The 104,243-nt window shown below is 43.9% G+C and overlaps 1 protein-coding gene across 1 annotated transcript; it reads right to left on the reverse strand.

Moving 5' to 3' along the window:
* Positions 1-4,421: 4,421 nt before the first annotated feature.
* LOC120042430 (multiple C2 and transmembrane domain-containing protein 2-like) lies at positions 4,422-65,709 on the reverse strand (the record flags this gene model as incomplete). The annotated part of the gene is made up of 10 exons (XM_038987268.1): positions 65,025-65,709; positions 42,284-42,343; positions 34,465-34,588; positions 23,397-23,539; positions 23,206-23,282; positions 20,890-21,004; positions 20,553-20,582; positions 10,981-11,145; positions 10,741-10,871; positions 4,422-4,608 (listed from the first exon to the last, which is right to left on the reverse strand). Coding segments are annotated over exons 1-10 (1,605 nt in total), but the record flags the coding sequence as incomplete, so codon positions are not given.
* Between the last annotated feature and the right edge of the window lie 38,534 nt (positions 65,710-104,243).

Raw genomic sequence — 104,243 nt, forward strand, 5'->3', positions numbered from 1 at the left:
ATTACAGACAGGACTGACCCTGTTAATACAACACATTACAGACAGGACTGACCCTGTTAATACAACACATTACAGACAGGACTGACCCTGTAAAACAACACATTACAGACAGGACTGACCCTGTAAAACAACACATTACAGACAGGACTGGCCCTGTAAAACAACACATTACCGACAGGACTGACCCTGTAAAACAACACATTACCGACAGGACTGACCCTGTAAAACAACACATTACAGACAGGACTGACCCTGTAAAACAACACATTACAGACAGGACTGACCCTGTAAAACAACACATTACAGACAGGACTGACCCTGTAAAACAACACATTACAGACAGGACTGACCCTGTAAAGCAACATATTACAGACAGGACTGACCCTGTAAAACAACACATGACAGACAGGACTGACCCTGTAAAACAACACATTACCGACAGGACTGACCCTGTAAAACAACACATGACAGACAGGACTGACCCTGTAAAACAACACATGACAGACAGGACTGACCCTGTAAAACAACACATTACAGACAGGACTGACCCTGTAAAACAACACATTACAGACAGGACTGATCCTGTAAAAAAACACATTACAGACAGGACTGGCCCTGTAAAACAACACATTACAGACTGGAGTGACCCTGTAAAACAACACATTACAGACAGGACTGACCCTGTAAAACAACACATTACAGACAGGACTGACCCTGTAAAACAACACATGACAGACAGGACTGACCCTGTAAAACAACACATTACGGACAGGACTGACCCTGTAAAACAACACATTACGGACTGGACTGACCCTGTAAAACAGCACATTACAGACAGGACTGACCCTGTAAAACAACACATGACAGACAGGACTGACCCTGTAAAACAACACATTACAGACAGGACTGATCCTGTAAAACAACACATTACCGACAGGACTGACCCTGTAAAACAACACATTACAGACAGGACTGACCCTGTAAAACAACACATTACCGACAGGACTGACCCTGTAAAACAACACATTACAGACAGGACTGACCCTGTAAAACAACACATGACAGACAGGACTGACCCTGTAAAACAACACATGACAGACAGGACTGACACTGTAAAACAACACATTACAGACAGGACTGATCCTGTAAAACAACACATTACAGCCAGGACTGACCCTGTAAAACAACACATTACAGACAGGACTGATCCTGTAAAACATCACATTACAGACTGGACTGACCCTGTAAAACAACACATTACAGACAGGACTGACCCTGTAAAACAACACATTACCGACAGGACTGACCCTGTAAAACAACACATTACAGACAGGACTGACCCTGTAAAACAACACATTACAGACAGGACTGACCCTGTAAAACAACACATTACCGACAGGACTGACCCTGTAAAACAACACATTACAGACAGGACTGATCCTGTAAAACAACACATTACAGACAGGACTGACCCTGTAAAACAACACATTACAAACAGGACAGACCCTGTAAAACAACACATTACAGACAGGACTGATCCTGTAAAACTTCACATTACAGACAGGACTGATCCTGTAAAACAACACATTACAGACAGGACTGACCCTGTAAAACAACACATTACAGACAGGACTGACCCTGTAAAACAACACATTACAGACAGGACTGACCCTGTAAAACAACACATGACAGACAGGGCTGATCCTGTAAAACAACACATTACAGCCAGGACTGACCCTGTAAAACAACACATTACAGACAGGACTGACCCTGTAAAACAACACATTACAGACAGGACTGACCCTGTAAAACAACACATTACCGACAGGACTGACCCTGTAAAACAACACATTACCGACAGGACTGACCCTGTAAAACAACACATTACAGACAGGACTGACCCTGTAAAACAACACATTACCGACAGGACTGACCCTGTAAAACAACACATTACAGACAGGACTGACCCTGTAAAACAACACATTACAGACTGGACTGACTCTGTAAAACAACACATTACAGACAGGACTGACCCTGTAAAACAACACATTACAGACAGGACTGATCCTGTAAAACATCACATTACAGACTGGACTGACCCTGTAAAACAACACATTACAGACAGGACTGACCCTGTAAAACAACACATTACCGACAGGACTGACCCTGTAAAACAACACATTACAGACAGGACTGACCCTGTAAAACAACACATTACAGACAGGACTGACCCTGTAAAACAACACATTACCGACAGGACTGACCCTGTAAAACAACACATTACAGACAGGACTGATCCTGTAAAACAACACATTACAGACAGGACTGACCCTGTAAAACAACACATTACAGACAGGACTGACCCTGTAAAACAACACATTACAGACAGGACTGACCCTGTAAAACATCACATTACAGACAGGACTGATCCTGTAAAACAACACATTACAGACAGGACTGACCCTGTAAAACAACAGTACTGATGTATCTATAACTGAGAGGAGTGAGGTACAGTTGAAGTCGGAAGTTTACATACACTTAGGTTGGAGTCATTAAAACTTGTTTTTCAACCACTCCACAAATGAAATGTTAACAAATTATAGTTTCGGCAAGTCGGTTAGGACATCTACTTTGTGCATGACACAAGTATTTTTTCCAACAATTGTTTACAGACAGATTATTTCACTTATAATTCACTGTATCACAATTCCAGTGGGTGAGAAGTCTACATACACTAAGTTGACTGTACCTTTAAACAGCTTGGAAAATTCCAGAAAATGATGTCATGGCTTTAGAAGCTTCTGATAGGCTAATTGACATCATTTGAGTCAATTGGAGGTGTACCTGTGGATGTATTTCAAGGTCTACCTTCAAAATCAGGGCCTCTTTGCTTGACATCATGGGAAAATCAAAAGAAATCAGCCAAGACCTCAGAAAAAAATTGTAGACCTCCAATTTCCAAACACCTGAAGGTACCACGTTCATCTGTACAAACAATAGTACGCAAGTATAAACACCATGGGACCAAGCAGCCATCATACCACTCAGGAAGGAGATGCGTTCTGTCTCCTAGAGTTGAACGTACTTTGGTGCGAAAGGTGCAAATCAATCCCAGAACCGCAGCAAAGGACCTTGTGAAGATGCTGGAGGAAACAGGTACCAAAGTATCTATATCCACAGTAAAACAAGTCCTATATCGACATAACCTGAAAGGCCACTCAGCAAGGAAGAAGCCACTGCTCCAAAACCGCCATAAAAAAGCCAGACTACGGTTTGCAACTCCACATGGGGACAAAGATCGTACTTTTTGGAGAAATGTCTGGTGCACTTCACAAAATAGATGGCATCATGAGGGAGGAAAATTATGTGGATATATTGAATCAGTCAGGAAGTTAAAGCTTGGTCGCAAATGGGTCTTCCAAATGGACAATGACCCCAAGCATACTTCCAAAGTTGTGGCAAAATGGCTTCAGGACAACAAAGTCAAGGTATTGGAGTGGCCATCACAAAGCCCTGACCTCAACCCTATAGAACATTTGTGGGTAGAACTGAAAAAGCGTGTGCGAGCAAGGAGGCCTACAAACCTGACTCAGTTACACCAGCTCTGTCAGGAGGAATGGGCCAAAATTCACCCAACTTATTGTGGGAAGCTTGTGGAAGGCTACCCAAAACGTTTGACCCAAGTTAAACAATTTAAAAGCAATGCTACCAAATACTAATTGAGTGTATGTAAACTTCTGACCCACTGGGAATGTGATGAAAGAAATAAAAGCTCTCTACTATTATTCTTAAAATGAAGTTGTGATCCTAACTGACCTAAGACAGGGAATTCTTACTAGGATTAAATGTCAGGAATTGTGAAATTTTTTGTTTAAATGTATATTAATATTATATTATTATATGACAGTACTGACGTATTTCTCCAATGAGAACAGAGAGATAACAGTACTGACGTATTTCTCCAATGAGAACAGAGAGCAAACAGTACTGACATATTTCTCCAATGAGAACAGAGAGGTAACGGTACTGACGTATTTCTCCAATGAGAACAGAGAGATAACAGTACTGACATATTTCTCCAATGAGAACAGAGAGCAAACAGTACTGACATATTTCTCCAATGAGAACAGAGAGGTAACAGTACTGACGTATTTCTCCAATGAGAACAGAGAGATGACAGTACTGACATATTTCTCCAATGAGAACAGAGAGGTAACAGTACTGACATATTTCTCCAATAAGAACAGAGAGGTAACAGTACTGACATATTTCTCCAATGAGAACAGTGAGGTAACAGTACTGACATATTTCTCCAATGAGAACAGAGAGCTAACAGTACTGACATATTTCTCCAATAAGAACAGAGAGCTAACAGTACTGACATATTTCTCCAATGAGAACAGAGAGGTAACAGTACTGACGTATTTCTCCAGAGTGTTCTCTCTCTCCTGAGGCTCCTCGAGGGGCGGGGCACACATGTCGGAGATGGAGACGCCACTACACATGCTCAGAGTGATCAGGAAGACCACCCGACCTTTTCCCTCTTTGAGAACCCGCGTGAACAGCTGAGACTGGTTGGGTAGAACACTGGACAGGTCCACCTCACACCTGATACACACAGAGACAGAACACACAGAGACAGGACACACAGAGACAGAACACACAGAGACAGGACACACAGAGACAGGACACACAGAGACAGGACACACAGAGACAGGACACACAGAGACAGAACACACAGAGACAGGACACACAGAGACAGGACACACAGAGACAGGACACACAGAGACAGAACACACAGAGACAGGACACACAGAGACAGGACACACAGAGACAGAACACACAGAGACAGGACACACAGAGACAGGACACACAGAGACAGGACACACAGAGACAGAACACACAGAGACAGGACACACAGAGACAGGACACACAGAGACAGAACATACAGAGATCCAGAATGACCATGTTGTAATTACAGGGATCCAGAATGACCATGTTGTAACTACAGAGATCCAGAATGACCATGTTGTAACTAAAGGGATCCAGAATGACCATGTTGTAACTACAGAGATCCAGAATGACCATGTTGTAACTAAAGGGATCCAGAATGACCATGTTGTAACTAAAGGGATCCAGAATGACCATGTTGTAACTACAGAGATCCAGAATGACCATGTTGTAACTAAAGGGATCCAGAATGACCATGTTGTAACTAAAGGGATCCAGAATGACCATGTTGTAATTACAGGGATCCAGAATGACCATGTTGTAACTACAGAGATCCAGAATGACCATGTTGTAACTACAGAGATCCAGAATGACCATGTTGTAACTAAAGGGATCCAGAATGACCATGTTGTAACTAAAGGGATCCAGAATGACCATGTTGTAACTAAAGGGATCCAGAATGACCATGTTGTAACTACAGAGATCCAGAATGACCATGTTGTAACTAAAGGGATCCAGAATGACCATGTTGTAACTACAGAGATCCAGAATGACCATGTTGTAACTAAAGGGATCCAGAATGACCATGTTGTAACTAAAGGGATCCAGAATGACCATGTTGTAACTACAGGGATCCAGAATGACCATGTTGTAACTAAAGGGATCCAGAATGACCATGTTGTAACTAAAGGGATCCAGAATGACCATGTTGTAACTAAAGGGATCCAGAATGACCATGTTGTAACTAAAGGGATCCAGAATGACCATGTTGTAACTAAAGGGATCCAGAATGACCATGTTGTAACTACAGAGATCCAGAATGACCATGTTGTAACTAAAGGGATCCAGAATGACCATGTTGTAACTAAAGGGATCCAGAATGACCATGTTGTAACTAAAGGGATCCAGAATGACCATGTTGTAACTAAAGGGATCCAGAATGACCATGTTGTAACTACAGAGATCCAGAATGACCATGTTGTAACTAAAGGGATCCAGAATGACCATGTTGTAACTAAAGGGATCCAGAATGACCATGTTGTAACTACAGGGATCCAGAATGACCATGTTGTAACTAAAGGGATCCAGAATGACCATGTTGTAACTACAGGGATCCAGAATGACCATGTTGTAACTAAAGGGATCCAGAATGACCATGTTGTAACTACAGAGATCCAGAATGACCATGTTGTAACTAAAGGGATCCAGAATGACCATGTTGTAACTAAAGGGATCCAGAATGACCATGTTGTAACTAAAGGGATCCAGAATGACCATGTTGTAACTAAAGAGATCCAGAATGACCATGTTGTAACTACAGGGATCCAGAATGACCATGTTGTAACTACAGGGATCCAGAATGACCATGTTGTAACTAAAGAGATCCAGAATGACCATGTTGTAACTAAAGGGATCCAGAATGACCATGTTGTAACTACAGAGATCCAGAATGACCATGTTGTAACTACAGGGATCCAGAATGACCATGTTGTAACTACAGAGATCCAGAATGACCATGTTGTAACTACAGGGATCCAGAATGACCATGTTGTAACTACAGGGATCCAGAATGACCATGTTGTAACTAAAGGGATCCAGAATGACCATGTTGTAACTACAGGGATCCAGAATGACCATGTTGTAACTACAGAGATCCAGAATGACCATGTTGTAACTACAGGGATCCAGAATGACCATGTTGTAACTACAGGGATCCAGAATGACCATGTTGTAACTAAAGGGATCCAGAATGACCATGTTGTAACTACAGAGATCCAGAATGACCATGTTGTAACTACAGGGATCCAGAATGACCATGTTGTAACTACAGGGATCCAGAATGACCATGTTGTAACTACAGGGATCCAGAATGACCATGTTGTAACTACAGGGATCCAGAATGACCATGTTGTAACTACAGAGATCCAGAATGACCATGTTGTAACTACAGGGATCCAGAATGACCATGTTGTAACTACAGGGATCCAGAATGACCATGTTGTAACTACAGGGATCCAGAATGACCATGTTGTAACTACAGGGATCCAGAATGACCATGTTGTAACTACAGAGATCCAGAATGACCATGTTGTAACTACAGAGATCCAGAATGACCATGTTGTAACTAAAGGGATCCAGAATGACCATGTTGTAACTACAGGGATCCAGAATGACCATGTTGTAACTACAGAGATCCAGAATGACCATGTTGTAACTAAAGGGATCCAGAATGACCATGTTGTAACTACAGAGATCCAGAATGACCATGTTGTAACTAAAGGGATCCAGAATGACCATGTTGTAACTAAAGGGATCCAGAATGACCATGTTGTAACTAAAGGGATCCAGAATGACCATGTTGTAACTACAGAGATCCAGAATGACCATGTTGTAACTAAAGGGATCCAGAATGACCATGTTGTAACTAAAGGGATCCAGAATGACCATGTTGTAACTACAGAGATCCAGAATGACCATGTTGTAACTACAGAGATCCAGAATGACCATGTTGTAACTAAAGGGATCCAGAATGACCATGTTGTAACTACAGAGATCCAGAATGACCATGTTGTAACTAAAGGGATCCAGAATGACCATGTTGTAACTACAGAGATCCAGAATGACCATGTTGTAACTAAAGGGATCCAGAATGACCATGTTGTAACTACAGAGATCCAGAATGACCATGTTGTAACTACAGAGATCCAGAATGACCATGTTGTAACTACAGGGATCCAGAATGACCATGTTGTAACTACAGAGATCCAGAATGACCATGTTGTAACTACAGAGATCCAGAATGACCATGTTGTAACTAAAGGGATCCAGAATGACCATGTTGTAACTAAAGGGATCCAGAATGACCATGTTGTAACTACAGAGATCCAGAATGACCATGTTGTAACTACAGGGATCCAGAATGACCATGTTGTAACTACAGGGATCCAGAATGACCATGTTGTAACTACAGAGATCCAGAATGACCATGTTGTAACTACAGGGATCCAGAATGACCATGTTGTAACTACAGAGATCCAGAATGACCATGTTGTAACTACAGGGATCCAGAATGACCATGTTGTAACTAAAGGGATCCAGAATGACCATGTTGTAACTACAGAGATCCAGAATGACCATGTTGTAACTACAGGGATCCAGAATGACCATGTTGTAACTAAAGGGATCCAGAATGACCATGTTGTAACTACAGAGATCCAGAATGACCATGTTGTAACTAAAGGGATCCAGAATGACCATGTTGTAACTACAGGGATCCAGAATGACCATGTTGTAACTAAAGGGATCCAGAATGACCATGTTGTAACTACAGAGATCCAGAATAACCATGTTGTAACTAAAGGGATCCAGAATGACCATGTTGTAACTAAAGGGATCCAGAATGACCATGTTGTAACTAAAGGGATCCAGAATGACCATGTTGTAACTAAAGAGATCCAGAATGACCATGTTGTAACTACAGGGATCCAGAATGACCATGTTGTAACTACAGGGATCCAGAATGACCATGTTGTAACTAAAGAGATCCAGAATGACCATGTTGTAACTAAAGGGATCCAGAATGACCATGTTGTAACTACAGAGATCCAGAATGACCATGTTGTAACTACAGGGATCCAGAATGACCATGTTGTAACTAAAGGGATCCAGAATGACCATGTTGTAACTACAGGGATCCAGAATGACCATGTTGTAACTAAAGGGATCCAGAATGACCATGTTGTAACTACAGAGATCCAGAATGACCATGTTGTAACTAAAGGGATCCAGAATGACCATGTTGTAACTACAGGGATCCAGAATGACCATGTTGTAACTAAAGGGATCCAGAATGACCATGTTGTAACTAAAGGGATCCAGAATGACCATGTTGTAACTAAAGGGATCCAGAATGACCATGTTGTAACTACAGAGATCCAGAATGACCATGTTGTAACTAAAGGGATCCAGAATGACCATGTTGTAACTACAGGGATCCAGAATGACCATGTTGTAACTAAAGGGATCCAGAATGACCATGTTGTAACTACAGAGATCCAGAATGACCATGTTGTAATTACAGGGATCCAGAATGACCATGTTGTAATTACAGGGATCCAGAATGACCATGTTGTAACTAAAGGGATCCAGAATGACCATGTTGTAACTACAGAGATCCAGAATGACCATGTTGTAACTACAGAGATCCAGAATGACCATGTTGTAATTACAGGGATCCAGAATGACCATGTTGTAACTAAAGGGATCCAGAATGACCATGTTGTAACTACAGAGATCTAGAATGACCATGTTGTAACTACAGGGATCCAGAATGACCATGTTGTAACTACAGGGATCCAGAATGACCATGTTGTAACTAAAGAGATCCAGAATGACCATGTTGTAACTAAAGGGATCCAGAATGACCATGTTGTAACTACAGAGATCCAGAATGACCATGTTGTAACTACAGAGATCCAGAATGACCATGTTGTAACTACAGGGATCCAGAATGACCATGTTGTAATTACAGGGATCCAGAATGACCATGTTGTAATTACAGGGATCCAGAATGACCATGTTGTAACTACAGAGATCCAGAATGACCATGTTGTAATTACAGGGATCCAGAATGACCATGTTGTAACTAAAGGGATCCAGAATGACCATGTTGTAACTACAGAGATCTAGAATGACCATGTTGTAACTACAGGGATCCAGAATGACCATGTTGTAACTAAAGGGATCCATAATGACCATGTTGTAACTAAAGGGATCCAGAATGACCATGTTGTAACTACAGAGATCCAGAATGACCATGTTGTAACTACAGAGATCCAGAATGACCATGTTGTAACTAAAGAGATCCAGAATGACCATGTTGTAACTAAAGGGATCCAGAATGACCATGTTGTAACTACAGAGATCCAGAATGACCATGTTGTAACTAAAGGGATCCAGAATGACCACGTTGTAACTAAAGGGATCCAGAATGACCATGTTGTAACTACAGGGATCCAGAATGACCATGTTGTAACTACAGAGATCCAGAATGACCATGTTGTAACTAAAGGGATCCAGAATGACCATGTTGTAACTAAAGGGATCCAGAATGACCATGTTGTAACTACAGAGATCCAGAATGACCATGTTGTAACTAAAGGGATCCAGAATGACCATGTTGTAACTAAAGGGATCCAGAATGACCATGTTGTAACTACAGAGATCCAGAATGACCATGTTGTAACTAAAGGGATCCAGAATGACCATGTTGTAACTAAAGGGATCCAGAATGACCATGTTGTAACTAAAGGGATCCAGAATGACCATGTTGTAACTACAGGGATCCAGAATGACCATGTTGTAACTAAAGGGATCCAGAATGACCATGTTGTAACTACAGAGATCCAGAATGACCATGTTGTAACTACAGAGATCCAGAATGACCATGTTGTAACTAAAGGGATCCAGAATGACCATGTTGTAACTACAGGGATCCAGAATGACCATGTTGTAACTACAGGGATCCAGAATGACCATGTTGTAACTACAGGGATCCAGAATGACCATGTTGTAACTACAGGGATCCAGAATGACCATGTTGTAACTACAGAGATCCAGAATGACCATGTTGTAACTACAGGGATCCAGAATGACCATGTTGTAACTAAAGGGATCCAGAATGACCATGTTGTAACTACAGAGATCCAGAATGACCATGTTGTAACTACAGAGATCCAGAATGACCATGTTGTAACTAAAGGGATCCAGAATGACCATGTTGTAACTCACATGCCGTAACACTCCTCATATTTGCGTCCCTCTTTGTTCCAGACCTCTATCTCCAGGACCCCAGGACCCTCCGGGAACCGGTTGAAGTCAAACCTCTCCCTCCACTGTGGGTTGGCCTTCTTGGGCTGGTTCTGAAGACAGGAGGGGAGAGAGGACTTAGAGGTGGGGAGAGTGTGAGTGTGAGTGTGTGTGTGTGTGTGTGTGTGTGTGTGTGTGTGTGTGTGTGGGGCATTCTCCTACCCTGCTCTTGTATCTCTGCTCCCCCAGTCTGAATCGTACAAACAGCTCTCCAGGTCCGTCCTCTGGCAGGTCCTGTCCCTCCACCAGGGTCACCCCCACTACACCTGACCACAGCTGACACTTCCTCAGAGACTCTGATAGACGACCACTCTGGGCCAGCGGAGACTGGAGGGAGGAGGACGAGAGGACAGTTCTATTGATAACCTGTTCAAACAACATGCTCTGTCACCACTACTGTTATCATGCTACACGATCACTATACACTGTGTTATAACACAGATAAACACCAGGTCAATGGATTTCAAATGAGCCATGCTATATCACCGTTATAACACAGATAAACACCAGGTCAATGGATTTCAAATGAGCCATGCTATATCACCATTATAACACAGATAAACACGAGGTATATGGATTTCAAATGAGCCATGCTATATCACCGTTATAACACAGATAAACACCAGGTCAATGGATTTCAAATGAGCCATGCTATATCACCGTTATAACACAGATAAACACCAGGTCAATGGATTTCAAATGAGTCATGCTATATCACCGTTATAACACAGATAAACACGAGGTAAATGGATTTCAAATGAGCCATGCTATATCACCATTATAACACAGATAAACACCAGGTATATGGATTTCAAATGAGCCATGCTATATCACCATTATAACACAGATAAACACCAGGTATATGGATTTCAAATGAGCCATGCTATATCACCATTATAACACAGATAAACACCAGGTAAATGGATTTCAAATGAGCCATGCTATATCACCGTTATAACACAGATAAACACCAGGTCAATGGATTTCAAATGAGCCATGCTATATCACCATTATAACACAGATAAACACCAGGTCAATGGATTTCAAATGAGCCATGCTATATCACCATTATAACACAGATAAATGAGCCAAACACTGGAAAATAATATTTCTGAATACTATTTTTATTGACATTTATTACTAAACCACTATTTCCAGGCATATAATAATGGTTCTTTAATAAGAGTGTAATAAAAGCAGCAGGTGAATGACTTCCATCAATCAGACAGAAGAAGTAGAGTGTTCTGACAGCAACCAAAAGAGCACCCTATTCCCTACGCAGGGTACAGTACCCTTAGTGCCCTGGTCTAAAGTAGTGCACTATATAGGGAATAGGGTGCCATAGGGCTCTGGTCTAAAGTAGTGCACTATATAGGGAATAGGGTGCCATAGGGCTCTGGTCTAAAGTAGTGCACTATATAGGGAATAGGGTACCATTTGGGACGAGGACCCTGTCTCAGAGCAATCATCTTCCAGCTGTACCGGAGCTGAATAAAAACGGATGTTTAAATCTGTTTCATACTGTATGCATACAGCGGAGGACGACACACTGCAAATAACAGATGTTTCAATCTGTTTCATACTGTATGCATACAGCGGAGGACGACACACTGCTAATAACTGATGTTTAAATCTGTTTCATACTGTATGCATACAGCGGAGGACGACACACTGCTAATAACAGATGTTTCAATCTGTTTCATACTGTATGCATACAGCGGAGGACGACACACTGCTAATAACTGATGTTTCAATCTGTTTCATACTGTATGCATACAGCGGAGGACGACACACTGCTAATAACAGATGTTTCAATCTGTTTCATACTGTATGCATACAGCGGAGGACGACACACTGCTAATAACAGATGTTTCAATCTGTTTCATACTGTATGCATACAGCGGAGGACGACACACTGCTAATAACAGATGTTTCAATCTGTTTCATACTGTATGCATACAGCGGAGGACGACACACTGCTAATAACTGATGTTTCAATCTGTTTCATACTGTATGCATACAGCGGAGGACGACACACTGCTAATAACTGATGTTTAAATCTGTTTCATACTGTATGCATACAGCGGAGGACGACACACTGCTAATAACTGATGTTTCAATCTGTTTCATACTGTATGCATACAGCGGAGGACGACACACTGCTAATAACTGATGTTTCAATCTGTTTCATACTGTATGCATACAGCGGAGGACGACACACTGCTAATAACTGATGTTTCAATCTGTTTCATACTGTATGCATACAGCGGAGGACGACACACTGCTAATAACTGATGTTTCAATCTGTTTCATACTGTATGCATACAGCGGAGGACGATACACTGCTAATAAATAGAACCAACCTGCTTTAACATCCTCAAATCAACCAATACATCATTTAAGTTATTAGTAGGGTTGGGGAAGTAACTCACTGTAAAACACTGAACGGGTTCTTGGTGGTACACTGCCCTCTAGTGTAGAAATAAAATACCAATGTCCAGTTTCATGGGACTGATTCACTTCAAACAAATGAATTGTTCCAATGAAAAACTGTCCGTTTTGGATCCTGATTAAATAGTGGTGTCAGTACACTAGAGTGGATCCTGATTAAATAGTGGTGCCAGTTCACTAGAGTGGATCCTGATTAAATAGTGGTGTCAGTACACTAGAGTGGATCCTGAGTGATTAAATAGTGGTGTCAGTTCACTAGAGTGGATCCTTAGTGATTAAATAGTGGTGTCAGTACACTAGAGTGGATCCTGATTAAATAGTGGTGTCAGTACACTAGAGTGGATCCTTAGTGATTAAATAGTGGTGTCAGTACACTAGAGTGGATCCTGATTAAATAGTGGTGTCAGTACACTAGAGTGGATCCTAAGTGATTAAATAGTGGTGTCAGTACACTAGAGTGGATCCTGATTAAATAGTGGTGTCAGAACACCTATTTAATCACTAAGGATCCACTCTAGTGTACTGACACGACTTAGGATCCACTCTGGGGTGTCAGCTCCCTAGAGTGGATCCTGAGTGATTAAATAGTGGTGTCAGTTCACTAGAGTGGATCCTTAGTGATTAAATAGTGGTGTCAGTTCACTAGAGTGGATCCTTAGTGATTAAATAGTGGTGTCAGTTCACTAGAGTGGATCCTTAGTGATTAAAAAGTGGTGTCAGAACACTAGAGTGGATCCTAAGTGATTAAATAGTGGTGTCAGTACACTAGAGTGGATCCTTAGTGAGTAAATACTGGTGTCAGTTCCCTAGAGTGGATCCTTAGTGGTGTCAGTTCCCTAGAGTGGATCCTTAGTGATTAAACAGTGGTGTCAGTACACTAGAGTGGATCCTGATTAAATAGTGGTGTCAGTACACTAGAGTGGATCCTTAGTGATTAAATAGTGGTGTCAGTACACTAGAGTAGATCCTAAGTGATTAAAAAGTGGTGTCAGAACACTAGAGTGGATCCTAAGTGATTAAATAGTGGTGTCAGTACACTAGAGTGGATCCTGATTAAATAGTGGTGTCAGTTCACTAGAGTGGATCCTGATTAAATAGTGGTGTCAGTACACTAGAGTAGATCCTAAGTGATTAAATAGTGGTGTCAGTACACTAGAGTGGATCCTGATTAAATAGTGGTGTCAGAACACTAGAGTGGATCCTAAGTGATTAAATAGTGGTGTCAGTACACTAGAGTGGATCCTGATTAAATAGTGGTGTCAGTTCACTAGAGTGGATCCTGATTAAATAGTGGTGTCAGTTCACTAGAGTAGATCCTAAGTGATTAAATAGTGGTGTCAGTTCACTAGAGTGGATCCTTAGTGATTAAATAGTGGTGTCAGTACACTAGAGTGGATCCTTAGTGATTAAACAGTGGTGTCAGTACACTAGAGTTGATCCTTAGTGATTAAATAGTGGTGTCAGTACACTAGAGTGGATCCTGATTAAATAGTGATGTCAGTACACTAGAGTGGATCCTTGGTGATTAAATAGTGGTGTCAGTACACTAGAGTGGATCCTTAGTGATTAAATAGTGGTGTCAGTACACTAGAGTGGATCCTGATTAAATAGTGGTGTCAGAACACTAGAGTGGATCCTAAGTGATTAAATAGTGGTGTCAGTACACTAGAGTGGATCCTGATTAAATAGTGGTGTCAGTACACTAGAGTGGATCTTGATTAAATAGTGGTGTCAGTACACTAGATTGGATCCTAAGTGGTGTCAGAACACTAGAGTGGATCCTTAGTGATTAAATAGTGGTGTCAGTTCACTAGAGTGGATCCTTAGTGATTAAACAGTGGTGTCAGTACACTAGAGTAGATCCTGATTAAATAGTGGTGTCAGTTCACTAGAGTGGATCCTTAGTGATTAAATAGTGGTGTCAGTTCACTAGAGTGGATCCTTAGTGATTAAATAGCGGTGTCAGTACACTAGAGTGGATCCTGATTAAATAGTGGTGTCAGTACACTAGAGTGGATCCTAAGTGGTGCCAGTACACTAGAGTGAATCCTTAGTGATTAAATAGTGGTGTCAGTACACTAGAGTGGATCCTCAGTGATTAAATAGTGGTGTCAGTTCACTAGAGTGGATCCTCAGTGATTAAATAGTGGTGTCAGTACACTAGAGTGGATCCTGATTAAATACTGGTGTCAGTTCACTAGAGTGGATCCTAAGTTGTTTCATAACACTAGAGTGGATCCTAAGTGATTAAATAGTGGTGTCAGTATCACTAGAGTGGATCCTTAGTGAGTAAATACTGGTGTCAGTTCCCTAGAGTGGATCCTTAGTGGTGTCAGTTCCCTAGAGTGGATCCTTAGTGATTAAACAGTGGTGTCAGTACACTAGAGTGGATCCTGATTAAATAGTGGTGTCAGTACACTAGAGTGGATCCTAAGTGATTAAATAGTGGTGTCAGTTCACTAGAGTGGATCCTTAGTGGTGTCAGTTCACTAGAGTGGATCCTTAGTGATTAAATAGTGGTGTCAGTACACTAGAGTGGATCCTTAGTGATTAAATAGTGGTGTCAGTACACTAGAGTATATCCTAAGTGATTAAAAAGTGGTGTCAGATCACTAGAGTGGATCCTTAGTGATTAAATAGTGGTGTCAGTACACTAGAGTGGATCCTTAGTGATTAAACAGTGGTGTCAGTACACTAGAGTTGATCCTTAGTGATTAAATAGTGGTGTCAGTACACTAGAGTGGATCCTGATTAAATAGTGGTGTCAGTACACTAGAGTGGATCCTTGGTGATTAAATAGTGGTGTCAGTACACTAGAGTGGATCCTTAGTGATTAAATAGTGGTGTCAGTACACTAGAGTGGATCCTGATTAAATAGTGGTGTCAGTACACTAGAGTGGATCCTTGGTGATTACATAGTGGTGTCAGTACACTAGAGTGGATCCTTAGTGATTAAATAGTGGTGTCAGTACACTAGAGTGGATCCTGATTAAATAGTGGTGTCAGAACACTAGAGTGGATCCTAAGTGATTAAATAGTGGTGTCAGTACACTAGAGTGGATCCTGATTAAATAGTGGTGTCACAACACTAGAGTGGATCCTGATTAAATAGTGGTGTCAGTACACTAGATTGGATCCTAAGTGGTGTCAGAACACTAGAGTGGATCCTTAGTGATTAAATAGTGGTGTCAGTTCACTAGAGTGGATCCTTAGTGAGTAAATAGTGGTGTCAGTACACTAGAGTGGACCCTGATTAAATAGTGGTGTCAGTTCCCTAGAGTGGATCCTTAGTGATTAAATAGTGGTGTCAGTACACTAGAGTGGATCCTTAGTGATTAAATAGTGGTGTCAGTACACTAGAGTGGATCCTTAGTGATTAAATAGTGGTTTCAGTACACTAGAGTGGATCCTTAGTGAGTAAATAGTGGTGTCAGTACACTAGAGTGGATCCTGATTAAATACTGGTGTCAGTTCCCTAGAGTGGATCCTAAGTGGTGTCAGTACACTAGAGTGGATCCTTAGTGATTAAATAGTGGTGTCAGTACACTAGAGTGGATCCTCAGTGATTAAATAGTGGTGTCAGTTCACTAGAGTGGATCCTTAGTGATTAAATAGTGGTGTCAGTACACTAGAGTGGATCCTTAGTGATTAAATAGTGGTGTCAGTACACTAGAGTGGATCCTTAGTGATTAAATAGTGGTGTCAGTTCACTAGAGTGGATCCTTAATGAGTAAATAGTGGTGTCAGTACACTAGAGTGGATCCTGATTAAATAGTGGTGTCAGTACACTAGAGTAGATCCTGATTAAATACTGGTGTCAGTTCCCTAGAGTGGATCCTTAGTGGTGTCAGTTCCCTAGAGTGGATCCTTAGTGATTAAATAGTGGTGTCAGTACACTAGAGTGGATCCTGATTAAATAGTGGTGTCAGTACACTAGAGTGGATCCTAAGTGGTGTCAGTACACTAGAGTGGATCCTTAGTGATTAAAAATTGGTGTCAGTACACTAGAGTGGATCCTCAGTGATTAAATAGTGGTGTCAGTTCACTAGAGTGGATCCTTAGTGAGTAAATACTGGTGTCAGTTCACTAGAGTGGATCCTAAGTGGTGTCAGTACACTAGAGTGGATCCTTAGTGATTAAATAGTGGTGTCAGTACACTAGAGTGGATCCTTAGTGATTAAATAGTGGTGTCAGTACACTAGAGTGGATCCTCAGTGATTAAATAGTGGTATCAGTTTACTAGAGTGGATCCTTAGTGATTAAATAGTGGTGTCAGTTCACTAGAGTGGATCCTTAGTGATTAAATAGTGGTGTCAGTTCACTAGAGTCGATCCTTAGTGATTAAATAGTGGTGTCAGTAGACTAGAGTGGATCCTGATTAAAACTGGTGTCAGTTCACTAGAGTGGATCCTTAGTGATTAAATAGTGGTGTCAGTTCACTAGAGTGGATCCTTAGTGATTAAATAGTGGTGTCAGTACACTAGAGTAGATCCTAAGTGATTAAATAGTGGTGTCAGTTCACTAGAGTGGATCCTAAGTGATTAAATAGTGGTGTCAGTTCACTAGAGTGGATCCTTAGTGATTAAATAGTGGTGTCAGTACACTAGAGTGGATCCTGATTAAATACTGGTGTCAGTTCACTAGAGTGGATCCTGATTAAATAGTGGTGTCAGTACACTAACGTGGATCCTAAGTGATTAAATAGTGGTGTCAGTACACTAGAGTGGATCCTTAGTGATTAAATAGTGGTGTCAGTACACTAGAGTGGATCCTCAGTGGTGTCAGTACACTAGAGTGGATCCTTAGTGATTAAATAGTGGTGTCAGTACACTAGAGTGGATCCTGATTAAATAGTGGTGTCAGTACACTAGAGTGGATCCTCAGTGGTGTCAGTACACTAGAGTGGATCCTGATTAAATAGTGGTGTCAGTTCACTAGAGTGGATCCTTAGTGATTAAATAGTGGTGTCAGTACACTAGAGTGGATCCTTAGTGATTAAATAGTGGTGTCAGTACACTAGAGTGGATCCTTAGTGATTAAATAGTGGTGTCAGTACACTAGAGTGGATCCTTAGTGATTAAATAGTGGTGTCAGTACACTAGAGTGGATCCTAAGTGATTAAATAGTGGTGTCAGTTCACTAGAGTGGATCCTTAGTGATTAAATAGTGGTGTCAGTACACTAGAGTGGATCCTTAGTGATTAAATAGTGGTGTCAGTACACTAGAGTGGATCCTTAGTGATTAAATAGTGGTGTCAGTACACTAGAGTGGATCCTTAGTGATTAAATAGTGGTGTCAGTACACTAGAGTGGATCCTAAGTGATTAAATAGTGGTGTCAGTACACTAGAGTGGATCCTAAGTGATTAAATAGTGGTGTCAGTACACTAGAGTGGATCCTAAGTGATTAAATAGTGGTGTCAGTACACTAGAGTGGATCCTAAGTGATTAAATAGTGGTGTCAGTACACTAGAGTGGATCCTAAGTGATTAAATAGTGGTGTCAGTACACTAGAGTGGATCCTTAGTGATTAAATAGTGGTGTCAGTACACTAGAGTGGATCCTTAGTGATTAAATAGTGGTGTCAGTTCACTAGAGTGGATCCTAAGTGATTAAATAGTGGTGTCAGTACACTAGAGTGGATCCTAAGTGATTAAATAGTGGTGTCAGTACACTAGAGTGGATCCTTAGTGATTAAATAGTGGTGTCAGTTCACTAGAGTGGATCCTTAGTGATTAAATAGTGGTGTCAGTTCACTAGAGTGGATCCTTAGTGATTAAATAGTGGTGTCAGTACACTAGAGTGGATCCTTAGTGATTAAATAGTGGTGTCAGTTCACTAGAGTGGATCCTTAGTGATTAAATAGTGGTGTCAGTACACTAGAGTGGATCCTAAGTGATTAAATAGTGGTGTCAGTTCACTAGAGTGGATCCTTAGTGATTAAATAGTGGTGTCAGTACCCTAGAGTGGATCCTAAGTGATTAAATAGTGGTGTCAGTTCACTAGAGTGGATCCTTAGTGATTAAATAGTGGTGTCAGTACCCTAGAGTGGATCCTAAGTGATTAAATAGTGGTGTCAGTACACTAGAGTGGATCCTTAGTGATTAAATAGTGGTGTCAGTACACTAGAGTGGATCCTGATTAAATAGTGGTGTCAGTTCACTAGAGTGGATCCTTAGTGATTAAATAGTGGTGTCAGTACCCTAGAGTGGATCCTTAGTGATTAAATAGTGGTGTCAGTACCCTAGAGTGGATCCTTAGTGATTAAATAGTGGTGTCAGTTCACTAGAGTGGATCCTTAGTGATTAAATAGTGGTGTCAGTACCCTAGAGTGGATCCTTAGTGATTAAATAGTGGTGTCAGTACCCTAGAGTGGATCCTTAGTGATTAAATAGTGGTGTCAGTACCCTAGAGTGGATCCTTAGTGATTAAATAGTGGTGTCAGTTCACTAGAGTGGATCCTTAGTGATTAAATAGTGGTGTCAGTACCCTAGAGTGGATCCTAAGTGATTAAATAGTGGTGTCAGTTCACTAGAGTGGATCCTTAGTGATTAAATAGTGGTGTCAGTTCACTAGAGTGGATCCTTAGTGATTAAATAGTGGTGTCAGTACACTAGAGTGGATCCTAAGTGATTAAATAGTGGTGTCAGTTCACTAGAGTGGATCCTGATTAAATAGTGGTGTCAGTACACTAGAGTGGATCCTTAGTGATTAAATAGTGGTGTCAGTTCACTAGAGTGGATCCTTAGTGATTAAATAGTGGTGTCAGTTCACTAGAGTGGATCCTTAGTGATTAAATAGTGGTGTCAGTTCACTAGAGTGGATCCTTAGTGATTAAATAGTGGTGTCAGTTCACTAGAGTGGATCCTTAGTGATTAAATAGTGGTGTCAGTTCACTAGAGTGGATCCTTAGTGATTAAATAGTGGTGTCAGTACACTAGAGTGGATCCTTAGTGATTAAATAGTGGTGTCAGTACACTAGAGTGGATCCTTAGTGATTAAATAGTGGTGTCAGTTCACTAGAGTGGATCCTGATTAAATAGTGGTGTCAGTTCACTAGAGTGGATCCTGATTAAATAGTGGTGTCAGTTCACTAGAGTGGATCCTTAGTGATTAAATAGTGGTGTCAGTTCACTAGAGTGGATCCTAAGTGATTAAATAGTGGTGTCAGTTCACTAGAGTGGATCCTTAGTGATTAAATAGTGGTGTCAGTACACTAGAGTGGATCCTTAGTGATTAAATAGTGGTGTCAGTACACTAGAGTGGATATCGTTGGATGACTTACCCTGATACTCCTCTTCCTCTTAGGCCACCTCTGCAACAAGTACATGCAGGTTACAAGCACAACAGAACAACACACTGTCACAGTTAGTAGAGGAACAAAAACATGCAAATATATCTGCAGAATATGTCAGAACATGAGGTAGACATCATAGTTGGGGTCAATTCCATCCAACTCAGTCAAATCAGGAAGTAAAAAACTCATTCTCATTTTCTTCAAAGCTTATCCATGAGAAACAAATGGAATTGGAAATTCAGTTTACTTCCTGAATTGACTGAACTGAAAAGGAATTGACCCCAAGCCTGTTAGATATGGTATATTGTATTGTCTAGTTCCTTACAGAGTTCCTCTCGTTGTCTCTATCCCTGAGAGAGAGAGACATGTCCAGCATGATGACTCCCATGTCCTCCTCCAGACTGTTGGGGTCGTCCAGACGCACGGACAGCTCACACACCCTGGGGATACAACAGGGTTAGCTTAGCATAAAACATGGTTCAGTTAGCCTGGGTTAGCTTAGCATAGTCACTATTCAGTTAGCCTGGGTTAGTTCAGCTAGGGCTGTGACGGACGGATGAACGATAATGGGGGTTTGTACATTTTATCACATGGATATGCTTCTTAATAAAAACCTTCTTGAAACAAGCCATTACGCTTTGTTATGCCAGGTTGGAGAGAATCTGTCTCATTATGAAGAAATGCCAGGTTGGAGAGAATCTGTCTCATTATGAAGAAATGCCAGGTTGGAGAGAATCTGTCTCATTATGAAGAAATGCCAGGTTGGAGAGAATCTGTCTCATTATGAAGAAATGCCAGGTTGGAGAGAATCTGTCTCATTATGAAGAAATGCCAGGTTGGAGAGAATCTGTCTCATTATGAAGAAATGCCAGGTTGGAGAGAATCTGTCTCATTATGAAGAAATGCCAGGTTGGAGAGAATCTGCCTCATGAAGAAATGCCGGTTGGAGAGAATCTGCCTCATTATGAAGAAATGCCAGGTTGGAGAGAATCTGCCTCATTATGAAGAAATGCCAGGTTGGAGAGAATCTGTCTCATTATGAAGAAATGCCAGGTTGGAGAGAATCTGTCTCATTATGAAGAAATGCCAGGTTGGAGAGAATCTGCCTCATTATGAAGAAATGCCAGGTTGGAGAGAATCTGTCTCATTATGAAGAAATGCCAGGTTGGAGAGAATCTGTCTCATTATGAAGAAATGCCAGGTTGGAGAGAATCTGTCTCATTATGAAGAAATGCCAGGTTGGAGAGAATCTGTCTCATTATGAAGAAATGCCAGGTTGGAGAGAATCTGTCTCATTGTGAAGAAATGCCAGGTTGGAGAGAATCTGTCTCATTATGAAGAAATGCCAGGTTGGAGAGAATCTGTCTTATTATGAAGAAATGCCAGGTTGGAGAGAATCTGTCTCATTGTGAAGAAATGCCAGGTTGATGAGAATCTGTCTCATTATGAAGAAATGCCAGGTTGGAGAGAATCTGTCTCATTATGAAGAAATGCCAGGTTGGAGAGAATCTGTCTCATTGTGAAGAAATGCCAGGTTGATGAGAATCTGTCTCATTATGAAGAAATGCCAGGTTGGAGAGAATCTGTCTCATTATGAAGAAATGCCAGGTTGGAGAGAATCTGTCTCATTATGAAGAAATGCCAGGTTGGAGAGAATCTGTCTTATTATGAAGAAATGCCAGGTTGGAGAGAATCTGTCTCATTGTGAAGAAATGCCAGGTTGGAGAGAATCTGTGTTATTTTCGTATTGACAACATTAACGGCATCAGAATACTTGTATGTACTGACGTGTGTAACTGATAGATGCACAAACACCACGTGTTAATGTTTTTACATGTATAAGATTACTTTACTGATCATTTTCCACTAGAAACTGAGATTAGCTCCGGTTGTTGGCTCTCCAACCTCTCTGACCTCTCTGACCTCTCTAACCTCTCTAACCTCCCTGACCTCCCTAACCTCCCTAACCTCCCTGACCTCCCTGACCTCCCTAACCTCTCTAACCTCTCTAACCTCTCTAACCTCTCTGACCTCCCTAACCTCTCTAACCTCCCTAACCTCTCTAACCTCTCTAACCTCCCTAACCTCCCTAACCTCTCTAACCTCTCTAACCTCTCTAACCTCTCTGACCTCTCTGACCTCTCTGACCTCCCTGACCTCCCTAACCTCTCTGACCTCTCTGACCTCTCTAACCTCCCTAACCTCTCTAACCTCTCTAACCTCTCTAACCTCCCTAACCTCCCTAACCTCTCTAACCTCTCTAACCTCTCTAACCTCTCTAACCTCTCTAACCTCTCTAACCTCCCTAACCTCTCTAACCTCTCTAACCTCTCTAACCTCTCTAACCTCCCTGACCTCCCTAACCTCTCTAACCTCTCTAACCTCTCTAACCTCCCTAACCTCCCTAACCTCCCTAACCTCTCTAACCTCTCTAACCTCTCTAACCTCCCTAACCTCCCTAACCTCTCTAACCTCTCTAACCTCTCTAACCTCTCTGACCTCTCTAACCTCTCTAACCTCTCTAACCTCTCTAACCTCCCTAACCTCCATAACCTCTCTGACCTCTCTAACCTCTAGGTTACCTGCTGCCAGAGTTACAACAAACAATCATCATCTCCACTTTTTAAAATGTGTCACTCACTTTTCCATCTCCAGATCACTGAGGAGAACGTAGCTGGATCCCATGAAGTCATCCATGGTCAGATCCCGGTCATACACCTGCAAGGTGGACCAGATGAAGACACTTAATAAAGAGTGAAACAGAACAAAGAGCAGAAACACTAACCAGAATGGCCCCTACTGGGCCAGAGTGGGGTATGTCCCAATCCCTACCTTAATATACAGTCTCTGGTCCAGGTCTCTGACAGGGAAAGCAAAGGACTCGTTCCATGTTGGGTTGAGGTTCTTATAAACCACTCGGCTCTTGTATAGTGTCTTCCCATCCAGTTTAAACTTCACGTAAGGATCACTCGTACCTGAGAACGGACAAAACATGGAGATGGAGTATTTCTATGAGTGGACTGAGGACTTCGTCATACACTATGGACCTGACTTAATGACATTATTATGGGATGGCCTCAGTGGTCTTGAGGTTAGTGTGTCTGCACTGAGATTGGAAGGTTGGTGAGAGTGAACGTGTAGTCACCATTTCCTTGTACTGTGTAACATGTGTATCCTGTGCATATGACTAATAAACTGGACTTGGTTAATGATTAATGGAATGCAAACAATAAGCAGGAAGAGATTTCACTGAGAGTCAGGAAGTGAAAAACATGATTCCTCTCAATCTCAACACAATGTTGGTATACTCAATACTCTACATTCAGTCATGTTGCAGCTCACATCTCTAGTCCTGTCTTAGTACTGAGAGGGTTTCATGTTCCAGCTCACATCTCTAGTCCTGTCTTAGTACTGAGAGGGTTTCATGTTCCAGCTCACATCTCTAGTCTTGTCTTAGTACTGAGAGAGTTTCATGTTCCAGCTCACATCTCTAGTCTTGTCTTAGTACTGAGAGAGTTTCATGTTCCAGCTCACATCTCTAGTCATGTCTTAGTACTGAGAGAGTTTCATGTTCCAGCTCACATCTCTAGTCTTGTCTTAGTACTGAGAGAGTTTCATGTTCCAGCTCACATCTCTAGTCATGTCTTAGTACTGAGAGGGTTTCATGTTCCAGCTCACATCTCTAGTCATGTCTTAGTACTGAGAGAGTTTCATGTTCCAGCTCACATCTCTAGTCTTGTCTTAGTACTGAGAGGGTTTCATGTTGCAGCTCACATCTATAGTCATGTCTTAGTACTGAGAGGGTTTCATGTTGCAGCTCACATCTATAGTCATGTCTTAGTACTGAGAGGGTTTCTTCTACATTCAGTCATGTTCCAGCTCACATCTCTAGTCATGTCTTAGTACTGAGAGGGTTTCATGTTGCAGCTCACATCTCTAGTCTTGTCTTAGTACTGAGAGGGTTTCATGTTGCAGCTCACATCTATAGTCATGTCTTAGTACTGAGAGGGTTTCTTCTACATTCAGTCATGTTCCAGCTCACATCTCTAGTCGTGTCTTAGTACTGAGAGGGTTTCTTCTACATTCAGTCATGTTCCAGCTCACATCTCTAGTCTTGTCTTAGTACTGAGAGGGTTTCTTCTACATTCAGTCATGTTCCAGCTCACATCTCTAGTCATGTCTTAGTACTGAGAGGGTTTCTTCTACATTCAGTCATGTTGCAGCTCACATCTCTAGTCATGTCTTAGTACTGAGAGGGTTTCTTCTACATTCAGTCATGTTCCAGCTCACATCTCTAGTCATGTCTTAGTACTGAGAGGGTTTCATGTTCCAGCTCACATCTCTAGTCTTGTCTTAGTACTGAGAGGGTTTCATGTTGCAGCTCACATCTCTAGTCATGTCTTAGTACTGAGAGGGTTTCTTCTACATTCAGTCATGTTCCAGCTCACATCTCTAGTCCTGTCTTAGTACTGAGAGGGTTTCTTCTACATTCAGTCATGTTCCAGCTCACATCTCTAGTCCTGTCTTAGTACTGAGAGGGTTTCTTCTACATTCAGTCATGTTCCAGCTCACATCTCTAGTCCTGTCTTAGTACTGAGAGGGTTTCTTCTACATTCAGTCATGTCTTAGTATCGAGAGGGTTTCTTCTACATTCAGTCATGTCTTAGTACTGAGAGTTTCTTCCAGAGGAAGTGGTTTTGATGATGGGCTCAATGTGAGACAGCAGTTTCCTAAGAGAACCAGTCATGACAACGCAGTATCCATGGTGCAACATTTAGAAGAGCAATGGTGAAAACCATCTGTTAAGAGAAGAGAATATCTTCACTACTCTAGACATGAACAGTATCTTCACTACTCTAGACATGAACAGGAGACAATATCTTCACTACTCTAGACATGAACAGGAGACAATATCTTCACTACTCTAGACATGAACAGTATCTTCACTACTCTAGACATGAACAGGAGTCAATATCTTCACTACTCTAGACATGAACAGGAGTCAATATCTTCACTACTCTAGACATGAACAGGAGACAATATCTTCACTACTCTAGACATGAACAGGAGACAATATCTTCACTACTCTAGACATGAACAGGAGACAATATCTTCACTACTCTAGACATGAACAGGAGACAATATCTTCACTACTCTAGACATGAACAGGAGACAATATCTTCACTACTCTAGACATGAACAGGAGACAATATCTTCACTACTCTAGACATGAACAGGAGTCAATATCTTCACTACTCTAGACATGAACAGGAGACAATATCTTCACTACTCTAGACATGAACAGGAGACAATATCTTCACTACTCTAGACATGAACAGTATCTTCACTACTCTAGACATGAACAGGAGACAATATCTTCACTACTCTAGACATGAACAGGAGACAATATCTTCACTACTCTAGACATGAACAGTATCTTCACTACTCTAGACATGAACAGGAGACAATATCTTCACTACTCTAGACATGAACAGGAGTCAATATCTTCACTACTCTAGACATGAACAGTATCTTCACTACTCTAGACATGAACAGGAGACAATATCTTCACTACTCTAGACATGAACAGGAGACAATATCTTCACTACTCTAGACATGAACAGGAGTCAATATCTTCACTACTCTAGACATGAACAGGAGACAATATCTTCACTACTCTAGACATGAACAGGAGACAATATCTTCACTACTCTAGACATGAACAGGAGTCAATATCTTCACTACTCTAGACATGAACAGGAGACAATATCTTCACTACTCTAGACATGAACAGTATCTTCACTACTCTAGACATGAACAGGAGACAATATCTTCACTACTCTAGACATGAACAATATCTTCACTACTCTAGACATGAACAGGAGACAATATCTTCACTACTCTAGACATGAACAATATCTTCACTACTCTAGACATGAACAGGAGACAATATCTTCACTACTCTAGACATGAACAGTATCTTCACTACTCTAGACATGAACAGGAGTCAATATCTTCACTACTCTAGACATGAACAGGAGACAATATCTTCACTACTCTAGACATGAACAGGAGACAATATCTTCACTACTCTAGACATGAACAGGAGACAATATCTTCACTACTCTAGACATGAACAGGAGACAATATCTTCACTACTCTAGACATGAACAGGAGACAATATCTTCACTACTCTAGACATGAACAGGAGACAATATCTTCACTACTCTAGACATGAACAGGAGTCAATATCTTCACTACTCTAGACATGAACAGGAGACAATATCTTCACTACTCTAGACATGAACAGGAGACAATATCTTCACTACTCTAGACATGAACAGTATCTTCACTACTCTAGACATGAACAGGAGACAATATCTTCACTACTCTAGACATGAACAGGAGACAATATCTTCACTACTCTAGACATGAACAGTATCTTCACTACTCTAGACATGAACAGGAGACAATATCTTCACTACTCTAGACATGAACAGGAGTCAATATCTTCACTACTCTAGACATGAACAGGAGACAATATCTTCACTACTCTAGACATGAACAGGAGACAATATCTTCACTACTCTAGACATGAACAGGAGTCAATATCTTCACTACTCTAGACATGAACAGGAGACAATATCTTCACTACTCTAGACATGAACAGGAGACAATATCTTCACTACTCTAGACATGAACAGGAGTCAATATCTTCACTACTCTAGACATGAACAGGAGACAATATCTTCACTACTCTAGACATGAACAGTATCTTCACTACTCTAGACATGAACAGGAGACAATATCTTCACTACTCTAGACATGAACAATATCTTCACTACTCTAGACATGAACAGGAGACAATATCTTCACTACTCTAGACATGAACAATATCTTCACTACTCTAGACATGAACAGGAGACAATATCTTCACTACTCTAGACATGAACAGTATCTTCACTACTCTAGACATGAACAGGAGACAATATCTTCACTACTCTAGACATGAACAGGAGACAATATCTTCACTACTCTAGACATGAACAGTATCTTCACTACTCTAGACATGAACAGGAGACAATATCTTCACTACTCTAGACATGAACAGGAGTCAATATCTTCACTACTCTAGACATGAACAGGAGACAATATCTTCACTACTCTAGACATGAACAGGAGTCAATATCTTCACTACTCTAGACATGAACAGGAGTCAATATCTTCACTACTCTAGACATGAACAGGAGACAATATCTTCACTACTCTAGACATGAACAGGAGTCAATATCTTCACTACTCTAGACATGAACAGGAGACAATATCTTCACTACTCTAGACATGAACAGGAGACAATATCTTCACTACTCTAGACATGAACAGGAGACAATATCTTCACTACTCTAGACATGAACAGGAGACAATATCTTCACTACTCTAGACATGAACAGGAGACAATATCTTCACTACTCTAGACATGAACAGTATCTTCACTACTCTAGACATGAACAGGAGACAATATCTTCACTACTCTAGACATGAACAGGAGTCAATATCTTCACTACTCTAGACATGAACAATATCTTCACTACTCTAGACATGAACAGGAGACAATATCTTCACTACTCTAGACATGAACAGGAGACAATATCTTCACTACTCTAGACATGAACAGGAGACAATATCTTCACTACTCTAGACATGAACAGGAGACAATATCTTCACTACTCTAGACATGAACAGGAGACAATATCTTCACTACTCTAGACATGAACAGGAGACAATATCTTCACTACTCTAGACATGAACAATATCTTCACTACTCTAGACATGAACAGGAGACAATATCTTCACTACTCTAGACATGAACAGGAGACAATATCTTCACTACTCTAGACATGAACACTATCTTCACTACTCTAGACATGAACAGGAGACAATATCTTCACTACTCTAGACATGAACAGGAGACAATATCTTCACTACTCTAGACATGACCAGGAGTCAATATCTTCACTACTCTAGACATGAACAGGAGACAATATCTTCACTACTCTAGACATGAACAGGAGACAATATCTTCACTACTCTAGACATGAACAGGAGACAATATCTTCACTACTCTAGACATGAACAATATCTTCACTACTCTAGATATGAACAGGAGTCAATATCTTCACTACTCTAGACATGAACAGGAGACAATATTTTCACTACTCTAGACATGAACAGGAGACAATATTTTCACTACTCTAGACATGAACAATATCTTCACTACTCTAGACATGAACAGGAGACAATATCTTCACTACTCTAGACATGAACAGGAGACAATATCTTCACTACTCTAGACATGAACAATATCTTCACTACTCTAGACATGAACAGGAGACAATATCTTCACTACTCTAGACATGAACAGGAGACAATATCTTCACTACTCTAGACATGAACAATATCTTCACTACTCTAGACATGAACAGGAGACAATATCTTCACTACTCTAGACATGAACAATGTCTTCACTACTCTAGACATGAACAGGAGACAATATCTTCACTACTCTAGACATGAACAATATCTTCACTACTCTAGACATGAACAGGAGTCAATATCTTCACTACTCTAGACATGAACAATATCTTCACTTCTCTAGACATGAACAGGAGACAATATCTTCACTACTCTAGACATGAACAGGAGACAATATCTTCACTACTCTAGACATGACCAGGAGACAATATCTTCACTACTCTAGACATGAACAGGAGACAATATCTTCACTACTCTAGACATGAACAATATCTTCACTACTCTAGACATGAACAGGAGACAATATCTTCACTACTCTAGACATGAACAGGAGACAATATCTTCACTACTCTAGACATGACCAGGAGACAATATCTTCACTACTCTAGACATGAACAGGAGACAATATCTTCACTACTCTAGACATGAACAGGAGACAATATCTTCACTACTCTAGACATGAACAGGAGACAATATCTTCACTACTCTAGACATGACCAGGAGACAATATCTTCACTACTCTAGACATGAACAGGAGACAATATCTTCACTACTCTAGACATGACCAGGAGACAATATCTTCACTACTCTAGACATGAACAGGAGACAATATCTTCACTACTCTAGACATGAACAGGAGTCAATATCTTCACTACTCTAGACATGAACAGGAGACAATATCTTCACTAGTCTAGACATGAACAGGAGACAATATCTTCACTACTCTAGACATGAACAATATCTTCACTACTCTAGACATGAACAGGAGACAATATCTTCACTACTCTAGACATGAACAGGAGACAATATCTTCACTACTCTAGACATGAACAGGAGACAATATCTTCACTACTCTAGACATGAACAATATCTTCACTACTCTAGACAAGAACAGGAGACAATATCTTCACTACTCTAGACATGAACAGGAGACAATATCTTCACTACTCTAGACATGAACAATATCTTCACTACTCTAGATATGAACAGGAGTCAATATCTTCACTACTCTAGACATGAACAGGAGACAATATTTTCACTACTCTAGACATGAACAGGAGACAATATTTTCACTACTCTAGACATGAACAATATCTTCACTACTCTAGACATGAACAGGAGACAATATCTTCACTACTCTAGACATGAACAGGAGACAATATCTTCACTACTCTAGACATGAACAATATCTTCACTACTCTAGACATGAACAGGAGACAATATCTTCACTACTCTAGACATGAACAGGAGACAATATCTTCACTACTCTAGACATGAACAATATCTTCACTACTCTAGACATGAACAGGAGACAATATCTTCACTACTCTAGACATGAACAATATCTTCACTACTCTAGACATGAACAGGAGACAATATCTTCACTACTCTAGACATGAACAATATCTTCACTACTCTAGACATGAACAGGAGTCAATATCTTCACTACTCTAGACATGAACAATATCTTCACTTCTCTAGACATGAACAGGAGACAATATCTTCACTACTCTAGACATGAACAGGAGACAATATCTTCACTACTCTAGACATGACCAGGAGACAATATCTTCACTACTCTAGACATGAACAGGAGACAATATCTTCACTACTCTAGACATGAACAATATCTTCACTACTCTAGACATGAACAGGAGACAATATCTTCACTACTCTAGACATGAACAGGAGACAATATCTTCACTACTCTAGACATGACCAGGAGACAATATCTTCACTACTCTAGACATGAACAGGAGACAATATCTTCACTACTCTAGACATGAACAGGAGACAATATCTTCACTACTCTAGACATGAACAGGAGACAATATCTTCACTACTCTAGACATGACCAGGAGACAATATCTTCACTACTCTAGACATGAACAGGAGACAATATCTTCACTACTCTAGACATGACCAGGAGACAATATCTTCACTACTCTAGACATGAACAGGAGACAATATCTTCACTACTCTAGACATGAACAGGAGTCAATATCTTCACTACTCTAGACATGAACAGGAGACAATATCTTCACTAGTCTAGACATGAACAGGAGACAATATCTTCACTACTCTAGACATGAACAATATCTTCACTACTCTAGACATGAACAGGAGACAATATCTTCACTACTCTAGACATGAACAGGAGACAATATCTTCACTACTCTAGACATGAACAGGAGACAATATCTTCACTACTCTAGACATGAACAATATCTTCACTACTCTAGACAAGAACAGGAGACAATATCTTCACTACTCTAGACATGAACAGGAGACAATATCTTCACTACTCTAGACATGAACAGGAGACAATATCTTCACTACTCTAGACATGACCAGGAGACAATATCTTCACTACTCTAGACATGAACAGGAGACAATATCTTCACTACTCTAGACATGAACAGGAGACAATATCTTCACTACTCCAGACATGAACAGGAGACAATATCTTCACTACTCTAGACATGAACAGGAGACAATATCTTCACTACTCCAGACATGAACAGGAGACAATATCTTCACTACTCTAGACATGAACAGGAGACAATATCTTCACTACTCTAGACATGAACAGGAGACAATATCTTCACTACTCTAGACATGAACAATATCTTCACTACTCTAGACATGAACAGGAGACAATATCTTCACTACTCTAGACATGAACAATATCTTCACTACTCTAGACATGAACAGGAGACAATATCTTCACTACTCTAGACATGAACAGGAGACAATATCTTCACTAGTCTAGAACTTTATATTTTTGTTCCGTGTACAATGCAAGACTACCACAAGCTGAAGAAGCTATGTAGTAACATTAACACTATGCCTTCTCAATGCAGTCGCTCGTATTATAAAGGAGAACTATCGCCTTATGATGTGGATAGTCATGTTGCAAGCCCAGCTTCAGACGCAATCGTTAGGCAAGGGTAACTTCAGTGTAGGAAAGGATGAAACAGCGTCTGTGCCACCAGTACAGACAGTAGTACAAATCCCCTCGCACGGTCCCCGCAGCCGGACAACTTTCTCATGGCTTCTGGAGGGAAATGCTGTCGGAATGCTCAACTGGTGTCGCTCATTCAGCCGACAGAAACTTTCAACCGGTTCTCCCCATTAAGCAACAAGTCGGAGTCAGAGTCCGAGCCTTCTCAGGTCGCTCCTTCACCTGTTACGGGATCTGAGCCGCCGAAGCCTCCCACCATTAGCTCTGACTAATGTAAAACCCTAGTCATTGGCGACTCCATTACCTGCAGTATTAGACTTAAAACGAATCACCCAGCGATCATACACTGTTTACCAGGGGGCAGGGCTACCGACGTTAAGGCTAATCTGAAGATGGTGCTGGCTAAAGATAAAACTGGCGAGTGTAGAGAGTATAGAGATATTGTTATCCACGTCGGCACCAACGATGTTAGGATGAAACAGTCAGAGGTCACCAAGTGCAACATAGCTTCAGCGTGTAAATCAGCTAGAAAGATGTGTCGGCATCGAGTAATAATCTCTGGCCTCCACAAACAGGACCAAGCCTGGCCTCCTGAGAAGTGACGGACTCCATCCTAGCTGGAGGGGTGCTCTCATCTTATCTACCAACATAGACAGGGCTCTAACTCCTCTAGCTCCACAATGAAATAGGGTGCAGGCCAGGCAGCAGGCTGTTAGCCAACCTGCCAGCTTAGTGGAGTCTGCCAATAGCACAGTCAGTGTAGTCAGCTCAGCCATACCCATTGAGACTGTGTCTGTGCCTCGACCTAGGTTGGGCAAAACTAAACATGGCGGTGTTCGCCTTAGCAATCTCACTAGAATAAAGACCTCCTCCATTCCTGCCATTATTGAAAGAGATCGTGATACCTCACATCTCAAAAAAGGGTTACTTAATGTTAGATCCCTCACTTCCAAGGCAGTTATAGTCAATGAACTAATCACTGATCATAATCTTGATGTGATTGGCCTGACAAACATGGCTTAATTAAGCCTGATGAATTTACTGTGTTAAATGAGGCCTCTCCTCCTGGTTACACTAGTGACTATATCCCCTATATTCTTTAACATTCTTATGACTGCATTATCAATTTGTTGAACTTCTAGTCATGAAGCTGACTCAATCCCTTTTTATAGCTAGTGTTTACAGGCCTCCTGGGCCGAATACAGCGTTCCTCACGGAGTTCCCTGACTTCCTATCGGACCTTGTAGTCATGGCAGATAATATTCACATTTTTGGTGACTTCAATATTTACATGGAAAAGTCCACAGACCCACTCCAAAAGGCTTACCAGAGAGGTCTCTAACGACCAGGTTTTATGTGTTATGAAGTGTTATGAAGTGTAATAACAGCCTTACCACAGCGGTCTCTGATGACCAGGTTTTATGTGTTATGAAGTGTAATAACAGTCTTACCACAGCGGTCTCTGATGACCAGGTTTTATGTGTTATGAAGTGTTATGAAGTGTAATAACAGCCTTACCACAGCGATCTCTGATGACCAGGTTTTATGTGTTATGAAGTGTAATAACAGTCTTACCACAGCGGTCTCTGATGACCAGGTTTTATGTGTTATGAAGTGTAATAACAGTCTTACCACAGCGGTCTCTAATGACTAGGTTTTATGTGTTATGAAGTGTAATAACAGTCTTACCACAGTGGTCTCTAATGACTAGGTTTTATGTGTTATGAAGTGTAATAACAGTCTTACCACAGCGGTCTCTGATGACCAGGTTTTATGTGTTATGAAGTGTAATAACAGCCTTACCACAGCGGTCTCTGATGACCAGGTTTTATGTGTTATGAAGTGTAATAACAGTCTTACCACAGCGGTCTCTGATGACCAGGTTTTATGTGTTATGAAGTGTAATAACAGCCTTACCACAGCGGTCTCTGATGACCAGGTTTTATGTGTTATGAAGTGTAATAACAGTCTTACCACAGCGGTCTCTGATGACCAGGTTTTATGTGTTATGAAGTGTAATAACAGTCTTACCACAGCGGTCTCTAATGACTAGGTTTTATGTGTTATGAAGTGTAATAACAGTCTTACCACAGCGGTCTCTAATGACCAGGTTTTATGTGTTATGAAGTGTAATAACAGTCTTACCACAGCGGTCTCTGATGACCAGGTTTTATGTGTTATGAAGTGTTATGAAGTGTAATAACAGTCTTACCACAGCGGTCTCTGATGACCAGGTTTTATGTGTTATGAAGTGTAATAACAGCGTTACCACAGCAGTCTCTGATGACCAGGTTTTATGTGTTATGAAGTGTTATGAAGTGTAATAACAGCCTTACCACAGCGATCTCTGATGACCAGGTTTTATGTGTTATGAAGTGTTATGAAGTGTAATAACAGGCTTACCACAGCGGTCTCTGATGACCAGGTTGCGTCCTTCCTTCAGGTTGATAGAGAGGAGGTAGGACCTCTGGGACTCTCTGGTGCTGTCGGATACACTCAGCATCTCAGTAGGACTCCCCATCTCAAACTGTTGGAGTACATGATGGAAACACTTGAGCAAATGAGGGATACAGAATATATTGAAAGCAGTAACCACAGGTGTGGTTCCTGAGTTCATAAGCAATTAACACATCAGATCATGCTTAGGGTCATGTAGAAAATGTCCAGACCAATATTTTGGCTTCCATGGCTACAAGAAAAGATCTCAGTGACTTTGAAAGAGGAGTCTCAAAGAAAGATAGGGGGTTTAAAGAGTGTTTGTGTCTCAGTCACTAGATCGCAACCCAGTTGAAAAATTATGGGAGATTAAGGAGCGGCGCCTGAGACAGCGCTTTCTACCACCATCAACAAAACAAGAAAATATGGAATTGATTAATGGAAGAATGGTGTCTCATCCCTCCAATAGAGTTCCAGACACTGTAGAATCTACACTCGTAGAAAAAAGGGTTCCAAAAGGGTTTTTCAGCTGTCCCCACAGGAGAACCCGTTTAGGTTCCAGGAAGAACCCTTTTTGGTTTCAGGTAGAACCCTATTGGGTTCCATGTCGAACCTTTTCTACAGAGGGTTCTACATGGAACCCAAAAGTGTTCTAACTGGAACAAAAAGGGTTCTACCTGCAACCTTCAAGGGTTCTTCAAAGAGTTCTCCAATGGGGACAGCCAAAGAATCCTTGACGGTTCTACATAGCACCTTTAACTAAGAGTGTATGACAAGGCGTATTGAAGCTGTTCTGGTTCGTGGCCCTACTGAGACACTTTATGTTGCTACACTATACGTACCAAAGTATGTGGGCACCCCTTCAAATTAGTGGGTTAGAGCCAGTTACTGACCCAATCCAGACAAGACCAGTCCAGCTCAGGGCTCAAAACCCTCTATCCCAATAACCCTGTCCAGACCAGACCAGACCAGCTCAGAGCTCTAACTCTATAACCCAGACCAGACCAGACCAGAGCTCTAACTCTATAACCCAGACCAGACCAGACCAGAGCTCTAACTCTATAACCCTGACCAGCTCAGCTCAGAGCTCTAACTCTATAACCCTGACCAGACCAGCTCAGAGCTCTAACTCTATAACCCAGACCAGACCAGACCAGAGCTCTAACTCTATAACCCAGACCAGACCAGACCAGAGCTCTAACTCTATAACCCTGACCAGCTCAGCTCAGAGCTCTAACTCTATAACCCTGACCAGACCAGCTCAGAGCTCTAACTCTATAACTCTGACCAGACCAGACCAGCTCAGAGCTCTAACTCTATAACCCTGACCAGACCAGACCAGCTCAGAGCTCTAACTCTATAACCCAGACCAGACCAGCTCAGAGCTCTAACTCTATAACCCTGACCAGTCCAGACCAGCTCAGAACTCTAACTCTATAACCCTGACCAGACCAGCTCAGAGCTCTAACTCTATAACCCTGACCAGTCCAGAGCTCTAACTCTATAACCCTGACCAGACCAGCTCAGAGCTCTAACTCTATAACCCTGACCAGACCAGCCCAGAGCTGTAACTCTATAACCCTGACCAGACCAGCTCAGAGCTCTAACTCTATAACCCTGACCAGCTCAGAGCTCTAACTCTATAACCCTGACCAGACCAGCTCAGAGCTCTAACTCTATAACCCTGACCAGACCAGACCAGCTCAGAGCTCTAACTCTATAACCCTGACCAGTCCAGAGCTCTAACTCTATAACCCTGACCAGACCAGACCAGCTCAGAGCTCTAACTCTATAACCCTGACCAGACCAGACCAGAGCTCTAACTCTATAACCCTGACCAGCTCAGAGCTCTAACTCTATAACCCTGACCAGTCCAGCTCAGAGCTCTAACTCTATAACCCTGACCAGAACCAGACCAGCTCAAAGCTCTAACTCTATAACCCTGACCAGACCAGACCAGCTCAGAGCTCTAACTCTATAACCCTGACCAGTCCAGCTCAGAGCTCTAACTCTATAACCCTGACCAGACCAGACAGCTCAGAGCTCTAACTCTATAACCCTGACCAGACCAGCTCAGAGCTCTAACTCTATAACCCTGACCAGACCAGACCAGAGCTCTAACTCTATAACCCTGACCAGACCAGCTCAGAGCTCTAACTCTATAACCCTGACCAGACCAGCTCAGAGCTCTAACTCTATAACCCTGACCAGACCAGCTCAGAGCTCTAACTCTATAACCCTGACCAGCTCAGAGCTCTAACTCTATAACCCAGACCAGACCAGACCAGAGCTCTAACTCTATAACCCTGACCAGCTCAGAGCTCTAACTCTATAACCCAGACCAGACCAGCTCAGAGCTCTAACTCTATAACCCAGATCAGACCAGCTCAGAGCTCTAACTCTATAACCCTGACCAGACCAGACCAGCTCAGAACTCTAACTCTATAACCCTGACCAGACCAGACCAGCTCAGAGCTCTAACTCTATAACCCTGACCAGACCAGACCAGCTCAGAGCTCTAACTCTATAACCCTGACCAGACCAGACCAGCTCAGAGCTCTAACTCTATAACCCTGATCAGACCAGCTCAGAGCTCTAACTCTATAACCCTGACCAGACCAGCTCAGAGCTCTAACTCTATAACCCTGACCAGACCAGCTCAGAGCTCTAACTCTATAACCCTGACCAGACCAGCTCAGAGCTCTAACTCTATAACCCAGACCAGACCAGCTCAGAGCTCTAACTCTATAACCCTGACATGACCAGCTCAGAGCTCTAACTCTATAACCCTGACCAGACCAGCTCAGAGCTCTAACTCTATAACCCTGACCAGACCAGCTCAGAGCTCTAACTCTATAACCCTGACCAGACCAGACCAGCTCAGAGCTCTAACTCTATAACCCTGACCAGACCAGCTCAGAGCTCTAACTCTATAACCCTGACCAGACCAGCTCAGAGCTCTAACTCTATAACCCTGACCAGACCAGCTCAGAGCTCTAACTATATAACCCTGACCAGACCAGACCAGCTCAGAGCTCTAACTCTATAACCCTGACCAGACCAGCTCAGAGCTCTAACTCTATAACCCAGACCAGACCAGACCAGCTCAGAGCTCTAACTCTATAACCCTGACCAGACCAGACCAGCTCAGAGCTCTAACTCTATAACCCTGACCAGACCAGCTCAGAGCTCTAACTCTATAACCCAAACCAGACCAGCCCAGAGCTGTAACTCTATAACCCTGACCAGACCAGCTCAGAGCTCTAACTCTATAACCCTGACCAGACCAGCTCAGAGCTCTAACTCTATAACCCAGACCAGACCAGAGCTCTAACTCTATAACCCAGACCAGCTCAGAGCTCTAACTCTATAACCCTAACCAGACCAGCTCAGAGCTCTAACTCTATAACCCTGACCAGTCCAGCTCAGAGCTCTAACTCTATAACCCTGACCAGACCAGCTCAGAGCTCTAACTCTATAACCCTGACCAGACCAGACCAGCTCAGAGCTCTAACTCTATAACCCTGACCAGACCAGCCCAGAGCTGTAACTCTATAACCCTGACCAGACCAGCTCAGAGCTCTAACTCTATAACCCTGACCAGCTCAGAGCTCTAACTCTATAACCCTGACCAGACCAGCTCAGAGCTCTAACTCTATAACCCTGACCAGACCAGACCAGCTCAGAGCTCTAACTCTATAACCCTGACCAGTCCAGAGCTCTAACTCTATAACCCTGACCAGACCAGACCAGCTCAGAGCTCTAACTCTATAACCCTGACCAGACCAGACCAGAGCTCTAACTCTATAACCCTGACCAGTCCAGAGCTCTAACTCTATAACCCTGACCAGACCAGACCAGCTCAGAGCTCTAACTCTATAACCCTGACCAGACCAGACCAGCTCAGAGCTCTAACTCTATAACCCTGACCAGTCCAGCTCAGAGCTCTAACTCTATAACCCTGACCAGACCAGACAGCTCAGAGCTCTAACTCTATAACCCTGATCAGACCAGCTCAGAGCTCTAACTCTATAACCCTGACCAGACCAGCTCAGAGCTCTAACTCTATAACCCTGACCAGACCAGCTCAGAGCTCTAACTCTATAACCCTGACCAGACCAGCTCAGAGCTCTAACTCTATAACCCAGACCAGACCAGCTCAGAGCTCTAACTCTATAACCCTGACCAGACCAGCTCAGAGCTCTAACTCTATAACCCTGACCAGACCAGACCAGCTCAGAGCTCTAACTCTATAACCCTGACCAGACCAGCTCAGAGCTCTAACTCTATAACCCTGACCAGACCAGCTCAGAGCTCTAACTCTATAACCCTGACCAGACCAGCTCAGAGCTCTAACTATATAACCCTGACCAGACCAGACCAGCTCAGAGCTCTAACTCTATAACCCTGACCAGACCAGCTCAGAGCTCTAACTCTATAACCCAGACCAGACCAGACCAGCTCAGAGCTCTAACTCTATAACCCTGACCAGACCAGACCAGCTCAGAGCTCTAACTCTATAACCCTGACCAGACCAGCTCAGAGCTCTAACTCTATAACCCAAACCAGACCAGCCCAGAGCTGTAACTCTATAACCCTGACCAGACCAGCTCAGAGCTCTAACTCTATAACCCTGACCAGACCAGCTCAGAGCTCTAACTCTATAACCCAGACCAGACCAGAGCTCTAACTCTATAACCCAGACCAGCTCAGAGCTCTAACTCTATAACCCTAACCAGACCAGCTCAGAGCTCTAACTCTATAACCCTGACCAGTCCAGCTCAGAGCTCTAACTCTATAACCCTGACCAGACCAGCTCAGAGCTCTAACTCTATAACCCTGACCAGACCAGACCAGCTCAGAGCTCTAACTCTATAACCCTGACCAGACCAGCCCAGAGCTGTAACTCTATAACCCTGACCAGACCAGCTCAGAGCTCTAACTCTATAACCCTGACCAGCTCAGAGCTCTAACTCTATAACCCTGACCAGACCAGCTCAGAGCTCTAACTCTATAACCCTGACCAGACCAGACCAGCTCAGAGCTCTAACTCTATAACCCTGACCAGTCCAGAGCTCTAACTCTATAACCCTGACCAGACCAGACCAGCTCAGAGCTCTAACTCTATAACCCTGACCAGACCAGACCAGAGCTCTAACTCTATAACCCTGACCAGTCCAGAGCTCTAACTCTATAACCCTGACCAGACCAGACCAGCTCAGAGCTCTAACTCTATAACCCTGACCAGACCAGACCAGCTCAGAGCTCTAACTCTATAACCCTGACCAGTCCAGCTCAGAGCTCTAACTCTATAACCCTGACCAGACCAGACAGCTCAGAGCTCTAACTCTATAACCCTGACCAGACCAGCTCAGAGCTCTAACTCTATAACCCTGACCAGACCAGACCAGAGCTCTAACTCTATAACCCTGACCAGACCAGCTCAGAGCTCTAACTCTATAACCCTGACCAGACCAGCTCAGAGCTCTAACTCTATAACCCTGACCAGACCAGCTCAGAGCTCTAACTCTATAACCCTGACCAGACCAGCTCAGAGCTCTAACTATATAACCCTGACCAGACCAGACCAGCTCAGAGCTCTAACTCTATAACCCTGACCAGACCAGCTCAGAGCTCTAACTCTATAACCCAGACCAGACCAGACCAGCTCAGAGCTCTAACTCTATAACCCTGACCAGACCAGACCAGCTCAGAGCTCTAACTCTATAACCCTGACCAGACCAGCTCAGAGCTCTAACTCTATAACCCAAACCAGACCAGCCCAGAGCTGTAACTCTATAACCCTGACCAGACCAGCTCAGAGCTCTAACTCTATAACCCTGACCAGACCAGCTCAGAGCTCTAACTCTATAACCCAGACCAGACCAGAGCTCTAACTCTATAACCCAGACCAGCTCAGAGCTCTAACTCTATAACCCTAACCAGACCAGCTCAGAGCTCTAACTCTATAACCCTGACCAGTCCAGCTCAGAGCTCTAACTCTATAACCCTGACCAGACCAGCTCAGAGCTCTAACTCTATAACCCTGACCAGACCAGACCAGCTCAGAGCTCTAACTCTATAACCCTGACCAGACCAGCCCAGAGCTGTAACTCTATAACCCTGACCAGACCAGCTCAGAGCTCTAACTCTATAACCCTGACCAGCTCAGAGCTCTAACTCTATAACCCTGACCAGACCAGCTCAGAGCTCTAACTCTATAACCCTGACCAGACCAGACCAGCTCAGAGCTCTAACTCTATAACCCTGACCAGTCCAGAGCTCTAACTCTATAACCCTGACCAGACCAGACCAGCTCAGAGCTCTAACTCTATAACCCTGACCAGACCAGACCAGAGCTCTAACTCTATAACCCTGACCAGTCCAGAGCTCTAACTCTATAACCCTGACCAGACCAGACCAGCTCAGAGCTCTAACTCTATAACCCTGACCAGACCAGACCAGCTCAGAGCTCTAACTCTATAACCCTGACCAGTCCAGCTCAGAGCTCTAACTCTATAACCCTGACCAGACCAGACAGCTCAGAGCTCTAACTCTATAACCCTGACCAGACCAGCTCAGAGCTCTAACTCTATAACCCTGACCAGACCAGACCAGAGCTCTAACTCTATAACCCTGACCAGACCAGCTCAGAGCTCTAACTCTATAACCCTGTCCAGACCAGACCAGACCAGCTAAGAGCTGTAACTCTATAACCCTGACCAGACCAGACCAGCTCAGAGCTCTAACTCTATAACCCTGACCAGACCAGACCAGCTCAGAGCTATAACTCTATAACCCTGACCAGACCAGACCAGCTCAGAGCTATAACTCTGTAACCCTGACCAGCCCAGCTCAGAGCTCAAACCCTTTCAGTCAGTCAGTCAGTAAACCTGCCAGTCAGCAAGCAAATCAGCCAGTCAGCCAGTCAATCAGTAGTACAGTGTCCATCTGGGACACAGTGTTAGACCTCTGTGGTACAGTGTCCATCTGGGACGCAGCATTAGACCTCTGTGGTACAGTGTCCATTAGGGACGCAGAATTAGACTCCTGTGGTACAGTGTCCATTAGGGACGCAGCATTAGACTCCTGTGGTACAGTGTCCATTAGGGACGCAGCATTAGACTCCTGTGGTACAGTGTCCATTAGGGACGCAGAATTAGACAGCTGTGGTACAGTGTCCATCAGGGACGCAGAATTAGACTCCTGTGGTACAGTGTCCATTAGGGACGCAGAATTAGACGGCTGTGGTACAGTGTCCATTAGGGACACAGTGTTAGACCTCTGTGGTACAGTGTCCATCTGGGACGCAGCATTAGACCTCTGTGGTACAGTGTCCATCAGGGACGCAGAATTAGACTCCTGTGGTACAGTGTCCATTAGGGACGCAGCATTAGACTCCTGTGGTACAGTGTCCATTAGGGACGCAGAATTAGACTCCTGTGGTACAGTGTCCATTAGGGACGCAGAATTAGACGGCTGTGGTACAGTGTCCATTAGGGACGCAGAATTAGACAGCTGTGGTACAGTGTCCATCAGGGACGCAGAATTAGACTCCTGTGGTACAGTGTCCATTAGGGACGCAGAATTAGACAGCTGTGGTACAGTGTCCATCAGGGACGCAGCATTAGACTCCTGTGGTACAGTGTCCATTAGGGACGCAGAATTAGACAGCTGTGGTACAGTGTCCATTAGGGACGCAGAATTAGACAGCTGTGGTACAGTGTCCATTAGGGACGCAGAATTAGACTCCTGTGGTACAGTGTGCCCTTGATTTAGAACTTACACTGTTGTTCTCCATGTCTTGTGATGTTTGGGTCTCAAGGTCATGGCTGTCACCGTTCTGCTGTTGAGACAGACAAACACATTCATTCCATTAACAAACAGTCATAACCCACAAGATACAGTATTATCCTTTTATACCATGATGTCACCAGAAACAAAGCCTGAAAGAAACAATGACAGTAAGATTTTCAGATCAAGTCCATGTAACATGTTGGAAGTACATCTATACAGATGTAGGAACTTCATTTGACCTATATTGTAACAGAAAAATAATCCTGCAGGATTTGAAAGTTTAGTGGATAATGTTGCTTGATCGGTGGTTATTAGCTGTCCGGAAGTAGGCTAGATGAAAAGGGCAATGCTGTTAATATAACTGTGTGTTAGTGTGGGGTTTCAGTTCATTTCTGTAGATCATCAAGCTCATCTGCATCTCCTGCCACGCAGGAAAATGTTCAGCGACAAAAGAGTGATCAAATGACGATCCTAAACCTGTAAAGTATAGCCGGTGCCTGTCAGCCAGTCTCTTGTATTTCCTGATTAAACTCTCCGTGTCCATGTAGTTATGAAACAGTCCTCTGCTGCAGGATACAATGATAAGCCACACAACTGAGATTAATGACTTGAACAATTTGACTTCTCTCTACGTAGCTGATGTCATGACCCTTTCTGGGTATCGTGGCTTCCCCTTTTCTCTCATTCTCTCCTACACCCAGGTTCTGTTATCTCAGGCCATACATTCCTGGCGGAGACTCTCCCCCCCTGGTCATGCAGAGAGAGAGACCACAGAGAGAACGAGGGATTTCACTGGGCCAAACAGAGAGAACGAGGGATTTCACTGGGCCAAACAGAGAGAACGAGGGATTTCACTGGGCCATACAGAGAGAACGAGGGATTTCACTGGGCCAAACAGAGAGAACGAGGGATTTCACTGGGTCAAACAGAGAGAACGAGGGATTTCACTGGGCCAAACAGAGAGAACGAGGGATTTCACTGGGCCAACCAGAGAGAACAAGGGATTTCACTGGGCCAAACAGAGAGAACGAGGGATTTCACTGGGTCAAACAGAGAGAACGAGGGATTTCACTGGGCCAAACAGAGAGAACGAGGGATTTCACTGGGTCAAACAGAGAGAACGAGGGATTTCACTGGGCCAAACAGAGAGAACGAGGGATTTCACTGGGCCAAACAGAGAGAACGAGGGATTTCACTGGGCCAACCAGAGAGAACAAGGGATTTCACTGGGCCAAACAGAGAGAACGAGGGACTGGGCCAAACAGAGAGAACGAGGGATTTCACTGGGCCAAACAGAGAGAACGAGGGATTTCACTGGGCCAAACAGAGAGAACAAGGGATTTCACTGGGCCAAACAGAGAGAACGAGGGATTTCACTGGGCCAAACAGAGAGAACGAGGGATTTCACTGGGCCAAACAGAGAGAACGAGGGATTTCACTGGGCCAAACAGAGAGAACGAGGGATTTCACTGGGCCAAACAGAGAGAACAAGGGATTTCACTGGGCCAAACAGAGAGAACAAGGGATTTCACTGGGCCAAACAGAGAGAACGAGGGATTTCACTGGGCCAAACAGAGAGAACGAGGGATTTCACTGGGCCAAACTCCCAAATGCACCAAAATGGGAGTGTTAAACAATATGTCCACCTTTGAGAGTGTGGGATTGGTCCGTGACCTTTGAGATGTGGGATTGGTCCGTGACCTTTGAGATGTGGGATTGGTCCGTGACCTTTGAGATGTGGGATTGGTCCGTGACCTTTGAGAGTGTGGGATTGGTCCGTGGACTCTTAAGGGACAGTTATGACGAGTGTGTTTCATTTGGTGACCTCATGGAGGACAGGAAACACACAGCTATATCTCTGAATGTGTACATTTCTCCATTATGGGGTTTGCATCTAATTCTTGTATAAAATGAATGAGTAAAGATGAAACTATTTGTGAAATGATGTAATGTGATGTTAACCTTTAATTTTGAGAGAATTTCATTCCCTGTAAAGTTTAACTAGTCAGCGGCCATGCCCCCGTGAGCACAGACATGATCTGGCATCCTGGAACCTCCTTTTCTATTGTTACGAATAAACCCCCCTCCCGAAGAAATCCTCTTCAGACTAAGCAAACCCACAGCGGGAGCTGTGATGGGGAATAGTTGAGTACCAAAACTAGAACACACAAACCCACAGCGGGAGCTGTGATGGGGAATAGTTGAGTACCAAAACTAGAACACACAAACCCACAGCGGGAGCTGTGATGGGGAATAGTTGAGTACCAAAACTAGAACACACAAACCCACAGCGGGAGCTGTGATGGGGAATAGTTGAGTACCAAAACTAGAACACACAAACCCACAGCGGGAGCTGTGATGGGGAATAGTTGAGTACCAAAACTAGAACACACAAACCCACAGCGGGAGCTGTGATGGGGAATAGTTGAGTACCAAAACTAGAACACACAAACCCACAGCGGGAGCTGTGATGGGGAATAGTTGAGTACCAAAACTAGAACACACAAACCCACAGCGGGAGCTGTGATGGGGAATAGTTGAGTACCAAAACTAGAACACACAAACCCACAGCGGGAGCTGTGATGGGGAATAGTTGAGTACCAAAACTAGAACACACAAACCCACAGCGGGAGCTGTGATGGGGAATAGTTGAGTACCAAAACTAGAACACACAAACCCACAGCGGGAGCTGTGATGGGGAATAGTTGAGTACCAAAACTAGAACACACAAACCCACAGCGGGAGCTGTGATGGGGAATAGTTGAGTACCAAAACTAGAACACACAAACCCACAGCGGGAGCTGTGATGGGGAATAGTTGAGTACCAAAACTAGAACACACAAACCCACAGCGGGAGCTGTGATGGGGAATAGTTGAGTACCAAAACTAGAACACACAAACCCACAGCGGGAGCTGTGATGGGGAATAGTTGAGTACCAAAACTAGAACACACCAACCCACAGCGGGAGCTGTGATGGGGAATAGTTGAGTACCAAAACTAGAACACACAAACCCACAGCGGGAGCTGTGATGGGGAATAGTTGAGTACCAAAACTAGAACACACAAACCCACAGCGGGAGCTGTGATGGGGAATAGTTGAGTACCAAAACTAGAACACACAAACCCACAGCGGGAGCTGTGATGGGGAATAGTTGAGTACCAAAACTAGAACACACAAACCCACAGCGGGAGCTGTGATGGGGAATAGTTGAGTACCAAAACTAGAACACACAAACCCACAGCGGGAGCTGTGATGGGGAATAGTTGAGTACCAAAACTAGAACACACAAACCCACAGCGGGAGCTGTGATGGGGAATAGTTGAGTACCAAAACTAGAACACACAAACCCACAGCGGGAGCTGTGATGGGGAATAGTTGAGTACCAAAACTAGAACACACAAACCTCGGTGTCCGCTAAGGTTGTAATGGTCGTTGAATTCCTAACCACGTTGAGCATTGGCTACATGGATGGAAATGGTTCAACTCTAAAACTATCGATCCCTACAAAATAAGAGCAAATCTTAGATACTAATTACTAGACTGCAGCAAGAAATTATGTAACTCTAGGATGCGAATAGCGACAACCGCCGAAACATCTATTCTAAGAACAATGGACGCCTGACGTATCCATTACAACAGACACCATCAGGAGCCGCTGATAGACCTACAACCACCGAAACATCTATTCTAAGAACAATGGACGCCTGACGTATCCATTACAACAGACACTATCAGGAGCCGCTGATAGACCTACAACCACCGAAACATCTATTCTAAGAACAATGGACACCTGACGTATTCATTACAACAGACACCATCAGGAGCCGCTGATAGACCTACAACCACCGAAACATCTATTCTAAGAACAATGGACGCCTGACGTATCCATTACAACAGACACCATCAGGAGCCGCTGATAGACCTACAACCACCGAAACATCTATTCTAAGAACAATGGACGCCTGACGTATCCATTACAACAGACACCATCAGGAGCCGCTGATAGACCTACAACCACCGAAACATCTATTCTAAGAACAATGGACGCCTGACGTATCCATTACAACAGACACCATCAGGAGCCGCTGATAGACCTACAACCACCGAAACATCTATTCTAAGAACAATGGACGCCTGACGTATCCATTACAACAGACACCATCAGGAGCCGCTGATAGACCTACAACCACCGAAACATCTATTCTAAGAACAATGGACGCCTGACGTATCCATTACAACAGACACCATCAGGAGCCGCTGATAGACCTACAACCACCGAAACATCTATTCTAAGAACAATGGACGCCTGACGTATCCATAACAACAGACACTAAGACGGACCGACGATTCCAACAGAGAAGACAACAACAACATGTGGGCGTAAATATATTGATTGCAATTGTTCCCGAATGAGTGAGCTTTCATGTGCAAAGGATTAGCATTTCAATGAATATAATTATCACCTGTGTGTAGTGATCCCTTTTGTCTTTCCCGCCCTTCCCAGTCCACACCCCCTTCCCAGTCCACACCCCCTTCCCAGTCCACACCCCCTTCCCAGTCCACACCCCCTTCCCAGTCCACACCCCCTTCCCTTTGTCCACCAAGCCGTCATATCGGTTTAGCCCACTAGGGACCTTCCCTATCATTGCTAGTAACCATATCTACAGTTTGTGTGTTTATGTATTTCTGTGAATATTTAGTTAGTTAGTAAATAAATGATTAAGCCAATTGGTGTATGGGTGATTCATGGTAAAGGCTGGGTTCGTGCAGATAACAAAGAATTCTACAATGTTTGAAATGAGACTAACTTGAGATAAAGAATAATTCATTAATAGAAGACTAATTTATCAGAATAAATGTATTTATTATGATGTGAATACACATCAGATTACTACTATAGTGTTCCATACACATCAGACTACTACTACTACTATAGTGTTCCATACACATCAGACTACTACTACTACTACTACTACTATAGTGTTCCATACACATCAGACTACTACTACTACTACTACTATAGTGTTCCATACACATCAGATTACTACTACTACTACTATAGTGTTCCATACACATCAGATTACTACTACTACTACTACTATAGTGTTCCATACACATCAGATTACTACTACTACTATAGTGTTCCATACACATCACATTACTACTACTACTACTACTACTACTACTACTACTACTATAGTGTTCCATACACATCAGACTACTACTACTACTACTACTATAGTGTTCCATACACATCAGATTACTACTACTACTATAGTGTTCCATACACATCAGAGTACTACTACTACTACTATAGTGTTCCATACACATCAGATTACTACTACTACTATAGTGTTCCATACACATCAGATTACTACTACTACTATTATAGTGTTCCATACACATCAGATTACTACTACTACTATAGTGTTCCATACACATCAGATTACTACTACTACTACTACTACTACTACTACTACTATAGTGTTCCATACACATCAGAGTACTACTACTACTACTATAGTGTTCCATACACATCAGATTACTACTACTACTACTACTACTATAGTGTTCCATACACATCAGCTTACTACTACTACTATAGTGTTCCATTCACATCAGATTACTACTACTATAGTGTTCCATACACATCAGATTACTACTACTACTACTACTACTACTACTACTACTACTACTACTATAGTGTTCCATACACATCAGATTACTACTACTACTATAGTGTTCCATACACATCAGAGTACTACTACTACTACTATAGTGTTCCATACACATCAGATTACTACTACTACTATAGTGTTCCATACACATCAGATTACTACTACTACTACTATAGTGTTCCATACACATCAGATTACTACAACTACTATAGTGTTCCATACACATCAGATTACTACTACTACTATAGTGTTCCATACACATCAGATTACTACTACTACTATAGTGTTCCATACACATCAGATTACTACTACTACTATAGTGTTCCATACACATCAGATTACTACTACTATAGTGTTCCATACACATCAGAGTACTACTACTACTACTACTACTACTATAGTGTCCCATACACATCAGATTACTACTACTATAGTGTTCCATACACATCAGATTACTAGTACTATAGTGTTCCATACACATCAGATTACTACTACTATAGTGTTCCATACACATCAGATTACTACTACTATAGTGTTCCATACACATCAGATTACTACTACTATAGTGTTCCATACACATCAGATTACTACTACTACTACTATAGTGTTCCATACACATCAGATTACTACTACTACTACTACTACTACTACTACTACTACTACTACTACTACTACTACTATAGTGTTCCATACACATCAGATTACTACTACTACTATAGTGTTCCATACACATCAGATTACTACTACTACTATAGTGTTCCATACACATCAGATTACTACTATAGTGTTCCATACACATCAGGTGTAGTTTCTCACCATACTGTAACACACCCAGTACAGAACTAACTAATGATTAACTGCTTTACATATTGGGTTAGTGCTGTTGAACACTGGTTTAACCAAACAAACATCAGGGTGTGTGAGATAACCTTGCAGATCTTTACTGGGCTGGGATAGATTTGGACTGTTTGTTTATAGCTCGGTCCCACCCAGAGGTCATCAGTGGTTTAGCTTTTAAAAACGCAAGGCTCCTAAATGGACGTCATCACCTTGAGTCTAACAGTCATTTTGACCATGTCTTTTTTCCTCATGACTTTACTCAGACCTGTCTGTGTCCGTGTGTCTTTTCACAACACCAGTACTCAGACCTGTATGTGTCCGTGTGTCTTTTCACAACACCAGAACTCAGACCTGTCTGTGTCCGTGTGTCTTTTCACAACACCAGAACTCAGACCTGTCTGTGTCCGTGTGTCTTTTCACAACACCAGAACCATGTAACCTGGGTACCAGTCTGTTTGTGCGATCACTCCATTCTCCCGAACATGACAAGGAGTTGGAATGATCGCACAAACTGATCTGGGATCAGGCGAAGAAGCAGGCTAAGAAGCATGTGGTTATTTAAACAGATCTGGGACCAGGCTAAGAAACATGTGGTTAATTCTACAGATCTGGAATCAGGCTAAGAAGCATGTGATTATTTAAACTGATCTGGGATCAGGCGAAGAAGCATGTGATTAATTCAACAGATCTGGGACCAGGCTAAGAAGCATGTGGTTAATTCAACAGATCTGGGACCAGGCTAAGAAGCATGTGGTTAATTCAACAGATCTGGGACCAGGCTAAGAAGCATGTGGTTTTTTAAACAGATCTGGGACCAGGCAAAGAAGCATGTGGTTATTTAAACAGATCTGGGACCAGGCTAAGAAGCATGTGGTTTTATAAACAGATCTGGGACCAGGCTAAGAAGCATGTGGTTATTTAAACAGATCTGGGACCAGGCTAAGAAGCATGTGGTTAATTCAACAGATCTGGGACCAGGCTAAGAAGCATGTGATTATTTAAACAGATCTGGGACCAGGCTAAGAAGCATGTGGATATTTAAACAGATCTGGGACCAGGCTAAGAAGCATGTGATTATTTAAACAGATCTGGGACCAGGCTAAGAAGCATGTGGTTATTTAAACAGATCTGGGACCAGGCTAAGAAGCATGTGGTTAATTCAACAGATCTGGGACCAGGCTATGAGGCATGTGGTTAATTCAACAGATCTGGGACCAGGCTAAGAAGCATGTGGTTAATTCAACAGATCTGGGACTAGGCTAAGAAGCATGTGGTTAATTAAACAGATCTGGGACCAGGCTAAGAAGCATGTGGTTATTTAAACAGATCTGGGACCAGGCTAAGAAGCATGTGGTTAATTCAACAGATCTGGGACCTGGCTAAGAAGCATGTGATTAATTCTACAGATCTGGGACCAGGATAAGAGGCATGTGGTTATTTAAACAGATCTGGGACCAGGCTAAGAAGCATGTGGTTAATTCAACAGATCTGGGACCAGGCTAAGAAGCATGTGGTTAATTCAACAGATCTGGGACCAGGCTATGAGGCATGTGGTTATTTAAACAGATCTGGGACCTGGCTAAGAAGCATGTGATTATTTAAACAGATCTGGGACCAGGCTATGAAGCATGTGGTTATTTCCTGATAATGCATCTGCTGCTGTGCATTAATGCTTCCATACCACATGTATAATAGATATATAATGGATGGATTGAATAGGGACAGCACCATAGTGATGTGTTAATACTCTCACACCACATGTATAATAGATATATAATGGATGGATTGAATAGGGACAGCACCATAGTGATATGTTAATACTCTCACACCACATGTATAATTGATATATAATGGATGGATTGAATAGGGACAGCACCATAGTGATATGTTAATACTCTCACACCACATGTATAATTGATATATAATGGATGGATTGAATAGGGACAGCACCATAGTGATATGTTAATACTCTCATACCACATGTATACTATAAAACACTATGCTTTAATTGAGAAGTGGCCACTGGTCTGAAGCTAAAAAAGAAAAGCAAATTCACATGAGCACCACAATGCCTACTCCACCCATGCTCTACCAAGGTTTTCCAGCACCACAATGCCTACTCCACCCATGCTCTACCAAGGTTTTACAGCACCACAATGCCTACTCCACCCATGCTCTACCAAGGTTTTCCACCACCACAATGCCTACTCCACCCATGCTCTACCAAGGTTTTACAGCACCACAATGCCTACACCACCCATGCTCTACCAAGGTTTTCCAGCACCACAATGCCTACTCCACCCATGCTCTACCAAGGTTTTCCAGCACCACAATGCCTACTCCACCCATGCTCTACCAAGGTTTTACAGCACCACAATGCCTACTCCACCCATGCTCTACCAAGGTTTTACAGCACCACAATGCCTACTCCACCCATGCTCTACCAAGGTTTTACAGCACCACAATGCCTACTCCACCCATGCTCTACCAAGGTTTTACAGCACCACAATGCCTACTCCACCCATGCTCTACCAAGGTTTTACAGCACCACAATGCCTACTCCACCCATGCTCTACCAAGGTTTTACACCACCACAATGCCTACTCCACCCATGCTCTACCAAGGTTTTCCAGCACCACAATGCCTCCTCCACCCATGCTCTACCAAGGTTTTACAGCACCACAATGTCTACTCCACCCATGCTCTACCAAGGTTTTACAGCACCACAATGCCTACTCCACCCATGCTCCACCAAGGTTTTACAGCACCACAATGCCTACTCCACCCATGCTCCACCAAGGTTTTCCAGCACACAGCTTTGACGACAGTAGCAATGTTGGTCTATTGTACTTCCAACAATGTGTATGTTTCTTAGCATTCAAACCTTCTCAAACAGCCTAATTCATACTGTTAGAGGAGGCGCTCCACAATAATAGGATTTGTGCAGCAATACAAGTTAAAGTATTTGATTCTTCACCCACCACACTAATCCCATTCCATTACCTTTACAATCATTATTATTAATGAGAAGAAAACAAGCTTTGCTTTATTACTAAGTAATGGTAATATGTATATATAATGGCTTTTATGCCATTACTATTACTAAGCATTATTACGCCTTCTGTAACGGAATTCTTCATACGAAGAGGAGGAGTAGTGATTCGACCAAAATGCAGCGTGGTTATGTGACATAATGATTTATTAAACAAGACGAAGACGAAACGAAATACACTTGATAAACTACAAAACAAATAAACGATGTAGACAGACCTGGACACGAACTTACATATAACGTGAAGAACGCATGAACAAGAAACAGACTACATACAAAACGAACGAACGAACGATACCGAAACAGTCCCGTGTGGCGCGACAAACACAGACACAGGAGACAACCACCCACAAACAAACAATGTGACACCACCTACCTTAATATGATTCTCAATCAGAGGAGATGAAAACCACCTGCCTCTAATTGAGAACCATATCAGGTACCCATTAAACCAACATAGAAACACAAAACATAGACTGCCCACCCAAACTCACGTCCTGACCAACTAACACATACAAAACTAACAGAAAACAGGTCAGGAACGTGACATAACCCCCCCCTTAAGGTGCGAACTCCGGGCGCACCAGCACAAAGTCTAGGGGAGGGTCTGGGTGGGCATCTGACCACGGTGGTGGCTCAGGCTCTGGGCGAGGTCCCCACCCCACCATAGTCAATCCCAGCTTACGTCTCCCCCTCCGACTGACCACCCTCCTATTACACCCCCTTAATTTACAGGATAACATCAAAATAAGGGGCAGCACCGGGACAAGGGGCAGCACCGGGATAAGGTAGCTCAGGACAGAGAGGTAGGTCAGGATAGAGAGGTAGCTCAGGATAGAGGGGCAACTCCAGGCTGAAGGGCAGTTCAGGATTAATGGCAGCTCTGGGCTGAGGGGCAGCTCATGGCTGGCTGACGGCTCTGGACGCTCATGGCTGGCTGACGGCTCTGGACGCTCATGGCTGGCTGACGGCTCTGGACGCTCATGGCTGGCTGACGGCTCTGGACGCTCATGGCTGGCTGACGGCTCTGGACGCTCATGGCTGGCTGACGGCTCTGGACGCTCATGGCTCGCTGACGGCTCTGGACGCTCATGGCTAGCTGACGGCTCTGGCAGATCCTGTCTGGTTGGCGGCTCTGGCAGATCCTGTCTGGTTGGCGGCTCTGGCAGATCCTGTCTGGTTGGCGGCTCTGGCAGATCCTGACTGACGAATGGCTCTAGCGGCTCCTGACTGACTAACGGCTCTGACGGCTCGGGACAGACGGGCGGCTCTAATGGCTCGGGACAGACGGATGGCTCAGACGGCACTGGGCAGACGGATGGCTCAGATGGCGCTGGGGAGACGGATGGCTCAGATGGCGCTGGGGAGACGGATGGCTCAGGCCGGATGAGGCGCACTGTAGGCCTGGTGCGTGGTGCCGGAACTGGAGGCACCGGGCTAAGGACACGCACCTTCAGGCTAGTGCGGGGAGCAGGGACAGGGCACACTGGATTCTCAAAACGCACTATGGACCTGGTGCGTGGTACCGGCACTGGTGGCACCGGGCTGAGGGCACGCACATCAGGACGAGTACGGGGAGAAGGAACAGTGTGTACAGGGCTCTGGAGACGCACAGGTGGCTTAGTGCGTGGTGCCGGAACTGGAGGCACTGGGCTGGAGACACGCACCATAGGGAGAGTGCGTGGAGGAGGAACAGGGCTCTGGAAACGCACTGGAAGCCTGGTGCGTGGAGTAGGCACTGGTGGTACTGGGCTGGGGCGGGGAGGTGGCGCCGGAAATACCGGACCGTGCAGGCGTACTGGTTCCCTTGAACACCGAGCCTGCCCAACCTTACCTGGTTGAATGCTCCCCGTCGCCCGACCAGTGCGGGGAGGTGGAATAACCCGCACCGGGCTATGTAGGCGAACCGGGGACACCATGCGTAAGGCTGGTGCCATGTATGCCGGCCCGAGGAGACGCACTGGAGACCAGACGCGTTGAGCCGGCATCATGGCACCTGGCTCAATGCCCAATCTAGCCCTACCAGTGCGGGGAGGTGGAATAACCCGCACCGGGCTATGAACACGTACAGGAGACACCGTGCGCTCTATTGCGTAACACGGTGTCTGCCCGTACTCCCGCTCTCCACGGTTAGCCTGGGAAGTGGGCGCAGGTCTCCTACCTGCCCTCGGCCCACTACCTCTTAGCCCCCCCCCAAGAAATTTTTGGGTAGTACTCGCGGGTTTCCAGCCTTGCCTCCGTGCTGCCTCCTCATATCGCCTCCTCTCGGCTTTCGCTGCCTCCAGCTCTTCACGAGGGAGGCGATATTCTCCCGGTTGTGCCCAAGGTCCCTTTCCATCTAATATCTCCTCCCATGTCCATGAATCCTTGATGCCTTGATCCTGTTGCCGCTTGTCACGCTGCTTGATCCGGGTTTGGTGGGTAATTCTGTCACGATCGTCAAAGGGAGAGAGAGAGGACCAAGGCGCAGCGCGTGAAAAATACATCTTCTCTTTATTATAAGAAGGAAAACGAAACGAAATACACTTGATAAACTACAAAACAAATAAACGATGTAGACAGACCTGGACACGAACTTACATATAACGTGAAGAACGCATGAACAGGAAACAGACTACATACAAAACGAACGAACGAACGATACCGAAACAGTCCCGTGTGGCGCGACAAACACAGACACAGGAGACAACCACCCACAAACAAACAATGTGACACCACCTACCTTAATATGATTCTCAATCAGAGGAGATGAAAACCACCTGCCTCTAATTGAGAACCATATCAGGTACCCATTAAACCAACATAGAAACACAAAACATAGACTGCCCACCCAAACTCACGTCCTGACCAACTAACACATACAAAACTAACAGAAAACAGGTCAGGAACGTGACACCTTCCCGAGATACATCACTGCTGCCTTGTCAGGAACTAATGAGGATCCATAATAAACCCCAGGAAGAGTAGCTGCTGCCTTGGCAGGAACTAATGGGGATCCATAATAAACCCCAGGAAGAGTAGCTGCTGCCTTGGCTACAGCTAATGGGGATCCATAATAAACCCCAGGAAGAGTAGCTGCTGCCTTGGCAGGAACTAATGGGGATCCATAATAAACCCCAGGAAGAGTAGCTGCTGCCTTGGCAGGAACTAATGGGGATCCATAATAAACCCCAGGAAGAGTAGCTGCTGCCTTGGCAGGAACTAATGGGGTTCCATAATAAACCCCAGGAAGAGTATCTGCTACCTTGGCAGGAACTAATGGGGATCCATAATAAACCCCAGGAAGATTAGCTGCTGCCTTGGCAGGAACTAATGGGGATCCATAATAAACCCCAGGAAGAGTAGCTGCTGCCTTGGCAGGAACTAATGGGGATCCATAATAAACCCCAGGAAGAGTAGCTGCTGCCTTGGCAGGAACTAATGGGGATCCATAATAAACCCCAGGAAGATTAGCTGCTGCCTTGGCAGGAACTAATGGGGATCCATAATAAACCCCAGGAAGAGTAGCTGCTGCCTTGGCAGGAACTAATGGGGATCCATAATAAACCCCAGGAAGAGTAGCTGCTGCCTTGGCAGGAACTAATGGGGATCCATAATAAACCCCAGGAAGAGTAGCTGCTGCCTTGGCTACAGCTAATGGGGATCCATAATAAACCCCAGGAAGAGTAGCTGCTGCCTTGGCAGGAACTAATGGGGATCCATAATAAACCCCAGGAAGAGTAGCTGCTGCCTTGGCAGGAACTAATGGGGTTCCATAATAAACCCCAGGAAGAGTATCTGCTACCTTGGCAGGAACTAATGGGGATCCATAATAAACACCAGGAAGAGTAGCTGCTACCTTGGCAGGAACTAATGGGGATCCATAATAAACCCCAGGAAGAGTAGCTGCTGCCTTGGCAGGAATTAATGGGGATCCATAATAAACCCCAGGAAGAGTAGCTGCTGCCTTGGCAGGAACTAATGGGGATCCATAATAAACCCCAGGAAGAGTAGCTGCTGCCTTGACAGGAACTAATGGGGATCCATAATAAACCCCAGGAAGAGAAGCTGCTGCCTTGGCAGGAACTATTGGAGATCCATAATAAACCCCAGGAAGAGCAGCTGCTGCCTTGACAGGAACTAATGGGGATCCATAATAAACACCAGGAAGAGTAGCTGCTGCCTTGGCAGGAACTAATGGGGATCCATAATAAACCCCAGGAAGAGTAGCTGCTGCCTTGGCAGGAACTAATGGGGTTCCATAATAAACCCCAGGAAGAGTATCTGCTACCTTGGCAGGAACTAATGGGGATCCATAATAAACCCCAGGAAGATTAGCTGCTGCCTTGGCAGGAACTAATGGGGATCCATAATAAACCCCAGGAAGAGTAGCTGCTGCCTTGGCAGGAACTAATGGGGATCCATAATAAACCCCAGGAAGAGTAGCTGCTGCCTTGGCAGGAACTAATGGGGATCCATAATAAACCCCAGGAAGAGTAGCTGCTGCCTTGGCTACAGCTAATGGGGATCCATAATAAACCCCAGGAAGAGTAGCTGCTGCCTTGGCAGGAACTAATGGGGATCCATAATAAACCCCAGGAAGAGTAGCTGCTGCCTTGGCAGGAACTAATGGGGTTCCATAATAAACCCCAGGAAGAGTATCTGCTACCTTGGCAGGAACTAATGGGGATCCATAATAAACACCAGGAAGAGTAGCTGCTGCCTTGGCAGGAACTAATGGGGATCCATAATAAACCCCAGGAAGAGTAGCTGCTGCCTTGGCAGGAATTAATGGGGATCCATAATAAACCCCAGGAAGAGTAGCTGCTGCCTTGGCAGGAACTAATGGGGATCCATAATAAACCCCAGGAAGAGTAGCTGCTGCCTTGACAGGAACTAATGGGGATCCATAATAAACCCCAGGAAGAGTAGCTGCTGCCTTGACAGGAACTAATGAGGATCCATAATAAACCCCAGGAAGAGAAGCTGCTGCCTTGGCAGGAACTAATGGGGATCCATAATAAACCCCAGGAAGAGTAGCTGCTGCCTTGACAGGAACTAATGGGGATCCATAATAAACCCCAGGAAGAGAAGCTGCTGCCTTGGCAGGAACTATTGGAGATCCATAATAAACCCCAGGAAGAGCAGCTGCTGCCTTGACAGGAACTAATGGGGATCCATAATAAACCCCAGGAAGAGTAGCTGCTGCCTTGGCAGGAACTAATGGGGATCCATAATAAACCCCAGGAAGATTAGCTGCTGCCTTGGCAGGAACTAATGGGGATCCATAATAAATCCCAGGAAGAGTAGCTGCTGCCTTGGCAGGAACTAATGGGGATCCATAATAAACCCCAGGAAGAGTAGCTGCTGCCTTGGCAGGAACTAATGGGGATCCATAATAAACCCCAGGAAGAGTAGCTGCTGCCTTGGCTACAGCTAATGGGGATCCATAATAAACCCCAGGAAGAGTAGCTGCTGCCTTGGCAGGAACTAATGGGGATCCATAATAAACCCCAGGAAGAGTAGCTGCTGCCTTGGCAGGAACTAATGGGGTTCCATAATAAACCCCAGGATGAGTAGCTGCTGCCTTGGCAGGAACTAATGGGGATCCATAATAAACACCAGGAAGAGTAGCTGCTGCCTTGGCAGGAACTAATGGGGATCCATAATAAACCCCAGGAAGAGTAGCTGCTGCCTTGGCAGGAATTAATGGGGATCCATAATAAACCCCAGGAAGAGTAGCTGCTGCCTTGGCAGGAACTAATGGGGATCCATAATAAACCCCAGGAAGAGTAGCTGCTGCCTTGACAGGAACTAATGGGGATCCATAATAAACCCCAGGAAGAGTAGCTGCTGCCTTGACAGGAACTAATGGGGATCCATAATAAACCCCAGGAAGAGAAGCTGCTGCCTTGGCAGGAACTAATGGGGATCCATAATAAACCCCAGGAAGAGTAGCTGCTGCCTTGACAGGAACTAATGGGGATCCATAATAAACCCCAGGAAGAGAAGCTGCTGCCTTGGCAGGAACTATTGGAGATCCATAATAAACCCCAGGAAGAGCAGCTGCTGCCTTGACAGGAACTAATGGGGATCCATAATAAACACCAGGAAGAGTAGCTGCTGCCTTGGCAAGAACTAATGGGGATCCATAATAAACCCCAGGAAGAGTAGCTGCTGCCTTGGCAGGAACTAATGGGGTTCCATAATAAACCCCAGGAAGAGTATCTGCTACCTTGGCAGGAACTAATGGGGATCCATAATAAACCCCAGGAAGATTAGCTGCTGCCTTGGCAGGAACTAATGGGGATCCATAATAAACCCCAGGAAGAGTAGCTGCTGCCTTGGCAGGAACTAATGGGGATCCATAATAAACCCCAGGAAGAGTAGCTGCTGCCTTGGCAGGAACTAATGGGGTTCAATAATAAACCCCAGGAAGAGTAGCTGCTGCCTTGGCAGGAACTAATGGGGATCCATAATAAACCCCAGGAAGAGTAGCTGCTGCCTTGGCAGGAACTAATGGGGATCCATAATAAACCCCAGGAAGAGTAGCTGCTGCCTTGGCAGGAACTAATGGGGATCCATAATAAATCCCAGGAAGAGAAGCTGCTGCTTTGGCAGGAACTAATGGGGATCCATAATAAACACCAGGAAGAGTAGCTGCTGCCTTGGCAGGAACTAATGGGGATCCATAATAAACACCAGGAAGAGTAGCTGCTGCCTTGGCAGGAACTAATGGGGATCCATAATAAACACCAGGAAGAGTAGCTGCTGCCTTGGCAGGAACTAATGGGGATCCATAATAAACCCCAGGAAGAGTAGCTGCTGCCTTGACAGGAAGTAATGGGGATCCATAATAAACCCCAGGAAGAGTAGCTTCTGCCTTGGCAGGAACTAATGGGGATCCATAATAAACCCCAGGAAGAGTAGCTGCTGCCTTGGCAGGAACTAATGGGGATCCATAATAAACCCCAGGAAGAGTAGCTGCTGCCTTGGCAGGAACTAATGGGGATCCATAATAAACCCCAGGAAGAGTAGCTGCTGCCTTGACAGGAACTAATGGGGATCCATAATAAACCCCAGGAAGAGCAGCTGCTGCCTTGGCAGGAACTAATGGGGATCCATAATAAACCCCAGGAAGAGTAGCTGCTGCCTTGACAGGAACTAATGGGGATCCATAATGAATACAAATAAAAAATGCTTAGCAGGACAGGAAAATGGTCCAATTCACACACTTATCAAGAGAACATCCCTGGTCATCTCTCCAGGTGAGTCTCATAAGGCGCAGGTGTGCATAACGAGCACCAGGAGGGGGGGGGGGGGGCGGGGGGAGACGTGACAGTAGGGGAATATGCTTCCTTCCAGGCCTGAGGGCACATACTTTCTAGTAGGCTTAAATTGAATATATGGCAAATAGGAGTGGTAATATCGTCTGCTAGTATCCTCAGTCATTTTCCATCCAGGTTGTCAGACCCCTGGTGGCTTGTCATTGTTCATAGACGACAATCATGTTTTTCACCTCTTCCACACTCACTTTATGAAATTCTTGTCTTTCATAATTTGGTCAGATATACTTGGATGTGTAGTTTCAGCATTTGTTGCTGGCATGTTATGCCTAAATTTGCTCATCTTGCCAATGAAAAAATCATTAAAGTAGTTGGCAATATCAGTGGGTTTTGTGATGAATGAGCGATCTGATTCAATGAATGATGGAGCGGAGTTGTGTTTGACCAGATTCAATGCTATTTCACAGGAAAACAAATCGACAACAGACTTTCAGCTTATAGGGAAGGACATTCAACAAGCACAGCACTTACACAAATGACTGATGATTGGCTGAGAGAAATTGATCAATACATATTGATGATTTCATTCCTGTACTGTTTGTAACTACCCTGGTAGGTTGATTGATCATCTGAAACAGGTTGCAGGTACTAGTTACAGTTTGAAGCTCTCTCTTGAGTGGGCAGCCTGATGAGAACCAGTCAATATTTAACATCAACCAGAAAATATACCTCTCTGTTGATATCACATATTATCAAGCATTTCACACATATTATCCAGATACTGACTGTTAGCACTGCGTGGTCTATAGCAGCTTCCCACCAGAATGGGCTTTAGGTGAGGCAGATGAACCTGTAGCCATATTACTTCAACAATATTTAACATGAGATCCTCTCTAAGCTTTACAGGAATGTGGTTCTGAATATAAATGGCCACACCTCCACCTTCGGCATTTCTGTCTTATCTGTAGATGTTATAACCATGTATTGCTACCACTGTATCAAGGTGTTATCTCAGTGAGTTTCAGAGACAGTCAGAATATGAATGTCATCTGTTACTAGCAAGTTATTGACTTCATGGACCTTGTTTCATAAGCTACACATGTTAACGTGGGCTATTTATAACACTTCTGGGATGCTTGATTGTTTTTCTTGCTTTACTGGGAAGCTTAGCAGAGGTAGACATGCTCAGGTTATTTATGTTAGTGCAGGGTGAGCTGCACACAGTGGACTTCCTGCTAGGGCACACCCCCTCAGTGCTAGCAGCCTAACTCTGGTTTAAAGGCATATGATTACTGTATACAACAGCTGTAGGATCAGCAGAGACATTGATGGCAGTAAGAGGGACAGACATTAGGTTACATTGTGTCTTCCAACGCCTCTGGAATAATGTACATTTGCTGCAGCATTATGATGACTCAGCGACACGATGGGAGGGATTAACTGAGCTGGGCTTGGGTCATTGATGACTCAGCGACACGATGGGAGGGATTAACTGAGCTGGGCTTGGGTCACTGATAAGTCTTGTCTCAATGCATCCTTATAATGCTGTGAAATGATCCAGGAACCCAAATGATTTGGGTGGATCCCTTCCTCCTGATAATGCTGTGAAAGGATCCAGAAACCCAAATGATTTGGGTGGATCCCTTCCTCCTTATAATGCTGTGAAATGATCCAGAAACCCAAATGATTTGGGTGGATCCCTTCCTCCTTATAATGCTGTGAAATGATCCAGGAACCAAAATGATTTGGGTGGATCCCATCCTCCTTATAATGCTGTGAAAGGATCCAGGAACCCAAATGATTTGGGTGGATCCCTTCCTCCTTATAATGCTGTGAAATGATCCAGGAACCCAAATGATTTGGGTGGATCCCTTCCTCCTTATATAATACGAGCTGTTACCAGAAGGTATAAGAATTGTCAATACATGTTACACTGAAATAGTCTCGTAGCCAGTTATGGAGGGATAAAAGTCTGCTGAAACGTTCAATGCCACAATTTAGGGAGGGCAGAGGGACAGATATTATGGGGTGTTTGTTGGTGTCAAGTAGTGACCCAATCAGTTCTTTAAAATCCATCTTCAGCTGTTCTGAGCTGCCCTTCATAATGCCATTCGACCCCAATTGAACCAGGACAGTATCAGACCCGGTGACTGACTCACAGCCCTCGGGAAACAACCTGGTGATATCCTGAACTTTGACCCCACATGAACCATGACAGTATCAGTCCCCGGTGACTGACTCACAGCCTCGGGAATCAACCTGGTGATATCCTGAACTTTGACCCCACATGAACCATGACAGTATCAGCCTCCGGTGACTGACTCACAGCCTCGGGAAGCAACCTGGTGATATCCTGAACTTTGACCCCACATGAACCATGACAGTATCAGCCCCCCAGGTGACTGACTCACAGCCTCAGGAAGCAACCTGGTGATATCCTGAACTTTGACCCCACATGAACCATGACAGTATCAGCCCCCAGGTGACTGACTCACAGCCTCGGGAAGCAGCCTGGTGATATCCTGAACTTTGACCCCACATGAACCATGACAGTATCAGTCCCCGGTGACTGACTCACAGCCTCGGGAAGCAGCCTGGTGATATCCTGAACTTTGACCCCACATGAACCATGACAGTATCAGTCCCCGGTGACTGACTCACAGCCTCAGGAATCAACCTGGTGATATCCTGAACTTTGACCCCACATGAACCATGACAGTATCAGTCCCCGGTGACTGACTCACAGCCTCAGGAAGCAACCTGGTGATATCCTGAACTTTGACCCCACATGAACCATGACAGTATCAGTCCCCGGTGACTGACTCACAGCCTCGGGAATCAACCTGGTGATATCCTGAACTTTGACCCCACATGAACCATGACAGTATCAGTCCCCGGTGACTGACTCACAGCCTCGGGAAGCAACCTGGTGATATCCTGAACTTTGACCCCACATGAACCATGACAGTATCAGTCCCCGGTGACTGACTCACAGCCTCGGGAATCAACCTGGTGATATCAAAGAAAGAAATATTTATAATTATAATAATTATCATAAGAAACCTTCCCGAGACGGATTGTATACAGACAAGCAGATTGTATACAGACAAGCAGATTGTATACAGACACCAGTGATGTAGGAGCAGATTGTATACAGACACCAGTGATGTAGGAGCAGATTGTATATAGACACCAGTGATGTAGGAGCAGATTGTATACAGACACCAGTGATGTAGGAGCAGATTGTATACAGACACCAGTGATGTAGGAGCAGATTGTATACAGACACCAGTGATGTAGGAGCAGATTGTATATAGACACCAGTGATGTAGGAGCAGATTGTATACAGACACCAGTGATGTAGGAGCAGATTGTATACAGACAAGCAGATTGTATACAGACACCAGTGATGTAGGAGCAGATTGTATACAGACACCAGTGATGTAGGAGCAGATTGTATATAGACACCAGTGATGTAGGAGCAGATTGTATACAGACACCAGTGATGTAGGAGCAGATTGTATACAGACACCAGTGATGTAGGAGCAGATTGTATACAGACACCAGTGATGTAGGAGCAGATTGTATACAGACACCAGTGATGTAGGAGCAGATTGTATACAGACACCAGTGATGTAGGAGCAGATTGTATACAGACACCAGTGATGTAGGAGCAGATTGTATACAGACACCAGTGATGTAGGAGCAGATTGTATACAGACACCAGTGATGTAGGAGCAGATTGTATACAGACACCAGTGATGTAGGAGCAGATTGTATACAGACACCAGTGATGTAGGAGCAGATTGTATACAGACACCAGTGATGTAGGAGCAGATTGTATATAGACACCAGTGATGTAGGGGCGGATTGTATACAGACACCAGTGATGTAGGAGCAGATTGTATACAGACACCAGTGATGTAGGAGCAGATTGTATACAGACACCAGTGATGTAGGAGCAGATTGTATACAGACGCCAGTGATGTAGGAGCAGATTGTATACAGACGCCAGTGATGTAGGAGCAGATTGTATACAGACACCAGTGATGTAGGGGCGGATTGTATACAGACACCAGTGATGTAGGAGCAGATTGTATACAGACACCAGTGATGTAGGAGCAGATTGTATACAGACACCAGTGATGTAGGAGCAGATTGTATACAGACACCAGTGATGTAGGAGCAGATTGTATACAGACACCAGTGATGTAGGAGCAGATTGTATACAGACACCAGTGATGTAGGAGCGGATTGTATACAGACACCAGTGATGTAGGAGCAGATTGTATACAGACACCAGTGATGTAGGAGCAGATTGTATACAGACACCAGTGATGTAGGAGCAGATTGTATACAGACACCAGTGATGTAGGAGCAGATTGTATACAGACACCAGTGATGTAGGAGCAGATTAAATCAGACCACAGTCATAATACACCATAGTAACACCAGCCATAATACCCCATAGTAACACCAGCCATAATACACCACAGTAACACCAGCCATAATACACCACAGTAACACCAGCCATAATACACCATAGTAACACCAGCCATAATACACCATAGTAACACCAGTCATAATACACCACAGTAACACCAGCCATAATACACCATAGTAACACCAGCCATAATACACCACAGTAACACCAGCCATAATACACCACAGTAACACCAGCCATAATACACCACAGTAACACCAGCCATAATACACCACAGTAACACCAGCCATAATACACCACAGTAAAACCAGCCATAATACACCACAGTAAAACCAGCCATAATACACCACAGTGACACCAGCCATAATACACCACAGTAAAACCAGCCATAATACACCACAGTAACACCAGCCATAATACCCCATAGTAACACCAGCCATAATACACCATAGTAACACCAGCCATAACACACCACAGTAACACCAGCCATAACACACCACAGTAACACCAGCCATAATACACCACAGTAACACCAGCCATAATACACCACAGTAAAACCAGCCATAATACACCACAGTAACACCAGCCATAATACACCACAGTAACACCAGCCATAATACACCATAGTAACACCAGCCATAATACACCATAGTAACACCAGCCATAATACACCACAGTAACACCAGCCATAATACACCATAGTAACACCAGCCATAATACACCACAGTAACACCAGCCATAATACACCACAGTAACACCAGCCTTAATACACCATAGTAACACCAGCCATAATACACCACAGTAACACCAGCCATTATACACCACAGTAACACCAGCCATAATACACCACAGTAACACCAGCCATAATACACCACAGTAACACCAGCCATAATACACCACAGTAACACCAGCCATAATACACCACAGTAACACCAGCCATAATACACCATAGTAACACCAGCCATAATACACCACAGTAACACCAGCCATAATACACCACAGTAACACCAGCCATAATACACCACAGTAACACCAGCCATAATACACCACAGTAACACCAGCCATAATACACCACAGTAACACCAGCCATAATACACCACAGTAACACCAGCCATAATACACCATAGTAACACCAGCCATAATACACCACAGTAACACCAGCCATAATACACCATAGTAACACCAGCCATAATACACCACAGTAACACCAGCCATAATACACCATAGTAACACCAGCCATAATACACCATAGTAACACCAGCCATAATACACCATAGTAACACCAGCCATAATACACCACAGTAACACCAGCCATAATACACCACAGTAACACCAGCCATAATACACCACAGTAACACCAGCCATAATACACCATAGTAACACCAGCCATAATACACCATAGTAACACCAGCCATAATACACCATAGTAAGCCATAAAACTCTCTTTACCTGCGTCATGTCCTCTGATATCTCCACTGAGGGGATCTCTCTGCTGTGCAGGCCAGTGGGAGTGTGTTCACTACAGTGTCCCGTGTGGTCCTGCAGCTCCAAGGCCCCTGTCCCTGACCCCCCTCCAGCAGAGGCAGCTCTCTGCGCATGGCTCTCCTCTGGTAGGTCCTCCTCCTCATAAGAAGTAGCACTGGGTCCACTACACACTGACTCCTGGGACGTCCAGTCAGCCTGGTCCACCGGAACACTCAGTCTGTTCGGAGCAGCGTCGCTCCCAGCACTCCCAGCCGTGTTAACAGTGTGGGAGTTAGCACCTCCTCCCTGTCTTCTGTCTCCAACAGTCTTCATGACGGGAGTGTTGGGGCTGCTGTAAGTCTGGTAGTCCTGCTGGGCCAGGGAGGAGGTGGGGGTGATGTCTGGGACAGAGGAACTCATCCTGTGGTTTAAGACATGTTCTGGAAACACCTCAGTCTTACTGGGGCTCTTCCTGCCCCGTCGGATGGTAGAGAGGAGGGGCCCGGCGCGCTGCCGCAGGTGGGACAACACACGGGACTTCTTAGAAGGGGAGTCCATGGTGATGAGCAGGAAGAGGAGGATGAGCAGGAAGAGGAGGATGAGCAGGAAGAGGAGGAAGAGGGTATAGATAGTGCTCTGAGGACTATCTAGGGTTTAACATCCATCATTGAAAGCTGTGAAATAGAGAGACAGAAAGACACAATTAGACTGAAACTGTGAACTGTATGTTGGTCATCATTACCACAACCACATTTTCACTGGTTAGTAGCAAACTACGAAAACGATCTACCGACTTAGACTGAGGAGCATAGAAGAACTTGATTATTAGATTAGAATACATCAAGGTAATGTTTTACATTAGATCTAGTTCTATGACTGCATTCACCATGAGATGAGGGTGTTCAGCAGAATAAACCTGATGGATTGTATTGGCTGTCGTTCATGTGACATCACAGCAGTCTAGCCCCTGGATATTCTTCCTTCCTTTCACATGTAAATTATATGTGTATCATCTATTGTCCCAATAGTTCCCTGTTACAGTAGTCAAACTACAAAGACACAGTACAATACATGAATCAGTTGATAAGAGCTCAACTTAGTATGCTGCTAACCTGCTAACCTCTAGCCTGATATCACTGCTGTATGCTGCTAACCTCTAGTCTGATATCACTGCTGTATGCTGCTAACCTCTAGTCTGATATCACTGCTGTATGCTGCTAACCTCTAGTCTGATATCACTGCTGTATGCTGCTAACCTCTAGTCTGATATCACTGCTGTATGCTGCTAACCTCTAGTCTGATATCACTGCTGTATGCTGCTAACCTCTAGCCTGATATCACTGCTGTATGCTGCTAACCTCTAGTCTGATATCACTGCTGTATGCTGCTAACCTGCTAACCTCTAGCCTGATATCACTGCTGTATGCTGCTAACCTCTAGTCTGATATCACTGCTGTATGCTGCTAACCTCTAGCCTGATATCACTGCTGTATGCTGCTAACCTCTAGTCTGATATCACTGCTGTATGCTGCTAACCTCTAGCCTGATATCACTGCTGTATGCTGCTAACCTCTAGTCTGATATCACTGCTGTATGCTGCTAACCTGCTAACCTCTAGTCTGATATCACTGCTGTATGCTGCTAACCTCTAGTCTGATATCACTGCTGTATGCTGCTAACCTCTAGCCTGATATCACTGCTGTATGCTGCTAACCTGCTAACCTCTAGTCTGATATCACTGCTGTATGCTGCTAACCTGCTAACCTCTAGCCTGATATCACTGCTGTATGCTGCTACCCTCTAGTCTGATATCACTGCTGTATGCTGCTAACCTGCTAACCTCTAGCCTGATATCACTGCTGTGTGCTGCTAACCTGCTAACCTCTAGTCTGATATCACTGCTGTATCCTGCTAACCTCTAACCTGATATCACTGCTGTATGCTGCTAACCTCTAGCCTGATATTACTGCTGTATGCTGCTAACCTCTAGCCTGATATCACTGCTGTACGCTGCTAACCTCTAGTCTGATATCACTGCTGTATGCTGCTAACCTGCTAACCTCTAGTCTGATATCACTGCTGTATGCTGCTAACCTGCTAACCTCTAGTCTGATATCACTGCTGTATGCTGCTAACCTGCTAACCTCTAGCCTGATATCACTGCTGTATGCTGCTACCCTCTAGCCTGATATCACTGCTGTATGCTGCTAACCTCTAGTCTGATATCACTGCTGTATGCTGCTAACCTGCTAACCTCTAGCCTGATATCACTGCTGTGTGCTGCTAACCTGCTAACCTCTAGTCTGATATCACTGCTGTATCCTGCTAACCTCTAACCTGATATCACTGCTGTATGCTGCTAACCTCTAGCCTGATATTACTGCTGTATGCTGCTAACCTCTAGCCTGATATCACTGCTGTATGCTGCTAACCTCTAGTCTGATATCACTGCTGTATGCTGCTAACCTGCTAACCTCTAGTCTGATATCACTGCTGTATGCTGCTAACCTGCTAACCTCTAGTCTGATATCACTGCTGTATGCTGCTAACCTGCTAACCTCTAGCCTGATATCACTGCTGTATGCTGCTACCCTCTAGCCTGATATCACTGCTGTATGCTGCTAACCTCTAGTCTGATATCACTGCCGTATGCTGCTAACCTGCTAACCTCTAGCCTGATATCACTGCTGTATCCTGCTAACCTCTAACCTGATATCACTGCTGTATGCTGCTAACCTGCTAACCTCTAGTCTGATATCACTGCTGTATGCTGCTAACCTGCTAACCTCTAGTCTGATATCACTGCTGTATGCTGCTAACCTCTACCTCTAGCCTGATATCACTGCAGTATCCTGCTAACCTCTACCTCTAGCCTGATATCACTGCAGTATCCTGCTAACCTCTGCCTCTAGCCTGATATCACTGCAGTATCCTGCTAACCTCTACCTCTAGCCTGATATCACTGCTGTATGCTGCTAACCTCTAGTCTGATATCACTGCTGTATGCTGCTAACCTCTACCTCTAGCCTGATATCACTGCCAAATCCTGCTAACCTCAACCTCTAGCCTGATATCACTGCAGTATCCTGCTAACCTCTACCTCTAGCCTGATATCACTGCTGTATGCTGCTAACCTCTACCTCTAGCCTGATATCACTGCTGTATCCTGCTATCCTGCTAACCTCTAGTCTGATATCACTGCTGTATGCTGCTAACCTGCTAACATCTAGCCTGATATCAATGCTGTATGCTGCTAACCTGCTAACATCTAGTCTGATATCACTGCTGTATGCTGCTAACCTGCTAACATCTAGCCTGATATCACTGCTGTATGCTGCTAACCTCTAGCCTGATATCACTGCTGTATGCTGCTAACCTGCTAACATCTAGCCTGATATCACTGCTGTATGCTGCTAACCTCTACCTCTAGTCTGATATCAATGCTGTATCCTGCTAACCTCTAGCCTGATATCACTGCTGTATGCTGCTAACCTGCTAACATCTAGCCTGATATCACTGCTGTATGCTGCTAACCTCTACCTCTAGTCTGATATTACTGCAGTATCCTGCTAACCTCTACCTCTAGTCTGATATCACTGCTGTATGCTGCTAACCTCTACCTCTAGCCTGATATCACTGCTGTATGCTGCTAACCTCTACCTCTAGTCTGATATCACTGTTGTATGCTGTTAACCTGCCAACATCTAGTCTGATATCACTGCTGTATGCTGCTAACCTCTACCTCTAGCCCGATATCACTGCAGTATCCTGCTAACCTCTACCTCTAGCCTGATATCACTGCTGTATGCTGCTAACCTCTACCTCTAGCCTGATATCACTGCTGTATGCTGCTAACCTGCTAACCTCTAGTCTGATATCACGGCAGTATCCTGCTAACTTCTACCTCTAGCCTGATATCACTGCTGTATCCTGCTAACCTCTACCTCTAGTCTGATATCACTGCAGTATCCTGCTCACCTCTACCTCTAGCCTGATATCACTGCTGTATGCTGCTAACCTCTAGCCTGATATCCCTGTTGTATGCTGCTAACCTGCTAACATCTAGCCTGATATCACTGCTGTATGCTGCTAACCTGCTAACCTCTAGCCTGATATCACTGCTGTATGCTGCTAACCTGCTGACATCTAGCCTGATATCACTGCTGTATGCTGCTAACCTGATAACCTCTAGCCTGATATCACTGCTGTATGCTGCTAACCTGCTAACCTCTAGCCTGATATCACTGCTGTATGCTGCTAACCTGCTAACCTCTAGCCTGATATCACTGCTGTGTGCTGCTAACCTCTAGCCTGATATCACTAATGTATGCTGCTAACCTCTAGCCTGATATCACTGCTGTATGCTGCTAACCTCTAGCCTGATATCACTGCTGTATGCTGCTAACCTCTAGCCTGATATCACTGCTGTATGCTGCTAACCTCTAGCCTGATATCACTGCTGTATGCTGCTAACCTCTAGCCTGATATCACTGCTGTATCCTGCTAACTTGCTAACATCTAGCCTGATATCACTGCTGTGTGCTGCTAACCTCTAGCCTGATATCACTGCTGTATGCTGCTAACCTCTAGTCTGATATCACTGCTGTATGCTGCTAACCTCTAGCCTGATATCACTGCTGTATGCTGCTAACCTCTAGCCTGATATCACTGCTGTATCCTGCTAACTTGCTAACCTCTAGCCTGATATCACTGCTGTATGCTGCTAACCTCTAGTCTGATATCACTGCTGTATGCTGCTAACCTCTAGTCTGATATCACTGCTGTATGCTGCTAACCTCTAGCCTGATATCACTGCTGTATGCTGCTAACCTCTACCTCTAGTCTGATATCACTGCTGTATGCTGCTAACCTCTACCTCTAGCCTGATATCACTGCTGTATGCTGCTAACCTCTACCTCTAGCCTGATATCACTGCTGTATCCTGCTAACCTGCTAACATCTAGCCTGATATCACTGCTGTATGCTGCTAACCTCTAGTCTGATATCACTGCTGTATGCTGCTAACCTGTAGTCTGATATCACTGCTGTATGCTGCTAACCTGCTAACATCTAGTCTGATATCACTGCTGTATCCTGCTAACCTCTAGTCTGATATCACTGTTGTATCCTGCTAACCTCTAGTCTGATATCACTGCTGTATGCTGCTAACCTCTACCACTAGTCTGATATCACTGCTGTAGGCTGCTAACCACTAGTCTGATATCACTGCTGTATGCTGCTAACCTCTACCTCTAGCCTGATATCACTGCTGTATGCTGCTAACCTCTAGTCTGATATCACTGCTGTATCCTGCTAACCTCTACCACTAGTCTGATATCACTGCTGTATACTGCTAACCTCTACCTCTAGTCTGATATCACTGTTGTGTGCTGCTAACCTGCTAACCTCTAGCCTGATATCACTGCTGTGAATAAAGGGAGAGGTTGTAATCTGAATAAAGGGAGCGATTATAATCTGAATAAAGGGAGAGGTTGTAATCTGAATAAAGGGAGAGGTTGTAATCTGAATAAAGAGAGAGATTATAATCTGAATAAAGGGAGAGGTTGTAATCTGAATAAAGGGAGAGATTATAATCTGAATAAAGAGAGAGGTTGTAATCTGAATAAAGGGAGAGGCTGTAATCTGAATAAAGGGAGAGATTATAATCTGAATAAAGGGAGAGGTTGTAATCTGAATAATGGGAGAGATTATAATCTGAATAAAGGGAGAGGTTGTAATCTGAGTAAAGGGAGAGGTTGTAATCTGAATAAAGGGAGAGGTTGTAATCTGAATAAAGGGAGATGTTATAATCTGAATAAAGGGAGAGGTTGTAATCTGAATAAAGGGAGAGTTGTAATCTGAATAAAGGGAGAGATTATAATCTGAATAAAGGGAGAGGTTGTAATCTGAATAAAGGGAGAGATTATAATCTGAATAAAGGCAGGGGTTGCAATCTGAATAAAGGGAGAGATTGTAATCTGAATAAAGGGATAGGTTGTAATCTGAATAAAGGGAGAGGTTGTAATCTGAATAAAGGGAGAGATTATAATCTGAATAAAGGGAGAGGTTGTAATCTGAATAAAGGGAGACATTATAATCTGAATAAAGGGAGAGGTTGTAATCTGAATAAAGGGAGAGGTTGTACTCTGAATAAAGGGAGAGATTGTAATCTGAATAAAGGGAGAGATTATAATCTGAATAAAGGGAGAGGTTGTAATCTGAATAAAGGGAGAGATTATAATCTGAATAAAGGGAGAGGTTGTAATCTGAATAAAGGGAGAGGTTATAATCTGAATAAAGGGAGAGGTTGTAATCTGAATAAAGGGAGAGTTTGCAATCTGAATAAAGGGAGAGGTTGTAATATGAATAAAGGGAGAGGTTATAATCTGAGTAAAGGGAGAGGTTGTAATCTGAATAAAGGCCATTCTTGAAAAAGGGTGAGACATTCTTACAAATTTTCTAGAGAACTACTTTGGACTTAAGTATAACTTCTGTATGACTGAAGCTTTTAGTGAGGGTCTAATGCTTTAATATTTAATCATTTCTGCTCTCCGAATTCATATTCATTATATAAATAGGCCAGTTAAATATTGTCTGGCTTGCCGTTCCAAATAAAATGTATTTTAAAAACTGTTCGCTAGGTGTAGGCAAAACCATAAGCAAATAGGTAAACTGGGATATGACTAAAGAGTTAGTCAGGGTAAACTGGGATATGACTAAAGAGTTAATCAGGGTAAACTGGGATATGACTAAAGAGTTAATCAGGGTAAACTGGGATATGACTAAAGAGTTAATCAGGGTAAACTGGGATATGACTAAAGAGTTAGTCAGGGTAAACTGGGATATGACTAAAGAGTTAATCAGGGTAAACTGGGATATGACTAAAGAGTTAATCAGGGTAAACTGGGATATGACTAAAGAGTTAATCAGGGTAAACTGGGATATAACTAAAGAGTTAATCAGGGTAAACTGGGATATGACTAAAGAGTTAATCAGGGTAAACTGGGATATGACTAAAGAGTTAAATCAGGATGATTTTTCCACTAATAGACAAGTATTTACCTTTCCATGGTAGCCAGATCTTATCTATGTTTGCTAACTTTCTATTAAAATGTATTGTAGTCAGATCATTTATTTATTTCAGGATATGTATACAGAGTATATCCACATCACCGTCAGACCATTTTATTGGTAAACTACACGGTAATGTTAAAGTTGTATTTTTTACTGATTCAAGTCACTGATCATAATTTGGTTGTAATCCAGAGAGGTTAGAAAAGGTATCTAGATCCTCTATGAGGCTGTGGATCCCAGTTGTGGATTTAAAAGAAAACACGAATCAGAGTACAATGACTGTCACGTTCCTGACCTGTTTTCTGTTAGTTTTTGTATGTGTTAGTTGGTCAGGACGTGAGTTTGGGTGGGCAGTCTATGTTTTTCTGTTTGTGTTGGTGGTGTTTCTTATAGTGGATTTCAGTCCTACTTTTATTGGACAGTATTTTGACGCGCCCGTTGTTTCTATGTTGGTTTAAAGGGTGACCTGATATGGCTCTCAATTAGAGGCAGGTGGTTTTCATTTTCCTCTGATTGAGAGTCATATTAAGGTAGGTGTTTTCACACTGTTTGTTGTGGGTGGTTGTCTCCTGTGTCAGTGTCTGTATGTTACGCCACACGGGACTGTTTTCGGTTTTGTTTGTTCGTTCGTTTTATGTAGTCAGTTTTCCTGTTATTGCGTTCTTCGTGTTTCATGTAAGTTCGTCGTCCAGGTCTGTCTACATCGTTTATTTGTTTTGTTTATTATTCAAGTGTAGTTCGTTTTTTCGTCTTGTTTAAATAAATCATGTCATCACACAACGCTGCATTTTGGTTCAATCCCTGCTCCTCCTCTTCGGATGAAGAGGAGGAGGAAAGCCGTTACAGAACCACCCACCAAATTACCAGAACCAAGCAGTGTGACTACGAGCAGCGACCAAATAATCAGGACTCGTGGACTTGGGAAGAAGTCTTGGAGGGAAAAGGACACTGGGCACATATTGGGGAATATCGCCGCGCTCGTGAGGAGATGGAGGCAGCGAGAGCCCAAGAGCGGTGGTATGAGGAGGCAGCAAGGAGACGTGGCTGGAAGCCGGAGAATCAAGCTCAAGACCGGAGATATGAAGGTACGCGGCTAGCAAGGAAGCCCGAGAAGAAACCCCAAAAATGTATTGGGGGGGGGGGGGCTAAGAGGTAGTGGGCCAAGGGAAGGTAGGAGACCTGCGCCCACTTCCCAGGCTAACCGTGGAGAGCGGGAGTACGGGCAGACACCGTGTTACGCAGTAGAGCGCACGGTGTCTCCTGTACGTGTGCATAGCCCGGTGCGGGTTATTCCACCTCCCCGCACTGGTGGGGCTAGATTGAGCGTTGAGCCGGATGTCATGAAGCCGGCCCTACATATCTGGCCACCAGTAAGTCTCCTCGGGCCGGCTTACATGGCACCAGCCTTACGCATGGTGTCCCTGGTTCGCCTACATAGCCCGGTGCGGGTTATTCCACCTCCCCGCACTGGTCGGGCGACGGGGAGCATTCAACCAGGTAAGGTTGGGCAGGCTCAATGCTCAAGGAAGCCAGTACGCCTGCACGGTCCGGTATTTCCGGCGCCACCTCCCCGCCCCAGCCCAGTACCACCAGTGCCTACACCACGCACCAGGCTTCCAGTGCGTTTCCAGAGCCCTGTTCCTCCTCCACGCACTCTCCCTATGGTGCGTGTCTCCAGCCCAGTGCCTCCAGTTCCGGCACCACGCACTAAGCCACCTGTGCGTCTCCAGAGCCCTGTACGCACTGTTCCTTCTCCCCGCACTCGCCCTGAGGTGCGTGCCCTTAGCCCGGTACCACCAGTGCCGGTACCACGCACCAGGCCTATAGTGCGCTTCGAGAGGTCAGTGTGCCCTGTCCCTGCTCCCCGCACTAGCCTGAAGGTGCGTGTCCTTAGCCCGGTGCCTCCAGTTCCGGCACCACGCACCAGGCCTACAGTGCGCCTCATCCGGCCAGAGCCATCCGTCTCCCTAGCGTCATCTGAGCCATCCGTCTTCCCAGCGCCATCTGAGCCATCCGTCTCCCCAGCGCCGTCTGAGCCATCCGTCTGCCCAGCGCCGTCTGAGCCATCCGTCTGCCCAGTGCCGTCTGAGCCATCCGTCTGCCCAGTGCCGTCTGAGCCATCCGTCTGCCCAGTGCCGTCTGAGCCATCCGTCTGCCCAGTGCCGTCTGAGCCATCCGTCTGCCCAGTGCCGTCTGAGCCATCCGTCTGCCCAGTGCCGTCTGAGCCATCCGTCTGTCCCGAGCCATTAGAGCCGCCCGTCTGTCCCGAGCCGTCAGAGCCGTTAGTCAGTCAGGAGCCGCAAGAGCCGTTAGTCAGTCAGGATCTGCCAGAGCCGCCAACCAGTCAGGATCTGCCAGAGCCGCCAACCAGACAGGATCTGCCAGAGCCGCCAACCAGACAGGATCTGCCAGAGCCGCCAACCAGACAGGATCTGCCAGAGCCGCCAACCAGACAGGATCTGCCAGAGCCGCCAACCAGACAGGATCTGCCAGAGCCGCCAACCAGACAGGATCTGCCAGAGCCGCCAACCAGACAGGATCTGCCAGAGCCGCCAGCCAGCCATGAGCGTCCAGAGCCGTCAGCCAGCCATGAGCGTCCAGAGCCGTCAGCCAGCCATGAGCGTCCAGAGCCGTCAGCCAGCCATGAGCGTCCAGAGCCGTCAGCCAGCCATGAGCGTCCAGAGCCGTCAGCCAGCCATGAGCGTCCAGAGCCGTCAGCCAGCCATGAGCGTCCAGAGCCGTCAGCCAGCCATGAGCGTCCAGAGCCGTCAGCCAGCCATGAGCTGTCCCTCAGCCCAGAGCGGCTATTTATCCAGAACTGCCCCTCAGTCCAGAGCTGTCTCTCTGTCCGGAGCTGCCCTTCAGTCCGGAGTTGCCCCTCTATCCTGAGCTACCTCTCTATCCTGACCTACCTCTTTGTTTCGAGCTATATCTCTATCCCGGTGCTGTCCCTTGTCCCGGTGCTGCCCCTTGTCTCGATGTTACCCAAAAAATTAAGTGGGTGGAATAGGAGGGTGGTCAGTCGTAGGGGGAAACGTAAGCTGGGATTGACTATGGTGGGGTGGGGACCTCGCCCAGAGCCTGAGCCACCACCGTGGTCAGATGCCCACCCAAACCCTCCCCTAAACTTTGTGCTGGTGCGCCCGGAGTTCGCACCTTAAGGGGGGGGTTGTCACGTTCCTGACCTGTTTTCTGTTAGTTTTTGTATGTGTTAGTTGGTCAGGACGTGAGTTTGGGTGGGCAGTCTATGTTTTTCTGTTTGTGTTGGTGGTGTTTCTTATAGTGGATTTCAGTCCTACTTTTATTGGACAGTATTTTGACGCGCCCGTTGTTTGTGTGGCGTCGCCGTTTATGTGATTATTTCTGGGAGAAATAAATATCCACTTGATTGAGATTAACCTGCTCTCTGCACCTGACTCTTTCATTCCACCATTGGAACTGTTACAATGACACCTTTGTTTTTCATCCCTGGATTTCTAATCCATTGATATTATTGTTGGATCTGATTTTAATAGCTAACATTTCGATGGCAATAATAAATAGATATGCCGATAGTGGACAACCTTGTTTTACTCCTCTTGACAGTTTAAAACTTTCTGAGAAGCAGACATTATTTACTATTTTACACCTATGGTTACTATACATGATTTTAACATATTTTATAAGATATTCTCCAAAATGGAAATGTTCCAGGCATTTATATATAAACTCCAGTCGTACTTTATCAAAAGCCTTTTCAAAGTCAGCTATGAAAACCAGGCCTGGTGTCCCAGATATTTCATTGTATTTTATTGTTTCCAGTACTTGTCTTATATTATCTCCAATGTATCGTCCATGTAAAAAACCTGTCTGATTAGAATGAATAATGTCCGACAATACCTTTTTAATTCTATGCTCTATACATTTCGCTAGAATTTTCATAAATGTCTTACGAACGTGTTCATTAATGTGTTACGAACGTGTTCATAAATGTCTTACGAACGTGTTCATTAATGTGTTACGAACGTGTTCATTAATGTGTTACGGACGTGTTCATTAATGTGTTACGGACGTGTTCATTAATGTGTTACGGACGTGTTCATTAATGTGTTACGGACGTGTTCATTAATGTGTTACGAACGTGTTCATTAATGTGTTACGGACGTGTTCATTAATGTGTTACGGACGTGTTCATTAATGTGTTACGAACGTGTTCATTAATGTGTTACGGACGTGTTCATTAATGTGTTACGGACGTGTTCATTAATGTGTTAATAAATGTGTTATGAATGTGTTAATGTGTTATGAATGTGTTAATGTGTTATGAATGTGTTAATAAATGTGTTAATAAATGTGTTATGAATGTGTTAATGTGTTATGAATGTGTTAATGTGTTATGAATGTGTTAATGTGTTATGAATGTGTTAATAAATGTGTTAATAAATGTGTTATGAATGTGTTAATAAATGTGTTAATGTGTTAATAAATGTGTTAATCTGTTATGAATGGCCTAAGGACTATTAGTCAAGCAGTCAGCAGCAACATTCCTATGGAAATGTACTGAGAATTAAACTGAGGAGGAGTTATGTGATTGGCAGCAATCCCAGAGGAGATGATGAATGTTGACATGCACCGACATGATGACATCTCCACACCAGAGAGACTAGAGCAGAGATCCTGCCACAAAGAGGTGAGCTTCTACGGACCAGAGAAACGATACAGACCGACTGTTTTTAAATCAGCAGAAAATCTTCTGTTTTAACTCTTTTTGAAATATAAAACAACTCAATTCATCCAATCAGAAAACGCTGAGCAGAGACGAGAGCTTCCATCATTGAAACATTTCCTGTTTTATGTACAAAAAAACATTTCCTGTTTTATGTACATAAAGTAATGAGATTCATAATATTTGAAATGCCTAAATACATATAAATACACAATCCATTCCCAAGTATTGAGTCCAAGAACATTTGAATCTAGATCAAGTTTATGATAACTGGCTGAACTGTGGTGACACCCCTCCTGTGTTTACATGGCTGGGCCTGGCCCCGGCCCCAACCCTGAGTAATCTGCTGTGTCCTGGTGGACAGTGGAACACCTAGAGTGCGTCACAAATGGAACCCTATTCCCTGTATAGTGCACTACTTTTGACCAGAGCCCATAGTGCACTACATAGGGAGAAGAGTGTCATTTGGGCCTGGAATAAGGGTCTTTGTTCCATTTCACCAATATTCCTATACACTGAGAACACAATGACTTATACAGGAACATGAATACTGCTGTTAGTGTTACATCCGGCTAGATCTCCTTCATGTGTGTCATCTGTGGATATCATAAGGTGAATGCACCAATTTGTAAGTCGCTCTGGATAAGAGCGTCTACTAAATGACTTAAATGTAAATGTAAATGTCATCTCAACATTCATGCTACCTCCGTCACAGCCCAGAAGCTTCTTAAATATTTGCCATGTATCAATATAGAAATGTCTAGCGCTTCGGGCCGTCCATTAAAATGGAACCATTGTTTCATGAACCTGATCCGTCCAGCTGAATCATATCTGTTGATCAGAAGAGTTGTAGTTGGACAGAAGGGGACCTTAATGTGAGCCTGGTCCCAGATCTGTGTCTGTTATTACCAACTCCATTTCTCATTTCTCTTTTACTTGAGTCATTTTCTATTAAGGGATCTTTACAATTGAGTACATGTACATGTACATTTGTCCAAACATGACCATTTCATCAGCGGTGGAAAAAGTACTCAATTGTAAAGATCCTTTAATAGAAAATGACTCCAGTAAAAGGGAAAGTCACCCAGTAAAATACTACTTGATTAAAAGTTTTTGGTTTTATATATACTTAAGTATCAAAAGTAAATGGAATTGCTAAAGTGTACTTAAGTATAAAAAAATATATATATAAAAAATTATTTAACCTTTATTTAACCAGGTAGGGCCAGTTGAGAACAAGTTCTCATTTACAACTGCGACCTGGCCAAGATAAAGCAAAGCAGTGTGACACAAACAACACAGAGTTACACATGGAATAAACAAACGTAGTATATAACACAATAGGAAAAGTTTATATACAGTGTTTGCAAATGGCGTGAGGTAAGGCAATAAAGACCATAGTAGCGAATTACAATTTATCAGATTAACACTGGAGTGATAAATGAGCAGATGATGATGAGCAGATGAAGATGTGCAAGTAGAGATACTGGTGTGGCAAAAGAGCAGAAAAAGTTAATAAAAACAATATGGGGATGAGGTAGGTAGATTAGGCTATTTACAGATGGGCTGTGTACAGCTGCAGCGATCGGTTAGCTGCTCAGATAGCACTTTGGGTGTCAGGGAAAATGTGTGGAGAAAAAAGTACATTATTTTATTTAGGAACATAGTGAAATTAAAGTCAAAGTTTTAAAATATGAATAGTAAAGTACAGAAACCCCAAAAAGCAGTAACAGACTGGCATCGAGGCTTCCTTTCAGAACAGAGGGACTGTCATTACATCTATATTAGCATCACAACACTTCTGTGACAGGAAGTCTTTTCCCTAGTGTGTTTGAACTTAGATGCCTTGAACAACAGCTTTCCTGGGATCATCTCGGAGCATTGTCATGTCCAGTCTCTTCACCACACGATGGAGAAAATAAAGTCCTACTTTACAGCACAATCAAATGGACAGTAAAAAGGACATGTCTGACAGCCATACACAGCAGGAACATAATCCACTGTAATCCCTGTAGAGTAGAGGGACCAGGCAGCTTCCATTATCTGAGCCGAGAGCTGTACTGTAGTGTATTATAGACCCGACCTCCTATGCCCTGCTAGGACAGCACCTGCCCACTGCACCCAGCTGCGGTTGGTCTCCAGAGAACCACTGGTCATTAAGCCTCTTATACAGCCTGTGGGTTTATGATGCTCTTCAAACGGCACCCGATTCCCTACACTCTTAGAACAAAAGATACCATCTAGAACCTAAAAGGGTTATTCATCTGTCCCCATAGGAGAACCCTTTCAAGAACCCTTGCTGGTTCCAGGTAGAATTGTTTTGGGTTCCATGTAGAACCCTTTCCACAGAGGGTTCTCCCTGGAACCCAAAATGGTTCTCGCTGGAACCAAAAAGGGTTCTCCCTGGAACCAAAAAGGGTTCTCCCTGGAACGAAAAAGGGTTCTCCTAATGGGACAGCCGAAGAACCCTTTTGGATCCCTTTTCTATAAGAGTGTATATGTCTCCTGAATCTGGTATCAATGAGGTAGGGGTCAGATGTCAGCTCTGTCTCCTGACTCTGGTATCTATGAGGTAGGGGTCAGATGTCAGCTCTGTCTCCTGACTCTGGTATCTATGAGGTAGGGGTCAGATGTCAGCTCTGTCTCCTGACTCTGGTATCTATGAGGTAGGGGTCAGATGTCAGCTCTGTCTCCTGACTCTGGTATCTATGAGGTAGGGGTCAGATGTCAGCTCTGTCTCCTGACTCTGGTATCTATGAGGTAGGGGTCAGATGTCAGCTCTGTCTCCTGACTCTGGTATCTATGAGGTAGGGGTCAGATGTCAGCTCTGTCTCCTGACTCTGGTATCTATGAGGTAGGGGTCAGATGTCAGCTCTGTCTCCTGAATCTGGTATCAATGAGGTAGGGGTCAGATGTCAGCTCTGTCTCCTGACTCTGGTATCAATGAGGTAGGGGTCAGATGTCAGCTCTGTCTCCTGAATCTGGTATCAATGAGGTAGGGGTCAGATGTCAGCTCTGTCTCCTGACTCTTGTATCTATGAGGTAGGGGTCAGATGTCAGCTCTGTCTCCTGACTCTGGTATCTATGAGGTAGGGGTCAGATGTCAGTAATGTCTCCTGACTCTGGTATCTATGAGGTAGGGGTCAGATGTCAGCTCTGTCTCCTGACTCTGGTATCTATGAGGTAGGGGTCAGATGTCAGCTCTGTCTCCTGACTCTGGTATCTATGAGGTAGGGGTCAGATGTCAGCTCTGTCTCCTGACTCTGGTATCTATGAGGTAGGGGTCAGATGTCAGCTCTGTCTCCTGAATCTGGTATCTATGAGGTAGGGGTCAGATGTCAGCTCTGTCTCCTGAATCTGGTATCTATGAGGTAGGGGTCAGATGTCAGCTCTGTCTCCTGAATCTGGTATCTATGAGGTAGGGGTCAGATGTCAGCTCTGTCTCCTGAATCTGGTACCAATGAGGTAGGGGTCAGATGTCAGCTCTGTCTCCTGACTCTTGTATATATGAGGTAGGGGTCAGATGTCAGCTCTGTCTCCTGACTCTGGTATCTATGAGGTAGGGGTCAGATGTCAGCTCTGTCTCCTGACTCTGGTATCTATGAGGTAGGGGTCAGATGTCAGCTCTGTCTCCTGAATCTGGTATCTATGAGGTAGGGGTCAGATGTCAGCTCTGTCTCCTGACTCTTGTATCTATGAGGTAGGGGTCAGACGTCAGCTCTGTCTCCTGACTCTGGTATCTATGAGGTAGGGGTCAGATGTCAGCTCTGTCTCCTGAATCTGGTATCAATGAGGTAGGGGTCAGATGTCAGCTCTGTCTCCTGACTCTGGTATCTATGAGGTAGGGGTCAGATGTCAGTAATGTCTCCTGAATCTGGTATCTATGAGGTAGGGGTCAGATGTCAGCTCTGTCTCCTGACTCTTGTATCTATGAGGTAGGGGTCAGATGTCAGCTCTGTCTCCTGACTCTGGTATCTATGAGGTAGGGGTCAGATGTCAGCTCTGTCTCCTGACTCTGGTATCTATGAGGTAGGGGTCAGATACTCAGACAGAAATCAGACAACATCAAGGGCCTGATCATGATACGATGCATAATACTAATACCTATAACTAATACTCTACTCGTGTATCATAATGACAGCAGGTCCAGACATACCTAATACTCTACTAGTGTATCATAATGACAGCAGGTCCAGACATACCTAATACTCTACTAGTGTATCATAATGACAGCAGGTCCAGACATACCTAATACTCTACTAGCGTATCATAATGACAGCAGGTCCAGACATACCTAATACTCTACTAGTGGATCATAATGACAGCAGGTCCAGACATACCTAATACTCTACTAGTGTATCATAATGACAGCAGGTCCAGACATACCTAATACTCTACTAGTGTATCATAATGACAGCAGGTCCAGACATACCTAATACTCTACTAGTATATCATAATGACAGCAGGTCCAGACATACCTAATACTCTACTAGTGTATCATAATGACAGCAGGTCCAGACATACCTAATACTCTACTAGTATATCATAATGACAGCAGGTCCAGACATACCTAATACTCTACTAGTGTATCATAATGACAGCAGGTCCAGACATACCTAATACTCTACTAGTATATCATAATGACAGCAGGTCCAGACATACCTAATACTCTACTAGTGTATCATAATGACAGCAGGTCCAGACATACCTAATACTCTACTAGTATATCATAATGACAGCAGGTCCAGACATACCTAATACTCTACTAGTATATCATAATGACAGCAGGTCCAGACATACCTAATACTCTACTAGTGTATCATAATGACAGCAGGTCCAGACATACCTAATACTCTACTAGTGGATCATAATGACAGCAGGTCCAGACATACCTAATACTCTAATAGTGGATCATAATGACAGCAGGTCCAGACATACCTAATACTCTACTAGTATATCATAATGACAGCAGGTCCAGACATACCTAATACTCTACTAGTGGATCATAATGACAGCAGGTCCAGACATACCTAATACTCTACTAGTGGATCATAATGACAGCAGGTCCAGACATACCTAATACTCTACTAGTATATCATAATGACAGCAGGTCCAGACATACCTAATACTCTACTAGTGTATCATAATGACAGCAGGTCCAGACATACCTAATACTCTACTAGTGGATCATAATGACAGCAGGTCCAGACATACCTAATACTCTACTAGTGGATCATAATGACAGCAGGTCCAGACATACCTAATACTCTACTAGTGGATCATAATGACAGCAGGTCCAGACATACCTAATACTCTACTAGTGTATCATAATGACAGCAGGTCCAGACATACCTAATACTCTACTAGTATATCATAATGACAGCAGGTCCAGACATACCTAATACTCTACTAGTGTATCATAATGACAGCAGGTCCAGACATACCTAATACTCTACTAGTGTATCATAATGACAGCAGGTCCAGACATACCTAATACTCTACTAGTGTATCATAATGACAGCAGGTCCAGACATACCTAATACTCTACTAGTGTATCATAATGACAGCAGGTCCAGACATACCTAATACTCTACTAGTGTATCATAATGACAGCAGGTCCAGACATACCTAATACTCTACTAGTGTATCATAATGACAGCAGGTCCAGACATACCTAATACTCTACTAGTGGATCATAATGACAGCAGGTCCAGACATACCTAATACTCTACTAGTGTATCATAATGACAGCAGGTCCAGACATACCTAATACTCTACTAGTATATCATAATGACAGCAGGTCCAGACATACCTAATACTATACTAGTGTATCATAATGACAGCAGGTCCAGACATACCTAATACTCTACTAGTATATCATAATGACAGCAGGTCCAGACATACCTAATACTCTACTAGTGTATCATAATGACAGCAGGTCCAGACATACCTAATACTCTACTAGTGGATCATAATGACAGCAGGTCCAGACATACCTAATACTCTACTAGTGTATCATAATGACAGCAGGTCCAGACATACCTAATACTCTACTAGTGTATCATAATGACAGCAGGTCCAGACATACCTAATACTCTACTAGTGGATCATAATGACAGCAGGTCCAGACATACCTAATACTATACTAGTGTATCATAATGACAGCAGGTCCAGACATACCTAATACTCTACTAGTATATCATAATGACAGCAGGTCCAGACATACCTAATACTCTACTAGTGTATCATAATGACAGCAGGTCCAGACATACCTAATACTCTACTAGTGTATCATAATGACAGCAGGTCCAGACATACCTAATACTATACTAGTGTATCATAATGACAGCAGGTCCAGACATACCTAATACTCTACTAGTGTATCATAATGACAGCAGGTCCAGACATACCTAATACTCTACTAGTGTATCATAATGACAGCAGGTCCAGACATACCTAATACTATACTAGTGTATCATAATGACAGCAGGTCCAGACATACCTAATACTCTACTAGTATATCATAATGACAGCAGGTCCAGACATACCTAATACTCTACTAGTATATCATAATGACAGCAGGTCCAGACATACCTAATACTCTACTAGTGGATCATAATGACAGCAGGTCCAGACATACCTAATACTATACTAGTGTATCATAATGACAGCAGGTCCAGACATACCTAATACTCTACTAGTGTATCATAATGACAGCAGGTCCAGACATACCTAATACTCTACTAGTGTATCATAATGACAGCAGGTCCAGACATACCTAATACTCTACTAGTGTATCATAATGACAGCAGGTCCAGACATACCTAATACTCTACTAGTGATCGTAATGACAGCAGGTCCAGACATACCTAATACTCTACTAGTGTATCATAATGACAGCAGGTCCAGACATACCTAATACTCTACTAGTGGATCATAATGACAGCAGGTCCAGACATACCTAATACTCTACTAGTGTATCATAATGACAGCAGGTCCAGACATACCTAATACTCTACTAGTGTATCATAATGACAGCAGGTCCAGACATACCTAATACTCTACTAGTGTATCATAATGACAGCAGGTCCAGACATACCTAATACTCTACTAGTGGATCATAATGACAGCAGGTCCAGACATACCTAATACTATACTAGTGGATCATAATGACAGCAGGTCCAGACATACCTAATACTCTACTAGTATATCATAATGACAGCAGGTCCAGACATACCTAATACTCTACTAGTGTATCATAATGACAGCAGGTCCAGACATACCTAATACTCTACTAGTGTATCATAATGACAGCAGGTCCAGACATACCTAATACTCTACTAGTGTATCATAATGACAGCAGGTCCAGACATACCTAATACTCTACTAGTATATCATAATGACAGCAGGTCCAGACATACCTAATACTATACTAGTGTATCATAATGACAGCAGGTCCAGACATACCTAATACTCTACTAGTATATCATAATGACAGCAGGTCCAGACATACCTAATACTCTACTAGTGTATCATAATGACAGCAGGTCCAGACATACCTAATACTCTACTAGTGGATCATAATGACAGCAGGTCCAGACATACCTAATACTCTACTAGTATATCATAATGACAGCAGGTCCATTATGTGTCCATGTTAATCTCGTATTTTCTTTAGTGTCACTTCAGAGAGGATGTCTGTTTGGAAGAAATCAGTTTCTGTTAATCCAGGACGCAGGGCGAGGGCTCTGACCCAGATTAGGGGATTAGAGGAGGAGGAATAAAATGTTGACAGAAACATAGAATAAAACAGTGTGATGGATGTAGGATGATGTTAGAGAGAGACTGGGACTGACAGGAGACTAGTGAAGAACATAGAATAAAACAGTGTGATGGATGGAGGATGATGTTAGAGAGAGACTGGGACTGACAGGAGACTAGTGATGGATGGATGTAGGATGATGTTAGAGAGAGACTGGGACTGACAGGAGACTAGTGAAGGTGGGACTGACTGTGACCTCTATCCTGATCTGAATGCCAAATGGCACCAAATTCCCTAGTGCACTACTTTTGATCAGGGCTTGTAGGGGTCAGAAGTAGTCACTGTATTGGGAGTGTGCTGTCATTTGGGACACCGGCCTGTTCTGCTGTCAGATAACAGTCAACTCCAGACGGGTAATAATAGCATCATACCATCCAACAAGGCCTTAACAGATAACAGTCAACTCCAGACGGGTAATAATAGCATCATACCATCCAACAAGGCCTTAACAGATAACAGTCAACTCCAGACGGGTAATAATAGCATCATACCATCCAACAAGGCCTTAACAGATAACAGTCAACTCCAGATGGGTAATAATAGCATCATACCATCCAACAAGGCCTTAACAGATAACAGTCAACTCCAGACGGGTAATAATAGCATCATACCATCCAACAAGGCCTTAAAGGAAGTGTCAACATCCTCACCACCTGCAGTACAGGTGGAAGTAGCTAGTGACCAATGTCATGTAAAAACATCTGTTAACAATGACAACACTGATGAACAAAATGGATGTCCATGGAAATGAACACTATTTACCTCCATAAATACTACATACATTTCTATACAGATTGACAGATTCTACGCTACTAGAGTGATCATGGATTTTATAAAATGTGTCCAGAAATATGGCTAAATATTTAATAGTCTTTAATAATCATAATAATCATAATCTGACAGCAGTATTCAGTTCAGTCACTAAGCTAACTGCCAGCAGTATTCAGTTCAGTCACTAAGCTAACTGACAGCAGTATTCAGTTCAGTCACTAAGCTAACTGCCAGCAGTATTCAGTTCAGTCACTAAGCTAACTGCCAGCAGTATTCAGTTCAGTCACTAAGCTAACTGCCAGCAGTATTCAGTTCAGTCACTAAGCTAACTGACAGCAGTATTCAGTTCAGTCACTAAGCTAACTGCCAGCAGTATTCAGTTCAGTCACTAAGCTAACTGCCAGCAGTATTCAGTTCAGTCACTAAGCTAACTGCCAGCAGTCTTCAGTTCAGTCACTAAGCTAACTGCCAGCAGTATTCAGTTCAGTCACTAAGCTAACTGCCAGCAGTATTCAGTTCAGTCACTAAGCTAACTGCCAGCAGTATTCAGTTCAGTCACTAAGCTAACTGCCAGCAGTATTCAGTTCAGTCACTAAGCTAACTGACAGCAGTATTCAGTTCAGTCACTAAGCTAACTGCCAGCAGTATTCAGTTCCGTCACTAAGCTAACGGCCAGCAGTATTCAGTTCAGTCACTAAGCTAACTGCCAGCAGTATTCAGTTCAGTCACTAAGCTAACTGCCAGCAGTATTCAGTTCAGTCACTAAGCTAACGGCCAGCAGTATTCAGTTCAGTCACTAAGCTAACGGCCAGCAGTATTCAGTTCAGTCACTAAGCTAACGGCCAGCAGTATTCAGTTCAGTCACTAAGCTAACTGCCAGCAGTATTCAGTTCAGTCATTAAGCTAACTGCCAGCAGTATTCAGTTCAGTCACTAAGCTAACTGCCAGCAGTATTCAGTTCAGTCATTAAGCTAACTGCCAGCAGTATTCAGTTCAGTCACTAAGCTAACTGCCAGCAGTATTCAGTTCAGTCACTAAGCTAACTGCCAGCAGTATTCAGTTCAGTCACTAAGCTAACTGCCAGCAGTATTCAGTTCAGTCACTAAGCTAACTGCCAGCAGTATTCAGTTCAGTCACTAAGCTAACTGCCAGCAGTATTCAGTTCAGTCACTAAGCTATCTGCCAGCAGTATTCAGTTCAGTCATTAAGCTAACTGCCAGCAGTATTCAGTTCAGTCACTAAGCTAACTGCCAGCAGTATTCAGTTCAGTCATTAAGCTAACTGCCAGCAGTATTCAGTTCAGTCACTAAGCTAACTGCCAGCAGTATTCAGTTCAGTCACTAAGCTAACTGCCAGCAGTATTCAGTTCAGTCACTAAGCTAACGGCCAGCAGTATTCAGTTCAGTCACTAAGCTAACGGCCAGCAGTATTCAGTTCAGTCACTAAGCTAACGGCCAGCAGTATTCAGTTCAGTCACTAAGCTAACGGCCAGCAGTATTCAGTTCAGTCACTAAGCTAACTGCCAGCAGTATTCAGTTCAGTCACTAAGCTAACTGCCAGCAGTATTCAGTTCAGTCACTAAGCTAACTGCCAGCAGTATTCAGTTCAGTCACTAAGCTAACTGCCAGCAGTATTCAGTTCAGTCACTAAGCTATCTGCCAGCAGTATTCAGTTCAGTCACTAAGCTAACTGCCAGCAGTATTCAGTTCAGTCACTAAGCTAACTGCCAGCAGTATTCAGTTCAGTCATTAAGCTAACTGCCAGCAGTATTCAGTTCAGTCACTAAGCTAACTGCCAGCAGTATTCAGTTCAGTCATTAAGCTAACTGCCAGCAGTATTCAGTTCAGTCACTAAGCTAACGGCCAGCAGTATTCAGTTCAGTCACTAAGCTAACGGCCAGCAGTATTCAGTTCAGTCACTAAGCTAACTGCCAGCAGTATTCAGTTCAGTCACTAAGCTAACTGCCAGCAGTATTCAGTTCAGTCACTAAGCTAACTGCCAGCAGTATTCAGTTCAGTCACTAAGCTAACTGCCAGCAGTATTCAGTTCAGTCACTAAGCTAACTGCCAGCAGTATTCAGTTCAGTCACTAAGCTAACTGCCAGCAGTATTCAGTTCAGTCACTAAGCTAACTGCCAGCAGTATTCAGTTCAGTCATTAAGCTAACTGCCAGCAGTATTCAGTTCAGTCACTAAGCTAACTGCCAGCAGTATTCAGTTCAGTCACTAAGCTAACTGCCAGCAGTATTCAGTTCAGTCATTAAGCTAACTGCCAGCAGTATTCAGTTCAGTCACTAAGCTAACTGCCAGCAGTATTCAGTTCAGTCACTAAGCTAACTGCCAGCAGTATTCAGTTCAGTCACTAAGCTAACTGCCAGCAGTATTCAGTTCAGTCACTAAGCTAACGGCCAGCAGTATTCAGTTCAGTCACTAAGCTAACGGCCAGCAGTATTCAGTTCAGTCACTAAGCTAACTGCCAGCAGTATTCAGTTCAGTCACTAAGCTAACTGCCAGCAGTATTCAGTTCAGTCACTAAGCTAACTGCCAGCAGTATTCAGTTCAGTCACTAAGCTAACTGCCAGCAGTATTCAGTTCAGTCACTAAGCTAACTGCCAGCAGTATTCAGTTCAGTCACTAAGCTAACTGCCAGCAGTATTCAGTTCAGTCACTAAGCTAACTGCCAGCAGTATTCAGTTCAGTCATTAAGCTAACTGCCAGCAGTATTCAGTTCAGTCACTAAGCTAACTGCCAGCAGTATTCAGTTCAGTCACTAAGCTAACTGCCAGCAGTATTCAGTTCAGTCACTAAGCTAACTGCCAGCAGTATTCAGTTCAGTCACTAAGCTATCTGCCAGCAGTATTCAGTTCAGTCACTAAGCTAACTGCCAGCATTATTCAGTTCAGTCACTAAGCTAACTGCCAGCAGTATTCAGTTCAGTCATTAAGCAAACTGCCAGCAGTATTCAGTTCAGTCACTAAGCTAACTGCCAGCAGTATTCAGTTCAGTCATTAAGCTAACTGCCAGCAGTATTCAGTTCAGTCACTAAGCTAACTGCCAGCAGTATTCAGTTCAGTCACTAAGCTAACTGCCAGCAGTATTCAGTTCAGTCACTAAGCTAACTGCCAGCAGTATTCAGTTCAGTCACTAAGCTAACTGCCAGCAGTATTCAGTTCAGTCATTAAGCTAACTGCCAGCAGTATTCAGTTCAGTCACTAAGCTAACTGCCAGCAGTATTTAGTTCAGTCACTAAGCTAACTGCCAGCAGTATTCAGTTCAGTCATTAAGCTAACTGCCAGCAGTATTCAGTTCAGTCACTAAGCTAACTGCCAGCAGTATTCAGTTCAGTCACTAAGCTAACTGCCAGCAGTATTCAGTTCAGTCACTAAGCTAACTGCCAGCAGTATTCAGTTCAGTCATTAAGCTAACTGCCAGCAGTATTCAGTTCAGTCACTAAGCTAACTGCCAGCAGTATTCAGTTCAGTCATTAAGCTAACTGCCAGCAGTATTCAGTTCAGTCACTAAGCTAACTGCCAGCAGTATTCAGTTCAGTCACTAAGCTAACTGCCAGCAGTATTCAGTTCAGTCACTAAGCTAACTGCCAGCAGTATTCAGTTCAGTCACTAAGCTAACTGCCAGCAGTATTCAGTTCAGTCACTAAGCTAACTGCCAGCAGTATTCAGTTCAGTCACTAAGCTAACTGCCAGCAGTATTCAGTTCAGTCACTAAGCTAACTGCCAGCAGTATTCAGTTCAGTCACTAAGCTAACTGCCAGCAGTATTCAGTTCAGTCACTAAGCTAACTGCCAGCAGTATTCAGTTCAGTCACTAAGCTAACTGCCAGCAGTATTCAGTTCAGTCACTAAGCTAACTGCCAGCAGTATTCAGTTCAGTCACTAAGCTAACTGCCAACTACTGGGGTCAGTTTTGGTGCAAGAGAGAGACAGAGAGAGAGAGAGCGAGAGCGAGAGTGAGAGCGAGAGCGAGAGCGAGAGCGAGAGCGAGAGAGAGAGAGAGAGAGAGAGAGAGAGAGAGAGAGAGAGAGGTTGTCTTGATGGCTGACGGCTTAACTACTATTACACACAACAACTCCTCCTATCATCACAACACTGTCCCTCACTATTAGCCAGGCTGGCCAGAGCAGAGATAATCTACCTCCCTAATGCATTACACAACTCCTCCTATCATCACAACACTGTCCCTCACTATTAGCCAGGCTGGCCAGAGCAGAGATAATCTACTCTTGCACCAAAACTGACCCCAGTTAGTTGGCAGTTAGCTTAGTGACTGAACTGAATACTGCTGGCCGTTTAGCTTAATGACTGAACTGAATACTGCTGGCAGTTAGCTTAATGACTGAACTGAATACTGCTGGCAGTTAGCTTAGTGACTGAACTGAATACTGCTGGGCAGTTAGCTTAATGACTGAACTGAATACTGCTGGCAGTTAGCTTAGTGACTGAACTGAATACTGCTGGCAGTTAGCTTACTGACGAACTGAATACGCTGCAGTTACTTAGTGACTGAACTGAATACTGCTGGTCAGTTAGCTTAGTGACTGAACTGAATACTGCTGGTCAGTTAGCTTAGTGACTGAACTGAATACTGCTGTCAGTTAGCTTAGTACTGAACTGAATACTGCTGCAGTTAGCTTAGTGACTGAACTGAATACTGCTGGCAGTTAGCTTAGTGACTGAACTGAAATACTGCTGGCAGTTAGCTTAGTGACTGAACGATACTGTGCAGTAGCTTAGTGACTGAACTGAATACTGCTGGCATTAGCTTAGTGACTGAACTGAATACTGCTGGCAGTTAGCTTAGTGACGAACTGAATACTGCTGCAGTTAGCTTAGTGACTGAACTGAATACTGCTGGCAGTTAGCTTAGTGACTGAACTGAATACTGCTGGCAGTTAGCTTAGTGACTGAACTGATACTGCTGGAGTTAGCTATGACTAACTGAATACTGCTGCAGTTAGCTTAGTGACTAACTGAATACTGCTGTCAGTTAGCTTAGTGACTGAACTGAATACTGCTGGCAGTTAGCTAGTGACTGAACTGAATACTGCTGACAGATTATGATTATTATTAGATTATTAAAGACTATTAAATATTTACTATTTCTGGACACATTTATAAAATCCATGATCACTCTAGTAGCGTAGAATCTGTCAATCTGTATAGAAATGTATTGTATTTATGTAGGTAAATAGTGTTCATTTCCATGGACATCCATTTTGTTCATCAGTGTTGTCATTGTTAACAGATTTTTTACAATGACATGGTCACTAGCTACTTCCACCTGTTACTGCAGTGGTGAGGATGTTGCCACTTCCTTTAAGGCCTTGTTGGATGGTATGATGCTATTATTACTCCCTATCTGGGTTGACTGTTATTCTGTACTATGCTAGACTACTAGGCCAGGTAGTCCCAAATGTACGAGAACATCCCAATACAGTGACTACTTCTGACCCCTACAAGCCCTGATCAAAAGTAGTGCACAGGGAATTTGGTGCCATTTGGCATTCAGATCAGATAGAGGTCACAGTCATCCCACCTTCACTAGTCTCCTGTCAGCCAGTCTCCTCTAACATCATCACATCCATCCATCGTATCTAGTCTCATGTCCTAGTCCCAGTCTCTCTCTAACATCATCCTACTCCATCCACTCTATCTTCACTAGTCTCCTGTCAGTCCCAGTCTCTCTCTAACATCATCCTCCCATCCATCACACTGTTTTATTCTATGTTTCTGTCAACATTTTATTCCTCCTCCTCTATCCCCTAATCTGGGTCAGAGCCCTCGCCCTGCGTCCTGGATTAACAGAAACTATTTCTTCCAAACAGACATCCTCTCTGAAGTGACACTAAAGAAAATACGAGATTAACATGACACATATGGACTGCTGCATTATGCTACACTATAGATATTAGGTATGTCTGGACCTGCTGTTCATTATGATACACTAGTAGAGTATTAGGTATGTCTGGACTGCTGTCATTATGATACACTAGTAGAGTATTAGGTATGTCTGACCTGCTGTCATTATGATAACTGTAGAGTATTAGGTATGTCGGACCTGCTGTCATTATGATATACTAGTAGAGTATTAGGTATGTCTGGACCTGCTGTCATTATGATACACTAGTAGAGTATTAGGTATGTCTGGACGCTGTCATTATGATCCACTAGTAGATTATTAGTATGTCTGGACCTGCTGTCATTATGATACACTAGTAGAGTTTAGGTATGTCTGGACCTGCTGTCATTAGGATACACTATTAGAGTATTAGGTATGTCTGGACCTGCTGTCATTATGATACACTAGTAGAGTATTGGTATGTCTGGACCTGCTGTCATTATGTATCACTAGTAGAGTATTAGGTATGTCTGGACCTGCTGTCATTATGATACACTAGTAGAGTATTAGGTATGTCTGGACCTGCTTTCATTATGATAACTAGTAGAGTATTAGTATGTCTGGACCTGCTGTCATTATGATACACTAGTAGAGTATTGAGTATGTCTGGACCTGCTGTCATTATGATCCACTAGTAGAGTATTAGGTATGTCTGGACCTGCTGTCATTATGATACACTAGTAGATATTAGGTATGTCTGGACCTGCTGTCATTATGATATACTAGTAGAGTATTAGGTATGTCATTGGACCTGCTGTCATTATGATAACTAGTAGAGTATTAGGTATGTCTGGACCTGCTGTCATTATGATACACTAGTAGAGTATTAGGTATGTCTGGACCTGCTGTCATTATGATACACTGTAGAGTATTAGGTATGTCTGGACTGCTGTCATTATGATACACTAGTAGATTAGGTAGTGTGCTGGACTGCTGTCATTAGATACACTAGTAGAGTATTAGTATGTCTGGACCTGCTGTCTTATGATACACTAGTAGAGTATTAGGTATGTCTGGACCTGCTTGCATTATGATACACTAGTAGAGTATAGGTATGTCTGGACCTGCTGTCATTATGATACACTAGTAGTAAGTATTAGGTATGTCTGGACCTGCTGTCATTATGATACACTAGTAGAGTATTAGGTATGTCTGGACCTGCTGTCATTATGATACACTAGTAGAGTATTAGGTATGTCTGGACCTGCTGTCATTAGTGATACACTAGTAGAAGTATTAGGTATGCTGGACCTGCTGTCATTATGATAACTATAGAGTATTAGGTATGTTCTGACCTGCTTCATTATGATACACTAGTAGAGTATTAGGTATGTCGGACCTGCTGTCATTATGTACACTAGTAGAGTATTAGGTATGTCTGGACCTGCTGTCATTATGTACACTAGTAGAGTATTAGGTATGTCTGGACCTGCTGTCATTATGATACACTAGTAGAGTATTAGGTATGTCTGGACCTGCTGTCATTATGATATCACTAGTAGAGTATAGGTATGTCTGGACCTGCTGTCATTATGATACACTAGTAGAGTATTAGGTATGTCTGGACCTGCTGTCATTTGATCACTAGTAGAGTATTAGGTATGTCTGGACCTGCTGTCATTAGATAACACTAGTAGAGTATTAGTATGTCTGGACTGCTGTCATTATGATACACTAGTAGAGTATTAGTATGTCGGACTGCTGTCATTATGTACACTAGTAGAGTATTAGGTATGTCTGGACCTGCTGTCATTATGATACACTAGTAGAGTATTAGTATGTCTGGACCTGCTGTCATTATACACTAGTAGTATTAGGTATGTCTGACCTGCTGTCATTATGATACACTAGTAGAGTATTAGGTATTTCTGGACCTGCTGTCATTATGATACACTAGTAAGTATTAGGTTATGCTGGACCTGCTGTCATTATGATACACTAGTAGAGTATTAGGTATGTCTGACCTGCTGTCATTATGATACCTAGTAGAGTATTAGGTATGTCTGGACCTGCTGTCATTATGATACACTAGTAGAGTATTAGGTATGTCTGTGACCTGCTTCATTATGATATACTAGTAGAGTATTAGGTATTGTCTGACCTGCTGTCATTATGATACACTAGTAGAGTATTAGGTATGTCTGACCTGCTGTCATATGATACACTAGTAGAGTATTAGGTATGTCTGGACCTGCTGTCATATAGATAATCCTAGTAGAGTATTGGTATGTCTGGACCTGCTTGTCATTAATGATACAACTAGTAGAGTATTAGGTATGTCTGGACCTGCTGTCATTATGATAATACTAGTAGAGTATTAGGTATGTCTGGACCTGCTGTCATTATGATCACTATAGAGTATTAGGTATGTCTGGACCTGCTGTCATTATGATCCAACTAGTAGAGTTAGGTATGTCTGGACCTCGGTCATTATGATACACTAGTAGAGTATTAGGTATGTCTGGACCTGCTGTCATTATGATACACTAGTAGAGTATTAGGTATGTCTGGACCTGCTGTCATTATGATATACTATAGAGTATTAGGTATGTCTGGACTGCTGTCATTATGATACACTAGTAAGTATTAGTATGCTGGACGCTGTCATTAGATACTAGTAGGTATTAGTATGCCTGACCTCTGTCATTATGATATACTAGTATAGTTTAGGTATGTCTGGACTGCTTCATTATGATACACTAGTAGAGTATTAGGTATGTCTGGACCTCTGTCATTATGATACACTAGTAGAGTATTAGGTATGTCTGGACCTGCTGTCATTATGATACACTAGTAGAGTATTAGGTATGTCTGGACCTGCTGTCATTATGATCACTAGTAGAGTATATAGGTATGTCTGGACCTGCTGTCATTATGATACACTAGTAGAGTATTAGGTATGTCTGGACCTGCTGTCATTATGATACACTAGTAGAGTATTAGTTATGTCTGGACCTGCTGTCATTACGATATACTAGTAGAGTATTAGGTATGTCTGGACCTGCTGTCTTATGATACACTAGTAGAGTATTAGGTATGTCTGGACCTGCTGTCATTATGATACACTAAAGAGTATTAGGTATGTCTGGACCTGCTGTCATTATGATACACTAGTAGAGTATTAGGTATGTCTGGACCTGCTGTCATTATGATACACGAGTAGAGTATTAGTGTATAGTATTAGTATTATGCATCGTATCATGATCAGGGCCCTTGATGTTTGTCTGATTTCTGTCTGAGTATCTGACCCCTACCTCATAGTATACCAGAGTCAGGAGACAGAGCTGACATCTGACCCCTACCTCATAGATACCGAGTCAGGAGACAGAGCTGACATCTGACCCCTACCTCATAGATACAAGAGTCAGGAGACAGAGCTGACATCTGACCCCTACCTCATAGATACCAGATTCAGGAGACATTACTGACATCTGACCCCTACCTCATAGATACCAAGTCAGAGACCAGAGCTGACATCTGACCCTACCTCATTGATACCAGATTCAGGAACAGAGCTGACATCTGACCCCTACCTCATAGATACCAGAGTCAGAGACGAGCTGACGTCTGACCCTACCTCATAGATACAAGAGTCAGGAGACAGAGCTGACATCTGACCCCTACCCTCATAGATACAGATTCAGGAGACAGAGCTGACATCTGACCCCTACCTCATAGATACCAGAGTCAGGAGACAGAGCTGACATCTGACCCCTACTCTAGATACCAGAGTCAGAGACAGAGCTGACATCTGACCCCTACCTCATATATACAAGAGTCAGGAGACAGAGCTGACATCTGACCCCTACTCATTGATACAGATTCAGGAGACAGAGCTGACATCTGACCCCTACCTCATAGATACCAGATTCAGGAGACAGAGCTGACATCTGACCCCTACCTCTAGGATACCAGATTCAGGAGACAGAGCTGACATCTGACCCTACCTCATAGAACCAGATTCAGGAGACAGAGCTGACATCTGACCCCTACCTCATAGATACCAGAGTCAGGAGACAGAGCTGACTCTGACCCCTACCTCATGATATACCAGAGTCAGGAGACAGAGCTGACATCTGACCCCTACCTCATAGATACCAGAGTCAGGAGACAGAGCTGACATCTGACCCCTACCTCATAGATACCAGAGTCAGGAGACATTACTGCATCTGACCCTACCTCATAGATACAGAGTCAGGAGACAGAGCTGACATCTGACCCCTACTCATAGATACAAGAGTCAGGAGACAGAGCTGACATCTGACCCCTACCTCATTGATACCAGATTCAGGAGAGCAGAGCTGACATCTGACCCCTACCTCATTGATACCAGAGTCAGGAGACAGAGCTGACATCTGACCCCACCTCATTGATACCAGATCAGGAGACAGAGCTGACATCTGACCCCTACCTCATAGATACCAGAGTCAGGAGACAGAGCTGACATCTGACCCCTACCTCATAGATACCAGAGTCAGGAGACAGAGCTGACATCTGACCCCTACCTCATAGATACCAGAGTCAGGAGACAGAGCTGACTCTGACCCCTACCTCATAGATACCAGAGTCAGGAGACAGAGCTGACATCTGCCCCTACCTCATAGATACCAGATGTCAGGAGACAGAGCTGACATCTGACCCCATACCTCATAGATACCAGAGTCAGGAGACAGAGCTGACATCTGACCCCTACCTCATAGATACCAGAGTCAGGAGACAGAGCTGACATCTGACCCCTACCTCATTGATACCAGATTCAGGAGACATATACACTCTTATAGAAAAGGGATCCAAAAGGGTTCTTCGGCTGTCCCATTAGGAGAACCCTTTTTCGTTCCAGGGAGAACCCTTTTTGGTTCCAGGGAGACCTTTTTGGTTCCAGCGAGAACCATTTTGGGTTCCAGGGAGAACCTCTGGGAAAGGGTTCTACATGGAACCCAAAACAATTCTACCTGGAACCAGCAAGGGTTCTTGAAAGGGTTCTCCTATGGGGACAGATGAATAACCCTTTTAGGTTCTAGATGTATCTTTTGTTCTAAGAGTGTAGGGAATCGGGTGCGTTTGAAGAGCATCATAACCCACAGGCTGTATAAGAGGCTTAATGACCAGTGGTTCTCTGGAGACCAACCGCAGCTGGTGGCGTGGGCAGGTGCTGTCCTAGCAGGGCATAGGAGGTCGGGTCTATAATACACTACAGTACAGCTCTCGGCTCAGATAATGGAAGCTGCCTGGTCCTCTACTCTACAGGGATTACAGTGGATTATGTTTCCTGCTGTGTATGGCTGTCAGACATGTCCTTTTACTGTCCATTTGATTGTGCTGTAAAGTAGGACTTTATTTCTCCATCGTGTGTGAAGAGACTGACATGACAATGCTCCGAGATGATCCCAGGAAAGCGTTGTTCAAGCATCTAAGTTCAAACACACTAGGGAAAAGACTTCCTGTCACAGAAGTGTTGTGATGCTAATATAGATTATATGACAGTCCCTCTGTTCTGAAAGGAAGCCTCGATGCAAGTCTGTTACTGCTTTTTGGGTTTCTGTACTTTACTATTCATATTTTTAAAACGTTGACTTTAATTCATCACTATGTTCCTAAATAAAATAATGTACTTTTTCTCCACACTTTTCCCTGACACCAAAGTACTATCTGAGCAGCTAACCGATCGCTGCAGCTGTACACAGCCCATCTGTAAATAGCCCTAATCTACCTACCTCATCCCCTATTGTTATTAAATTTTTCTGCTCTTTTGCACACCAGTATCTCTACTTGCACATCTTTATATGCTCCATCATCTCTGCTCATTTATCACTCCAGTGTTAATCTGATAAATTGTAATTCGCTACTATGGTCTTTATTGCCTTACCTCACGCCATTTGCAAACACTGTATATAACTTTTCCTTTGTGTATAATACTACGTTTGTTTATTCCATGTGTAACTCTGTGTTGTTTGTGTCGAACTGCTTTGCTTTATCTTGGCCAGGTCGCAGTTGTAAATGAGAACTTGTTCTCAACTGGGCCTACCTGGTTAAATAAAGTTGAAATAATTTTTTTATATATATTTTTTTTTATACTTAAGTACACTTTAGCAATTCCATTTACTTTGATACTTAAGTATATAATAAAACCAAAAACTTTAATCAAGTCGTATTTTACTGGGTGACTTTCCTTTTACTGGCGTCATTTTCTATTAAAGGATCTTTACAGTTGAGTACTTTTCCACCGCTGATGAAATGGTCATGTTTGGACAAACATGTACTCAGTTGTAAAGATCCCTTAATAGAAAATGACATCAAGTTAAAGAGAATAGAAATGGAGTTGGTAATAACAGACACAGATCTGGGACCAGGCTAGACAAAGGACACTTTAAGGTCCCCTTCTGTCCAACTACAACTCTTCTGATCTGGGGACTAGCTCTAGACAAAGACACATTAGTTCCCGTCTGTCCAACTACAACTCTCTGATCTGGGACCAGCTAGACAAAGGACACATTAGGTCCCCTTCTGTCCAACTACAACTCTTCGATCTGGGACCACTAGACAAAGGACACATTAAGGTCCCTTCTGTCCAACTACAATTCTTCTGATCTGGGACCAGGCTAGACAAAGGACACATTAAGGTCCCCTTCTGTCCAACTACAACTCTTCTGATCTGGGACCAGGCTAGACAAAGGACACATTAAGGTCCCCTTCTGTCCAACTACAACTCTTCTGATCTGGGACCAGGCTAGACAAAGGACACATTAAGGTCCCCTTCTGTCCAACTACAACTCTTCTATCTGGGACCAGGCTAGACAAAGGACACATTAAGGTCCCCTTCTGTCCAACTACAACTCTTCTGATCTGGGACCAGGCTAGACAAAGGACACATTAAGGTCCCCTTCTGTCCAACTACAACTCTTCTGATCTGGGACCAGGCTGACAAAGGACACATTAAGGTCCCTTCTGTCCAACTACAACTCTTCTGATCTGGGACCAGGCTAGACAAAGGACACATTAGGTCCCCTTCTGTCCAACTACAACTCTTCTGATCTGGGACCAGGCTAGACAAAGGACACATTAAGGTCCCCTTCTGTCCAACTACAACTCTTCTGATCTGGGACCAGGCTAGACAAAGGACCTAAGGTCCCCTTCTGTCCAACTACAACTCTTCGACTGGGACCAGGCTAGACAAAGGACACATTAAGGTCCCCTTCTGTCCAACTACACTCTTCTGATCTGGGACCAGGCTAGACAAGGACACATTAAGGTCCCCTTCTGTCCAACTACAACTCTTCTGATCTGGGACCAGGCTAGACAAAGGACACATTAAGGTCCCCTTCTGTCCACTACAACTCTTCTGATCTGGACCAGGCTAGACAAAGGACACATTAAGGTCCCCTTCTGTCCAACTACAACTCTTCTGTCTGGACAGGCTAGACAAAGGACACATTAAGGTCCCCTTCTGTCCAACTACAACTCTTCTGATCTGGGACCAGGCTAGACAAAGGACACATTAAGGTCCCCTTCTGTCCAACTACAACTCTTCTGATCTGGGACCAGGCTAGACAAAGGACCATTAAGGTCCCCTTCTGTCCAACTACAACTCTTCTGATCTGGGACCAGCTAGACAAAGGACACATTAAGTCCCCTTCTGTCCAACTACAACTCTTCTGATCTGGGACCAGGCTAGACAAAGGACACATTAAGGTCCCCTTCTGTCCAACTACAACTCTTCTGATCTGGGACAGGCTAGACAAAGGAACATTAAGTTCCCCTTCTGTCCAACTACAACTCTTCTGATCTGGGACCGCTAGACAAAGGACACATTAAGGTCCCCGTCTGTCCAACTACAACTCTTCTGATCTGGGACCAGGCTAGACAAAGGACACATTAAGGTCCCCTTCTGTCCACTACAACTCTTCTGATCTGGGACCAGGCTAGACAAAGGACACATTAGTCCCCTTCTGTCCAACTACAACTCTTCTGATCTGGGACCAGGCTAGACAAAGACACATTAAGGTCCCCCTCTGTCCATCTACAACTCTTCTGATCTGGGACCAGGCTAGACAAAGGACACATTAAGGTCCCCTCTGTCCAACTACAACTCTTCTGATCTGGGACCAGGCTAGACAAAGGACACATTAAGGTCCCCTTCTGTCCAACTACAACTCTTCTGATCTGGGACCAGGCTAGACAAAGGACACATTAAGGTCCCCTTCTGTCCAACTACAACTCTTCTGATCTGGGACCAGGCTAGACAAAGGACACATTAAGTTCCCCTTCTGTCCAACTACAACTCTTCTGATCTGGGACCAGGCTAGACAAAGGAACATTAAGGTCCCCTTCTGTCCAACTACAACTCTTCTGATCTGGACCAGGCTAGACAAAGGACACATTAAGGTCCCCTTCTGTCCAACTACAACTCTTCTGATCTGGGACCAGGCTAGACAAAGGACACATTAAGGTCCCCTTCTGTCCAACTACAACTCTTCTGATCTGGGACCAGGCTAGACATTAAGGTCCCCTTCTGTCCAACTACAACTCTTCTGATCTGGGACCAGGCTAGACATTAAGGTCCCCTTCTGTCCAACTACAACTCTTCTGATCTGGGACCAGGCTAGACATTAAGGTCCCCGTCTGTCCAACTACACTCTTCTGATCTGGGACCAGGCTAGACAAAGGACACATTAAGGTCCCCTTCTGTCCAACTACAACTCTTCTATCTGGGACCAGGCTAGACAAAGGACACATTAAGTTCCCCGTCTATCCAACTACAACTCTTCTGATCTGGGACCAGGATAGACAAGGGACATTAAGGTCCCTTCTGTCCAACTACAACTCTTCTGATCTGGGACCAGGCTAGACAAAGGACACATTAAGTTCCCCTTCTGTCCAACTACAACTCTTCTGATCTGGGACCAGGCTAGACAAAGGACACATTAAGTTCCCCCTTCTGTCCAACTACAACTCTTCTGATCTGGGACCAGGCTAGACAAAGGACACATTAAGGTCCCCGTCTGTCCAATACAACTCTTCGATCTGGGACCAGGCTAGACAAAGTACACATTAAGGTCCCCTTCTGTCCAACTACAACTCTTCTGATCTGGGACCAGGCTAGACAAAGGACACATTAAGGTCCCGTCTGTCCAACTACAACTCTTCTATCTGGACCAGGATAGACAAGGGACATTAAGGTCCCCTTCTGTCCAACTACAACTCTTCTGATCTGGGACCAGGCTAGACAAAGAACACATTAAGGTCCCCTTCTGTCCAACTACAACTCTTCTGATCTGGGACCAGGCTAGACAAAGGACACATTAATTCCCCTTCTGTCCAACTACAACTCTTCTGATCTGGGACCAGGCTAGACAAAGGACACATTAAGGTCCCCTTCTGTCCAACTAAAACTCTTCTGATCTGGGACCAGGCTAGACAAAGGACACATTAAGGTCCCCGTCTGTCCAACTACAACTCTTCTGATCTGGGACCAGGCTAGACAAAGGACACATTAAGGTCCCCTTCTGTCCACTACAACTCTTCTGATCTGGGACCAGGCTAGACAAAGGACACATTAAGGTCCCCTTCTGTCCAACTACAACTCTTCTGATCTGGGACCAGGCTAGACAAAGGACACATTAAGGTCCCCTTCTGTCCAACTACTACAACTCTTCTGATCTGGGACCAGGCTAGACAAAGGACACATTAAGGTCCCCTTCTGTCCACTACAACTCTTCTGATCTGGGACCAGGCTAGACAAAGGACACATTAAGGTCCCCGTCTGTCCAACTACAACTCTTCTGATCTGGGACCAGGCTAGAACAAAGGACACATTAAGGTCCCCTTCTGTCCAACTACAACTCTTCTGATCTGGGACCAGGCTAGACAAAGGACACATTAAGGTCCCCTTCTGTCCAACTACAACTCTTCTGATCTGGGACCAGGCTAACAAAGGACACATTAAGGTCCCTTCTGTCCAACTACAACTCTTCTGATCTGGACCAGGCTAGACAAAGGACACATTAGGGTCCCCTTCTGTCCAACTACAACTCTTCTGATCAGGGACCAGGCTAGACAAAGGACACATTAAGTCCCCCTTCTGTCCAACTACAACTCTTCTGATCTGGGACCAGGCTAGACAAAGGACACATTAAGTTCCCCTTCTGTCCAACTACAACTCTCTGATCTGGGACCAGGCTAGACAAAGGACACATTAAGTTCCCCTTCTGTCCAACTACAACTCTTCTGATCTGGGACCAGGCTAGACAAAGGACACATTAAGGTCCCCTCTGTCCAACTACAACTCTTCTGATCTGGGACCAGGCTAGACAAAGGACACATTAAGGTCCCGTCTGTCCAACTACAACCTTCTGATCTGGGACAGGCTAGACAAAGGACACATTAAGGTCCCTCTGTCCAACTACAACTCTTCTGATCTGGGACCAGGCTAGACAAAGGACACATTAAGTCCCTTCTGTCCAACTACAACTCTTCTGATCTGGACCAGGCTAGACAAAGGACACATTAAGTTCCCCTTCTGTCCAACTACAACTCTTCTGATCTGGGACCAGGCTAGACAAAGGACACATTAAGGTCCCGTCTGTCCAACTACAACTCTTCTGATCTGGGACCAGGCTAGACAAAGGACACTTAAGGTCCCCTTCTGTCCAACTACAACTCTTCTGATCTGGACCAGGGCTCGGTCTAAAGTAGTGCACTATACAGGGAATAGGGTTCCATAGGGCTCTGGTCTAAAGTAGTGCACTATACAGGGAATAGGGTTCCATAGGGCTCTGGTCTAAAGTAGTGCACTATATAGGGAATAGGGTTCTATAGGGCTCTGGTCTAAAGTAGTGCACTATATAGGGAATAGGGTTCTATAGGGCTCTGGTCTAAAGTAGTGCACTATACAGGAATAGGGTTCCATTTGGGACGCACTCTAGGTGTTCCACTGTCCACCAGGACACAGCAGATTACTCAGGGTTGGGGCCGGGGCCAGGCCCAGCCATGTAAACACAGGAGGGGTGTCACCACAGGTGTTCCACTGTCCACCAGGACACAGCAGATTACTCAGGGTTGGGGCCGGGGCCAGGCCCAGCCATGTAAACACAGGAGGTGTCACCACAGGTGTTCCACTGTCCACCAGGACACAGCAGATTACCAGGGTTGGGGCCGGGGCCCAGCCATGTAAACACAGGAGGTGTCACCACAGGTGTTCCACTGTCCACCAGGACACAGCAGATTACTCAGGGTTGGGGCCGGGGCCAGGCCCAGCCATGTAAACACAGGAGGGGTGTCACCACAGGTGTTCCACTGTCCACCAGGACACAGCAGATTACTCAGGGTTGGGGCCGGGGCCAGGCCCAGCCATGTAAACACAGGAGGTGTGGCACCACAGGTGTTCCACTGTCCACCAGGACACAGCAGATTACTCAGGGTTGGGCCGGGGCCCAGCCATGTAAACACAGGAGGGGTGTCACCACAGGTGTTCCACTGTCCACCAGGACACAGCAGATTACTCAGGGTTGGGGCCGGGGCCAGGCCCAGCCATGTAAACACAGGAGGGGTGTCACCACAGGTGTTCCACTGTCCACCAGGACACAGCAGATTACTCAGGGTTGGGGCCGGGGCCCAGCCATGTAAACACAGGAGGTTGGCACCACAGGTGTTCCACTGTCCACCAGGACACAGCAGATTACTCAGGGTTGGGGCCGGGGCCCAGCCATGTAAACACAGGAGGTGTGGCACCACGGTGTTCCACTGTCCACCAGGACACAGCAGATTACTCAGGGTTGGGGCCGGGGCCGGGGCCCAGCCATGTAAAACAAAGGGTGTGGCACCACAGGTGTTCCACTGTCCACCAGGACACAGCAGATTACTCAGGGTTGGGGCCGGGGCCAGCCATGTAAACACAGGAGGTGTATCACCACAGTTCAGCCAGTTATCATAAACTTGATCTAGATTCAAATGTTCTTGGACTCAATACTTGGGAATGGATTGTGTATTTATATGTATTTAGGCATTTCAAATATGATGAATCTCATTATTTTATGTACTTTAAACAGGAAATGTTAACAGTATATTGTTTCAATGATGGAAGCTCTCGTCTCTGCTCAGCGTTTTCTGATTGGATGAATTGAGTTGTTTTATATTTCAGAAAGAGTTAAAACAGAAGATTTTCTGCTGATTTAAAAACAGTCGGTCTGTATCGTTTCTCTGGTCCGTAGAAGCTCACCTCTTTGTGGCAGGATCTCTGCTCTAGTCTCTCTGGTCCGTAGAAGCTCTACTCTTTAGGATCTCTGCTCTAGTCTCTCTGGTGTGGAGATGTCATCATGTCGGTGCATGTCAACATTCATCATCTCCTCTGGGATTGCTGCCAATCACATAACTCCTCCTCAGTTTAATTCTCAGTACATTTCATAGGAATGTTGCTGCTGACTGCTTGACTAATAGTCCTTAGGCCATTCATAACAGATTAACACATTTATAACACATTAACACATTAACACATTCGTGTGACGTTTATTAACACATTAACACATTTATTAACACATTCATAACAGATTAACACATTCATAACACATTAACACATTCATAACACAACACATTCATAACACATTTATTAACACATTTATTAACACATTCATAACACATTAACACATTCATAACACATTTATTAACACATTCATATCACATATATTAACATTAACACATTAATGAACACGTTCGTAACACATTAATGAACACGTCCGTAACACATTAATGAACACGTTCGTAACACATTAATGAACACGTTCGTAACACATTAATGAACACGTTCGTAACACATTAATGAACACTTCGTAACACATTAATGAACACGTTCGTAAACACATTAATGAACACGTCCGTAACACATTATGAACACGTCCGTAACACATTTATGAACACGTTCGTACAC

Source organism: Salvelinus namaycush, unplaced genomic scaffold (genome assembly GCF_016432855.1).
Source record: "Salvelinus namaycush isolate Seneca unplaced genomic scaffold, SaNama_1.0 Scaffold684, whole genome shotgun sequence".
NCBI lineage: Eukaryota > Metazoa > Chordata > Actinopteri > Salmoniformes > Salmonidae > Salvelinus > Salvelinus namaycush.